Consider the following 144179-nt stretch of genomic DNA (forward strand, 5'->3'; position numbering starts at 1 on the left):
AATTGACTCACATTCTTTTGTGTTTTGTGTGAAAAAAAAATAATACATAGATTGACAGATTAGATTGACATCAAAATGAGTAAATGATGACGACATTTTTGTCTGAACTATTCCTTTAACCATCTCTCTCTCTCTTTCTCTCTCTGTTTCTCTATCTCTCTCTCTCTCTCTCTCTCTCATTATCTTCCATGAAATATATCGACAAAGTCTACAATTTGACAAGATCCAATGTCTGCAAAAGTTAACATTCTTTAATATGAATTCAAACAGTTCCCATCAAATTCTTCCACAATGAAATGATCAGAACCAAGCTTTTACATTAATTTATATTCTTACTGCATTTCGACAATTGATTCATTCTGAGTCTGCGCCCCCTCCCCCAAGATATTTTAAGAAAACCATCTCCAACAAACTTAATGCTTAAATGAACAGTGACTGAGAACTCCATTAAGTCCCTCGAGCTATGAATTCCCATCCTCAGAGCAATAAAAGTTTCCCCTGGGATCCCCACACTTTCACCGACACACTTCTAAAAAGCATCACGACTACAACCACACATTACGTTACTTTATTACATGCGATGAAAGAGGCAGAATATATAACACTGTCCTTCTGCGATCAGAAGCGAGGGCAGGTAAATGAATAATCCGGAAGTGATGATCACAAACGCCAGGCGGTTTATTACTTAACTGTGCGGCCTTTGTTTGCCATTCAGAGTTTGTCCCTGGGGCAGAACCAATTCCTTTTTCATCATGACTCTGTATGAACAAACTGGCTCATTTTAACAAAAAGTTTTATGAAAATGGGAGCGAGGGCAGGTTGTGGTATGTTTCAATCAGTCTTGCGCACTTGCTCACAATGACCTCTATTGATCACAACAGCCAGAGCAAGAGATGGGAAGGACATGCAGTTATCATAGAGGAATGGACAAGAAAAGAAAGCATAGGAAGTAGGAAGTAGGTAGTGACAGAGACATAGATGACAAAGGGGAAGAATGAGGTTCCGAAGGGAACAAAGACACTGTAATATAAGTGTCAGGGCCAATTATTGTTTCCTTTTCCTCAGCATTGATCAGTCAGTTTGTGCCCGCCCTACTCAGTGTTGCTTCCTGCTTTTACAGGAATATCAGGAACAAGAAACTCAGAATGGATTCAGGGACAATTGACAAGAAGATTATACAGAAGTCTTTGAAACTATTATTTCAGTCATGTCTTTAAAATGTGTTACCCAGACTTTTCCCCAGAAAAACCTTTTACAAGTTAAATGTTTCAAGAACCCGTTTTATAAATGAAAAAGGCACTTTTTTTATAACAATTGGAACAGCTGGGTGGCCAAGATCAGATTTGGGAGTCTTCTTTCTCACACCATGAGTGCTCGGACTGGGGTTTCTCTCACTAGTAAGCATGGAGCGAATCAGGTATGTGCAGAGAATTCCTCGGGGGTGTGTGTGTGTGTGTGTGTGTGTAATTATTATTATTATTATTTTTTTAATCTGCTATTAATCGGAATCAATTGCATTGTTATGCACAAAACTAATTTTGCATTCAAAAGTAGTGTATTGTACACATTTTTCATCTAAAAAAGTACTGCTAAATTAACAAAAGTGCAATAGCATTTGCTTTGCAAACACTTTAAACAAATAAATTGCTTTTTACAGCAATATTCCTTTTAGTAGCAGTAAAACTATTTCTTGTAACTCTTAACTTATAACATTAATGTAATTAAATTAAATAGGCTATAAAACAATCATCTACTCATACGAGTCAAAATAATAAACCACAAAGTTAACAAAACAATTAATGGACTTTGCTGAGCAACCGCTTCTCTGCTGTCTTCACGTGCTATCGGAAACTTCCTATTTCCCATTCATGAAGTCGTGATTATGAGCTTGTTGCATTCCTTTCTGTTTAAAATAACAGTAGACAGTGGTTTGTGAATGCATGATGCTTAGCCTAAATAATTTAATCGGGAGCATCCCCCCGTGTGACCCATGATTTGTCTGTATGTCTATTCAGAGCCAGTGGGCAACAGACTTTCATAGTAATAAAAAAACTGTTAACATGAGATAAAATAATTATCGTTACATATAATGACGTATTTAATAGTTTTTAATTTGTTCACATTTTCATTTTTAATAATGAACCCACAAAACGAGCATAGGCTTATGCATTTATTTATTTATGAAGAGAACAGATGAACAGGGACTGTGCGTCACTTTTCTTGTTTAACACCACACCCCGCAGTGACAGCAGAGGCAAAAAACAACAACAAAATATGCTAGGGCTGGGTAAAACAAATAAATAAAAAACAACAGAAAAAGATTTCTCTTTTTTAATAGATCCACATTTTTATGAACCAATATCGATTCTTAAATCCCAATCGATGCTGTTTTCACTTGATGTATGAACAGTATAGTGCACCTCCTATTCAGTCAATGGCAATGGACTTAGCTTTGTGCTTTGTTACTTTTGATACGAAACAAAGTCTCATGTCAATTTTATTAGCAAATTCAAGCAATAAATATTGTTTTAGCGCTCTTTAATGTGGAGTGATAGACTGCTGTAGACACCTCAGATCAAGTGAAGCAGCAACACACATAAACTGATCATCCCTTTCGCTCTACTAGTTTGCACTTGCCTGTGCGTAATCACAGGCATAGCAAAAGTGACAGTTTTATTTTTGTTCTGGAAGCTGATAATCCCACACTCTGCTGTCACACTTAAGTGCACTTGCCACCAACTGGACAGGGTGGGATTTACAGTTACAAATGAATATAGCTCACCCTCAGTGTAATCTGTCAAAGTGACAGACGGCCTTCAGATTTTTCTATCACTGCTAAAAAAAAAATAAAATAATTTGTCGATGATGGAAAATTTTAGGTTAACATTAAGGTTAGCGTGATTCATATCAATAGCCACTTTGCATAGCCACCTTGCATTTAAACACTACTTGTAATTAAAGTGACTTCTAATTCAAATTAATTTTGTTTTATTGGCCACAATATTTTTGTTGATAACTGTTGAGATAGAAGCACTTTTGGTTAATTTGAGAAAAGGGCAGGCGCTTGAGCCCCTAAAAGCCTATTCTTAAAAGCTAGCCAAATCTGTTTTCCTTTTTTAGCAAGATAAGAAAGAGCAGTAGCTGTATGAAGCACTTCCTAAATTTATTTAGTTTATTTTATTTTTTCTATGTGATGCATGATTCTTTCTCTATAATGCATCACATTTCAGCGATTTTGACATGCCTGGTATCTATCAAGTGTAATCTTCATTAGACACAACGTTATGTGTATGTGTTTGTGTTTAGCATACCAAGACAGTATGTGGGCACACTGATGAACCGTGCCAAGACAAACATCTCAAACACAACAACGGAGGGATGTTATCGCAAAGGCACAGAGGCTGGTGAAGCCTGACACACTGTTGTTTGTCTCTCAGGCTTTTCAGCAGTAAACATCACATCACCCTAAGAATATGGCAGTGTACACAAGATGTGCAATCATTTCTCTAATTCAAGGCTATGCATCTATAACACAGACAAATGAGCTTGTTTTATAGATAACAAATGATTTATGCAGCACTTTTATGTGAATGCAGCCCTGCAGGGAAACCCTGATCATAAGGTGGTTGAGCTTGTTTTTAGAACATGATACCCATTTGATGTAATCTAATGAGTCGAACCATTAAGATCTACCAAGTTAAAACCATATCTTTGGACTATCTGATCCAGCTAGGACCTGCTAAGGGCCATGAATTACCATCTTAGACCAGCAAGTACAGCTGACTTTGTTTTAAAGCATTTTAGAGACTGTATGTTTAATTGGAAATGTAGACAAAGCCTAAACCAAAAGCCAAAACCAGCAAACCATTTTAGGGTAAACATATTTTCTCCAAACCCCTCTAAACCCATCAAACTAGACCATCTTAAATCATTGTGTGGCAAGCCTTTAGGTAAATATATATATATATATATATATATATATATATATATATATATATATATATATATATATATATATATATATATATATATATATATACGTATATATATATATATTCTTTTTTTTTTTCTTTCCTATCATCAAACTATCATATCACACCAACTTAAACAGACCAGCACGCCAATTTAGGTTGGTTTAAGTTATTTGTATCTCCTAAAACCATCTAGCTAGACCAACTTGAACAGTTTGGTGGCCAGCCTGGAACAACAAAGCCATTTAGGATAGTATAAGACATTTTATTTTTCCCCAAAAGCCCATTAAAACAAATTAAAAACAGCTTGGTCGCAAGCCTAGACCAGCAAACTAGTTTAGACTGGTTTAAGACCATTTTTAAATCCTTAAACCAATATAAAAACTAGCTCAACACCTGCATGGCCAGTTTAGTGAGAAAAACTGTTAAGCAAAAAACCCATCTCTAAAAACATCAAGCCAGACAAGCTTAAACAGTTTTATTGCAAGCCTAAACTTTAAGTGAAGTTGAACAGTGTAGTGACAAACAGTCAAATTTTTCTGTCAGCTCTAAACATAATATATTGAAAATCACAGTGGTCATTTCGCTAATATCATATCATATCATATCATATTCGATAATACAAAGCAAGTTAAATAACTTGAGTAGAAAGTGCATCAGTCCCAGTCCCAGTCCCTCAAGGAGTTTCTGTCATAGACAGTCACAGTCATCATTCAGACCCCATACCCTCAACCAGCTGGCTCTTAATTACACACACCTCATAGCTTGCATACCCATTGACATGCATGTATGCTCACACACTGTTTTACTCCCATAGACCTGCTGTTTGATTCTGATCTGTCGATAAATATTCTATCCCATCATCATTATTTATGTCCTACACTATTGGTTTTACATCACAATATGTTCATTTGCATGCCTGTACGGGCCGTACGGTACGGGTAACCTGCTGCAATGTTGCCCACAACCTCCTGCCGTACCCTGTAATTTATAACACACATCCTCAATGAGCTTTCCCCAGGCTAGCGTCTCCAAAAAAGCTCAAGGTCACTCTTAAATAATACTCATTTTTCCCAGCTTGGCCCACCATAATAATTTACCCCCCAGGCACCTCCTCACCACAAAAAAGCCTTCCAAACACCTTTGTCTGCCAATCCTTATGGGCTTTATTGATGGCTGGAGCTCATCTCTGCTCTCAGGTGCCTGGGTTGTCAGTGTATCAGTGTGAATACATCATCAGGGAAAGGTGTGAACACCTAAACCCACTCCAAGGCAATAAATCTGGCAGCCGAAGGGTCCGGGTGAGATGAGAAGTCCCTCTTGTATGGAGACGATAGGTGACAGTGAAGGACACTCCATATCAAGATGCTGCACTGTCTATGCGACAGGCCTGAGCAATAGGGATTACAACATTGCAGGAATGGGCAGCAAAGATGGAGAAAGAGGGAAGTGGGTGGTAGAGATCGAGAAAAGTTTTGAGGGGGATTTATGAAGAGGGAAAGGACAACACATGCTTGGAATACTATATAAGCTTAGCCTCATAAACTAAAGTCAAGTTTGTTCTTTTCACTGTGACTTTTTTACAACTGTTCCATGTTCCCAGAGGAAGATTTTAGATGCTCTTTCAAAGCTGAGGAGGATTTGAGAAGAGTGGGTTATGATTCATTTAAAGGGATAGTTCACCCCCCACCAAAAAAATGAAAATGTCATTAATTACTCAACCTTATTGTTTCAAACACATAAGACCTTTGGTCATCTTCGAAACACAAATTAAGATTTTTTTTTTTTTTTTTTTTTTTTTCATGAAATACAGAAACTTTCTGACCCTGCATAGAAAGCAATGGAACTGAAGCATTCAAGGCCGAGAAAGTTAGAAAAGAACATCGTTAAAATAGTCCATGTGACATCACTGATTCAACCGTAATTTTAATAAACTACAAGAATCCTTTTTGTGCACAATGAAAACAAAAATTGCCACTTTATTCAACAATTTCTTCACCATGCAACATGGTTTGGAACGACATGAGAGTGAGTAATTAATGACAGAAAATTCATTTTTGGATGAACTGGAGATGTTGTATATGTTCAGAAATATATAATGTTCAGTGATACAATGTTCCAAGTAGTCTAATTCAATACTTCCAGGACCAGATTTTGTAATGTTTGAAACTGATATTGTCAGGCTATTTTTTTTAATAATTTTATAATGTTCTTATTGTTATAATGTTTTTTTTTTTTTTTTTTTTTGTATATAGAAAATAAGCTTTTTTCTAAAAAGTCAAAAAGTCCAGTTTGTTTTTATTGTTCATCAGAAGTTATATCAGCACACAAATAAATTTTTCACAACAGTTGAAACAAACTTTTTTTTAAAGTAGGCTCCTGTTATTGTATCATTTTTAAGTACCAGCCTAATTAATCAATTATTTTAAGTATTCAGATATTTTAACACTGACAATCAGATTATAGTCTTCCTCCAACCCAGAGATATTTTATTATTATTTATATATTTTAATACTTATTCATATTTTCAGTTAGCTTTAATATTTATATTTTCAGTTTTCCTTTTTATTTCACTTAAGTTTTAGTAGTTATATTATGTTTTTATTATTATTACCACAGCTGTCAAGCTCTAAAAAGCACAAACCTCTCTTCCACTGTTGCTTTCTAATAAAATGAGGCAGGCCCCTTTAGATGCGTTATGTCGGATTGGAAGTCCATGACATCCAATGTCACAAGTCTTGTCTCCTCTGCACGCTCCTTCTACAGGTGAACTCTATCAAGGCCCGGTGAAGGACAATAACTAATTCATATGCTGATGCTAATGGACTGATATGTGCCTTTCCAGATCCTCTTCATTAAGTAAATGCACTTAGTGACTTATAATCAAAAGCCTCATCTGGATTCGACTCATAGTGACCACAGATGTGAAATGATCAACACGTGAAAGCGAAAAACCACATTAGGATGTTCTCTCTCTTAGCATGCCTTTCTCACACACACGTACACCCTCTTTTTCCTATTAGTGAACAACAGTTTTGTGATTACACTGAATGATTTAATTGACCTGACTGGGTTACCATGTATTTAAGAGAATTAAATTAATCTGCGCGTAGACCGAGCTCCTGTCTGACAGATTACAGCTCTATTTCCTCAGAAGCAGGTCAGGGATCTAAAAACAGACACGGCAGTCTTTTGCCTGCATGCGTTCAGGGATTGCTTGGTGCCAAATGAACGTGTTTAATGAACGAACCATCGCTCTTGTTCACATCGCTCGGCTCTGATCGGTGGCCGTCGTATCTGGAGGGATGTCGGCTATTTGTTATGCTAATATAACATCTTCAGCTCGCTGGCACTTCTAGATACGTTAGGCAACACTCCACCTATCGCAAATGAGATTCGTTTGGTAAGCAAAGTGGAAACAGCTGCCTTAGGTGCTATTTGTGTGCTTTATAAAACCGGGAAAGAGAAAGAGAGAGCAGGAAAGAGCAGTGAGTGATACGGAAAAACCACCACATCTGTCAACAGGCATCAATAACCAAGACACAGCATCGCCCGTCTCTTTTAATTAGCTCCTGAGGCAATATGTTTCAATCGAGCCTCATTCGCTGCTTTTTCAAATGAGCTATGAAACAAAGCCATTTGTGTTTCCTCTAAAATGAAGCATGTGCTCCGGAGCCAGATTTGTCTCGTGTCTTAAATTATAGCAATCATGTTTAAATCGTTTTCTTCTAAAACCTGTCGTAAAGCACTATTTTTTATAGTTTTTTTTTTTTTTTTTTTTCATGCAGATGGCGGTTTAGAAGAGGACAGATGATTATCCGCTGACCCCTGTGGACAGTCATTTGACTCTTAATGGAGATCTCCCCGCTGAACGATCCAGCATTGCTAATCACAGCATTAGACTTGTTTTGCACACTAAGACTCGTATGGGATGCTGGAAGCTGGTTTGCTGGTCCCCAGTATGGGAAGTACCACCAAAACTCATGTGTTACATATACTGTCTTAGGGTGTTTATAGTTAAATAAAGACTAATTATCTAATTAATTAGAATTATTATAAGAAAAACACAAGATGCAGGTAACATGTTTAATTAACATGTTAAACACTGCTCAGTTTTCATATTGTCCCAGTCCATTGAGTAAAAGTAACCCACAAGTAGAAGTGCAGTTAGTTAGATAAATTAGACTGACTTTACGAGATTGACCATTAGTGATGACACTTGCAGTTAACAAGAACAGAAAAAAGAAGAGAGAGATGAAATCAGCTGCAAATGAAATCAATGATAGCTCAACCAGAACATGCTTGAAATAATCCAAAAACATCATCACAATGTTTAGTTATTATAAACCATTTTGGCTTTATTTATTTCATATAGTCACCATTATAATGATATGGGCATTTGGCCTTGACTTTAATTCTTGAATTAAATCTACGTCAGCAATAGTTGGAAGTTCATTCTATTAATATTGTCACAATATTCCGTACTCATGACTGCAATGGCATTCGTTTTACTATGTAGACCAGTGAATCAGTGGCCAAGAGTTGGATTTTGACAGTTCTCAAATTAGTCTTTAAAATCAGCAATTTTCAATTTTGAACTTGCATTATCTTTATTAGCAATATCATTGAATTAACTGTTTATTAGTATGCTGTTATTTGGGATTGTTGTTTTCATGTCTCTGTATGTTTTAGTTTTAGTTGTACACAAGAGTTGTTATACTCATTTTAACTGTTTTGTTAACACATCCTTTGAAACAGAACATAAATCTTTTGAAACATTTGAATGGCTTGTGTTTTTACTTTTTTTTCAAACTTAATAATAGATTAATAATATAATTATCATTCCTAAAACAACTAAAATTTTCAGTTCTACTGTCGACATAGGGAGCTCCATAAATTGCTATGTTATAATCATATATTACAATAAATCATGTTTTAATTTTATATGGTTTCTGCATCATTAATCTGTTAAATATAGAAATATGCTGGTAAAACAGTGCTTATTCCTAAACACAATGCTTGCATACAGACAAGTGGTCTACTCACATTTAACTCTTCAAGACCATGCTGATGAATCAGCTTCAACAGCATGACTATGCTGGTCCACCAACTAGACCAGCACTTTATCATCACTAACCAACATAAACACGCCTGGACCAGAATGGAATTCATGCTGGATTTTTCAGCAGGGCTGTACAAACGAATTCAGCAAATGAAGCTAAAAAACACAAAGGCTTCTTGTGTGCTTTTGGAAAATCAAATCGTTTGCTACTGTGGAAGATAAAGTTCAAGGCAGCTCTCAAGGGTCGAGTAACCTTTCAAAGCCTTTATTTCCTATATCCTGTAGGCCTTTTATAATAAAATCTAATAAAAGGCTTTTTGATTTCAAAAAAAGCATTTTCAAGAATTCTGTTTTGAGATTAAATAACCTAGAGAATAACCCTTTCGAAACACAGACACTTGTCTTCTTACGTTCTGTAGTGTATGTTTTGGTAATCGATAACTTAAAATGCATCAATAAATAAAATAAATGCTTAAAGTGCATCAAGAAATGAAATAATGCATTTAACTACACAATTTCATGCAGAGAAATATTTTTAATGTATTATTATTAATCTGTATCAGTCAATCAATCAATCTATTTATCGATCTATTGTGTTTGTGTGTGTGTGTGTGTGAGATGAGATTTGTATATATATATATATAGAGAGAGAGAGAGAGAGAGAGAGAGAGAGAGAGAGAGCGATAATAATAATTATTATTATTAATAATAATAATAATAATAAAACAATTATATAATTTGTAATTGTTTTTTATTATTATTATTCTCTCTCTCTGTCTCTCTCTAATCTGTATTTAATTATAGAAAAGTGCAAGCATTTTCACTAGTGGTCTCACACTTTTGGACCCCACTTTTTTTGCCATCTGGCAGCTTGTGCCCATGCAATTTTGGACAGGTGTACTCTGTTCCCTAATGAAATATATAACTGTTACAAACAACTGACCAGATTATCTTTGGAAAGAAAATCGGCTAAGGATTTAAATCATTTTAGGATTTAAATGCAGCTTTCTGATATTTTGGCACAGTCAGTAAGCAATAAGGAGGATCATTGCAGATTTGATCATGGGGGTCTAGTGATAGAAGAAGGTTCATCTTGAATTCGAAGACAATACAATTGTTAAAGAGACAAAAGAAGGTTTTGAGGGCAATCAATAAATAAAAACAATTTGTGGAGGCGAGTTTTGGGTCTAAATAGCATCTTATCTAGAGGAGTAATGACAAAAGCAACAGGGATGGGATTAGTCCAAGCTCAGGCTTAAAGCCAGCTGTGCACACTGTGTATGCTCAAAAACATGGCTGTACACCTGATCACACATTCAATTGCGTGTAAACCTTGATATTTATTATCGCTTTCATATTAAAAGTGACTCTGTGCTCCAAAAGTAGAGGAAAGTGGTGAGGAAGTCATAACCTGATTTGTGCATCTGGTCTTTGACAATGAAAACCTCACAAAAATAACTTCTCTCCCTCATTGCTTTGATTAAATCTTTTAGATGATCAAAGGATTGAAGATATTTGGTATTTGGTGTAATGCAATGTGTTTATCTGATTTAGTATTAAAAAAAAACACATTACTTTCCACATAAGGTACATTAGTGTTGCTCCTCTATACCCTGCCTTTCTGAAATGCGGTGATATTTAAAAAAGCTCATCGTTCTGAAAAGCAAGGTTCTGAAATCGGCCAGCTATCCAATGCTTTGTGATTGGCTCAATATCTCATGAGTGTAACATAAATGTTACGCCCCTCAACATACTACGATACCATCTCCCAGCAAGATGAGAAAAAAATATATAGAGCACAAATTCTGAGTATGGGTCACCATACTTGGCTGAATGTCACGTCACTTTCACTTTCATCTATCGAAATGTCCATCTATACCTCTCTCCATCAAACTGTTCGCATCCGAAGTGCATGCACTCCCCCCACCCACAATTCCTGCCGGCCCGAGGCTCGAGCTCACAACCTTTCGATTGGGAGTCCGACTCTCTAATCATTAGGCCACGACTCCCCCTCCTAGATGGATGGATGGATGGATGGATGGATGGATGGATGGATGGATGGATGGATGGATGGATGGATGGATGGATGGATGGATGGATGGATGGATGGATGGATGGATGGATGGATGGATGGATGGATGGATGGATGCACTGACTGACTTGGGTGAGCAAATCCCATCCCAGTCGTCCATTAAGCAGTTGAAGTTTGGAATATAAGTTAGTACAGGAATGAAATGTACTGAAAGTCCAAACTGTACATTGCCAAAATGCACAAGCATTTGTTGTCAAAAGATGTGCTTCGATAGAGCTTACATAAAGCCTAATGGTTTCAATTTAGGAAAGGGCATACAAAATCATCTCAAATTCATTATAATTATGGCACATCGAACAAACCAGCCATTGTGACCTTAAGTCTTGTTTGTCAAATTAATGATAGAGTGGAAAGAACCGGTAAAAGACTTGACATTACAACAGATGATGCAAAATGGACAAGAAAAATGTGAAAATGAAAAAAGGGTCCCTGAATAGGATTTAAGCTCTGTAAATGGACCATATAAAAGGTCACTCAATCACATGTGGTCATCTGGCAATACAAGGATAGAGAAAATTAAGATGTGAATGACTCACTGTCAAGCACATTAATTTTTATGAAATACCACACTGAGTAATATGTTAATGGTTAAATGTATTTGAATGCATAGATAGATAGAATTTTTTTCAATAAAGTTCTGACTCCAAGTGGCTTTACAAATATTAAACTATATCTAAACGGTAATATAAAATTTAATATAGGTCTGTATGAGGGTTAGATTTTGAAAAACCCATTAGCTCAGTATTAAAACAATAGAAGTCAATTGAACTACCATTGTAGTGTGTATGTGGGGGGGGGTGACATATCAGGACACAACTTTGTATAATGACATGGGTATTACACATGTATTACAAGGAGAGGGTGACTTATGAGGAAAGTAAAGTAAAAGAGTTTTTTTTTTTTTTTTTTGAAAGTAAAAATGCACAAAGTTTCCTGTGAGGGTTAAGGTTAGGGGTAGGGTTGGTTAAATGCGATATAATATACAGTCTGTACAGTATAAAAACAATTAAGCCTATGGGATGTCCCCACTTTTCACAAAAACAAATGCGTGTGTGTGTGTGTGTGTGTGTGTGTGTGTGTGTGTGTGAAATGTTCTCTCTAAGACTTGAAGCTACAATTTTATTATAATTTAAACCTGTACCACTGTCTTTCGTCACTCCCTTGACAATAGCACTGGACAACAAATTACTATACCCAGCACTATTCATACATAAATAACAATATGCACACACACACACACACACACACACACACACACACACATATATATATATATATATATATATATATATATATATATATATATATATATATATATATAGTAAAGTGTATGATATATGTGTACAACAGCTCTAGATGTTCCTAAGAGGCTTATTGTTCATATTTTATTGTGTTCCTGCAGTCTTGCTGGACTCTTAAAATGACTTCTCGATAATGTCACTGACATTACTGCCCAAGTGGGCCTCTGAATCTCTTTTAAAAGCTCCCATTGCTTTCCGGTTGAGGCTGGAGCCGTTTACGTCAGGTGGCGATTGAGCGCTGTGTGTGTTTGTGTGTCCATGTATGAATGCTTGCAATGCATCTCTGCAATATGTGTTTATGTGCTTGGCCATATTGGCCTGGGTTCATGAGTTTTTAATGTGTAATAATGCAGCAGCAAGTGTAAAGGCATAGCTCATTGCTCTTTTCACAGTGACGCCAGATGCTGGAGCCCTTTGCACTGAATGGCCATAATTATGATGAGCAAATATCAAAATGGTGTGAAAAAAAACATTTGGTTATCATCTCCGTTAATGTTGTCATCAAGTTAATACCCACCTAGCTCTACTGTTTATATAGTTTGTCTCTGGTAGACATATTAGACCAGAAATGTTAATGGTAAAATAGAAATAGCAGAATGTGTTAAATTTTGAGCCTGTCCTCCAACAAAAAACGACCATAAAGGTCGTTTGTGCAAGCATCTTATTACAACCTATATTTAAGTTTTAAAGTTAAGCGCCCTCTAGCGGGCGTAAAAATAATGACACTATCGCGTTGCGTCTGTCGTCATGAAATGACGTATAACGTCATTACCAATCAAGATGCTTGTTTATTTAAATGGAATGTGTGGGCTTTTTACACCGATCTCACAATATTTCCTACATATTTTACTAGGTGGCTTATTCATGCTAAATTATGATTTATCTCATATACATTTTCAGGCATATCCGTTCCCTGGGATCAAACCCATGACAGCATGATTACACATCAAGGTATGACGCACATATGACGAATGTAACAACTGAGCTACACGAACACAAATCAGAGAGCAAATAAAAGAGTACAAAACATTAATATGAAAACAACCTTTTGCCGATAGGGGCGCAATTGTAGTATACGCTCTGATGGGTCGTATTTCAGGGATTTGGACAAACGACCTATACGAGCGTATTGGTTGGAGGACAGGTTGTAAATTTCTATGTAAACATTCTAATGCATTTTAGAAATGTATTTCTTTGCATTCATGTTGGTTCAGACATTTTTCACAGCCACACATGTAGGTTTAAAGATCATATGAGTTTAGACCATGAAATATATCTTCAGGTATATGTGGAGACATGAGTGATTTGAAGCATGTACGGTCTGTGTAACAAGAAACTGTGACTATAACGAAACTCAAGGAGCAGACAGAGAAAAGTATTAAGAAGGCCTAAGGCCTATGTCGTCCTGGTTTAGTCTGTCCATCCGGTTAGAGTGGCGTCTGTTGGGAGGACAGTGTGACTGCAGTGTCCCTTTGCCTTTTCCTTTAATTCGCCACTGAACTACTGAACCACAGAAAGAGTCCAAACAGCTGCACAGAGAACTCAATGTATGGCGGAAGAGAACCTCGCAGCACTTCGACCTCGGCGCAGAAATATAATCACTCCTGGAACCCCACCCCACCCCCCTCCCTCCCTCTAACTTCCATCAATACAACCAACATGAGGAGTTTTCAGGAGTGATGATATTACTGTGCCGAGGTCGAAGTGCTGCGAAGTGCTACGCATCAACTAGTCATAGGTTGGTTAAATTGAAGGAAGAACATAGTGGAATATGGAAGAATGGTGGGGTTTTCCTTTAAGCAAAAAGCATTAAACCTACCCTGAACCATAGATTGATATGTGATCTCATATTTTACACCCATTTTCTCATATGTGAAGTGAAAATTGTAAAGCTTGTCACTTTGTAAAATAGCAGCACACCTTTCCTCAACTAGTCACACGATTTAAGGTGTTAATCAAGTCTGTAACACAAACAGTGTGGAGTGCAAGTTTAATACTCAGGGTAAGAGAATTTATTCAAATCACTAACCTTAAGCAGTAGTGTTTGCGATGCTCACCTTTGCCAGCACTGCTAATAATCTTCATCTTTCTCTCTCTTTTGTTCTCAGCACTGGTGGTTTTTCCTCTTGAAGTAACGGTTGCCAGGTTACAGCTTCTTGAAATGCACAGTCATAATTATTTTGAATAAATAACGAGAGGTCTATTCAAAATGGACTTGAAGGGAGATTGGGATTCAGCTCATGGAAGAATGCAGATTCAGCTCATGGAAGAATGCAGAGGTAGCCATGCTCCAATGCTCACAGTGTGTGTGTGTGTTACAAACACAGAGAGAGTCTATATCAGGATCCATTAATCATATCACCTCATTAAAACAAAAGCGCAGGAAGGTCGGCAAGGGTTTGAGTGTGTATTCTACATGTGACTGCATATTACTTTACATTTAAATATTAATTTGTTTAGTGCAACAGCTTAATGTGTGCGAAGGGCTGTAAATCTCACCAACCTCCATCGACTTAACAGTGCAAAAAAGGTCAGTGGGAGTGTACGAGTGTGTGCGTCCTTGATTCAGATGAGTGCTCGAAGCAAACGATGTTGGTAAACACAGTGTCTATTAGAAGTCCTCCTCTGGACGGGGACGTGCTCGCAGATAATGTTCATTTGCAGCCTGCCAGTCCATAAACTCCAGCCATATCGCCACTGAAAGAGCTTTTCTTTTTCCAGATGGTCAGCTCCACTATTGAGTCCCACAGGCGTGCATATACAAACACAATCTGAAAAGCACTGTGTAAGCTTGCCCAGGCGTGGCCATTTTCCTCTGAAACAGAACAATTCAATTAGAAACAGAGAGCTCCCCTCCAAATTACTGATGGAGGATAAACAGGGTATTTAAAGGTCTCTCTTTTTCTCTGTGTGTATGTGTGCATTTCAATAAAATCATCTGTAATCTTTCTCCAAGCCGCCCCCCAACCAGCTTTTTCTAATTATGTTTTAACTTATTTTTAAGAAGGAAAAGCTCTCATCTTCTGCAGTTTTGATTAATATTGTGTCATGGTGAGAGAGTAAAATGTCGGTGCCTGTGACAATTAAGGTCACTGCATAAATTAAAACATTCCCAAAGTCTCCCGTTGTTTGATTTTCAATCTGATATTGTTATTATCAATCCTAGTATTGCAACTATCAGTAGCATACTTTTTTATTACTTCTAAGGATAATGTGAGTAATTATAGTTCATATTTTATTTGAAATTTCATTTGACATCTTTTTTATAGTCCCCATGACTTATATGTTTGCTTATTGTTTAAGAATAATTACTTCAGTTTAAACATCTTTATCACTTTATTACTTTAGTCATCAAACAATCACCACTCAACCTTTTTATAATAAAAGTCAAAGAAAATTAGAGCTGTTCCGATTCCGATATCTACTAGTATAGCGAAGAAGAAATGAAAACGCGTTAGCAGTATGTCCGCTGTTTAGCAGTATTTCAGACTGCATCAACCAGACAGTAAAACGGCGACTAGTGATGCCACAAGTACTGGCTTTTCACTACCAGGTCGGTGCTGAAAATGTAAAAATATGATGATACCAGAGTCTCTGTAGTACCGGTAGTAAGTTACCGACTCCCGAGCATATTCGGTACCCGCAGCTGCGTTCAGTCGCTCCCGTGTTAGGGCTCCAGGGCTTTAGCGGAATATATACTAGTGTCTGTGAATATTAAACTGCAAAATAATATTTAAATATTACTCCTGCAATTCTAATTATTTGTGGGTGATGGGCGCAGATTTTTTTGTAGTCTCTGCCATGTTTCACTATATGAGGACACGAACACACCGTCACCTTATGATAATTTACCGTTTCATTTGAGAAAACTGTCCTATCATAAACACAGACACTTGAATATCGTCATGGCAACCCATCAAAGTAAATGTTCCATTTAACTTAGATTTAGCTATGTCTCTATGTAGTAATAATAATACGTCTCTATTAATAATCATAATTATGCCTAGACGGTTGCTTGTTTTTTACTTGTTTTGTTGTAAAGAGATTATCTGATTAATATATCATTTTTTATATTCCTAGACTTATTTGTTGCAGTTTTTTATACAGTTATATTGTAAAACTAATATACATTTTTTAGTTTGCGGTGTTAGATTTTTGGCTGCATTTGAAGTTCTTTTTCGCTTGAGAAAATAAATAATATTACTGTCAAATTTGTGTCAGATAATAAAAATACTGTAATAAACACAGTAATTAACTATGTATTTGTTCATGTTTTATTAAGGGATAAGTCTGAAGCACACCATAAAATAATTCTAGCAACTTACACAGGGCTAGAAGTATATACAGCTGTATATACAGATACACACCCAGGTATCGGATCAGTACTCGGTATCAGCCAATACCCTGAGCCCAGGTATCGGAATCGGTAACAGGAAGAGAAAAAAGGGTATCGGAACATCTGTAAAGAAAATTCACTGATGAGATGTTTTTTAAATTTTTGTTCTTTTTTAGACAACAGGATAAAATTTTGTCCAAAAAAGCTTTGAAAAAAAAAAAAAAAAAATAGCAATCTCACTTGTGTCTCACTAGAGTTTCTGAATAAATCTCAATAGTCACCCAAAAAAGCTCCTATTTGGCAAGATAGTAAATGTAATTGATTTACTAACCAGACTATAGCAAGAATTTTTTTTTTTTTTGTCTGTGAGTATTTACAAGTGTCTGCACACATAGAGCAGTTATGTACAAATGTGTTTTGTTCAACTCAAGGTCAAGCATTAAGGTCAAGAGTTACACTACTGTGTCGCTAATCTGCTCAAAATGGAAACATAGCAAGTGTACTTAGTTGCCATGAGGTCATAACCTTCCTATTGTGTAAAAAATGAGGTTACTGCTGGCAATAAGGCAGAGTCGGCATCATAATAAGTATTCAGGTGACACGGACTGCAAAAAAGCAAATGTTTTGCTCCCATTAAAGCACAAGAAGTACTCTATTCATCTCCGCAAAGGCTTCAAAATGAGAATAAAGGGCTTTAGTGGTCCAGTAGTTCCAGAAGTGTATTGACAATCATTTCTGTATTCATTTGAAGCCTAAAAAAGACTCATACAGTATGGTGATGTTTCTCTTTAATTTCACAAAGAGACATGATATAGGCAGATGGTGTCTGTTTTGTGATTATTAAAACATATTATGCTTTGTGTACATACACAAACATCCCATCATGTTCTCATCGATGTTTTTAACTAATTAAAAATCTCATTAAAAGAACTGCAATAATGATTTTATGATCCCTTCATTGGCATATACTGTAAATCCGGTCAGAAGGTGAATCAGATTTGCACTGATTATAACTCATATCAATGTGCAGCAGGTCATAAACAAACGATTGTTAGTTTTTAAACAATGAAAATGTATTTTTATTATTTATCTTTCTGAATGCCATCTCAGATCTCTGTTTGGCTTTTACAAGATGCTGTCGATCACGACTTTTCCCAGGAGAGAGAGAGAGAGAGAGAGAGAGATAGAATGTTATTAGAAAGACTGTAATCCTGGATAAAGTTTAAAAGTCACTTTTTCAATGTTCTGGCCAAGATTGTCTGCTAATCATAAATCCGAGATTCAATCTGGAATCTACGGCTTACTCCGGTGCGGTCTTGATGGATGGCATTGCTCTGGATTGTTCTAAATCTGCCGCAGCAACAGCCTCCATGCAACTTACATGCAACCGGCCTGAGCACAATTCCAAATTGACCTTGGAGCAATGAGATATCCAGAGACGTTTTTATTCTCCACCTGGCCGGAATTGGGCCTGTATCAGGGCAGTGAGAAAATGCTTTGCTTTTGATCCACCAACACTATCTGCCATGGCTTTCATCTCACTGTAATAATCTCATTGTTTATGGAGATGAAATTTTGTTTTCCAGAAATGTGGTTGCTGTGCTTTCGAATGAGCTGTGGAGAGAATGCGTGTCCTGGAGGTGCATGCACAATATGTTCTGAGAGCAAACGTCGGCTTGAATCTCATTACATTTGATTTTACATGAGTTGACAAGGGTAATGCAGAAGCGGCGGGAATTACAACAAATATAATTCTTGACAACAGAATCAATATAGTTCACAAATGAATTAGATTATTCCTCCTCCTCCATAGTTTTATTGTACTGTGTACAGTCAATATACCAGTCACTCCATCTGATTCTACATAAGTCCTGATTTACCCACAATTCCTTGCATGGATTCACTGCACAAAGTTTTTAAAAGGTTATTCTTAAAATCAGTTCCCTTTCAAGGGAACCTCAAACTGCATCCTCTAGGGGGCGCTATGGGGAACACCTCATCGTGACTCGTGTCTGAAGCATACACTGAAACAACACCAAGGAGTTGGCCAGCGACAGCCTCTCACGTCACTACCGGTGTGCCTAGAAACAGACACCGGGAGAACACATCATTCTCTTCTTCGTCTTCACTGACTGTTCTGTTTGAAGCGTGCATCTGAAAGAACTGGTAAGAGCTATCTTTCTCTGTCTATCATGGTGACTAATATCAAGCATTTAGACAATGTTTGCAACCGTGTCGTTATTTGACACCCAATGACACACACAATCTTTGCGTCATTTGTTTGGGTGCAAGCACGCATGCGATGTCTTTGAGGAGGCAATCTGCATGCATTGTTAGCATTCTCGTTCTCATTCTCGTTTGTCTCTTCGAGGAAAAAAAGAAAAAAAAGGCAGCCATCTGTTTCCCGCGGTTCAGAACCCACCGCTGCTGAGGCACGGAGGAGAATGAGATTATGAGAATTTCAGGTGGATCTGTCTGAATGGTTTAGAGAGGGAATTCCCCTTTCACGATCGTAATGGCGGCAAACGAGAGAGAGCCTCGGGAGGATGATGTTATATCATTAACACATTCTGAGGTTAGGGCTTTGCTGGGTTTTTACGCAGGAAAAGCAGGAGATATTTGAGGATGGAGAAGAAGCTGAGGCTGAGCCTTCTCAATTCACCTGCCCTGCGTATGTAGAGCTTTAAATGGTTATGGATCGCGCCATGGCAAATTGGACTTGCCATGAAAGTGCGCTAACAAGGTGACGCAGTGAGGCCGCCTCGATGAACGTTATCTTTCTGACCATAGCCCTCCAGCTCAGGTGAGCCTTCCATTTCTCCCTAATCTCCATACAGAGATGAAAAAAAAATGAAAGAGGCTATTTTCTTCTCGCATCCATCTGTTTCGGCATATGAGAGGATGCCACCTGTAGAAAGAGCTTTCTTTCAGTGGGGGAGACATCCTCTCTTAATCTCCCTCCTTGTTATCTAAACCCCTTCAAGAAATACATCTTGCTTAAATGGCAAGTCATATGCAGCAGCAGGTCAGGCTGTGGCTTTTTTACACACGATGGTGGTGCTTCAAGCATACCAGACTGATCTATTAAGAGACCTGGAAAGAGGCGAGGACCTTTTTTGCCTGATCAGGTAGCCGAGCTGCGCCACACCACAGATCTCTCTCCATGCTACCAAGCAGGACTATAGCGTCCATGGTGGTGGCGGAGAGACATCTGTGGATGAACCTGGCAAACATCGGGAAGAAAGAAAAGTCTTTCTTCTCGATGCTCAGGTTTTGCCCTCTGAACTTTACTCTATTTCCATAGAGATCGAGAAGTTCAGGTACACGAAGGCACGCTCCGCTGCTTTCAGATCCTTTGTTCCTCGAAGATCCGTGTCTGAGCCCAAACAACATATGGGTCCTGGCCTGTCTCGATCTGAGAATCAAAGCTGGGCACAGAAGGCTAGTGTCGCAACTTATGCTCCTCCCCCACCTGCGGGCAGGGGTAAGAGGAATCGTTGGTTACAAGGAGGTAGGCAGAACCTAAGGGATGTGATCCAGACAAGGCAGCGTTCTCGTCCGAATCAGAGTGATACAGAGGAATCTACTCAATCCCTTCAGGGATTTTTTTAATTCTGCTTTTATCCTCCCTTTCCTATTTCCCCTATAACCACCAGCTCTCCACCTGATCGAGGTTAGGTGGAAACCTTTCACATAACAGTCTCCTATGCTGGACCTATAATGTTTTTGGCTGGTTCTATGTTAATAGCAACCACCCTACTGATGGTCCGGACTAAAAGGAGGCGCCCCTTGAGTGGGGTTCCAGAGCAGAAGTGTGGGTGAGTATGTAACCCTTTCTGTATATACTTATGCGCATTACATTGCTGGTGGTTATGTGTCTACTAATAAACTCTGTGAGTTTCCTTTGCAGTACTCAGTTACAGTGTTTACTAAACACTCGTCAGCACCAGCCATCTGGCTTCATGTTCCGGTATTTGGCGGATGAGATCACAGGTTTCTAGGGGAGCCTCCTTGATCATCAGGCCTGGCACAGCACTGCAGGGAATTTCACAAATGTCCGGCCAGGTCACCCTGAGGGGTCTCCTTGCCGCTTAGCTGTGCTGTCGCATCCAGCGGGAAGTGAAGGTGGCAGTTACAGAAGTCTTCTTGTATATGCTGACTCAGATGATGCTCCCCTCGCCAGAGGTTTGTAAACTTTGAGCTTGCCACTCCCATTGCTTCAGCGCCTCTGCGATGCTTAGGAGCCTTTAGGCAGTGTTGTGTACTCGAGACTCGGACTCGGTCTTGGACTCGGTCTCGAGACCGTATTTTAATGGTCTCGGTCTTGTCATGGACTCGTGTGCATTTTGACTCGGTATTGACTCGGACTCGAACATATTAGGAATCGGACTTATGCCCGAGTCCACTCGAGTCCCAATCAAAATATTTCATGATTATTACTGTATGTTAATGTTTATTTGAATTGATGTTAAATTGAAATTGATTGACACATCCAATGACTGGTGATTTTCTTTTGACGTGAGACGTTAAGCCAGTGACACACCGGATGTGTGGCGCAAGCGTCTCAGCTGCGTGGCGTGTCTGTTTTTAATTCGGCTCCCATGTTAACAGGTTAGATCTTGCAGACTGCCTGCGTGAGACGCGCGGAAAACCTGTGCATGCTAGAAATAGAACCGACGCATATTTTTAACGTGACACGCGTGCATGTTGGAAGCGTTTCCAGGCAAAATATACTAGGAAGATATGTCATTTTGTACACAAATACATATTAATTCATGACATTTTGATATTTGAAAGTCTATAGGTTGGCATAAATTCAGATATAAATGTAATTTAGAAAATAAATTAATAATGATCGATTTTCAAATATTGCACCTGTCAAACATACTCTATTTTGTCCTATCAGTAGGTGTGTAAAAAAAAAAAAAAAAGTTGATATTGTTGTCATGAAGACAAGAGCCTGGTTTTTCGGATGCCTCCCTCTATGTCACCTACAGCAGCAGCAGCGCGCCAAGCGCCGCGTGCAGGCACGCTTCTGGTGTGTAAAGACACAGAAAACGCGAAGCAGCCACCACGTTTCTGGCACGCAGCAGAGATGCCACGCAGCCAGTGTGTCACCGGGCTTAAGTTACCCTCCTGCCATCCGCCTGTAGTGATCCCGCTTTCCAGAAAGCCACATTGCTACATTATTTCTCTCAACTGTGTTATTTTTTACAAAGTAGGACAAAATGGTCACAGAAAAAAAAAAAAATCGTTTAATTAAATTATATAATGAATACAGACACAGACTGACTGTCTCAACACTAAACATCTCCCCCCCCCAAAAAATGTCTGACAGAATGCATTGAACTTATATGGCATTTCATCCAGCTTTCTTCCCCTGGCACATACACACTTTTGCATGAAATTTTCCTGGACAGTCAGTCGGCTCTTGTGTGGATGCCTTCCGTAACTAAAAAAACTTAGACTAGTGTGTATTTTACCCTTAAAACGCACCATCCAGGGAAATTAGCATTAGATTATCCGATGCTGTTACAGAAACTGATAAAATGGTAACTGTTGTCAGTCCCCGCTTCCTCTGCACCAGTAGAGAGAGTTTTTAGTTGGGGTGGATTGATCATGAGACCACATCGTGCTTGGTTGGGTAGCAGGATGGTCTCCTCACTTATTTTTTTGAAAAGTAGTTGTAATACTACAGTTGCCCATCTGTAATCTTCACAACATCTAAAGTGCACATAATCCAAGCCATTGTAAGGATATTAGCAGTCATTAGTTAAGCTTCAAGGTTAAAAGTTATGTAAAAGCTGTTACAGTTGAACATTTACAGGTATAGTGGTACAGTTATGTTACTTGTACTAGAAGTGTTATGTAGAATTACAATATAGAGTCATACAGTAATGTTACTTGTACTAGAAAGGTTATATGGATGTGTATAGTGGTACAACGATGTTATGTGAAAATGAGCAGTTAATATTGACAAGTAACAATTCATAATATTAATAAAATTAACTTTACACCACATACTATGTGGCCCTTTTACCCTTTATTGTTTCCACCTAACATTTGACATACTCTTGAAGATTTCTATAGGTCTTGTCTGAGACCCAATCTCTCTGGTCTCGGTCTTGACTCGGACTCGACCCTTTCTGAACTCGGTCTTGACTCGGACTCGACCCTTTCTGAACTCGGTCTTGACTCGGACTCGACCCTCTCTGGACTCGATCTGGACTCGGACTCGAATGAGCTGGTCTCGACTACAACACTGCCTTTAGGTACACACGTTAAGCTCTGTTTACTTTACTTTCACGTAAGTGGTAAGTGTGCACGCAAGACTCTGCACACTTTCTGAAATCCTGTACGGTAAAGGTTACGTGCTTGGCCTCGTTCCCCTCTCTTAAGATGATTAGACCTTGGTTCCTTGGGCTCCATTCAGCCAATGTGTATTTGTTTATACACTTCAAGCATCGCTTCCCTCAACATGAGGGGCTATTTGGGCGATTCTCGTGGTAGTTTAGCAGCACTCCCCTTTTCCAAGAAGGATCTCCTATGAGTTCTCAGTTTTTTTTCCCCAGAGTGCTCCAGCATTTTTCCACAGATTGAGTTGATGACTCTCAAACATACAGTTTTGAGATGCATCATTCCATCTATGAGCTGCTCTATCAGAGTGCCACGAAAGCCCCTCCTCAGAACAGTATTTGAAAATCCATGCTATGGTAAGTGTGAATGTGAAGTCTTTGCACACTTACTGAAATCCTCACTGTGGTAAATTCGCATGCTAGTATCCTGCATTCTTTCTTAAATCCTTTATGGTGAGGGCTTCGCACAATTGCTTCATGCCCTTTCTTGAGTTGGTAAAAGTCCCATTCATCTGTGATGCCACTCCACGTATGTATCCTCGGATACCTGTCTAAACAGGGTTTTGCTACTAGGGATCTGTTGAGACAGCTCCTTCCGCAAGCTTATGCAAAAATAAGCAGTAGCCCCTGTGTGACAGGCAAGACTTAGACAAAATGCTAGGTTCTTAGCCATATCCCTTTAAAGGAATCTTTCCTGATTCCAAGCCTTCAGCTCTACCCCGGGCTGAGGCCCAAACAATTAAGTTGGTTATGTAGCTTAGGCCTTTGGCCGTAAGGAGTACTGTCACAGACAGCCATCTAAACGTCCCAGGGGCAACTCCCATGGAAATGGTAGAGTTGGTACTTAGTGTTCACCATGATTCTGGCCTGCACTCCCCTCAACTTGGCGGCATGGGAATACTGTTCCCCATATTGCCCCTTAGAGGACGCAGTTCAAAGTTCCCTTGAAAGGGAACGTCTCAGGTTACAAATGTATCCATGGTTCCCTGAGTAGGGAACAAGACACTGTGTCCTCTAGCTCCCTGCCATGCTTCGGACGCAAGCTTCAGACGAAGAAGTGAATGACATGTTGAAATTATTGAAATGCTAAAGAACCATGCTTTTATTAATGTATTTATTTAAGGTATAGTTCACCTAAAAAATGAAAATTCTTTCATCAATTACTCACTCTTGTGTTGTTCCAAATCCGTAAGACCTCCATTCATCTTAAGAACACAAATTAGATATTTTTGATGATATCTGAGAGCTCTCTGACCCTCCACGGTGAGACAGGAAAGGAACTACCATTGTCAAGGAACAGAAACGCAATAAGGGCATTGTAAATAAAAAAAAAAAAAAAAAAAAAAAAAAATCCTACATGGTTATTAAAGCTATCTTGGACATGGTACTGCCATAATTTTATTGTGTTAATATATATTTAAGACCATTTGAAATGCACAAATGATTCAGCCCATTACTTTAATTTGGCCTCTAAGGACAGGGTTGTAGTGCGGTATTGAATATATGTTTAGTAAACATGGACACATTTGAACAATATGATTCTTTATTTATAAATGAGCATTGTTAACAGACAGAAAGGAGAGAACACGCTGAAGTGGCTTTAACAAGCTTCAAGCTTTTTAACAGTCCAGCCTCTAAGGACAAGGCTGTTGTTTCTTAGAATGTACTTATGGAAATATGGTCAACAACAGGATTTATTTATTTTATTTCTAAATTAACACTGTCAACATGAAGAAAAAGTTAGAGAGATTGACTAAACAAATTGCCTGTGAAGGCTTTCAAACAACTAGGTCACTGCAGAATGTCAGAAAAACATTATTACAGCGTTTAATTTTCCACATGTTGACAATGTTTTGACACTCAAGACTTACTAACCTTTTTTTTTTTTTAAGGTATATTCTGTACATACAGAAACTGTTGCAAGAACACTTCATTATGTTGAGGGTAAAATGGAAAATAAACTTCTAATACGTTTTTAGTTTACTGTAGTGAATATGAGATCGAAAGGGTTTAAAGTTAGTGGCAAAGCGACAAATTTAGCTTCCGTCAGACAGAGAAAACACATGTGATAGAACACTTCCGTTACCATAGCAAACCAAAGCACGCAGGAAGTCCTGCGGTGAAGTCCGCTGAAACGGTAAGGAAACGAAGGAAGCGCGTCTCGCACTCCTAACCGAGTGACGGATCCCCTGGTGCGCGCAAAACCGGCCAGAGAGCGCGTATGGCGGCGCGCGGAAGCGCGGTGACAGTTCCCCTGCTGGGTTAAAAGATGACAAAATGAAAGGAACACACATGCTGGGACATCTTGTGTGAAATGCTTACCAAACTACCAAAAAGATAAAGTGAAAAGCGTTTTTCTTGAGCTTCCCGAGGATCTGGAAATGGCCCATGTGGCTCGTTGTTTTTTTTTTTTGGCTTTAATTGTAAATTGATCGTTTTGACATGTGGCTATTGCGTTTGCCAGTAAGCTTTTGACAAAAAAATAAATAAATAAAAAAAATAAAATATATATATATATATATATATATATATATATATATATATATATATATATATATATATATATATATATATATAATAAAAAAAATAAAAGAGGCCACAAACCTCAATACAAGACTAGCCTTTTTTTTCTTTTCTTTTCTTTTTTCTCTCTCCTTCACTACGTTTCTATTTATTCTGCGACTTACTGTTATGTTCCTGCTCATATAGCATTTTAAGTACTTTAATAGATCACGGTCCATTTAGCTACTGAGTTTAAAACTTTCTGTCTTGCTTATGCTGTTGACTGCATTTCCATGTTTCAATATGCAAATACAGCTGGCCTATTCGGATGGACATAATACTGCATAATGCATAGACACTGACACTGGCGCATTTTAACGCGATGGGATGTGCGCGATCCCGAGCCCGCTAGGGTGAGAGCTGTCAATCAAACACCACGCGAATCAGCTATCCTGTGTCCCCGCGACCTTGTCAAACGGCGCTTGATATCTCCCCGAGGAGTAGCGTTATTATCGTTACTCATTATCTCCCTGCTTTTGGAGTCGTCTGTTATGATGACTGATGGATCTTTTAATCAGAGGAACGATATGAAGTTGCTGGAAACAAACTGCAGGAGGTTTCTCTGAGGAAAAGTAAAAATAAAAAAAAATAAAAAATAAAAATTATGTTAGCAGTAATAGTAATGATTAATAAATAAATAACTCTAAAGGTCATGAAATTGGAATTGGTGCTCTGCATTTAACCCATCCAAGTGCACACACACAGCATTGAGAAGTGAACACACAACCGGAGCAGTGGGCAGGTATAGATCCAGCACCCAGGGAGTAACTGGGGGTTCAGTGCCTTGCTCAGGGGCACTTCAGACATGGGTATTGAAGGTGGAAGAGAGCGCTTTTCATTCAATCCCTCCACCTACAACTCCTGCCAGCACAGAGATTCAAACCGCCAACCTTGTGGTAACTAGTCCAAGTCTCTCACCATTCGGCCACAGCTGCCCCACAACTTCATAGAAGTTGTCTTAAATTAGGCTTCTCTCTAATTAAAAAAAAAAATAAATTATATATATATATATATATATATATATATATATATATATATATATATATATATATATATTTTTTTTTTTTTTTTTTTATATGACCTGGACCTGGTAAGATATCTGTTTGACATGACCTGGGGACAAAGTCCACATCAGTCCATCTGCCGAGTTAGGAGGAGGGATGAGACGAGAGAAAGAGTGGCTCATCTTAAAATGTTCCACAGAGCTGCCATGATCCAATTAGGAGATGATTGTGTCTAAGCTTCTAATCCTGATTTAAGTGTGCTGAGCATGAGGGTGCGCTTAAACCAGCGTGAAAAACAAACATTACCTCATCACCAAAATCAGGAGCTGGAAATTCCTTGTCTGTCACGCTGATGTCGCACATTGTTTAGAACAACCTAACCAATCAGATCCCGTTTTGTCAGAGTACAAAATAAAAGCAGCACAGCTTCAGACTTTGCTCAAAGCAGCACACTCCCATGCACGAATACATTGATGTTAGCAAATGCTCCAGTCGCTAGCATGGCTCTTTGAAATCCCTGAAACAGCAGAGATTAATGAAGTCTGAAGATAGAAAAACACTCTATAGGTAGCGATTATCAGACACACACACACACACACGTGTGTAGTCAATTTTGTGTGTGTGTATATATATATATATATATATATATATATATATATATATATATATATATATATACATTTTGTTATATTTGGACTGGAAGATCATTTTCTGGTGCAACATTCTCCAATGTTGTATATATATATATATATATATATATTAGGGGTGTAACGGTTCACAAAATTCACAGTTCGGTTCGATACGATACACAGATGTCACGGTTCGTTTCGGTACATTTTAGATACAGCAAAATGTAAAAACATCTCAACTTTTCAGAATGCCGCAAGCGCACCGCGGGTCATGTGACAAGAACTAACCAATCAGCTTCATCCTTTCCTGTAACAATGTTGAAAGCTCAGCCAAGATGAAGGAACAGCTGATCATATTTGTATATGGATTGCAATTTTGAAATAAATTTAGTAGCAGAGCTACTGCAAGCGATTTTTAGAGCTGCAAATCCATTTATCCTTTGCTGAAATTTCCGCGTCTCATGGAGAGAGCACGTCATTGTTGCTTAGCAAAGGCAGACGCCTCAGGGGCGCTTCTGCCCGAGCGCTTTGGAAAGGAGGAGAAAGACGCGCCTAGCGTTTTCCACGCGTTTTTAGGCACGATATGTGAACGGCCCCTAAGGCGCTCGCTCATTCAGCACGTGCTGAAGGCTCGTTGAAAAATGTCTAATGCATTTAACAGACCAGAAATAGAAGATCCTCCAATAACCAACAGGTCTGGTGTTTGGGTGCACTTTGGATTCCCTGTAAGCTATAATGGTGTACCGGTGTTTAAATGCTGCGGGGATAGTTTGTTGCGTGTATGTTTCTCCTTTTTTTCGTCTTTTCCCAGATACTGACACAATAAGGTGATGTCGGTGTAAATGAGTTGACATGTTTCAAGTATTCCTGCTGGTGTAACCTATTGTCATGTAGCAGATGCGACATACCATTGTTTTTTTATCCACCACTCTCTTGCCATCACCATCATAGCTTAAAGGGAATCCAAAGTGCACCCAAACACCAGACCTGTTGGTTATTGGAGGATCTTCTATTTCTGGTCTGTTAAACGCATTGGCCACCGCGTACCGTGCATGAGCTGCTCGCTCACTCAGCGCGTACTGAGTGAGCGAGCGCCTGACTGAGTAGCCTAACATAAACATATAACTATAAGTTGGTGTTTTTTTCTTCTTCGGGAGTGTCAGGGGCGTTGCCTGTTACGTCGTTTGGGTTATTGGGCTACCTTGTTGAACGCATATCATTATATTTCTCTTTTTTTTTCTTTTTTTTTTTCAAATATAATTAATTAGTCCAACGAACCATTCAGTGTACATAATGCGTACCGCGTACCGAACCGAAAGCCTCGTACCGAACTGTTCAATACGAATACGCGTATCGTTACACCCCTAATATATATATATATATATATATACATTTTAAGGTGTAATATTTTCTTTGTTTTATTTAGTCTCACTTAAAAAAAAAAAAATACAAAATAAAGTATATGACTGTTAATAGATGAATTAATTAATTGAATGTATGAAATTAATAAACATCATGTCCAGTTGCAAGTCAGAATTTTTATTTGTTGAAAAAAAAGTCTCCTAGTCCTGTTCTGCTCATCCTTTTTTCATTTATTTATTTATTCAATTTGTTCCAGGACACTTCATTTCCAAAGAAAATGTTTGGAGTGTCCAGATATTTCTAAACAGTATGGCTTTGGGAGAGTTCTGTTTACCGTTGGCTTGAATTAATTGTGTTTGCTCATTCACTCCACACACACATGCAGACACACAGAGCCTCCCCAGAGCCATGTACCCAAACACAAATGTATTTTGAACAAACCTACCTTGTGTGTCAGTCTGCATGGACATTGTCTGGAAAGAAAGTACTTCAGTTAAAGTGAATATGTGCTTTTACAAGAAGTACATGAGTGATTTATTTTAAGCTCTCCTACCAGCAATTTAGTTTCTGCAGTGAGGCAGCCACAAGCCAGGCTCTTTAACCTTCGGGGTCCATATAGAACAATGCATAATTAAGAAGGCCTTTTTCCAAAAAATAGTTCAAAGACCAGCGGCCAGTCTTAACCATCTTATGTGCATTCGAAATGCCCAAAATAAGCAAGTAAGAGGACCCTTGGCATGCTTCAGGCTTCAGGCAGGTATATCATGTGCTAGTGTTGCCAGACACCATGTAAGCTCCTAAGCGGCTCCTCTGAGTCCTAACAACCAGGATTGTGCACCATTCAGAATTGAATTAAGACTGCCTTTTAAATTCCAATTAAGTCCATAAAGAATTGCAAGTTATTTTTATATCGATATTACAAACAGAGTGGGTAGATAAGTGATTGGATGGATGGATGGATGGATAGATCTAGGGAGCCAGTTCTGAATTTGGCCTGGCCCTGTTAACCGCAGAGGAAGTTTCAACAAACTGCCATCCGATCCGGCTTCCCCCGAGTGACCACAGCGGAGCAGTACAGACACATCAGACTGGTCCATCTGAGAGATCTTTTCAGATCTGCCACCTGTACCTCTGCTGAAACTGCCAGCAGACTCAATGCCCGGTGAAGGACAAGCGACCTGTCAGCCTCTGCTTACACCTCCTAGTCGTCACACCTGGCTGGCTCGGGCCAGACGGATGCTACAATGGACTCGTCAGCAGTGGCACTGGGTCTCCCTAAATGAGTCACTCTTCAGCATACTCTGGAGAGATGGAAGACGCAGAGAGATGGAAGAGGAAATGAGTGGTATGTTAATGCCTGAAAACTAACCCCAGGGATGAAAACTGGGACATGGTGCGGGTTGGCATCTACCATACAAATAGAATGCAGCTCAGTTTTATTGAGAAAGACCATCCAGAAGCCAAAATGCCAGTCCCTTTGATAACAATATAGAGAAACGCATAGTTTGAGTAATTTAAAGGGATAGTACACACACAATTTTTTTTAAAATTGTTAGTCTACCCAAAAAAAGAAAAATGGTCATTAATTACCTTTCAACCATAATTGTATGAATCTTAAGAATACTGTTTTCTGCACAAAGCAAATGTAAAAGTAATTTAAAAAAATAAATAAATAAAAACTAAAAATATAATGACTTCTTCTCCCCCAGGGTAGTCCTCCACCATTATTGAGAGCATCACAACATGTTTGTGCATCCCTCTACTTGTAAACAAGGTGCAGTCCACATGTTCTATTAGCAGTACTCTCGATAATGGAGAAGGACTGTCCTGGGAGAGAAGAACATTCTTTCAACATTCTTTGACTAAATTGAAAAAGCATTTATTTGCAATCTTTTGTAATATTATAAATGTCTTCCATGTGAGTCATTGGTTGCTTTAAATGTCAGCCTCTTCCTGTTTAAGTTGACAGTTTTGCGGAGAATCAGCTGACCCTCAAACCTCTGGCTATATCATACTGTGTAGAAAGATATTACAAAAAATAGTCAACTGCTAATCTGCACTTTGTTGTTGTTTTTCAGAGAATTTTAGTTTTTTTGGTATTGTCAGCAATGAAGGTTGAAATTTCAGTCAAACATTAAGCATTGCATTTCCTTTTGCCATCAATATTTGTGAATATTGAGTGTGTACTGTATACTGTGTGTTTCTGTATATATGTGTGTGTGTGTGTGTGTGTGTCTGTGTCTGTGTCTGTGTGTCTTTGTTGAGTCTGAAATTCCTTTCAGGTCAAGGCCTCGGTCCATTGATCTGGATATTTAATTTCATCCAGGAAAGCCCATTTGCAGAGGGATTCCTACTCTCTCATCTCTCTCCCTCTCTTTCTTTTTTTCATTCAGCAGTGTTTAGCTCCTTAGTGTTGCTTTCAGAGGGGAGAATAGGCTGGTCTTCTCAATAACGATAGAGGGAAAATGAAAAAGAGAAGGAACGAGGGAGAAAATAAGAGCGTGTGAAATGGCTTGAGTCAGTCTCTGGCGGGTAGAGTGGCATCAGCAGGGTACCTGTCAATCAAAAGCTGTGAGAAAGACTAGCCCTTCTGAAAACTTCAGCTCTATTATAATGTAGGTGGCTTATTCTTGGTGCTTCCCCATTTGTGTGCACATTACTTATTGCTTAATTATCAGAGGGGAAAAAAGACAGAAAACTGTAACTGAACTTACTATAGTCACTTAACTGTTTAGCATGTAATGTAAAGGAAAAAAAAATGTTGTTTAAAAGTTTGTAATGTCCCTGTTAATCACAGTTTATAATTACTATTTAATTTGTTAAAATATAATCTACAAAAATGAGGTGTATTATTGTTTATGTAAATTAGACTTTGCAAACCTTTTCTATTTTGTGTAAAATTAATTAATGTTTTGTTTATGTAAAATGCTTCATGCATTCAGTGTTTTTTTTTTTCAGAATTATTTGTTTGCAGTTGTTTATGATTACAGTATATTACCATTTTGAATGAGCTTATGTGTGTGTGTACACAACAAAAATAAACAAATAAATAAATAGTTGAATATATATTTTTTCAGCTATTTATTTATTTATTTTTCAGATTTAGTTTTACTTCAGCTTCAAGTTCTTTTATTTCAGTAGCATTTCTAGTTTTCATTAAAGTTTTTCATCCAGTATTTATATTTTATGTCAAATGACAACATTTAATAGTTTTTAATAATTTTAGTTTGCAAACTAAGAATTCAGAATTTGTCTTTGTCCCTGCACTTTCTGTTATGTTTATACATATTGAACTTGTCAAGCTCAAAATATATGTTGAATATGGAATATATATTATATTAAATAATTAACTTCTTTAAAATTTCAGGAACCATTTTTGCACTACGTTTGCAGCAACTTCAGCCTGATGTGCGACAAATCAGTTTGTTTGTGCTTAAATTGAGAAATGTGCAATGACAAGACTTAATTTCTGTATTTTAACAATACTGTAAATTGGTGCCAGACATGAGTGAATGCCGAGTGTTTATGTTATCTAACATCAGCACAGCTCACAAAACAAGCACAAACTTTCCAAAAACACTTCTGATTGCCACAGCATTCTCTTCTCTTATTTGTCTCAACTAATGCTAATAAGCTTTGTTTCTCACCTCTGTTCTAAACAAGGAACTGCAGAAAATACTGCGCTTGGTTTGTTGTCCGCTTCACTGAAATCATGTGAAACCCACACATTGAATTTTGGCGGCTGTTTGCTGACCTGTTTGTGAGTTGTAGCCCCAGACAGAAGCCAGTGCTGAAAGCCATGCGGTGTGACGGGAGAGATTGTGAGGGAGTGTGTGTGAGATTGAGGTGTCTCGTCTCACTTTAATTATGGCCTGGGATGTAATCAAGTGCAGAGTGTCTCCACAAACTGCGCTGCCCTCTGCCACCTTGATTGACACAGGGGTTCAAATGAGTCTCATTCAGAGATAAAGACAGAAGGACTGAAACTGAGGAAAGGTTGGAGAGACGTAGATGTTTACTACAAATCAGTGCCATCTTTAGTGGTCACTCTGGGTGTTTTGTTTCTTGTTAATATCATGGCCACCCTTTTAAGGGGTGCAATACTGTACCTAACCACAGTTGTGTTTGTTTTGTGGAGTAGAAACCAGAAGTTGTAGATTTGCTGGTACCAAACAAACTCTCCTAACCGGTGAACTCTCAGGTGATACCAACCATATTTTATTTATTTATTTGTGAATAAATAAATAAATAATGCCTACTGCCTGTGTCATATGCTGTTGTATAAGAACAGAAGGCACTACACAGTGTATAGCTATAAAGTTTGTGCAGTTTTATTTCCAGTGGTGATGTTTTTCGTTACCAGGGACTGAACGAGAAAAAAAAAAAAAGACACACTTTAGTAACATTAACACTGTAGTATAGGGACCTATATCTATACTATTGTCACTATTAACTAGTTGTGTATTAGCATGCCTATTATTGAAATATTGGCTGTTTATTAGTACTTATAAAGCACATATTCTGCATGACCATATTCTACATCCCTAATCATAACCAATACCCAAATGTAACAACTACCTTACTAATTATTGATAAGCAGCAAATCAGGAGTTTATTGAGGCAAGAGTCATAGTTACTGTTTTTATTTATTTATTTATTTATTTATTTATTTATTTTTATATGGTGACAACTGGGCCTTAAAATAAATTGTGACAAAAAATAAATATAAAATAAATAAATGAAAACATTTTAGCTGTTTAAGTACAACTTTGGTTTAGGCTCAAAGGTAACAGACATCGACCAAAATCTATTTTAAATTGCATTTAAAGTGCAAAGAAAAATCTTGTTTGACTTGTGAATAATCTGGAATAAACTGGAGGTCTCTTGGATTATTTTTTTACAACCAATTTTACATTACAGCAGTTTACTAAAAAAATAATAAAAAAAAATAAAAAGTTTTCATATGCACTACAAAATTGTTTTTTGTTGCTTACATGGACACGGTAATGTCATTGTTTTCAAAAACGTGCACTTTGAACTTGTTTTCAAAAGTATGCTTTTAAGGACTTTTAAAACATGCTGTCATATAAATGAACAGCCAAAATGTCTAAAAGTTTTCCATGTCGTATAACAGGCCCCTTAGTAATTATTTTGTGAATTTGTTTGTTGCTGCAGAAATTCGAGTCTTCGTGTTTAGGAACTGTGGATCTGATTGTCTGAAGGTGTCAGACTGTCCTTTCAGCAGACGGATGATATCATTCAGCCACAAAACAGCAGTGTCATGATCACAGCATACTGCAGGTCCTCTAAAATGACCTTTAGCTGCAGAAAGAGAGGGAGCGACCGAGAGACACCTAAAGATGATGAAATGCTGCCACAGCCCCAGCTGATGGACTAGGGGTCAAAGGTTAGACTGTTATGTGCAGTTTTCCCTCCTATCTTCATCCTTGCCTCCGTCTTTCTTTCAAAGTAATATTCTCTGTACATCCCCACATTAAAGCGGACTAATAATTCTATCAGTTTCAACCTGGGGAAATACTAAGATACAACAGAGGGAGCAAAGGAGAAGAGCAAAACAGAAAGATGAGTGTGTTTGGTTGCTAAGGAACTGCTTGGTCGAACTCAGATTGTACTGTCTGGTGTGTGTCAAAGTGATGGCGTGGAAACAGGAGGAACATGAAACCACTTTCTTCCCTTATTTTCATCTCCTGAACAGAGAGATAACCTCCTATCAGTCCGCACGCATTGGGTCCGAGACCTCTCTTTAAAGGGTTAGATTGTAGCTGGGCCGCTTTAGCTCTCAGCTTTACCTCATCAAGCTTTATGGTTAACCTCTCATCTGTGCCTCAGCACACTACGGTTAACCTTGTGTCGAACTTTACTGTTAACCTCTCATCTCAACCTCGGCAAGCTTTATTCTTCATCTGTGTAGCACATGTTTCAAAGTGAATAAAAATCATAAACGGAGAACCCATGAGAAGCAGGAAATATAGAATATTGAAGGAAAACGAAAAGAAGGAAATAAAGTCTTGTCTTCAGGTAAAAAAAAAGTACCAATAAGTTTACTGGTAGAGTGTGTATATGCATTAGCCAAAGCAACTTGAAAAACATGTTTTTTCTTTTAGCCTAGACTGAAGAAGTAAAATATTATGATAACATGCAGCCCAGATTTAATTGTTGATTTGAAATATGTGATTGGAGCATAAGCTTAGCCAACAGTTGTGGAGATTTGAGTTTTATTCATGTAGATAGGAGCCTGCATGCTTTTTTGAAATAGCCATCCAGGGACATTGTCAAGATAGCCAACAAGTGAACTGACTTGCTTTAAATGGAACTAAATCAGTTTTATCTGTTAGAACAAGAAGCATTTAAAGCTATAACATACATGTAAATTGAAAATTGTGTACGAACCAGCTACAATAGGCCATTCTTGGTTTTTATAGAGTGCTGCAGGGTCAACCCAAAAATTGGCATCACTCCAATTTCCTTGACATAATTTCAACAGGATTTTTCCATTTGGCTTTGTAATTGTTGCAGAAAATAGGCCTTGTGTCCAACAAAAGTTTGTTTCGTACATGTTTTGTTCACAGATATACAAAACTTGTATGAATTTTGAAGGCTAAAACCAATTGCCAATTGTAAAAAGCTATTCTTTATCTGAAAATTAGAGACTGGGAAGTTACAATAGTTTGCAAGAGTGTGAGCATAAACACAACAAGGCTATTAAGGCTTTAACAAAATTTATATTTAATTTTTTTTTATATTTTGCATTATTACAAAACCTCTCTTCCCCAAATGACAAATGACTTTTGCTGGAAACCTGTAGAATCACAAGTTTGTGAGAGTGACAGAAATTCATGTAAATGGGCTTGGCTAACTATATGCAGTGTAGCCTTGAGGGCAGTGAGCTCTATAGATGTAATTATGGAGAAGGCGTGGTGGAGGGATGCCATAAGTATTTTCTCAGGAGTTAGATGAGCAGCCATGTATGCAGAAATATGATTGGCATGATTAGATGTACATGGTTCTACGAAACCTTTGTTTCCATTATTATTATTCTCAATTTTTCATGTCACCGATAAGAGTTAATAATTTCTTGGTACTGTTGTCCACATTCATTGTACAGAGTTCATTCACTTGTGCGCTACGTAATGTACATGAAAATGTAGAATACAAATCAGTTATTATGTATTTCCTGCCTCATTTTTTATCTACATGATTTCACACCTCGTTCCATGAGGGGCTGAAGCAAATAACAGCAATTACAATAACCACATTCACACAGAATAACTGTGTTTATACCTGCTCCCTCTGGGCCTCACATACACACACTCTGTTTGTGTGTGTGTGTGTGTGTGTGTATGTGTGTGTGTGTGTGTGTGTGTTTGAATAGACAGAAGGTTGGGGGGAAACTATATAGTTCATGGGTTAAAGCAATAAATAAAAAGAATATGAAAGCGCGGATATTCAAGGTCAAGGGCAAAAGAAATGACAAAAGGTTCTACATCATCATTCACTGAAGATGAATAAAATTAAGACCTTTTCATTTGGGGTCAACAAAATGGATAAAAACTTTTTACAGTTTCTACCAAATGCATTTGCCTTCATGTTTTGTTTGTGTTTTATACAGGCTTGTGGAAGAGAAAGTCAGTGCAATAGTACATAAACAACAATATTGTGTTACAGGCTTAATTTGCTTAATGATTACTAATGAAGGTATGCTTTCTTAATGGAGAGAGGTCTTTGTCCTCACTGCCTTCATTTTAATCTTGAAAAATCCTTAACATTATAGTTTAAGATTGATTATTTTTGTAAGTTGTGTGTGTCAGTTTCTCTAATCGTATTATAATCTAATCTAATCTTATTTGTTTTACAGAAGAAAGTCACAGGTTTGGAATGAACACTTGTAACATAAATGATTAAATATGTCCAAATGCACATGTTGATTGTACTGTAGCATTTCACAGATTCGTTATTTTCTATTTTTCTTCAGTGCTTTCTACAACACAACAAATGATCTCTCAGACTATTTAAAAAAGAGTGAGCAAACTTTGAATGTTTTGTTAGTTCACACATATGATACACTAAAATACAGAAATACTCTTTAAGTTAAGGTGCAATTAGTGTTTTAGGCACTTTTGGATGCACCACTAGATGGGGCAAAAGAGCACATTAGAAGTGTTGAACATAAATCATTACATGCACTGTCCCAGGACTATTAGCTTGAAATTGATTTTAAAAATGAGGTATAATAGAAACAGTTAAGCCTAAATGAGGATAGGATGTAGGGCAAAAGAATAGCTTGCTGAGACGTCTGTTCATTTGCATGCAGTGCAGCTACTAGGTCCAGTATGTAAAGTAGGCAAGATTTGCTCTCTTAAACAGGTTTTCCTAGTCCTATTGTGATTGGTCAGTGCATGATTCTCCAAAGACTCATTGGCCTTGCAATATTTAATCAAAATGTGTTGACATAGATGTTCCACTGTCATATATTTAAGATCAAGTCAGTACTAAACATGTAACTAATTGTCTCTGTATTAAATTCCCTTGCTTCCCAATGGATCCTCTGCAGTGAATGGGTGCCGCAAATGAGAGTCAAAGTATCTGATTAAAACATCACAATAATTCACAAGTAATCCACATCTCTCAAGAGTGTGAAAGAGAAAAATGCAGTTCTAAACAAATATGTTGGTGGACAAAAGGAAATGGACATTTTCATTAAATATTCTCATATTTTAGCCAGAAGCAACAATTTAAAATTTAAGTGACTTAATGGATTTGTTTCTTACTAACATGCAGCATTTTACTTCACAAATCATTAATTGATAGACATGATGGAAAGTCGTGTGGATTACTTGTTTTATGTAATTATCAGCTGCTTGGACTCATTAATTCTGACGGCACCCATTCACTGCAGAGGACCTATTGGTGAGCAAGTAGCTACATTTCTCCAGATCATTCTGATGAAGAAACAAACGTATCTTCACATCCGTGATGACCCAAGGTTGAGTAAAGTTTTTGAGTTAAGTTTTTTTTTTTTTTTTTTAAGGTGAACTATTCCTTTAAAATATCTCATAATTATGTATGTACTGTACTCAACGTAAGCAATCTGACATGTCGCTACAGTAGCCAGATACAACCCACTATCAGGTAATGGGTACATTTTAGTCATCTCTGTCTCTCCCATGGGAATTAAACGCAGCTAAACATCCTTAACCGCATACCACAGCTGGCACTCAGCAGTCATAAATAATAGAGACGGTGTTTTGCTCTTTATAGAAAGCACATTGGGTACAAGGATTGGTGCGTCACCTGGAAGTCAGTAAGGAATTCTATTATTTTACCCCACCTTGATTCCTCCTGGTATGAAAGTGCAGAGCGATAGGGAGAGAGAGACAGCACATGTGAGCAGACAGAAAGAGTGAACGCAGCTCATGCATGAGGGGACTCGACACTTGAAATGGGTTACATGCCTGACTTGGCTTTGTAGCTGAAGATAATAGCAGGAACCAGCTGTGAATTGCTGGTTCGATACCTGCACAAGCACGCTTCCATTTATACACCGCAGAAACACAAGCCGGTGCACAGAACGAAGGAGAGAGAGGCAGGAGGAGAGCGAGAAAGAACAAACACTTAACAGCTATTTAGGGAGAGGAAAGAGGAAGGAGAGGGCAGACAAAGTCAGAGCGAGAGAGAGTGATTTGTTTTATCTCGGTGGTGAGAAGCATCAATCTCTAATCATTGTCTCTTCGCAGGTGCATCAGTGGGACATAGATCCGTCTGACAGCTATTTAAATAGGTGCTATTTTAAGGGGTGGAAATACATCAAGAAAGATGGATCAATATGTTGCGTTGGTAAATCTACCTTTGAAATCCTCCATGCATCTGGATTCAGCTAAATGTTATCATCTATATAATGTGTGGTATATTATACTGACCAATCACCATCCAGAACTAGAAGTAGTTAGTGACTAATGTACAGTAATTCAGGCTGATTATTCAGCCAAACTTCAAGATTTCAAAAAAGAATTCAAAATCTTTCTTCTGTCGCTTTGATTTTTGCTGGTAGCATTGAAAAAGGATAATGAATATACTGTGTATTTTGAGTAAACATTGTGTTAAGGGTGTACCTTATAACAGACATAAAATAGGATTTTGTCCATACAGTTAAAGTGAATGAGTTCTAAAGCAACACTGGATCCTGTTAACTTTAAAAACACAATGAGACTGATACCTTTTGTTTTCCACAAGACCGAAAGAAAGAGGCTGGAACAACATCAGGGAAAGTAGATGATGTACATATCCCTTTACATGGAATAGTATGTTTTATTTATCAGACATGCACTTTAATGACCTCTGATGAGAAATTCCTGCAGAGAATCTTCCTAGCCATTGAGTATGCAGGACTGAGTTGTATGCAAAGCCCACCGCGTTAACTTACATCGTCACCCCTGATTTCCACATCAAAGTGTGCGAGAAGGCATTGTGAGATCATAAGAGGCTGCTCTTAACGGAAGCGCAGTGGCACAAATACGAGTCAAGACGAGTTAGATGTCGCTGTCGAGTGTCTCATTCTCAAAGCTCTCTTTCCTCAGAAGTATTTTGGACAGGTTTATAATGTGATCCAGCAGTGCCTCAACGGAATTACTGCCTGGTTTTCGTGGGTTTCCGCCACCTCAGTCAGAAAAGAAGGGTTCACTTGGCTGATACTCAATTTGTCACTTCATAGGAATCCAAGTTTTTTAGAGTAATTTTAAGACAAAAAGAAGGTTGTATTTCATCCCAAAAAAAACAAAGCAATAAATAATCAATTTTCTTTTAAATACTTAAAAGTATTTAAATACTGAGTAATATTTATTAACTACATGTACTTACTGTATGGTTAGGGTTAGCGTAATGCAAACAATTCAACTCAATTTGTATAATATCTATACATACAGTAAGTCTTATATTTAAATAAAAAAATAATTTGTACTGTAAAACAGCACGATTTTAATAGGAATTTCAATATATATATATATATATATATATATATATATATATATATATATATATATATGTATATATATATATATATATATATATATATATATATATATATATATATATATATATATATATATATAAATAACCATGCACATTATGGTAATGATACTTTTGGGGAAAGTAATGATACTCGTGAAAATAATAAAATATCATTTATTTTTCTAACTATTGTTGTTGGGGTAAAGTGTGACATTTTCATGAGATTCTCCCAAATACATCCTAAAAAAAATGCACACATTTATAAAGCATTCATATAAAAATATCTCTAATGGGCATTAAACAAAAAGCCAGCTGAACAGAGATGATTTGCCCTTATGTTATTTCCAATCTTCCAAATTTACCAAATATGAATAAGGGGAGAAGCTTCATGAATTGTTCGCCTCCTCACTTCCTGCTCGGTTTCTTTCCTCCAAAATGACCCCTTGTCCTCATCTCTTTCTTTGGGTGAATAATAACAATAATTGGGGGCTAAATTACAGCTTTTGAACAGAGTCGCCTGACAGTAGCTTCCTCAGGCACGATTTCAGCCTCATCCTGGCCCTGTGACACTCACCCATGGTCTCTGTCAGCTTCCAAATAGCCATCTAAAACATGTAAACTCTTATACCTTTCCTCGTTCCATTTTACTGACACTTCTTTGAAAATATGTGACTTTATTACCCTCAACTGGTTCTCTTATTTTATTGATGTACTGTAAGGACTCCAAGCAACAAATTCTATTAAAGAGTATGTGTGGGGACAAAAAAAAAAAAAACTGTGTGAATACGTCAAGGACAAACCAAATTAAGAGCTAAGAAAAGCATTTCATCCTTGATAGAGTCTTTGACCTTGTTATAATTACTTTGTTGGTCGGAATGAAGAAAGAAATGAATTTGAATGTTTGGTTCTGTGCAGCAACCTGCCAGAATATGGAACGAAATTATTTTACTCAGCCTCATTCAGTTCAGTTTTTGACACAGCTAATTGCAGTGTTACACTGAGAAAACATGGCATTCTCTGAAAGCGGAATAAATCAAGAATGAGAGATTTTGCCGATTAAAGTGACGATGGATTTATTATAGATTTCGTGTTAACTGTGATTCACATTATTAATTCATGAGCCAGGCTGTCACTCATGTGAATTCACTGCTGTGAGCTCTCAGCAGTCTCTGGCACAAACACACACACACACACACACACTTGTCATACAGTAGATGTGAGAGTAGAGGATTTATTTACTGTAGATAGGATGCTTCATCTACAAATATGTAACCTAGAGCATGAAAGGGAAGAAAAATCTGAATAGGAAAGAGATTTTCTTAAACTATCTCCCTTTTTTCTTTTGTAGCTCAACTGTTAGATATGCAACTAGCAACACCTAGGTTTGATTCCCTGCAGGGAAATAAAAAAGAAAAAAGAAGTATTGATCAGATCTATACATGCAGGTAAACTGTTTACTTCATGAGTCATGACTGCGAACATCACTTCATATATCATTATTCTGTTGTTAAAACATGCTGCACTGTTGCTTAATGTTTCCAGCTTCATGTCTAAAGTATTTCAGTCAAGTAATTTTCAATAATAATAATCAACATTAAGGATGCTATTTTAAATATCATAAACTCCATATTAAAACTGTGTTGCTTGTCGTCCTTGAGTGTTAGAATTGATGTAAAACAAAACAAACAATGTTCCCTTTCAGCAGACCTTCTCTGAAATAATATTGGGCAGGAAAATAAAATAGCAATCTTACATACACTAAACTGTGCTTGAGTCACTTGTAGCTCTTGTTTTATCACAGTGTTTAATTGACAGGATATTTGCTGTTGGCGAATACAAACTGTGGGGTTTTCACTACCTCTGAATGTGTTTTTAGTGAACAAATCACAAGAACTCCATCTGTGAAATAAATGTTAATTCCAGGTGAATGGGTCTGTCTTTCTTTTTCCGCCTGATCTTTCCTTGTGCTCTTCTGATGTGGAACCTCTCTTTTGTTCTCTCTCGGTATACAGATATATCGGACATTTAAATGTTGTAATATATTGAACAATTACAATGAATTGCATAGGCCCACTACATTTTACAGTATGCCAAACTTTATGACATTGGCTAAAAAAAGAAAACCAACTTGCTTTTAGTTTGAGTTTTTACATTTCAATAAATATTCTCAACACAGATGACGATTATCCTCCTGGCTAGTGAATATGTATTTACTACAGTGAGGAACGAACCAATCTTACTCTGCATAGATTCGTTCGTTGTTTTTGAGAATGGTGCCATTGTTGCGTTTTCTTACATACGACTGAATCTCAGACTTTTCCCGGTGAACTATTAGGGCGCCTTCATTACCAACTTGAAACAATTTAAAATAATTTCTTTACTTCTTTAGGGCTGATGTGCCTTGCCTGAAATCATGCGCTGACCCAACTCCCCAGAACAAAGAAAAAAATCCCTCTGACCCATTTTAGTGTGAAGTAGTGCAAGTTTCTATTCCGTCCTTACGGCTGAGATGAACAAATGAGAGCGCGGAGGCCGTCCCCGCTGTCTATAAAGAGCATTGTCTCACACAAACCAATTTATTGCTATTCCCACTAGGACAGAAATAGATTTGAGTATAGTGATTGTGCGCTGTTTTCATATAGACAATGATCATGCCCGTAGGGCTAGAAAACGAGAGAAACAGAGAGGGAGGAAGAGAAAAGGGGTGTAAAATTGCTGAGATGTTGGGCTGTGGAGGCTGGTTAACTATCCCACATCTACAATGAACGCACTCAATGGGTTTGCACCGCAACAGCCTGTCTACACCATGAACGCAAGACACAACAAAACCATTAAGCGTGTTTGGAGTGTTTGGAGTTTTGTCACGTGGCGTGGCTCGCTTGCAGTGTTGACACTTCAAAGTTGGCTGTGCTTCAGGGCTGATCAATAATCACATGTAGAGCATTAGTTTCTCCTGCCAAGTCTGTATCCTGTTTAGATATATATACCGACCCCGTAGAAGCCGAAAACCACGGGCAACTCAATTTGATGAATGCAGAGCAACAGCATTACACACCAATTAGAGCGAACTGAAAACGTGGGTGTTTGTGTTCAAGTAGTTGTGGGTTTGAAGGGAACAAAAACAATATTCTGATGGGCGGATGTACAATCTGACTGTGGGAAATGTTAGGCTGGAAAGAGCTTTTGAAAGAATATTCCGGGTTAAGTGCATCTAAGGCATACAACTTGTGTCTGCGTTCGTAGAAATAAGCACAAACTCATAAGGAAAGTCTATGGGTCAAGTCATTTCTGTATACACTTTTTTGAGCATGATTTAGGATGAACTAGATAACTTTAAAGCAGATATTTGGTATCAAATAATTAATAAGTACTTAAAAAAAATAGAAGCTTCTCTTTTGGCTTTTATAAACCTCTGAAATGTCCCACTGACTTAAATTTTAAGTGCATTACTGCAACAGATGCTGTCAATAGCTGATAACATTAATCAATATTTTATCTATGCCTGTTTATGGGCAGATCTTTGATGGATACTACCACACTGTAAACGCTTGATTTATGCAGATGTTTAGGGAAAATTAATTTCCTCCTACTGCACTTATTTATTTATTTCGGATGTTCTGATTTAGTCTTGATCATTTATAAATAATCATTAGAAACGGAATTTGCAGCACACAGTAAAAATAACTTATGCAGGTTGTATTAGGACCTAGCTGGGTTTAAGGTTAGCGGAATGATTTCGCTAAAGATTGATGTGATATGTAACTTCCTGTCATCTGCATTATGAGAGTTGTTACTCTCATAATACAGTGGCAATTACAGTTAAGTGGTTTGTCTGTGTGATGTTTATAAGGCTGAAGAAAAAAATGAGTCAATTATCAATGGTGGAAGAAAGCAAGGAATTGAATGTGTTCTTATGTGGCTACAATGGCTGCTTGTACCATTAGCTTGAGAAACTTTCATCTGTTTATTTCTTAATTTAATCTTCTAAACATTTATTAAAATGGTATATTTGTATGGGCGTGCAGTCCAAATTACTGTCGTCCACTGATATCATGGTGTTTTAGGCTGACAAAACATTAATTAGAAATTTTGCCTTTGTCAACTTATCTCACACCTGCAGGACAGAAGCAAAATAGAGAGAGAGAGAGACAGAGAGAGGGAGAGAGAGAGAGAGTTTAGCTCCACTGGGAGCAGGCGGGAGAAGCAGAGAGAGAGAGAGAAAACTCTAGATTTCATCAATGTGCTTCCAATCTCTACTGGCCAGGCAAGTTTAAGATTGAATCAATGAAAGGAAAAATAGAAATAGAGGAAGATGATTTTGACTTTTTCAAAGTAAGGTGCCATTTAAACAGAATACACTTTTGTGTTTTTAAAGCATGGGCAGTGGAATAAAACACAAGTTCTATAGAACTTATTTTAATCGTAGCGCTGCATTTTTTGATGCACATCATACATCCATTCTAGCCCATGATAAGATAAAAAAATTTAAAAAATAATGGAAAAACAGTGCAGTGAAATGCAAAAACTTTTACAAATCGGTTGAGTCAATGATTTAGTGACTTGCTCATGAAACACTCATAAAACACAGATGAGGTGTTTTGAAGGAATCAGTTGTTTGAACGACACTTGGACACAAGGAGACTTGTTTTATACCTGAATGAATCAGTGTATTGAACGAATCAGTTGATTGAATGATGCAGCATCTTACTCATAATGAGTCGTTTGTCACTACCTACTGGAATAACAATGTAACATACAGAAAAACGTTTCAGAAAAATCCCCACCATTAATGTTCAGACAGATAATGTGTCCTGGTATTACAGAATATGCTAAATTAATAAATAAGCTCAACCCTAAAATATAATTGGTGGCTAGAAATGCTGTTAAGCATGAAGATATAAGCATGTGCGAATATAAAGCATATTGACAGTATTTGATTCTGGGCTCTAAAATTTTGTCCTTGTCATCAAAGCAAGAGTGTAGACACACAGACCTATTTTGACACATTCAAAATATTATGCCTGGTTTGAAACAAAAAGTCAATTATAAAAAAAAAAAAATGTCTGTTGATTATTTTTTCCTCAGAGTAAATGAGTGAAGTCTCTACAGTATGTACATTCAGCACCTCAGAAACTGTACAAAAGGTACAAAACAACATACATCTTCTCAGACTCTTGCACTTTTACTTACAAACCAGAATGGCACACAAACACTTCAGCGTCATGTCTCTGAATCCAGTTGGCAAGGTCTCTCTCTTTCTTACACACAGACATCACCTCAGCACCATTACCAGTCCTCTGAATGCAGCATGGCAGAGCGAATGAAGCCAGCAGACCTGTCGTTCTCTCCTCCCCCGCTCAGCCAGGACCCCCAGCTGTCTAGCAGGGTAAAGTGGAAACCTTCTTCTCTCAAACTGCCCCAGGTCTGACCCACACATTCTTGCTTGACTCATGGTGAGATGGAGCCACACACTGGGCCTTTTTCTTGAGTTGTTGTGGTGTCTACTCTGAAAGCCTGCTTAACTGTTCTCAACACTGAATGCACAGCAGGGATGGGTGGGTGATACCTGCTGCTATGTACGTCTGAATTAACTTTAAAAAAAAATGACATAAAAATATTATGAACATTTCACAAGTTTATTGAATTTCAGTGTGTGGGTTGCCTGTGGAATGGATGGTTGGATTGCCTATGAGCTCTGCTAGAGGGCACTCCATCCTGTATTCTTTACCATTCACTCCAGACTCCACTACCCATAATCCTTTGCCTGAACATATCATCAATTGCAATCACCTGTCTCTCATCACCTCATCAGTCTCCCATACACACACACACACACACACAAACAGTCTCTCTCACTAACTCACACTCTATGACATCGCTGATGATTGAATTTTTCTTAGTTTCTGTGTTTTCCTAGATTTTGCATCTCTCATGTTTGGATCCTTGGGCTGTTTCAATGTTTTGATTGTTTGCTGCCTGCCCTGACCTTTCCCTGTTTGTGGATTACTCTTTTCCTCTGCCTTGGATATACCTGTTTGCCGTTACTGGAACCTGCCTGTTATGACCACACTCTTTGAATAAAGCCTGCAATTGGATCCCCACTCCATTGTCACACCACAGCAGGCAGGAATAAATAAAAAAGCAGATAGACAGATAGACAGATGTATAGAAAATAGGAAGATACATTTGAAGTTATGTCATTTTGTGAGTGCAGGGACAAAAAAGCTCTGATTCTAAAACACCCCTTCAATCCCTTACCACAGAAAAAGAGGAGAAGAGAGCAAACGCAGATGAATATGTTACTGGAAAGGGCAGCTACATTGAAAAACCATATCCTCTGAGAATTGTCCTTCACAGATGTTATATATATATATATATATATATATTGCATTTTGTACTACATAAAAGCCTCATCTCCATAGAAGGAAGGAAAGAGAGATGCTGCTTTTGAAGCAGCCCAGCCTGTACAAAAAGACCAGCCCCTCGCAAAGTCTCATTACCTGAAGAAAAACTGTGCCATTAAATTGAAATTTAATTTGCAAAATTGTGTTTTAATGTAGCTATTCGCCTCCATCCGTCCAAATGTGGCTTCTGTCGCCGGCATTTCTTAAGGAAATTTAATTGGACTAATAGAGACAGCTGTTAATAGCAGGGCTTCTCTTGTGTGGCTTTGCTGGTTTTTCATCAAGGCTGGACCCTCAGGACACACTGATAGAGTTTGAAGTAGATTCAGTTGGAACACAGAAGAGAGCTTTCAGCTTCTGCGAGCAACAAGGAGAGAGATTCGGCACAACACACGCAAGCACATGTGCCGTATGGCTTCTCCCAGAAAGTCCCTCAAAATCCGCTGAAGTAATTCACATGCCAGTTTTAGCTTGCCAGTGACACCATATGCATCTTTCATGTAGTCAAGAAGAGGAATGAGAGGAAAGATTCAAAAAGAAGGATATGCACTTTCTGTTATATCCCCATCCTATAACAGGTCATCATGACTAGGACATATTGTGCAGCACTTATCAGAGAATAGAAAAACATCACCATCAACGTCAGAAGGAAAGGTCATGTCCAAGGTCAAGGATACAGCAGCCCATATTGAGTCTGAACGGGAAGATTTACAACTATCTAACGCTCCTCTATCTGCGCATAATCAAAGGGCATTAGAGACAGAGAAGCTTCAAACGGCCTGCATTATAGAGGCAGCCCTGTAATGGTATGACAATGGAGAAGCATCTCTAGAATATTAAGGTGCCGTGTGCTGGAATTCACAATGAATTCAGACACCGGCTCCAATCCCCATGTTGGCCGATGATGAGTCAGGCCCATGTGAGCAGCCTCCAGTATGAGCCAGTGAAGACTTGCGTCAGACAAAGGCAGCAGATCTGGACTCAGATTTATTATTTGCCATCAAAAAGGATTACAGAGCGTGACTGACACCAGATCAGTGGATGGGGGTGAGTTCTACCTAAATATCTTTATAATTGTTTTTTTTAATCATTGCTCCACATGATATATTAATTAAATGTTATTAAATTTGTATAGTACCAATTTTAATTTTTTTTAATTAAATGTTTATTTTTATTTTTATAATTAAATAAAAATGTTTTAGTATTATTCATAGTTTATTATAGACATATAACAAATTTTAATCAAATATTATAAACTTGTATTTGTATAACATATTTTAAATAATTTATATATAATTTTTACAATTAAACAAACACAAGTAAAGTCATATCATGTTAATACATATACAGTATTACATTTGTATTACTCTTTGAAACAATATTTAATATTCAGTCAAATATAATAATAATAATAATAATAATAATAATAATAATAATAATAATAATAATAATAAATATGCTTTATACAATATATTATATATAATATATATATATATATATATATATATATATATATATATATATATATATATATATATATATATATATAAAAATTCTTAATGTGCAGTCATAAACGTCAGTGAGACTGGAAAACGAGGGAAACTCTAGTTGGAGGTTCAAAGGTGTCCACTAGAGGGCCTAATGAGCTGGTGGAAGCATCTTGTGTTTTCTGTTCCCTTTTCATCCTTCAACTGTTTGGCACATCTCATAAAGCATTTATATAGCACTTAAAAACTATTTTTTTTCCTTTATTATATTTTCTGTTTCTAAGCGCAGAACAGTCTGAAAACCTTGCACATTTTTCACTGTTTCGAAGTATGCAAACCTATGCAGAGTATTCTAAATATTTTAAAATGTGGCTGCCAGTCTTAAAAGATATTCTATAAATGGTTTTGTATTCTCTCTCTTTCTACCAGATAAAACTGACAAACATATTAAAACACATAGATGCTAGATGAGATGAAGTCAGGTTAAGAAAGCCATTGGTCTTGAATCTTACATTTTCCTTGACTAATCATTACAGCTCTATTTCTTGAGATTTAAACACAAACTTATAAATTAACAATTTATGAAATATTGACTCCTTGGAATCCATTAATTTAAAGCCAGCTCTAAAAATATACTTTACTGGTGTTTTATGTCTTTCTTTAGAGCTGAAGGCCAGACACAAGACCAAAATGTCGAAGAAAAAAAAAAAAGAGAGAGAGAGAGAGAGAGAGAGAGAGAGAGAGAGAGAGAGAGAGAGAGAGAGAAACAAAACAGAACTTCAGTCTGTGAAACTGGCAAGTAAGTGTTTTCTATAATTCTCATTGAATTTACTCAAACAATGAACTTGTATAGCCTAAGGTTTCTAATCGTTCAGTTATCTAGTATGGTGTTGGGTTTTGAACATTTTTAGACATATGCACGCCCCACAGCTTCATCAATGCGACTCAGATAGCTCTTTATCAATTCCAACACGGAAATGTGTTTCTTTTGAATTCATATCATTTCACATTATTATTAATAATGCAAGTCAGAAGGCTGATATTATTTTAATCTAACAAAACAGAACATTATTTGGGTGGGAAACACAAAGTTGCAAATATTTTGAGTGACAGCCACGCAAACATACACAAGCACCATTATTTACAGTATACATTACATTCAGTGTGCAATATTTACCATCAGGATCTTCTGTCTATGAGCGTATTGTGAAGGTCTTAGATGTTTATTTTTAAAAGTGTGTGTGGAAAATCTTTCAACTGAAACTAAATAAAGGCTGTTTCTTCAACGTAAAGATTTCCAACTCCGCTCGATCTCCTAAAGTACAAGAGCATTTTATAAACTCCCGTCTGCGCTTAAAAACGCGTCCACATCACTCACATAAAGGACCGCTTTGGAAGCCCCGCCTATAATTTGAATTCCGAGAACCCGATTGGCTGCGTTATCCTCCTCCTCCTTCATCCATTGGTTGGCGGCGGATCAGTAACAATGTTTAATGCACTATGAGACCGAGTCAGACAGTCAGAGAGAGAAACGCGCAGAGGAGGCAAAGGGGACACCGGCACACCACAGTGCATTTATTCCGTACCGTTATTGACAGCTGGTCTTAGTGACAGTACGAATGGATTGAACACTTTCGCTTGATATGCACATTTAAACTTTGGACACACTTGTTTTCCCCATTTCGGTTTTTGTATTAGGGACTGGACGCATTTATCACGGGGATGTCTCATCCCGCGTCAATGCAGTACAAGAAGCTGTTCGCGCTGGTGATATCAACGGTTTTGGATGTATATTTTACGCTTGGGTCAAGATATCTGTCCTGAAGCGTCGATGAGCGGAGGAGAGTCACTGCATCCTAATCAGTCTCATTGACATTACAAGCGCACTTTTAGGGAGCACTTTATTTTTCCATACAGTCTAGCTGGAGTTTTTCTTTTTTTTCCACTCATTGGGAAGGTGACTAAAGGATGTAAATCGTCTTTGGTGATGGTTGAGTTTAGACTGGGTACAAGGCTACAGGTAAGTCTGTGTGATGTTTCTTATCACCATCAATCTGTTTTAAAAAGATGAGATTACATGTCATATATGCTCCTGGAGATGCTGGATGCGCACAGTGCCAGAGAGGATGCAACAGCTTCTTCTCGTATTTATTCAAGAAGCGCAGTATAAATAACCACCCATGATTGTCTTTCATTTACTGTGCTTTATGCGACTATGTGGGAATTGTATTTAATAGCCGGATTATGCCATTTAAGAGGCTTATTTAAACGCATTTGCATTCAAGGTGGTTGCCTTTAGACAGCAAGGTATATATATGACATCAGTTAAAGCAGCTGTTTCAGGACCCAGGGACATAGAAAAAGATTTATCCGTTTTTATTTGCTCACCACCTTAATCCATAATTGCCATTTTGATGCGCGTAACGCTCTTCTTGCCACATGGCGCATCCTCGACGCATTGCTTAGCCTACATGTTGAAAGCAGAATAACACAAACATCCACCTGTGTTCAGCGCTAAAGCGCTCCGACGCATCCCAAGGTTGGATTGACATGCCATCCACGTCGTTAGCCAGGGAATGAGGAATTGCGCATTAGAATTACGCGGTCACACTAGAGAGAGAGAGAGAAAGAGAGAGAGAAAGCGCATATGTTGAGACACGAGGTGTTTGTTAAAATCTGTATGTCAGAATTAAAATCATCAAGTGTAATATTACATGCAATAATCTAAAAGAGATTTTTTATTTTCTCTTATTTTCTTTTATTACAGGAGAAGAGGCTGAGAAAGGCTATTTCATTGTGGAAACTGGATTGTGATTATACCTCCAATGCGCCTGGGCGTTCAGCAGAATATAAATTAGCAGTACAGCCCCACCGTTTGTTGTAAAAACTCAGGATAAAGAGAGACCTGCTACGGAGGAAAGAAAAGAGCATTCAAAGGAAAACCCCACATAATGACTTTATACATTTTATATCATGAATTGGCATGTGTGCTCAGTAATTGAAGGTAGAAACTGTGATATTGCCAGGAAGATCAACAGGTCGGAGGTGTAAAACGCATCAGAAACCTAAGACACTCTCACTGAAAGGGATGCATCTTTCTGTTTTCCTTTTCCTTCTTTTATGGGCACGGGCCCTGACATTGAAAAACTTAAACTACTCAATACCTGAGGAGAAAATTCAAGGCGTCATTGGAAACATTGCCAAGGATGCGGAGCTGGAACTGGGAGAGCAGGGGAAAAAATCCAACTTCAGGGTGTTGGAGAACTCTGCCCCACACCTTATCGATGTGGATCCCGAAAGCGGGCTATTATACACTAAACAGCGGATTGATAGGGAAACACTGTGCAGACAAAACCCCAAGTGCCAGCTCTCCATGGAAGTGTTTGCCAATGACAAGGAGATCTGCATGATTAAAGTTGAGATACAGGACATAAATGACAACGCACCAAGCTTTCCTTCTGAACAGATCGATATCGACATATCTGAGAACGCAGCCCCAGGTACACGTTTCCCCTTGGGTGCTGCCTATGACCCTGACACTAAGGAGAACGGCCTGAAAACATATCAGATCACACGGGATGATTATAGCATATTCTCTTTGGATGTTAAATCCAGAGGGGATGGAACAAAATTCCCTGAATTGGTCGTTCAGAGGTCCTTAGATCGAGAGGAACGTAGCCATCACACTTTAATTTTAACTGCCACAGATGGAGGGGAATATCCCAAATCTGGCACAATGCAAATTAATGTGAAAGTCACTGATTCCAATGACAATAGCCCTGTGTTTGAACAGCCTTCATATGTAGTGGAGATACCTGAAAATTCACCCCCAGGCATGGTACTGATAGATTTAAATGCTACCGATCCTGATGAAGGGATTAATGGACAGGTTACTTATTCCTTTAGCTGTTATGTTCCAGACAGGATCAAAGAGTTGTTCTCGATAGACCCCCGAACAGGTGTCATAAAGATTCAGGGTAAAATTGACTTTGAGGAGAACCCAATTATAGAAGTTGATGTCCAGGCAAAGGATCAAGGCCCCAACCCAATTCCTGGCCATTGTAAAATCACAGTTAAAGTTCTTGACAGGAATGACAACTGGCCATCGATAGGTTTTGTAGCTGTGCGTCAGGGGGCGGTTAGTGAAGCAGCAACCCCAGGGACAGTGATCGCACTCGTCAGAGTCACAGACAAAGACTCGGGCCGCAATGGGCAGCTCCAGTGTAGGATTTTGGGGAACGTTCCCTTCAAGCTGGAGGAGAACTATGATAACTTCTACACAGTAGTGACCGACAGACCCCTGGACAGGGAGGTAAAAGATGAGTACAACATCACTATTGTGGCCAAAGACAATGGCAACCCACCCCTGAACTCAACAAAGTCTTTCACTGTTAAGATCTTAGATGAAAACGACAATGCACCCCGCTTCACAAAAATGGTCTACCTTCTACAGGTCCCTGAAAACAACATCCCAGGGGAATACCTGGGTTCTGTTCTTGCTCATGACCCAGATTTGGGCCAAAATGGTACTGTGTCCTATTCCCTCCTTCCTTCGAATGTAAGCGAGGAGTCTATCACTACATACGTTAACATCAAACCCACCGATGGTGCAATTTATGCCCTGAGGAGTTTCAACTATGAACAAACCAAGTATTTTGACTTCAAGGTCCAGGCGAAGGATTCAGGTAACCCTCACCTGGAGAGCAACACCACTGTCCGTGTCAGTGTGCTGGATGTTAATGATAACATTCCTGTCATTGTCCTTCCGTTACTTCAGAATGACACTGCTGAGATCCATGTGCCTCGGAACGTGGGAGTTGGACACATTATTACCACTGTGAGAGCTGTGGACAATGATTTTGGTGAGAGTGGTCGCCTCACTTACGAGATCTCAGATGGCAATGAAGAACACTTGTTCGAGATTGATTCAGTGACGGGTGAAGTACGGACAGCCCAGCCACTGTGGGAGGAGGTTGCACCTGTTGTGGAACTCATCATCAAGGTGACTGACCATGGCAAGCCATCACTGTCCGCCATGGCAAAACTTATCGTCAAAGCCTACTCCGGGCCCTTGCCAGAAGGTGAACCGCGCATCAATGCAGAACACCATAACTGGGACATGTCGCTCCCGCTAATAGTAACCCTGAGTATCATCTCAATTATGCTCCTTGCTGCCATGATCACCATAGCAGTCAAGTGTAAACGGGAAAACAAGGAGATCCGCACATACAACTGTCGGATTGCAGAGTACACTCACCCACAACTTGGCAAGGGCAAAAAGAAGAAGATCAACAAGAATGACATCATGCTGGTGCAGAGCGAAGTGGAGGAGCGGGACACCATGAATGTGATGAACGTTGTCAGCAGTCCCTCCCTGGCCACATCCCCCATGTACTTTGACTACCAAACTCGTCTGCCCCTCAGCTCTCCTAGGTCAGAGGTCATGTACCTCAAACCCACCGCCAACAACCTCAGTGTTCCTCAAGGGCATGTTGGCTGTCACACCAGCTTCACGGGACCTGTTACGAACACCACAGAGACGCCAGTGAACAGGATGTCAATAATACAGGTAGCAACAACTTATATTCTCCTTCCTTATTACCCTCCATCCCCCTCTCGTCCTGCCCTGTCTCACTTGGTCAATACATGAATGGATGAGTAGATGTGTGTGCATACAAAGCAGCCAGTGAATCATAGTGTGGGGGGAAGAAGGGGATCACAACTGGTGATAATATGAAACACGAGTCATTCTCCACCCATCGCCAGATGCTAAAAAAAAAAAAAACATGCTATCTTTTATTTTTTTTTTAATCTAGCTTTGCTCATTTTGTTTCAAGTAATGCGTTAAGAGGAAATTGAGTATGGAACACAATTCTGTTCTGGAGATATTGTTTTGATGTTACCTCTGGTGTGGAGAGATTTGATGCTCTGACAGGTTCAACCCTAAAGGCTAGTTATTCCATAATGGCCATACCATGATGATTTGCTGCTCTTGACTAGAATATATTTCCAGCTACTATATTGCAAATGAATAGAGCTTCAATCAATATGTAGTTTCCTGTGGTGCTTTGAATGTAAGGTTCCTACGGTTTGCCCCTTACAGTGACAGAATGAATGTTCTTTTTTTTTTTTTGCTATTGATCACATGCTAGGTCAAATAAATACATGAAAATGTATTTTCATTCAACGTAATGCAATTTGTCTTGACCTCAAACATTTCAATTTTCAGTTTTGGCATTGTAACACCCTTAATGCATTACTTAGCAGGTTTGTCTCAGCTTCGTACTCAAGAACACTGTGACAATCCTCTATTAAAGACGCTTAAACTGCATTTTAACGAAAGAAAGAAAGAGCTTTCCCAGATTTCCTCGTTCTTTGCTAATACGTCTTTGTGTGGAGCGATTTGGTTAAGCCAGTGACAACTTATGTGTGTCTGTGCTGCTAAGCCAGTTTAAAGTCATTTGAAATCTGTCGTGTTAGATGAGGCTAAAGTCACCTCTTTAAACTCTGTACATCAGGTACGCATGTATGTGCAGTGACTGAGATTATAGCTGGAAAAAATTAATTTAGCTCTCTTTTGATTTATGCCTTTATATATCAATTGTATATACATGTTTCTTTGTAATATCTCTACTTAAGAGCATGTTTTAAATGTATAAATGTATGTATTTTCACATGCAAATTTTGCATCATCTTATATTTAGTGTTAACGATTTGAACAAATCTCTAACTTAAAGTATTAAACTCTTGACTAACTCGTCCCACAACCCTGTTAACCATCCAGAGCACATTAGCATTGGGGATAATTAAAAAAGTTATATGTGAATGATTTCAGAGGTGTGAAGCTGGAGTTTTTGTGGATAAGCTTAAATTTATATTTGCATATTTTCATGGTTGTATTTTGTCGTTAACATTCTCTAGATCTATGTGTTTGCTGCTGCATGTGTCTGCCCATGATTGTGTGAGTGTCTGCGTTGCTATTCATCGCTTCCCAGCTGCAGGTCATAGGTCAGAGTGAGGCCCATTATTCTGGGCCCTTTTATAATGAGCACAATAACTGCAGAGGTCTCATCAAACCGCAGACGCGGGCGCTACTGCATAGATACATGCCCTTTTCTCTCGCTATGATGGAGCTCCAAGACACATGCGTTCTGTGTTTACACAGATCCATACAATACAGGATATACTCTCCATTATTTACAGCAGAAGTGTGTCGAGAGGCAGATCTGCTATCCTGTTACTGAGCCTGTAAAACAATCTGGATCTCAGCCTGAAACAGAGAGTGAGTGAGATAAAAAAAAAAAGAGCCGTAGAAATGCAAATCCCAGTTGAGAGGTCATACATTTTTTTTTAGAAATACCTCCCTTTCCAGTCGCTGTGGATCAATGTTTTCGGGTTCTGTCATCTTTTCAAGGTAGCCTGAGAGCTGAAAATAAATGTATATGTGTATATATATAGTCCCCAGTGCTTGCTACACAGCTGCACAAGAGCCTTTCAAATGTTTCCCATCAGGCCCGGTGGCAACAGCAGCACTTTAATGCTGTTTTATAGTAGCCGATCCAGAGGTTACGAACATCTGGCCATTGAAGTAATAGCCTAAGTCTGAAATGAAAAGAGGTTGAGGGTCAATTACAGCACCAGAGCGTTCTGCTCTCGGAGAACACAACAGAATGAGGGGTGTAATTCGATTGGCTGAGAAAAGTTTCCTCGATAAAGGGATGTAATAATGCTTAATTGCACCACAGGCATCCGGATCTATTACTTAATGGCGAATTGAGGTTTAAGAAAATCTTCAGTGTTATCCTTCTAACCTAGTAGCAAGGGATTTTCTTAATTCTTTTGTCTAGAGAGCATTTAGTATCCACCCTCATGTCTGCAACATACAATACTTAAAAAAGCTAATATATAGTTGTGGATTTATTTGCAGGTGGAACAAATCATAGATTATTTTGCTGTTAAGGTGAATATAAAATTTTAACTGTTAGTCCCCTCAGTTTTAGAGAGAGGAAGTGTGTGAGAGGATGAGCCAGAGGCTGATATGGCTGCCATGAGCATCAGAGTTGGTGTATAAAACACTATAAAAGTGTCCCCTAGGTGGCGACAGTCTGCCTTCGGTGTCTTGCAAGCACATAGCAAAGTGAGTGAGGCTTGATTCGAATGCACATGCAGTGTTTGCTATCAATTTTATGTCTTCTGTAAGTGTGACTATAGAGTGATGTTAATGAAGTGACAGCTGCATGCAGTTTAACATCTTTTGATGCTTCCATCCCTATTTTTTTGTGTATTTATCTTAAATATAGAGATCAACTGATGTGATTAAGGTAACAAGTAAACAAGTATGGCCTGAGTAGCCATTGGGGGAGGGCAGCGGGGTTGCCAGTTATAAAGGTCAATGGTTGGAGGTAGTTTGCTGCTGGAAAATAGTAATGCCTCTCCAGGGATTGTCCATCTGAGCTATTTATTTCCATTAAATACACCTAAAAACAGAAAGAGAGGAATGGGAAGCAGATGACAACAGATCATGCTGTTGAGAGTAACTGCTTTGATATGAGGACCGTAGCTGTGCTTTTGGCATAATGCTGTTGTGTGGTGTGGTGAAGTCTCAGTGTTTCATAGAGATTGGGTTTCTGACTCCTTGTTTTTGCAAAATTGAGCGATAAAAGCGGCTGTCAGGTAATCAAATTGCTGCATGAGTTCTAGATGTATTGCTTTGGGAACTGAAGCGAAATGCTGTCAAATGGCAAGGCATGAGAGAGTCAATGTCTGACAATCTGTTTAGTGCCCTCTTTCTCCCTCGTGCACTGTGTGTGTGTGTTTTGCAGTGGGACAGCAAGAGTAAGAGCACAGTCATGCATGCTAATGGTTCTGTCCTTGCATGCTGCATTATACGGTACATTTGTGTGTGTGTGTGCAGTGTGGGAGGGAGTATTAGTGTGTGTGTGTGTGTGTGTGTGTTTGCAAATTGAGTCATAACATTTCCCCTTGATGGCTGTATTGTTTGTCCTCTTCTCTTCTCTTCTCTTCTCTTCTCTTCTCTTCTCTTCTCTTCTCTTCTCTTCTCTTCTCTTCTCTTCTCTCAGTGTAGTTTTGTGTACTAAGGCTTAGACATTTTGAAGTCCCCATACCACCTCTTTAAGCTCCCAGCCTGAGAAATAGAGCGTTTGTTTACGGCTTTGAGTTAAAGACAAAAGACCGAAAGAGAGAAATAGGGATCAAGGAGAGATAATCATAAAAGTTCGGAGAGGAGTTCTTCCTCCTCTTTCGGTCCCAGCTCGTCCTCCTTTAGCTTTTGCCTATCAAATTTGTTCTTTCTTCTGCCCTTGGTGTCTTGTTCATATTTTCAGATGGTGTGTTCGCACTGAATTATTGATAGGCGGTTTTGATATACACACGTGATTGATGTGTTCTGCAGTATACGAGGGAAATCTAAACAGCACTTGTCTGCCAGGCCTAAACGGTGCACATGAGACCCTTCAGTAAATCTTGCCTTTGTTTGTTTGATTTCTTCAAGCTTTAGGCCTTCTAGAGTTGCATGGGTTTTATTTTCTTTACCTCGTGATCACTGTTTGTGTGGCTGTTTATTATGTGTGTGTGTGTGCTCTGAGCTCATATGATCCTCTGCTATATTTACTCGCTCATTAATAAATCAAATTTAACAGAACAAGACAAGACCAGAATGTCGCGATAAACATCTTTAATTTCTCACACCACTTCATGTTAACAGCGGAAGAGTGTGACCACTAAACCCCACCTTTATTAAATGGTCTATCAGAGGATGTGGATATTTTCTTCATCCTTCATCTACGCATAATCATCTATGCTGCACAAACAGACACTTGTTTTTATTCATCCGCGAAGAAGCCTTGGGTTTCAAGTGCTTTGAATCCAGATTAGAAGAAGGATTGAGATTAGCCCAGTTCTTCAGGAGATGAAAATCAATCCCGCGAAGCCAGAAACAACAAAAAAAAAAATCCATCCGTCTGTCCTCCCCTCCCTTCCTCCTTCACGTGGTCACTGATTTTCTTTGGGTGCACTGGAGTGCGTCAAACCTTGGCATGAAAAATATAGAAGGGAGGGTGAAAAGATCTCTGTAGTTTTTTTTTGGCACACATTTAGGCGATTAATTACCACACAGCTGAAGTGTACAGATATGTGTATAATAGCAGAGACATTTGTTGAACTGCATGTATAATGTATGGCAATTCTGGAAATCCTAGTAATGCCATTGAATTATTTATTGAGTTGTATAGCTCTATAACCCAGCGTCGTCCGCCCTGCGTGGTTTGGAACCCCAGACCCGTTTGGGAACCAGCAGGCTGAGGCCATTAATAACTCATAAACGCATTCGTAATTTTACCCCGCCCTTGTACAGTTCCGCTTGAACGATGGAATTAATCTTGAGAAAGTCATTGTGCCGGAGTCGTTGGGCTAGATTGACGACATGCCTCTGAAAGCGCAGACGAATGAATGGATGGATGAGTGAATGATACATATGGTCTGGCAAAACGAACGGATATGAGAGGCTGTCGGGTTTCTTCCTATCCCTCTTTGTGACCAAATACATCTTATCTCAGTGAATTTGGAGCCAGAGAGACTTCTATAGTTTACAGTGCTTTTGTTCTATACTTTGTTTAACTATATGCCCTGGTCAACATTCAGAAAATAAACATAAATGTCTTAAGTATAAATATAGTTATTTAAAATTAATTTGTGTATATATATGTATAGAGAGAGAGAGAGAGAGAGAGAGAGAGAGAGAGAGAGAGAGCTCTTAACAACGTACTAACAATGTCCCATAGTCATTTATGTCACGTCTCGACTAACATTACCGCCTTTTGTGGTGAAAATGACATTTAAACTGTATTATCGATTTATTTTATTTTTTATTTTATTTATTTTTTGCATAATTTGACAACATTGCAGCTTGACTGGAAATGGCAATATATTCTCCTAAACAAGTACATCATCTCTGGAAAACTTTTATAGGATTTATTTGTTGTGGTGTAAATGATGCACAGCCATGGGATTTTTTTTGTTTGTTTGTTTGTTTTCTTGTCACATTTAGAAATGATCTTCTCATAAATATTGAAATGGTTTATGATTATTTCAGCCTTTGTTTAGATAATCATCATTTTAAACATTTAATAATTCATATTTGTAAGATAGATTTCCATATTTGAAAACTGAAAGTGTGTCGGGTGGAAGAGCAGTGCTGATGTAGGAGAGTATAGCACAGATAATTTTAGATGTTTATGTTAGTTAATGTGTCATTTTTGGCGAAGCGCAGCTGGCAAGTAATGCTCTTACAGAGCAGGGGTTATTTTAATTACTTAAGCAAACTCTAAAACCTATTCGTTCTGAATGTGAAAAGGAGAATATTTGACCCTCAAGGCAGAAAACATAGAGGCACTTAAACTAATTTGCTTGGTCAACTCAGAGAAGGACATAGTGGACTAAAATTGTTTGGAGGAATTGAGCATTAAAACGTTTGTTTGAATTATTTCTGCAACAAAATTTTCTCTTTTTTTCTATTGATTTCACAATAAACACAAATGTTCCTAGTTCCTTGTCCACAAGTACGTTGCATGGCGGGGTGTTTGGGAAACAAGTCCCATTTAGTCCCTGTCAATATTTGTTCTGGCTCCTTCATGCGAACAGTAGTGGCTAAAGCTAGCCTTGCTAATGCTTGAGGGCATTGGCGTTGGAGTTGCTGTCAAAGGTTTGGTTGCTTATGTGCTTGTTTGTTTTGGATAGTGGGATAAGCTAACCCTGATGAACATGGTTTAGACTGTGTCAGTGATGTCGGGCAGAGTGACGCCCACATTTCAGATGGCTTATGGTTGTGTTTACACTCCTCTCTCTTTTTCTCTGGCACCAATTGCCACCTAGCCTTTTTAGCCATGTGGCGCTTAGTTTTAGAGACGCGACACTCAATAAGACAACTGCTCTTTAATTAGAAACGATAACATCATCTGCATGCTTAAATGATGTATTCTGTTCTGTATACATCACACAGTAACAGAATAGGTTTGTTAGACCTGTTTAAGAGTGTTTTGCTTCATGCTGTGAAGTTTTTTTCTTCTTCTTTTGTATTACATAGCGACCCTGTTGCTCATGACATCATAAATATAGTCATATTAAAAGTCCCTTCGTACACACATTAATTTGTTCTTAAACTAGATCTAATGTTATTGAGGAAATAATATTCTAAATGAGTGACTGTGTGCACAAGTGTTATCAGTTTGCATAAAACACCAAATCCAGACCATCTCCATATAAGGTCTTTCCTTTAGTCTTTTCACCACTCTCAGCAAATATATGATGCCCTCTACAGATGCATGCTTTTGCATATGTATGGTTTCAGTTGTCCAACAATTTAAAATAAAATTGGTAAACTGTTTGTTCTTGAAAGCATTTGCATTCAGATTTCACCCACACATTTGTGCATGGTTAGTGATTAAGAGCCAATATTCCAACCACGACTACTGTAAGCTGTTGTACGAACAGGCAAACCACAAGTCGCACCTGTTCATAATTGCGCTTGTCGATTCCAAACTTTGTAGCCAAAGAAAACAGCAGCAACTTCTGCAAATTTTGCTCTTAATCAATGCGAACAGATCGTTTTCTTTGCGTCTTCACGGCAAAAACACACACAGCTGTCTGTTGCGGCATGTTTGGCCATAGGGAAGCCAGTCCTCACAGCTCTCTGCTGCATTCTTACTCTATGTGGCAGAAATTGCGGAGCATTGTTCAATCACAAGCTGTGCTTTCAAGCACCATCTCTCCTTTTATTATTTGCAGATTGCGTCAGTTCCCCTGCAGGGCCACTCTAGAGCCTGAAGGGTTCTTGGTATACCTCCCATGGGGCTGCTTCTGCTAAACTGTTTAAATGGCAGTATCCACTTAAGGCCGTGTTTGTTTGCTTACCTTCATTTTATTTTATTTTTTCGGCAAAAGACAAAGTTTGTACATTAGCATTACAATTCACAAAGCACACATCTGGGAATTGACATGTAGAAGGTAACGATAAAAACGGCATCTTGTTTCAGTGTCAAACGATGTGGAACATGTTTTATTAAGTGTTGGCAGTTGTCCAATCTACAGATTTTCTTTATTTATTTTTTTTCTTTTTTCTTTTTTGACAGATGTGTTCTTAGGTACTTTTTCAGACTGGGAGTTGTGGTCTTTTCTTTTATTTTCTCTCTATGGGAAGTAAAGAGAGATCTGCTTTCAACTTCTTAACGTTCTCCTTTTTCTCACATCATGTCATTTTATGATTTGCGGAACTCTTTGTAAATATCCAACAGACATGTTGCTGGTTGCAACGTTCTGATGCCATTAATGTTGTCAAAGAAAATAGTAATTAAAGAATTCCCGCTAGCATAAACAGTAAATTTGCACAGTTCTTGTCCGCCTTAGGGTGATGTTCGAACAAGTTCTTCATACTCCTCTCGTCTCTTATTCCTCACGCTTTAGTGAAATACCTAAAGATAGCTCCTGGCTCTAGGCCTGTCTTTCCAGTGAGGTGTTGTGCGGAGGAAGATGGCTCTCTTTCGAGATATCGGATTGCCATGTGACAGGGCCGGCTGGTAACATAAACCCTGCCTCTGTGGCCCGGTCAACTTTAATGAGTGAGCTTGTCAGCACTCATGTTTTGTACACAGTCTTATCTGTCTACAGTTACATCTTTTCACCTGCACTGATGGGCTGAGGGCTGTCGGCACCCAAAGAAAATGGCTGGCAGTTTTTATGGGGCTCTTATTTCTGTTTGTTTTTCTTAATCCTAGTAAATAGAGTGGGAAAAGGCTTGACTGGCAAAATCCTTCTATCTGTTTATGGTTCCTTTCTTCTGTCTATTTGTTTTGTTTTTCTCTCTGCCTGTGAGGGCGAAGTCCTTTTGTGTATGCTTGGGTTCAATAATGCCGCATTCATGCAGAGACATATGGTAAGACCTATGTATAAGGTGACAGGTGACACTACTCATAGGAAAATGAATGGGAGAAACTGCAATGCTCATTATCGTGACTGTAAATTCCTTTCCATAAAAATATGTCCAAGTGTGTGATTTATTATTATTATTATTATTATTTTTTATTCTAGGACACCAGTGCACTTTTATCAAGATCAGCAACACACACACACACACAGATGCACATGCACACACACACACACACACACACACACACACATATATATATATATATATATATATAATATTATTTATTTTTTCAACTGTAATTTGAAATGTTATTGAAAATGTAATCTTAAATTTACAGATTTTAGCATCTTTCCTCATTCCTCATTGCTCTTCATTTTATTCTTATTTTCTTACTTTGTCGAGAAAATATGAAGGTGCCCAACTTGAACCAAAACCTCTTGGATTGACTGTTGCATTGTTTTATTTAATCAGACAAGAAATAGTATTAAGATTCTGGCATATTGTAAAATCATGCAGGTAATGTTGATTGTTCATCACTTTAATACAGTAGACAAATGCAAAGTTTCTGAGAGTAGATTGTAAATCAATGCCTCACTCAAGTATCTGTATTGTATCACAGCACTTAAACACCGGACTGAAGATTACTGTATAGCTATCCACTTATATTTGCAAAAACAGTATATCAAAACATGGTCACGTTACAAGCAAATAACAAAATGAATGTGCCTTGAAGGATGCACCATCTCTCCATCATTCTTGGCGCCCTTTTAAAGTTAAATCAATCCACAGTCTCTGCACGATTGATTGATCCAAAGAATGAGAGGTTCATAACTGGCCGGGCCAGTCAGAGAGTTGTTTTCTAAAAGACCACTAACACACTCGGAGCTGATAATTGCAGCCTCGCTTTCTCGTACATGCTCTCTTTATGCTGTTGTCATTTCACATCAGAGGTGCAATGGCTCATGTCGCTGACGACCAAATCCAAATTTCTAATGATTAAATTATCTTGTCACCATAGCAATCTTCACACCTTTCCGTCAATTGATTTGTTAATAAATGAAGTGGTGCTCTCGAAATCTGTCGCCTCCATTCTGAGCCGGATCTAAGGTCAGTGAATATGCAGGGCTCAGTGATGTAAATGCCTTCCCAGCTGGGTGTTTTTAAAGGGATAGTTCACCCAAACAATTGAAAATCTCTCAGAATTTAGTCAAGCTTATGACAATGCTTCTTCTGTGAAACACAAAAGAGGATATTGTGAAAAACATAATTGACTTGAAATGGAAAAAGGCTAAACAATTCTAAAATATAAATTTATAGGTTAAAATAGAATTGCTCATATCTTAATAAAAAGTTTAGCAAGATCCATAAATATCCTGGCTTGTTCTAAAGTTTTCCATCTCGTTCCTAGAGCATACAGTATCTATATACAGTATATTTATATTTGGATGGATATAAAATTTTACCATAAAAAAAAGGTTTAATTCCATTGGTGTTGTCTGCAGGACGTAACACTGCATGATAATTTATACAAGATTCAATAATGATATTGTAATTTATGCCAATAGTCTGCCTTGTCTTAATTACAGAACATAATTGCAGCCCTAAATGGATTTAATAGCGACAAAAATGATCAGACATAATAACGACTAAAGACAACTTGTGGAAAAAAGATTAATTTGGGACAGAATCCAGTGCCACCATTCCTCGGAATCCAAAGCAGGAGTCGATATTTTCATAACAAACAAAAAGGTATAGCAAAGCCAAAGCAGAGGTCACTTTCAAAAAAAAAATAAATAAAAAGAACTCATATGGACTTTTATTCAGAACTGTAGGAAAGGCAGGAGTAGCAGTCAATCATTCCTCTTCATAGGAAGAAAAGATTGGAAGGCTGAAAGGAGAGAGAAATCTATTGACTCAGACCCTTTAGCTCCCTCAATCTCCCGTTTGAAGGTGGAAATTTAAGCGCGTTTGAAGGCAAGGTCGGCCGAGTTTATAGCTTTAGATTATGCAATTGTTTCTTCAGGGGTTTGCTGATTAATTCCATACTCTGGCTGACAGGATCTTAATGCACAGCGGACAGGGCTGCTGCGGGACGTTCTGACAGCATGGCATTAAGCAAACCTAGCTTTTCTCAATTTATATACGCACGCATAAAGAGAGATGCGCGTAGCTGACCCTGAGAGAAATGGAAATGGAGAGAGCACGAGTCACCTTGGAGTGAAAGACAATTGTTATGAGTGCTGCCACGACTGTAATGCGTGCAGGCTTTTATGTGCGAACGCATGTGTGTTTTTGTGTGTGTGGCATCTCTTTCTGGAGCTGTTTGGAGAGCCGTCTAACCGCTTAACAATGCATGCTTTCATTACTATATTGAATCATATTATATATTTAATTTTGGGCTTCGTTTATGAATTGTTTATCATCTCCCCGCGACCTAAATTCAAGGCTTTGTTTCTCTGTTGAGTCAGTTGGCAACATTTTAATCTTTATCAAAGCATTTCGGATTGCAGAGGAAGGCTGCTGTGCTAATGAACGGAGTCTAATGGAGTCTGGTCCCACGGTTTCTGGATTCTACGCCCGGCGCATGGGAACTACTTGACGTGATCTTTGGTCTGGTATAGATTATATCATGTGTTTGTAAGAAGAAGAGTTTGTTTTGAAGTGGTATGCTGTAAACTAATTATGGGTAGAGATCTGAAACTCATTTGCTTAACTTGTTTCCAAAATGCTCCAGGAGTGGATATGTTTAACCGCCCTCCTTTCATTATGGATCGCAAAAGGCTCTAGCTAGTTTGGTGTTTTGTAATTAGTGCTGCTTGCTCTAGAGCTCATGCTATCATTCATGCTTGGGGATTTGAACAGACACCTAACTGTGAGAACTGCATCTCGGCATGAATGTGACCACCTACAGTAAAATCCTAACCACCCAGACCACCCTAGCAACCATCTGAATATAAATGTACCAAAAAACACTAGCAACCAGTTTGAAATGTGTCAGCAACTTTTACAAGCATAAGTGGCGCTCACATTGAAATATTTTGGTTCTGTAGATAGTCTTAGTGGCAGAATGTAATTTGCAATTGAAAAAAAAAAAAAAAATCCTGAATGTGTTTGAGGTCAACAGCAACACACAGTCTCTCGTTTCTCATTTCCATCTAAACTTCCACTAATGAATCTTTTGCTGTTCACTGGGAGCCTTCAGGAGATGATCAGAGATGAAAATGCTTCTGCTGCACTGCTTTAAGCACTGTATTGGACATAACATCCTTTCAATTGAGTGTACTTTGTTTTCAAACCACCTTGTTATTTAATACATTTAAAAAATCGTTTTCACACGCCGGCCTGACGGTCTGTGGAGATTGTTCCTGCGTGATGGCGGGAAACGGTTTGGCATGAAACAGCCTCTATTTTGAGAAAGCGTGTGAACTGCTGTGTTAGGAATTTCAGGGAGAAGGGGAGGAGAAAAGCGATATTTCATTCCCCGAGGCTGTACATGTCACAGATGCGGTTCGGTGATACCAACACAAACAGTCCATGGACATCCCGTTTTAAATTTCTCATCTTCTTTGAAGAAAAAATAAAGCTTCCATTAACAATATCTGTGCTCATCATAAAAGCATGCTCATATGAGAGATGAGAGGCAGCTCATATACTCATCACTGCTCCTTGATGCATTAGTATTTTTCAGCATTCAGACCCCTGAGAGGGTTGCACATAAATAATCCATCATTTGTTCTGCAGAGATCAGGTTCATTCATTCATCCACATCAGACTTCCCGATAAGTGCATAAGGTTTCTTAATACACACACACACGCTTAAGATCACTGATTCTAAACGGATCTGATATATTTTTGATAATCGTGCAATTTTAGGAGAGCAGAATAAATATGTTTAGTGACCTTTGTTGACAGAAGTCTAGTACAAATCACATCTTTTGCTATAATAAAATAGTGTATATTATAATGTTTTAATATAAGCGAAGATATTATGTTGCAACTTGCAACTTCAGTGTAAAATCTGGATTCTGAAGCAAAACTATTTGAGAACTGCTAATTTTGACGGTTTCTCACACACCCCATTGCGCAGAGGCCAAACGCAGCATGACTCGCACGACACCCGGGGGCGGCTTAGGCAAAGCTGATGATAGCCTCAGCTCCCAAATCACTAACAGGTGGTCCAAGACTGGGCTGGACTCACCGTCTGCAAACTGCATGGGGTGTTTTCTAAGGAAAGATTAAGAGGTCTTTGACCTGCTGCACACAGGTTTTAACACCTTCTTTAGCAGAGTTAACCCTATTGGTGAAAGCTGTAAGGCTATTGGCCGAGGGGTTATCATGCTTAAATGGGTTTTGCTTGGCATGCCAGTTATCTGTTTTGCGTTTGAAAGACGACCAAGTGTCGTTACCTCAGCTCAACTCCGGATCCAACTTCCAGCGCGCTCCCACACGCAACCTCTCAGATACTTATCCAGCGATAATTAAATTTCCTGCATCGAGGCCGGAGAATCCCGACCACAGCTCCATTTAAGTTCCCAGCTTTAGCCTCTTAACAGCGAGCAGATAGGACCGATATCGAGGGCCGATGTCTAGTTGGATGTGTTTTGTGGTTTGGCTTGAAATTTTCAAAAGGCCTCTGTTACCTAAAGTGGAAAAACGAATAATGGAGGCTCCAGCAACGTGGAGAATTGCTTTGTGCACTTCTCACCAACATGGGCTGTAAAAGTTTGATGTACAAGTTGAGCGCTTGTAGGGCTTAGGTTACAGTTTGTCTCTCAATCTTGTTTTCTTGTCATGCCTCATTGTCTTAAATGAGGAGATACGTTGGGATGAAGCAGGTTGATATAGCTAGCTGCTAAGAAGCTTGGGAAGATTTGAGTGTATTGATTTTCCTGTTGTCTCCACCTAGTGCTTCTTAATGTTCAAATTCTTCTATGCTATATTTATCGTTATTGCCTTCTTGATATAAGTTTCATTTCTTTGCAATTTCTGTACTAGGGTTGTCATTTTCGTTGTTGTCTTTCTTTTAAATGTCACATTTAGTCCATCTCTTTCCTGAAGCGTTTACCTCAAACAATTAAGAGTTCGATTTCCTGATAATATATTTGTCATACTTTCAAGGAATTTATTTTAAGATTATTTGGATTATTAAAAACATAAATATTAATGAATATTATGGAAATGTTTTATGTGGAAATATTAAGAGCAGCTATTTTAATTCATTATTTGATGCATACTTCAAAATGTCTTCCTCATTTTAAAATAGTGTTAGCAGTAACATCCTCATTTATACAAAATGTTATTCTGAGTAAAAAAAAGCCTTTATTGCATGATTCCCTATAAATAAATAAAAATAAATCAACAGGCTGTGTGTGATGATAATTAACCATTACAAAGAATGTCTTAAATAAATCTGATATATTAACATTTATATAATCTTTAAAACAAGTAAAAAGAATTGATCATTTGAATAGTCATGGAAAGTCTGCTAAGCACAGCGTTTTGTTGGTTTTAAAAGTGTGTCGATGTTTATGAATGTAAGAGGCCGCAGTGGACCAGATCTTTGGCGTTTGTTTGTTTTTAAAGTGCTTTAAAAGCTTTGCGCTCTTCTGCGAGGAGTCCTCGGGGAGGTCCGGACCACCAGTGGTGGAGAATCAGGAGGAATGCAGGAGTCTTTTGTGCGAGGCTCTGGGCTTTCAGGAGCGACCTCGGATGATTAACAAATCAATTACACGCCGCTGCATTTGGAAACAGAGAAACATGTGCCGTAGCTCTGTATCCTCAGCATGGAGCCGTGACGATTTGAAACACCCCACACTCTGACCGACCCCTGACAGCACTGCTCCAGCCGTGAACCCGACGGGTGACCTCATCCAATAAGAGTGAGCAGATTGCACGTGTTTGTTTGTCTGCACTTTCACTAAAGCAGAAGTGTGCTTGACATTTCCAAAGCAGTACCTCAAAGCCGCCAGCGGAAACTTTTAACAGCCTTCCACTCAAGAAACACATTCAAGAGTTGGCATCATACACCCAGAGCCGCTCTTAATTAGTGTGCAGTCCATTTGCGGATGGTTCTATTTCGAATATACTTACATTATCTCTTTCAGTATCATGTTTGCTTTTTTAGAAACCACTTAGCCTCTTTCCAAACTACAGGGTTCAGATAAGGAGTAACTGTCACGCTGTTTGATGCTAACCATCTCATATGGGGTTCTCTTCCATGTAACACCTTTTTGAGATTCTAATTAGTCCCACACACTTCATGCGAACAAAATCAAATTATGTTGGAGATTTCTGCACAAGTAAAACATGCAGTGCAACGTGGGAAGTGAGGTTGTTAAGCTGCCGGTGAAATCGCAGGGCACATTTTGGCCGAACCGCAGGGCTCACTACTTGAAAGGGAATAATACAGGAATAAGCGGTGCACATCTTCGAACAAATTCGGTTTGAACAAGAATATTTGTTAATTTTTTTTTCACACATTTTCCCAGCTTTTTCAGCTATTTTCTACTCCACTTGTTTTAAGAACTACGACCAGAGTTGTAAGGATGGGTTGCATGTCAGAAAACCTTTTGCTTTTTGCATTCAACACACCTGAGAGACTTTTTTTCATTTCTTTTTTTTCTCTCACTGTAGTTAAACCAGAAAAGGACAGCCACCATCTTTCTGTCTTTTCTGTTAACATACTTAGTTATGGGATTATGTTCTGCTATTTCCAAAGAGAAAATTGGGTCTTATCTGGTCTGTATGACATTTGCCACAGACTGCATCCGTGCCGGCCGGACACAGAGAGTAGGGAGATAGAAGCAGGACTGCCCTGAAGCGCTTATAATCCCACCCGGTATTACTGTAATCTCCCTCTCTTCATTTTTAAAATCGGGATTTGTGAAAAGAAATAGTGACTAGATGTGGTTATTGCCACTGAGATACACTAAGGCTTAAATATGCATAAGGGCTTCTTTTGTGGCTCAGATCGCTTGATCTGTAGTTGCAGAGAGCACTGGAATTGGAAATCACAGTAATTTCTTTAAGAAAGGATTTCATGTATTCAAGACACAAAAGAAAAGACATGTAAAAAATGTAATGCAGATCTGTGTTTAGATATTAGCACTTATTATTTTGATTCAGGCATTAAAATAGCATTTAACATAAAATAAAATACTAAATAAAATTGGAGAGCCTTTAATCACAAACGTGTCTAAGGGGAGACACAATATAAATTTTATTGGCTTTGCTTATTAATATGAATTCAGAGATATAACATTCATACAATAGGTCTGACTGAAATGCAGGTAGCCATTAAAACGATTTTAAAAGCTACAGGAATGACAAATATATATATATATATATATATATATATATATATATATATATATATATATATATATATATATATATATATATATATATATATATATATATATATTGGCTCTTGTGTTCCTGTCTGGGATCACTTTAGGACAATGATGTCACTCAGAAGGAGCATCTTGCATGGACATTTGGGACATACACAGATTAGACTTCGGCATTAATGGCGATTTATCTAGTGTGTCCATGCAACATGAGCGCTGCTTAAAACCTTAAACAACAGAAAGCAGTGTGTTGTGGCTATTATATTTAAAAGGTTCCTGTCAAATCCAGGCTTAGATAAAAACGGATGACCTGTGGTGTCTGTTGGGCTCCCTGTAATTAATCTCGATGAATATATCTCTGACCACAAATATCTAGAGTCATGTGGCATTAATTTCAAAGGAAGCAATTAATTTTTCAAAACTTTTAACTGGGGGTCTGGGGCTGGGAGCAGGAAATGAGCGGCGATGGCATTTGGTTCGTTAGGGCTAGACGATTGATAGACTCAGTAACCACAGGAAAACACGTGACCGGCTAATTGAATTTGATCACTTGCTAATGCACTAGAGAAATGACCTAATCAATGCTCGTGCCATCGAGTAGGCCATTCTTTGTCTCTCCCCATATAGTGAATGCATCGCTTGAGAGTCCGATTATTCTGTTATTCATTTGATTCGGCTCGGCACGCACAGGGGTAACTTGTCCTGGTCTTGTTTGTTATGTAGTTGTAAACATTGATCGCTCTTTGTTTATGAAGCTTTATTGTGTACATTTCACAAATGCTATTCGACCCAGGGGCCTGGTGTTCAAACAGCCAAACAAACAGAGGCAAAAAAAGCCCTGTTTGCCCTTGAAACCTTTGGTTCTCAATAGCCCGTCATGTCAGATGGCTGTTTTACACTCAATTAGGGAGCTGTTGGACCCGAGTCTGTTTGCAGTCAGAGTTAAGTTTGGTTAGTTGCTGAGAAAGTTTTCTTCTGAGGTACAGTTAATGTGGACTCGGTTTGTATGAATAAATCTAAATTATGGAAGTGAGCCATATTTGAGGTTCATTTGCATCTTTGCATGCTTTTAGTCACATTTACCAAAGTTTAATGCGTTTCTCATAGCCGTTTTTCCCAGAATCAAAGTTTTGCTGGTAAATACAACACAACGAAATATGAATAAAAAAAAAATAATATTTTGCAAGTAAAGTCATTATATATAAATATACTTAATAAATAAATATATATATATATATATATATATATATATATATATATATATATATATATATATATATATATATATATATATATATATATATATATATGGATGTATATATGTTGCACAAAAACAATACCTCTATAAAAAAAAAAGTTTCAAAGTGCAAACAGCCTTTGTTTTACATTGCATTGGTTTAATGTAACCTTTTAACTTGTACATCAAATAGTAATTGCACACTACTGAGTGTTTGTGTGAATGATATATACTATATAGCTACCATCCCAAAGAGTAAACAGTTTGTCAAAAAAAAACCTGTATATTTGTACACTTGGCAGACTTGCAAGGTGAAACTGGACAAGTTTTCTCCATAATACACACTCTTTCCTGAGTCGTGTTTGTGTTGTCAGACAGCAGAGGGCACATATCTGGCACGCCCGAATACCCAGATGCATTTCACAAGCCGGAGAGCTCCAATGACGTTAGAAAGGCAAATCTATGCTGCATAAGCATCCCTTCCTTTCCCTCATGGCATCTTCCCTCCACCTATGCACCTTTCACTGAATGTGCCTCTGTTTTTCTCTCTGTGTTTGCCCAGTAAACACGCTAATGCACACACACAGGTTCTCCTGTCTTTTGTTCATTTGTCTCTATTGAAAGGAAGCATCTGGCTGGTCACCGTGAAAACACTCCAGAGAGGGTACTGAGGATTCACTGAAATAGATGAGCCATTTTCTGCCTATCTCTTGAGAGAGTCTGTTTTTCACCCACACGCTCCCTTACACATACAGATTCCCTCTCGTTTTGTTGCTTCTCTTTGGACTGGGAGCTTAAGGATACTTTTTAATGAAGTGGCTTGTGATGTTTGCTTAGCTGTTGTTAGGGGAATTTAATGTTTATGTTCAGAAGTTAGCTACATCTTATAAAACTTTTTGGTATTAGTATTTATAATTTAAGTTAATTTATTATTATTATTATTATTATTATTATTATTATTATTTAATATAATGATGCAATGCACGACAGAATACATTATATTTAATTATGTATTCATATTTGTTTATATTTGTATTATAATTATATACATTTTCTGTGTGTGTGTGTGTGTGTTTAAAGACTGTTATTTTAAGAATGATTTTACATTTTAATATTATGTTTATTACTATTTAATTTTAGGGAGTTATGTCAGGGGTGTTAATCTTTCTTTATTATTTCTAATCACATATTTTGTGGTGACGGCATGAAAACTGGAAGGAAATTAAAAGAAAAATGCAATTAAAGAAGGGAATGAAAACTTGAGCAGTATTATTCTTTGTTTTACCTGCACAAAAGTGCCACTGTGACACTTTTTAAACGTTTTTTTTTTTTTTTTTTTTTTTTCAGAATTAATGCACAAGCTGTGATGTTTTCTTTGAAAGGTATAAATGTAGAAATAAGAGTTAGCAGTTAGCCTTTGTCTCTGTCAATAAAGAAGCCACTGGCATTTTTGAAAAGTCTATGTTGAAGTTTAGAGATTAAAAACTTAGAAATCAGCCAAATCACTAAATCTAGAAATCAGTCATGGAAAGTCTGAAGTACTAAGCGTTTTTGCTAATGGCACCAGATGAAAACATGCAGATGGATGCTAAGCATGTTGTTAATACTCGATTGATGCAGTAGCACAAATGATGGTCCAGTGCCCTCAATTAGGATTTAAACACTCAATTAAAACAAGCACAAGTTTAGTAACAGCGATAAGTAGTGTAGGTCATTAGCTGTCTGCTAGCCTGTAGCATGTAACAGCTGGACTGGATATGAAAACAGCAAAAACACAGTGCGGCATTATTTATTAAAGTCAGCTGATGGCTACCTGATGCCATCCACATCTCATTAAAACAAGGACCCAGACTTGTAAAAAATGACTGTGTGCTAATTTGCAAGAGAATATGTGCTCCATACTGCTGTAATGTACTTTTTATTAGCTTTTAGTTGTTGATACAAAGCCTTTATTTATAGCGTCTCACAGCAACACCATTGGAACGAGAAGTCAGCTTTGGATGCCAGCCTGCGAGACTGTGTTGTGTTTTTCCTGATTGTGGATATCTGCAGGTTGGATGCTACTGATGTAGTTTTCGCTAAAGACACATGGTAGAAGAAGAAAAGATAAATAAGCAGGCCGCATGGACTCGTGCATGACCCAACGTTACAGCGGACACAGCTTGCGTAGTCTCAGAAAAGCCTCATAAATCTCGATTTAGACCGGCACTATCCTTCTCACTCTCTCGATCAGATGTTTTCTCCAGGGGCAGTTTGCATACAGGCAGGATGTTGTAAAACACTTCCCCGGAAAGTGCTCTTATCAACCTTTTAAAATGTCGACGCGTAGAGGTCGTATTCCTGTGATTCCTGTCGCTGCCAAGGGCACACAGACGCTACTATTAAAACGAACCATCTTCTTCAATTCTGGCACCCCTCTGATTATGTTATTAATAAACGGTGCCTTTTTTAACTCATTTTTTTTTATGTCTGATTTTCGCATTCTGGGAAATTGGATGTAGAGCTAGTTGAATGTACCGTTTAATACTACATTTGCTCTTTTTACCTTGAAATGCTGCAGCTACATGCATCAACACTGCGAAAAAGGTTGATTTGTCCCCTGACCCTTGTGTTAAATAAACCGTTCTACACTTTTTTTCCTCAGAAACTAAAGTAACAGAACCAGAGTTCGCCTTGGTTTTTCAAAAGAGTCATTGCAATTACAACTTTAGCTATGAAGCGTTCCAATCGCTGATTTAGCCTTTGATTCGGCTTCTGCATCTGTGCTTTTTATCTGCTGCTGGGGTTGAAAGACGTGCTCCGTACCATGCTACAGAATCTCAACAAAGCTTTGTAAAGGTCACGAGGGTAAGGGGAGGCCTACGTGACCTTTCACACAATCCCACAATCCCCTCCTGCTGTGGCTTTACCGTCTCGTTTCATCATTTCATCCGTCACGTACCATTCAAATATCTCCTTTTGAAGTCCAACGGTGCGTTGCAGAAAAATATGATATCTCTTTCTAGCAAATCTCCATATATTGTTTTATGGTGCAAGGTTTCAGAAGCAAAAAAGAAAATTGAAAAGATAAACACTGCTCTTGTACTTTGATTATATAGCAGTTCTCTTTTCATCTAAAAGACCCCGATTTTCCTGGTTGCATCTTTCAGATGTCTTTGAAACAACAGGTGCGATAACACTTTGATACGCCGAGTACATGTGGTAATGTCAGGCATAAAAGCGTATGTTAGTAATAAAGAACATTTCTGCACTGCATTACTGTACCATCAAGATGTCTGAGAGGTTTTATGGTGGTGTAGAGTGAGAAAGCGAGAGAGTGGATGTGGACGGGAGAGAGAAGAGAAATGAGCCAATGCATTAGTCTCCCTCAGTCTCGCATTTAGCCGTGTCAATATTGTCTGGACCACAGCTGAGTCCAGATTCTCTTCTGTTCCACTCCGTATTGACTCTGAGATGGTGCGCAAACACATGGTGGCAACATTGATGTAACATCGAGTTGAGTAATTGAAACCCATAGGAGTGAGATCGGAGAGGGTTTATCAGTTTTTCGGTCATCATCAGCCATTTAAGAGAGAGAAACACTGAGCAAAATCAATCTGCAAAGAATGACAAACCGGGGAAGTTCAGGCTGCTCAATAAAGCGTTTCTTACTACTCAGCTCTGTTTTTATTTTTTATTTTATTTATTTTATTTTTTTGCAGAACTGATTAGTAGATGTTATTTAGTAGACATGATTAGTAGACTTATTCTTTTTTTCATATAATGATTAGATATGCATAAGTCTTCCGAGCTGAAGTAAATAAGCTTCCCGAGTAAGAGTAGGCAAAAATTTCAACATAAGTATATGTGAATATTTAAAAACAAATTCTGATTTAATATGATTTAAAAATAAAAATAATTAATACTTAAATCCTTTTTTTTTCTCTCTCCATACTAGGCAAAGTGTTCATACACACACCGAATCAAAGCAGACATATAAACAGAGAGGATATATAATACATTTATTAATTTCTATCTTTTATGTAAGCAATATAAATAATATAAATCTGAAAGAACAACAACAAATAATATATACTGCTATAAAATAAGCTCTATGTGAGACATTAATGAGCATTAAGACTATACTGTGGTGCAGGCAGTGAATAGTGAATGTAAAGTTCAGATTTCATTGCTGTAATGGTGTGTATTTATTTTAGAGTCAGTGTCAGTCTAAAGTAAATACAATTAGCTTCTATTACGAACAAGAGTTGTGAATGGGAAGTTCCCTGATGGATAAAGAAGGTTGTGCATGTGTGGGTGAGTGTGCAAAGCTTTTAACAACTCATCCTCTCATTTTCTTACACCAACACACTCCCTTATTTCCATTCCATTTTCTGCCGTGCTTCTCCACTCTTATTTGTATCTAACAGGTCATTAAGTTCACAAATGTGCAATTGAGTGTTTAGGATGTTTAATTAGCATGTTTCCCTGACTAATTAAAATGCACAAATCTAAGGATTAAAGCACCCCCCACCCCCCATTTCTCCCACCCCATTTTTTATGAATAATTAATCAGTCCCTTTCACCAGGAGATTCTGTTGCACACCAGGACACATTTCAGTGTCATGCAAGATGTAAACTCTTTTCCTTTTTCCTTCACAGACAGACAATTTTCCTGCTGAGCCCAATTACATGGGTAACAGGCAGCAGTTTGTTCAAAGGTAAGGCCTATTTAACAGTTTTCTCAGCTTTTTTTTTTTTTTTTTTTTTTGTCTCAAACTCCCCATGCACACAAATGTTCTTCAGATAAGAACTAAAAACCTAAGCATCCTTGCCTGGGTTAATCCGTTTGATTGTTTTCATCTTGTTTTTTTGTCCTGTAGCAGCTCCACATTTAAAGATCCCGAGCGAGCCAGTCTAAGAGACAGTGGCCACGGGGACAGCGACCAAGCGGATAGTGATCAGGACACTAATAAAGGCTCCTGCTGTGACATGTCTGCTAAGGAAGCACTCAAGATGAAGGCCACTGGCCTGAAGCCTCAGCCACTTGAGCAGGGTGAGTCCTTCAACATCAGCAACTTCATTATAAACCAAAGACGGAGTTGCTCTCTCTTTTTCTGTGCTTTTCTCGCAGGCTTTCTTTTTGTTATTCACTCATTGTTGTTGGACATTCCTTTTGTTCTTTGCGTGTTTGTTTGTTTTACTCTGGTTTTCAGCCATCTCCTTGTAACACATTCCACAATGCAGTACATCTTGGTGTCCCATGGTTTTATACTAGTTGGAGGCCTCCCTGACATATCATACAGAACATAGTACATACTTTTAACAAACTGTGTTTTATTATATATATATGTATATATGTATGTATGTATATATATATATATTTATATTCACACACACATATAAATATGTATATATTTATATTAATAGAATTTATATCATATAGAAATAGATTTAATATATAAACATACAATTTATCATAAATATTTAAATGAATCTGAGTGTAATTACATATGCATAAAAATCTACACAGTGCACACACAAACATATATTATGTAAACAAAAACTTTTATTTTGGATGTGATTTATAGTGATTAATCTTTTGACAGTACTAATTATAATATTTTAGATATAATGTCTTATAAATATTATAATGCATATGTGTGTACATTATAATATTATAAAACATTATATTTACAAAACTAATAATACAATTAAATTATTATTATCCAATATTAGATTAAAAAAAAAAAAATCAAAATATTTTTAACATACAGTATAACATTCCTTACAAATGTGCCAAATATTGTATATATTGTTTTGACCTTTTGAACCCTACACCTTCTCTCTCTTTGCAGTTTTTTAATATATTTCTTTTTTTTCTTCAAATGAAGATTTCAGTGCTTTCACTGAGTCTTCAATCAGTTATTTATGTGCTGATCTCACCACAGTTGAATTTTCTTGCTGTCTTACTCTCATTTTCGAAACAGCTCATCTCTTTCTCCCGCTCTTTTGCTTTTCAAACTATCTTTCATCATTTAGACTTCTTATTGTACTTGTCCTCTTTCCTCCATCTTTCATTTCCTCCCTCTCCCTCTTGCTCACTCTCTCTCTCTCTTGTATTCTAGCCACGTTCTCAGTTTATTAAAGCAGGCAGGCCCATTATGATTTTATAAGCCAAACCACTCTAGCCGTTCCATTTAGTGAGTGCTGGCTAGGCGCTGGGAGGCGCTTCCTTAAAATTTTGATAATGGAACATGGAAAATGACTTATCCAGCAGGCCATGTCACATTCTCCACCTGATTAAATATGAATAATTATTCTAGGTCTCTCTTGGTAGGACAAATTAGTCGTGACATGGGTAGAACAATAACTTCTGATAAGCAAGCAGTCCCTTGCTCCCTTTCCACTGAACTCGTTCAGGAAGGAAGCATATAAAGATGGTTTAATTCAACTAAACCCAGGTCTGTTGGGTCATCTTGAAGACTATTACACTGGTTGCCGTATCCCTCAAATGGCAATCCAAGTAAAAAAAAAAAAAAAAAAAAAGAAAACATGAAAGAAAGAGAATAAATGGGCCACAGAAAGCAATACATCAAATATAATGGCACAATTAATCAATAGAACAGAGGGGAATCTACCACTATCTGAGCCGAGGCAGCGGTCGAGTACACCAAGCCTGTCTGCCTTGATTTGGCTTGTGTGTGTATGTGTGAGTGCTTTCATTTGGATTCACGAATAGTCTGAATGCACTTGCAAGAGAAATTGGCCAATTAAAGAGGCCCATATGTTTCATATTTTGAGAATGTAGTCATTTAATGGTGCATGGGAATGGTTGGAGAATGGCTGAAATTAGCTAGTTTTACGGTGACTCACTTACACTCACAAAGACAAGAGCTACAGTTGCAATAGTTGCATGTCCAACAAGCTTTATAATAACCTTAGCCATGAACAATGAAAACCTGACTGCGATTTGCAACTGCGTTATCCTTTTTTGTAATTGTTAAAGTTTTTTTTTTTTTTTTTTCTGCATGTTATGCCAGTAGGTGCCAATAGGTGGCGACGAGCAACTGTCTGAGTGAGTTAAACTGTTTTATTTAAAAACACTGATTCATTCATACACTAAACAGCTGTTTTAATTGTTAAATAATTGAATCATTTACTCAACCAAATAGATTTACTCAAAAACTGTAATTCATTCAGGAACAAAATGGCTGAATATCCAGTGAATCATTTACCCAAACTTAATCGATTCATTCCTGCACATTGATTCATTTAGGTTTGGAATGGCTGACTGTATAGTAAATCCATTACTCATATTGAATAGTTTCGCTCAAAGCACTGATTAATACAGGAACTAAACCTGCTGACTGTCTTTATAAGTGAATAACTGAATCATTTACTCAACCAAACTGTTTCATTAAAAATGTTGATTCATTCATTCAGGAACAAAACTGTTTTTTTTTTTTTTTTGTTTTTTTTTCGGAGAGAAGAAAATTCAAATTTACTAGAAAGTCACTCAATATTTTTGTTTATTGAACCATTTTATGATAGCAAAGTCATAGTTTTTCTGCATGGAAAGACAAAAGCTATTCTCAATAAAACATGGACACTGAGCAGAGAGTACTGCGTAGTAAACAAACTGTAACTTGTCAAATCTTTTATTCTTTGCATTAAATAAAATATGCTGCCTTCTGGATAGATCTATAGTATGTAAATTTATTATCTCAAACTATTCACTTTTGGTTGGCAAGCTCACTTTACTTGCTTTCCTCACTATGTTTTCTTCTATTGAGTATAGAAATCAATATTAATTCTGCAAGACAAGTAAACTGGGAACGGCGGTCTGTTTTGCCAATATCACTCCAGAGGGCTGGGCGTATCTTTTCTCAGACAGGGATGCTTGAAGCTCTCTCTCACACAGAGATGACACATGACAGTCTAGAGAAAGCCCAGGCTAGCCTAAAGATCCCCTGTGTCCTCTTGTAAGCATTATCACCTCCAACATTAGACCATCTCAACTACAGCCAGCTTCTAAATCTGCGTTAAAAGCCTTTGAAATGGATATTTTACTGTTGCTGGATGGCTATAACAACATTGCAGTGGAGTCAACGTTGTGTTTCACAGCATATGCTGCTTGATATAGCGATGTCTTTAACAGTGGAGTGTTATAGCTGTTTATGGCAGCAAGTTATGGTCAGTGTGTGTGTGTGTGTGTGTGAGGAGCCGCTTGGGTTTGATGCATTATTTAAGGAATAGGAACTTATCTTTTTTCTGCCTGCTTTTCCCTTCTGTATCATTCTCCCTAATCTTTAATTCCTTAACATTGACTTCTATAACACTAGACATCGTTTAGTGTAAATAACTCTAAATCTATTAAAGTATGCATTATTAAAATCATTCGTTTGAAAACTTCGATACTATGGGTGAAAAAATAATAATAATAAAGTGACCAGGTAGCTTCCTCTCCATTTAATGAGACACCTGAGCTTGTTTGTCTTTCACAAGATTTGGCAGTTTTTGTGGATTGTAATTGCATCTGACATTGTGAGGAATAGACAAGTAACAAACAATCTGGCTCACAAATCTTCTTCTGCCCACTGTCTATATATGTGTGTGTGTGTGTGCTCTTGTTTTTGTGACATATCAGGACACAACTTTGTATAATGACATGGGTATGACACAGGTATTACCAGGAGAGGGTGACTTATGAGGACATAACCCATGTCCCCATTTTTCAAAACGCTAATAAATCATACAGAATGAGTTTTTTTGAGAAAGTAAAAATGCACAAAGTTTCCTTTAAGGGTTAGGGTTAGGTGTAGGGTTGGTGTAGGGCCATAGAATATACAGTTTGTACAGTATAAAAACCATTACGCCTATTGGATGTCCCCACTTTTCACAAAAACAAAGATGCGTGTGTGTGTGTGTTTGTGTGTGTGTTTCCTTGGACTGTTTATTAAGTCATAGTTTAGTTGGTTAGAGAGAGACCAGACCCTATTCACACAGACATAAACAACAGAGGGTAGTAGAAGACAATACTCATCTTCCTCTCTTTCTCTCTCACTATCTACTTTAATTATGCTCACCCTCTGGCGCAAACACATTTATAGCAATCATAACTGAAAAGACATACGCATTGTGAATAGAACCGCAGTCTCTCATGGATCTAGTGTCATGTTTTTATCCCTGTGGAGAGTTAGTTTTATCTGCCATGTTCCTCTCACTCTTTTGTTCTCTCTGCTCTTAATTGGATCAGAACCAAGTTGTTCTTAGAACAAACAAGAGCTCTGTTCCAAAACCTTGCAAGCTGTCTACCTAGACATTGTTTTAAGGCATCATGGGCACTTTCCCAGTGGGAATGTTGTTCTGAAATGAGGGCAGCAATTTAAAATGTTGTTATGGCCAAAATGTAAAAAACCTTTACAGACACCGAAATCACCCTCTCCCTCCATTCTTTTTGACGCCAATGCTTGTGCTAGTGTGAAACTGATTAATTAGGCTCTCTAAATTGGGAGCTGTGTATTAATTACGCATAAAAGTATTTTATTATTATTATTATTAATTATTGATTAATTGATGTAATGTTTTGCCTGCAGCAAGGGCTAAACCTGAAATGTGTTCATCAGCGGCCATCACACGGTCCGATACGCACGTATGCAAGTTACAAACACCGGCCAATTATACGCAAGTGCCGAGATGCGTACCTGCGATAATGTGTGCATGTGCGTGCGTGAAAAGGTCCCATTAGATTGCTGTGTAAGTGTTCTAGATGACCTCCCTTAATTGTATTTGATTGGAGCGCGATAATCAAATTGTCTCACCTCTTTTCCACTGTAACGCTTCAGATTATTCATGTGAGGGAGCAAAATGGAAGAAATTTAAATAGAAAAAGGAATTATTATAATAACTGAACCATTGTCATCCCAGGTTTATCCAGTTTGCTTGGTCCAGTTCAGTGCTACTTTAGTATCACTGATATGCTATTTAATATTATTTTTAATAATTGTTACTTTTAAATTCAGTTTTAGTTCTTAATCATCGTCCAATAAACTGTAACTACACCATTTAGGAAAATAGAGCAATATTTCTCTATATTTCAAAATTCACTTATTTTAAAAGGACTCTACACACTGAATCTTAATTGTCACACAATTTCTGAAACCTGACACTCAAACACCAGAACCAAACATCAAATATGCAAAACCATACACTAATTCTCAACCTTTGGCTCAAAACACAATACACAATTCTCTATGTTACACAGATAAATTTAACAGGAATTAATATTATGGCAAAGGTGTTTGCAAATGTTTGCTTCTGAGATGTGTTTGTGATATTTTGAATGCAGTTTCGAAAAAAAAAAAATTATTAAAAAGAGTATGCATGTAAGCAGTTGCAAAAAATCTGTAAAAGTGTGATATGGGTTTATGTTCTTTATTCACTTTTCAATCACTAATGAAGTATTTGAAGCAGTGCCATCAGCCAATCAGCATCATCATGATGTCATTTTCGTGCAGCTCCAGAGTGATTAGATATATGACATTTACTCAAATAAAGACGTTAGCCAGCCAACCAACTGCCATGGAGATGAGTGAGAAAGCTAACGGATATCTTTCTCCAGGCATGAACCCAGTCACCCATTTCCCGCAACTTTTTTTTTTTTTTTTGGCAGCGTAATCAAGATCTCTATTACCCACTTTATCTATTGGAACAAAGCACTGTGATGCTTGGTCACACACGCGTTCTAGTTTTAGGACTACCTGAGAGCGACGGCTGATTGATTCTCTGTGGCCGCTGCAATGCTGTGAATTGAATAGTCAGGTGGAGGCAAAGCTCTGGGAAACAACAGACGCTATAGCAAGACTCCAAAATGCGTCAGAACACCACACTAAGACGAAAGGTCTGATCAGACATATCGATTATGATCCTGATTCTACAAGCCTTGTTAAACTTCTCCTCTAGCAACATGATTCCTTCATCAATAAATGATTCATTCAGTAGGACCTTCGTAAACTAAACAGGTGCTGGAACACTCAAAAGTGTTTAAAGACAACATGAGAAACAACATTCATTATGCGTGCAACTTGGAATAGTTTAATTCATATATATATATATATATATATATATATATACACACACATTTTACCAGGGGTGTGAAAGAGTTCATTTCAGATATTCAAAATATCCAGTGGGCATATTGGGATTTGGTTCAGACTTGTAAAGCTATGATATTATTAATTTACATTAATTTCCCCCACCTACGCAGGTTGTGGTTGCATTAGCAGAAATTGTGTTTTTGAAAGCGAAGAAAGTTATTACATTTTCCTTCAGAATAGCATGCTCTGAAGAAGCATGCACATTAAGATCAAGGACGTTTGCTTTGTTGTCTCTAAGAACTGTGCATTACTTTTCTCACACCTGTTTTGTACATGGCATCAAACGGAAAGCACTAAAAGATACGCATACACGCACCGCTTTTAATAACTGGCAAGATTGTCTGGTGTTGAGATGATTTTTTTTATTTTTTTATTTTTTATTTTTTTCAGGTAGGAAATAAATCATGAAATGTAAAGCACTCTGAAAATATACCTAAAAGGGCTGATGTATTTTTGTGTGCATATCCCACTTTGTGTTCCTTGAACACATCCACTTCAAAGGAGCCAAATCTGTTAATTAATGGCATTCTAACTGATGCCCTTTTCCCACTTGTTGCCTTGGTAACCTTCTCTTCTTGGCGCTCAAGCATTAGTGGAATCCATATTGACAGATCTGAATGTCTTTTCTAGTTTTTTTTTTTTTTTTTGCTTATTTTTCCCCTTCAAAAAAGGTAATTTCCTATCATTTGTAGTTTATGCTCAAATAATGCAGCCGTGTTTAGATGACGGTCTACAAGGCCATTCATACACACTCTCAATAAAATATATAAGCATTCCTGGCTTTCTTGTCAATGTTTTCCACAATGCTTCATTCATCTCTTTTCCTTAAGTTTCTCATCTGTTTTCTTCTCTCTTTTCTACATAGAAAAGCGGCTCTGTGTAATACAGATAAAGAAAGATGTGTGTAAATGACTTCCATGTAAGACACCAGCCTGTTTTCTAAGATGGTAGAGCCGCAGTATACACACACACACTCAGAGAGACACACACACATTTTGGGTGACTCAAATATCTGCTTAGATAAAACATAGGCTTGTAAGGTGCAGGGTTTTTTTATTTTTATTTTTTTATAAATGCTATTAATATAACACTTGCTAACCTTGACTTATTAGTTTTAATTAACAAAATTAACAAAACATATATTTTTATAGTTATAATTATGAAACGTTTAAACAATTATCAGGTTTTTAAGACCAATTATATAGGTTTTTATTTTTATTTTTATTATTTTTTTGTTTTGTTTTGTTTTTCTTTTTTATATTATTTATTTATTTATTTATTTATTTATTTATTTTGACATTTCTAATTAAGGTTTTCTTGTGATATTTATCACCAGCTTCAGCTTTATTTAAATTAACCGAAACAAATGTAAACATTTTAGTTAATAATAACAACACTGACCATAAATGCCCTTACAAAAAGAGGGAACTAATATATTGATTTCAGATAATAAACCATAAAACTTACAATTTGATCTGTATTTCAGTTGGTTAAATCAAAGTAAACTTGCATTGATCCTTTCATTTCTGTAAAGCAGTTGTGTATGGATTTCACTCTCGCGTAACTCTTAATTTCCAAAAATTTATCTTACTGAAGTTTATATTGCAGAAACTCTGGAAGCGGGGCTTTTTTGAGGTTCATAGGAGTAGACTCGGCTCTGTCATCAATGCTTTCGTAAGCTGACTGTCAGCAAGAGTAATCACTGTCATTGTCTGCCTTTAAAGTGACTCAAATATGCATTAATATCACATAAATCTTTCAGTTTTGGACGGCAGTGTATTTTTCATGTCTGACAAGTTTCGTATCTCTTTTTTTAATTCGAGGTAGAGCTGTCACCGCGCATCAGATTTAGCCACATAAGCTCTTGAATTTGTTCTCTATCAATTCCGACAATAACAGACATGTCGCAATAATGCAATTGATTCGCAGTCAGGAGAAAAATGCAACTAAAAATGTAGACAAATTGAAGGGTCAGCTAATCTCTTCAGATTTATTTTGTTCATTGTTTTTTATAACTCTCGGCAGTGGTGCGGTGATTCATCAGTCAAAACCCCAGAATAGTTTATCACATTCTTTTCTGTATTTTTTTTTTTTCACTTGTAAATGAACATTGTGCAAATGAGATTTTGATCAGAACATATATCAAAACTGATCGTCTATTTTCCTGAGTCATGTTCCTAGAAACATGAGGGTGAGAGAGATGGCAGAGTTGTGCGAGCACAGGTTTGGCCGTAGCAGATATATAACCTGAGACTTCGTGAGCATGACCTGCCGAGTCCCATGAGGAAGAGCGGCTTTTCCCTCATAATGATTACAAATCACCAGCAATGCAATTACCAGGGGCTAAGCAATGGCTCTCGCAACTTAAGCAATGGTAGACGGTCTCGGACAGCATTGTTCAATAGCAGAATAAAGCTGGAGATTTGTTGCTCTCTCAAACGCAATAAGACACCACGTCCATTCACTTCACAGAGCTTCTGGGAGCACTGAAGGCTGTTTTCAGGGACCATTGAAGTAATATTCATGCTATTAAGATATCTATCTAAGCATTTAGCCTACCGAATACTACCTCCCAGGCTTCCAGTTTCTAATGGAGATGCATGTCTGCCTGGATTTTTAGATATGGGGATATTAGGGATAATTCTCACTATTAACTAGTTTCTCATTAGCATGCCTGTTATTAACATATTGACTGTTTATTGGAAACAGAATTGAACACTTTCCGAGTTGGTTTTTTATTCTTATATTTTATGTTATGAATTGCACTTTATGTTTTAGAGATTAAGGACATTTCCATAAACTCAACAGATAATGTAGTGTCAGTGTCAAATTAACAGTAAGTTTGCCATGGGAGGGTTTTGTTTTGTTTTGTTTCCTTACACTATTCACTGAAAGGCTTTTTGGGGAACCAAAAATAGTTCTTCTGTGGCATCGCTGCGAAAACCCCTGTTTAGGAAGCTTTATTTTTTAAGAGCATTCAGTACTAAAGTGTTACTAATTATTATTATTTTTTTTTAATCATTGCATTTATAGTTTTATTCATATTTTGAATTATTTTTTATTTTTATATTATATTTTCATTTTAGTTGAAGTTTAAAATACAAGTTATTTGTTTGTTTGTTTGTTTTGTTTTGTTTAGTTTTTAAGGTTTTGTGAGGTTTGAAAGATGATTTAGTACTTCAGCAAATGAAAAAATGCAAAATATATTTGATGTTATAATTTGATGTTGTTTTAATTTTTTTTCATGCAATGAAAACATTTTTTTATGATTTTTGTTTTGTTTTGTTGTTTTAGTTGTTTAGCAGTTCCCCGGGCTACAAAATATACAGGCGACATCCCTGTATGTTTGTAAAAATCACATTAATGTTGTATTTCTGTTAAGGACAACAGCTGCTGTTGCTAGCCTCGGCCGAGAACTCTTATTACCGTGTTTGTACACACAGGACCTAAACACTTACCATATGGGAGATTGCTGGTTCATATTTCAGACATCTGTCTGGTAAATGTGATTAATTGACGTTTAATGGTTTGCATCTCAATTCTACCGATCAAAAAATATGTCTCAAATTTTTGGCCTCAGTCGAATCAAGTAAGGAGGTGAACTGCTCTTATAGGGATTTCATGGAAAATGCTTTATTTCTGTGAAACTTGCCCTTTTGCATGGGAAGTGTGCAACTTTGCCTGTCAGATGGCAGGCTTTTGTTGATGTTTCAGATAATTATTTCATCACACCGAAATCGCTGTTTTTCGCCCTCATTAATAGTGCCTCTCCTGCAACAGCCTTTGTTCTCTAACTGAATAAGCACGACCCAATTGATGCATGCGAATGTCAGAAGAAACATTTGGAGAGGGAAATTAGAAGCCTGAACAATCTGGAGTAGTGTGAGTCTTATCATTCATGTATCGCTGTTGTTTGTTGTTTTGTGTCCTCACCTCACTCGTTCACACTCTCGGGCTCAGACACGCACACTTAAAGCAATTTAGTCCACTAAGCAAGTGCAATCCCACGGAAAGGCTGCAAATCGTTTTAAAGGCAATATCAGGAGCTTAGGATTTTGTTTCCTTTATTATGGAAGATTTAAGGGATTAGCTTTCATTCTAAGTACACAAAGTTTCATTTTGTTCCATTGTATGAGTGTATTTGTGTGATACCAGACCTTAAGTCATCCCTGAGGTTAAGAAAAAAATGTCCTCTGTCTGCTTGTCCTGTAATGATTGATGACTGTGAGAGCTGCAATATTTTCTAACCATATATAGCCCAATATAGCATAGTTCATATGCAAATGTATTAAGCCTAAATTGTCAGTGTATCAACTTTTTTGCGATTAAACTCTTTACATATTAAAAAAAATAAATAAATAAACTCACTGTTAGTCTTTTTATTTTATTTTATTTTATTTTGAAAAATCATGTTAAAATTTATGAACTATGATACATCAGGGCATTTGAGGATTGTTTATTTGTACCATATTTTGTATTTCTCTTAATTTCCATTTTATGTAAGTAGTCAGCTATATTGTTATAAGATCTCATTAATGTAATGTATATTACAAGCTAATAGAAATTCATCTTATCAAATATAAGCAACAGCCAAGGACTGCATATCTTGGCTCAGTTTGTGCCTCTGAATAAAAACGAGGTGCTATATGACCTGTAAAAGCCTATGAAATATGATACTAAACAAACAAAAAAAAAAAAACATGTTAATTATTATTATTATTATTTATAACTCTCTAAACTCTCCATTCAAAGTTTCATTTGTGTCAGCATAGAAATGTTCCAGGAAATATTTTCTCTCTCTCTCTCTCTCTCTCTCTCTCTCTCTCTCTCTCTCTCTCTCTCAATATTCAAATATTTTAGTATAAATATATATGTAAATGCTTGTTACATGCTTTCAACAAAAATATTGAATATTGTAAAACAAATCTTGTGATTTTTCTATTTTTGCTCTACTTCTCAGTCCTTCTGCCGGTGTGTGCGCATATACCCACATACCTCTTTTTCATGTAATTAAGCAGGAACCTCGTTAGCCCCGAGTATCGTGGTTATGATATTTGAGAATCATAACGACACTGAGTCCTCTGCCTTCTGAGGGAGCAAACCATAAATCTGTGACATTAGCCCGCCGCCCCTGTCGCTGTAGTGACTAATTATGCTCTGTTTGTATAAGTAATGGCTTATTCTTCACACAGTACAGTGTGAACATGATTAAGAAGGGACCCGCCAGAGCCGTAGACTCATTTTCCTTTGCTCTCATTGGCGGCTCGCTCATCATCTCCCTCTCCTCTTAAATGAAAACTCATTATTTGACGTGTGCTAAATGCTATTCGGGGTGTTTCTCCCACTAGCCCATGCTGGAAAGAAGAAATTAGGAGGTATTAATCCATAAAGAGCTAATTTATACCTCACAAGCGAAGTGGACAAGGACTTGTTTCAGAGAAAAACTTTGGCGGTGGTAATTGGAGGCCAGGCACAGCGCAGAGCAGCTCAAGTGCGACTCACACGCTTGTTCTTTATGATCTTTTGCATCTGACCTTATCATTTGTTCAAACGCTTTGACATAAAGGTTGGAAAAAATGTATTTTGGCAAAAAAAAAATGTAGCTTTTAAAAAAAGTGTTTGGTTTTATTTTTCAGGGTTCAGCCTGGAAAACAATGCAGTTTATTTTATTTTATTTTCTTAGTTGAGAACCTCTTTTTACTGTCTAAGAATAGAAAAATGCTTTATGAAAGCAATCAGATAGAGACAGCATTTAAAACTGGGCACAGTGGCTGTAAACCATTACATCCAATATCCCAAGAACATCAGCAGTAGATTAATATACTTTAACAGTGCTTGAGAGATTTTCACATATGAGTTCATAAAACAAACCTGACAGCTCCAGATGCAGGCTGCAGTATTAATGCAAAAACCTCTCGCCTCTTTGTTTCCTGCCATACATGACCTGTGGTACTTTTTGGCAGTCTACACAGTTACAGACAAATGGAAATGCCCAAACCGTGTCAGATGATGTATGTCACAGCCATTTTTGTGGACTTTTTTTTTTTTTTTTTACCAAACAGTCAAGTAGAGTATAGTTTTCTGTTTATATCACTGCAAATGCAAATATGTGTTCTGGGACACTGACTGGTTTATCTTCATTGTGTTTCATGCTGCCTCTTTATGTGTAGGTTAAAGCAAATGTAGTTTCCTGCTGAAAAGAAAATTACAAGGAAGATTAGACATATAGGTTGGATTTATAATGGTGTCTCCAACCACAACAAGTGGCAAGAACAGCACTTTCAAATTTAGATGGTTCACTCACTCTCATATGGTTCCAAGCATGATTTTTTTTCTTCTGTGGAACACACAATAAGGTGTTTTGAAAAGGTGTTTTTAAGAAGAAAGAAGAAGAAAGTCATACAGGTTTGGAACAATTTGTGGTTGAGTGCCTGACAAAAGTTTAATTTTCAGGGGAGTGATCCCGTCAATACACATTTTATTGTGTTTTATTGTGCACATATTTTCAATACATGTTATTCCTGGTCACAATCCAGTCGATTCTTAACAGATAAAATCAAGTCTCAATGTGCAGTATCCATTTCTGTCTGTCACTTGAAAAAAAAAAAAGGTAAAATGGGTTGTGAATGTTATATCAAAGCAGTTTTGCCTAATAGCCTGATCTATTTTTGACATTTAGAATAGCTGTAGATCGTTTTCTTCACTTTTTTCCCTTTCCCTCCCCTCCCTTCTTTCTTTCCTTCTCATGGTTGATGTCACTTAAACTGATTAATAACTTTGATAAGCACACATATGTTGGATTAATTAATGCGCTGAGTTTAGTCCCCAGGCAATCCGGCTCACATTTTAGTTCTAACCTTTTACTTTAAGGCATTGTTGGGTGTATAATTACGCTTGGCTTAATTAGTGAATTATTAAGACCTGTGATGAGATATGACAGGATCTAATGGACTTCAAAAAAAATTGACTGTAGGATTATAAAGGTTGTTGAAAAGGTTGTTGAACTGCCATGCATTTCATACAAACAACTTGATTAAATTGAAATTGCTTTCTGAATGGTACTAAATAGCAACACAACTAGCTGTTGCTTGCACAGCGCAGTCTATTTTCACAGGCAGAGCTTAAAGCATACTTTCAACGCTTGTGCAAACTCCATTTCTGATGGAGGGAAATTGATTGGATCTATCAAATAATAATCAACCCTTATTGTTTGTTTCCTGGGGTTTTATTCTTAAGCAGGGCTTTTGCGAGAGCACAAATTGGTGACCTTGGTTCAAGTGCCCAATCATCTACACAGCCACCCTTCCTTGTCAAGTCTATCAAAATCAAAATCTCGATTTTTCTGTCCCCTCTCTCTCTCTCTCTCTCTCTCTCTCTCTCTCTCTTTCTCCTTTCTATCAGTCTCTCTGTGATAATGAATTATCAATTATTTCCCTTTTATCCACACTGGCCTCTTCTGAGATAAACAGCTTGCATGCTCAAAATAATTCGCAAGGACCTTGTTCTCTGTGACGTCTGCAAGCATTATTTCGAAATGTTTCCAATGCAAGTGATCGCACTGGCGCCTCCATGTCCTTTAAAGCACGCTTCAGCTTCCACTCTCTGCACAAACAATGTGATATGCGTCAGCACACATTTATAAAGGTTAAGTGTTTAAACTAACATTGTGGAGCTGTTTTATAACTATAGATTCAATTTGTTTCTTGTGATTTCTTGTGTGACTAGTTTAGACTAGTCGTGATGATTTGAGAAGGCTACATTGAAACTCACTGTCTGCCACTGGCCTCTTAGTCATTACTCAAAAAATAAAACAAATAAAAAATATCTAAATTAACTTATTAAAATAATGAAACAAAATGCAATAATTTTGCCATTTCATAAAGAACTGAACTATTTTAATAGCTAAAACAATAAGCTGTTTTGAGAGAAGGGGAAAAAGCGAGCTTGGGCTGAAACTCAGGCTTAAGATTCTCATAAGCTTTTGGACAAGGGCCAGGCTAGAGCCTAGGTTCTGGGCCCATTTGGGCTCTAATATACATCCCATGTCTGTGTCAGATTGGAAGCAGGTTAGAAATAATTCATGGTCATGTCCACTTTCCTCAGGGATGGCTCCATTTCAGATTGCGATGTCTTACTGGCGACCCAGGGAATGTTTTATGAATCATTAACAACTGAAAAATGTTTATGCTAATGACTTTGAACTAATTTTAACTCTTTCCTCAAGGCAACCACTTTAAGGTCTGTTAGGAGTAAAGCCGAGCACCAGATATTAAGTAGCTGGAGACATAACTCAACTGTACGTAAAAATTACATCATTTACTCAATCTCATATCTTTCAAAACCTGCATGGTTTACTTTCTTCTTGGGAACAACTTGGCCACTTTTTGCAGTTACAGTGAGTGGGAATTGAGCCTTTCAGTACAAAAGCACTATTAAAGCATTATTAAAGTATGTTGTGAAGCCATTCGATAGCTTTGTGTGAGAAAAGATTTACTGAGTCAATGAGTTGAACTCGAGAACTGGTTCATTAATAAATCATTCAGATCATCATTTTGTGAATCAGATCAACTCATTAATTCACTGTAAACTCTTAGTAAATAATTGATGTTAGTAGGGCAAACTTAAACTAATTAGTTCAAACAAATGGACTTTTGAGTGTTTAGAACTTTTCTTTTGAGTTCACAGAACGGACACATTTTAAGTAATCTCAATCGTGAGAAGTAATTAACATGGATGAGTATAACATTTTAATCTATCAGTTCTTCCAACTGAAAATGTGACTGTGAATTTCTGAACTGACTACCTCAAATTTTGAGTTTTGCCAAATTATTTGGATTTATAGTGTTAAAAGATCCAACTCAAAATAATAATTTGTTCATGAAGCAGGCAACATGAACATGCCACGAGAGATTGGTCTGATGTCAAGATTTATTTATTTAATAACATCTTATATTTCCATCTGTTCTTCATACAGGGCTATAAACTTGGAAAATTTACTTATAATTGGTTATATTGAGGCGAGTGTGATTTCACCATATTCTGTTTTAGGCTTGCAACCAGAGTAAGGTTCTTCTACATTCTTGTTAATCAGATATAATTTCCCACTGATTTTGGGAATACATTATGGGCAGGGTTAGGTTTAGGGGTAGGGATTGGGATTAGGTTAAATCTATATTTCTGGACAATAATGTTGATTCAGGATCATCAGAAGATGTTGATCCAGGAACATATCTTACTTGGCAAAATCACAGTGACCGTCATATTAATTATGGTACTTTGTATCTTTTAAGTTTGTATTTATTTATTTTGTTAAATTTAAATTTTATTGTGTCTTATGGAAGAATGAAAGTCATGTTTGAAACAACATAAGGGTGAGTAAATTATAACAGAAATTTCCATTTCGGCTCAGCTATGAGGCTAATAGGATTTTACACCATTCCCAATGTATATTCCCAAAACAGCTTAGTTACACATAGTGCCAATGCATCAAAATGAAGTCTGATTAAAGATTGCCTGGTCTTTGCCAACTTTAAGGGGAACTTGTTGGCATTAAACCATTTGTTGGCCATTGTTTCGCCATTAGTGGAGGTTTAACGTGACCCTGGTCTCATATAGGAGTGTTTAGTTTAATGAGGCGTGCTGCGGTGTAATGTGTTGAGTGGGTACAGCCGGGCAGAAGAGCTATGCAGCCTTCAGGCCTAAAGAAGGCCTCCTGACCCATCTTTGGCACACTTCTCTACTTTAGCTTGTACGCTATGTGTACGTGCTTGAATAAATCTGTACCTCTGTGTAAATTTAAACTTGCGTGTGTCTGTCTCCGCCTCTCAAACTCTGTGGGGAAAACATGTTGTCCAGCATCGCCATACCGATGGTGCCCCAGGAGGAGATTATGATGATGCGTCCAAACTTCCTGGCTGTCTGCCACTTCTTCCCATCTGTGCTCTGTCTTGAGCAAACGTTTCGAGTGTGCTCGTGTAGTAATGCCATTTTTAAAAGGATATGCAAAAGAAAACACAATGTGGTGTGTTCCAAACTCCTTTTCTTAGTCAACATATTAGCAATATTATTATAATTATTAAATAGTTCAAAAACAGGTTTGGAACGACATGAGGATGAGTCAATTATTTTTATTTTTGGGCAATGAACAAGACACAGGAGACTTGCATAATTCAACATTGTTCCATGCTCTTACTCTTGCTTTTGTCTGCCTAGCCTGTTCTATAAATGATGACTTCCCGTTCTGACAGCTATGGAAGATTCTCAAGGTTCTGCTCTCTAAGCGACATCTTCTCCCCTTAATCTTCAAGCTGTGTTTAAGCGACTCAAGTGCGACCTCTCTGTGGGAGGCCTCCTTACATTCACACTTGTGAAGGGATTTGAGAGAGATGCACATGAAAGCTGTCTGCACCCGTCGGGCTTATCGCGGTGTTCTTGTATGTATAGGTTTTTCTCCCTGATGGGAAATATTTTGTCTAAGTTTGGTGGGTTTGAAATGCTCAAAACCAGTGTTTTCTGCCTTTTTCTGCTCTAGTTATATTTATGGTGGCTTTCTGACTACTTTCTGGGGGTCTGTTGTGATAAGAAGAGGGGGAAAGGAATAAAATAAACAATAAATCAGATTGGAGCTATGGAATACCAGTTGGAATTTAGTTACAATGTGCCATGGTGCTCTAACCAGCGACTTTATTGTTAAATAAAACTAAAACTATGATTGTTTTTATTTTTATTTGTATTTATTTTATTTTTTGTGAATTGAAATGAAGTAAAATATAATTATTCATAATCATATCATAAGACTATGATAATTTTCATACTCAAACGAAGACACATTTATTTACTGAACTGGCTAAAAAAAAAAATAGAAAATAAAAAAAGACTAAAACTAAAATTCTAGAAATTCTAAAAGCACATGACAAAATGTACAAAACTAACATTAAAATTAAGTTAATTCAAAATATTAATAAATATTATAACACTAAATAAATAATCCTAATATTAAAATAACACTGACATTATCTGAAACCGACTAGGGAGTTTTCTGATCCAGTTCCCCAACTTTTCACTATCATTACCTGTATAAATAAAAAAAAGTAAAACCAGATTATACTAATATTTGCATATTTTGTATATTTGATGCACTTTTATGTGTGGGAGTCTAACTCGGGTCATGTCCCCAGCCCACTTCATCCTTCTGTCTCTTTTATTTCCTGTCTACTCTCATACTATTTTGAGATGGAGGATAGACAGAGATAAAGGGACTGAAAGAGGATGGAGAGGCCAGCTTAAGTACAGATCTGTTGTTTCCCGGGGGCTATAAGCCACCTACAGTTCAAATAATAATCAAAAGACAAGCTGCTGAGTAAATGAGTCTGTGTGCTTTATGGTAATTCGACGGATCACTTCTGTATCTTCTACCACGGTACTTACTGTGATGTTAATCATTCTGCTTTATGGTACCTATACAGTGATGTTAAAGTCTATATGAAATCAGAAATATAATCAGACTTTCTGAATACCTTGTATTTTATTATAAATTTTATATTATTATAATGCCTTTTAAATAAGTGTACACTTAAAAGTAATAAAATCAATAACATTTTTATTTTATTTTAAATGTAATTATTTAACATAAAACCATACACCATACACAAAATGTGTCGCATTACTGATAAAAAATGGTTGTGCGTTTTGATTCATTTGACTTTAAAGAAACATTATTGTCTTCTTGTTTCACCCTGTTGCTCATAATTACTACATTATTTAATATATCTCCACTGTTCTTGTAATTCTTTAACAAGCTTTTTTTTTTTTTTTTTTTCATTAGCAGAGAGTGACAGTTACTCAAATGTGCAAACACCAACGCAGGCCTTTCTGATACTACATGATATATAGAGTATATAGTGTGTCAATGTGTCTGTGATCATTTTTGTAAATGTTGAGTGTTTTTCCTTGATAAACTGCATTTTTCGGACTTTTTGTTGAACCTGCTGAATTAAGATAAGAGGGTTTGTTAATTAAACTGTCACATGGCAGCACCTTGAGGAATCGCAGTTGAAGAGCTTTTTTAATTGGGAAGCTATTGTCTCACTACACACACTCATCTTTATCCAGTGACTATCATAACACAGAGCAAGGAGGAAGTATCACCCAAGACAACAGGATGTCAGGGAGTGAAGGGATGTTGTTCTTGGTGTGCAGTATGATGTTCAAATGTGTTACCTTGTCAACATTTGGTTCTATCTATCTATCTATCTATCTATCTATCTATCTATCTATCTATCTATCTATCTATCTATCTATCTATCTATCTATCTATCTATCTATCTATCTATCTATCTATCTATCTGTCTATCTATCTATCTATCTATCTATGTGTGTATATCTTATCAACAGAATATAACCTACACTGAGAAATTGGTAGTACAATTGCTAGTAAATTGAATTAAACATGAATAAAACTTTAAACTAAACAAGTAGAAAACATTATTGTAAAATGTAATCCAATTATCTTTTTGTTCACATCTTGGGGGAAAAAAAAAATCATTAATGTTTATTTATTTTTTATTATTATTATTTTTATTGAAAAAAAATTGGTGTTGAAGAGGCACAGTCTTTTTTATTTATTTATTTTTTCCCCAAGAAAATGTGCCTCTAGATTCCCTTTTATCTTATTATCTAGGGTGTGGTTCTAGAGGATCAGTGCTTTTAAGTGATGAACCGCTTTGGTCATGGCATCAACTGTAAATACCATTAGCAATTAACAGCGATCAGAGAGAGAGAGAGAGAGAGAGTCGTGCATGGAGGATCAATTATTGAAATTTTCTATCTCTTTACATCCCATGGTTCTCATTATGTCCGTGGCTATATCGGGTGGTGTGTGTGAATGTGTTTCGTAAGGCGGTTATTTTGGCGTTATAGATTCACAGTCACATGCAGGCTTGTGCCTGTAGTCTGTAAAAATCTGTCCTGCCATCTGGGCTGAAGGTGTTCAAAATCTGCCTTGATTAAAAAGTGCAAATCTGGAGATCACAGGCCCACTGATCTTCTCCTTTACCCTTACATGCTTAGCCCAGGCTGGATACAGGAGTGACCCATTCAGTAATCTCGTCTGGAGATTATGATGATGCTTCTTTAGATGAGGATGTTGTTAAAGAGGAAGGGAGGGCACGAGACACACAGAAAACACTGTTTTTGTAGCTAAGCAACTGCTAATGGCATTTGAATAAGAACTCAAAAGGTAAAACCAAAATTCCATGTTATATTTGGACAGATACAGTGTTAACAATTATTATGTCCTGGCTAGAATGCAGTGCAAAAAAAAATAAAGTAAAAATAATAATAATAATTTCTTGCTCAATGTTTTTTTTTTTTTTTTTTTTGTCTTCTTTGTCTTCTTTACCAGTAAAAATATCTAAACATGCTTTGAGAAGCATTTTATATACTTGTAATAAAAAGTGCAGATTTGTACTTTTCAAATCTGATGGAAAAGTCATTATAGATAATATTAATTGTGTAAAATGAGATTTGTTTAACTTTCATTGTGGTTCATTGTGCCAAATTTTGCCCTCTCGTGGTGTATTGCTTTATTGACCAAATGAGTTTGTGAAATTGCATGTTCTGTAAACCGGTTTCAACCAGTTAAAGCAGAATGAAACAAGCGTTCAGTTCATGCTTCGTTATCGCTTCTGCCAATTACAGTCCTGCCTCCAAAAATCGGTTTTGCACAGATCGTGAGCTGCCTGTCTGAGTATTTGCCTCCGAGCTTCGGTTTCCCACCAGCCGCTCGCAATCGCCTCACCCCATCGCCTCTCGAAAGCACGTTGGGCGTGCAGCTGCTACATCAACATGACAAGTGTTTCTAGAACATTCTTCATTGTTCACTGACCAGTAATCGAAGTGCAATGGTCGCCGTCGGGGGATATTTTCGGCTGTTGGGCTCTGAAAAGTGAGCACCTGGGCCTACACTGAGGAAAGAGAGATAGTCATGCTCAAACAGACCACCTCATTGTGATTTCACCTCAGGCTTTGTTGCTTTGAAAGAACTTAAATCCTGCTCCAAATCAGTGATGTTTTTTTGTTCATTTGAATTCACTGTAAACCTCACACTCCAGTGGTGGAGAGGGACACATTCGTTTAAATTAGCTTCGGCTCAGCAAGCGCAAATACGTTTATGACCTCTCTCAGACTGTGACCAAAATTTTTTTGCTTAAGCAGAAAGTGTATTCCACAGAGGAAACTTTTAAAATTACATGAATTAGGGTTGGGCGATGTCTTCAAATTTGGCATCAGATGACGTCTACAGTAAAACATTGTGATGGACGACGACATCGGCGTGCGTGAGGTGTGCCCAAAGCGTGAATTCTTATAGGGGAAAACAACTAACGATTCCTAAAACTGTCTACACCAGCAACACGGCGCAATAAAATACTATAAAGCCACTGATGTATAATAGAGAATCATTATATATGTATATATATATATAATGAACAGTCTGACACAGTCTGACACAAATTTCAAATGATGTTCAACGGTCCCTTTGTCGCATCTAGTGTAGACAGTCTTTAGCTGATGCTGTGCTGCGCCACACGGCAACTTTTGTGTCCGGTGTACACATGGTGTAAGGAGAGATGACTGGGGACAATTATGAATGATTTGCAGATCCTCAGTACCACTGACGAACATATAATCATATAAAATGTGTGGTAAGTACTGCCGCTCCATTGTATAAACAAAGTATGCGAATCTCGAAAGTGAGAGTGGAACTAAAAAGCGATTGTGCATTCGAAAGGGGGTGTATCACCATGGCGGCGCAACATTGTGATGTCTATTAGCCATTGGCAATGGACAGTGGTATCGAATATTGGACCAACTCTAACATGAATGTCAGTAAATGATGACAGAATTTTAATATAACAACCACCCACATGTGACTTTTTCATTGATATACAGATCAAAAGCTGTTCTGATTTAAATCCAACTTTTTTTGTAGTTTCAGATGAGAATACATGATTTTTCCAAGGAAACTCCGCTCCACTTTTCTCCAATTCCATAGAAAACATATGGAATCTCATAAATCTAATCTGTAATTCAGAACAGAGAAGCCCGTGGAGCATATCTAATCCCAGTGAACCGCTTTTACAATGACCACAGTCTGTCATCAGCTGTGGATTTCAGGAACGTGTCACTTCCTCTTCTGTTACTACAGTGATTGTGCTTTTAAATACTAATAGTTGCTTAGTGGCTTCAGCAATGCGTTGTTTGGTTGTCGGTGTGGCATGTACATGTATTATGAGGTTGTTTACAAGCCAGGTGTTTTGGTGAAATCTCAGATTTGTGTTTTAACATTGTTGAGCATATATAATCCTTTTCTTAGCTTGTTTAAACCCACTAATCTTTGACCTTAATCTTAAAGCGCCACACTGAATCAGAGATGGGATTTTTTTTTTTTTTTTTTTCTGTCTCTTCCACCCATTTAAACGCTGAAAAAAAGAAAAATAATATGTTGATATCATTTTACTCTCATTGAGGGAGTCAATAAAGTCCATAGTTCATAATGCTTAAAATTGTATTCTTCATAAACGGCATTATAAATTACCAACCTGCAAATGTGGAAAAATAAATAAATTAGCAGCTAAAAACAGCTGAAATCTGATATTAAAGTGAGATCTCCAAATGGGTGTCCCTCAACAACACGAAGGCTAAGCGTCTCTTATTGGATTTCAGTCAAACATCTCTTTGTAATTTGATAAAATTTATGAAGCAGCGAGTAAATATGTATTTTTATGAAGGCTACAGAAGCGGTAAGGCTCTAGACGGCACAATGCTGTGCCTGCCGGAGAAGGCAAGGTCAATGCTAATTTAATAACATGAAATGGAAATCTGCTAGCATGCTAAGCTAAGTAGCGTGGCAGGATATGGAAGCAGAAGATACAGGATAAGAGCTGGACAGAAATGCGGTCAAAGTATGTTCGTTAGCTCTGTAACCAGGTTAGCACCAGGATTCATACGTTTAATACTTTAAACAGAGAGACCATCCTCTTATCTTTATTTATTACTTTAGTCACGCTTTTCTTGTTTTTTTTTTCCGTTTTAAGGTTGTTGCCATTGAAAACTGAAACTACACTATATACATATACACTACACAATATATATATATATATATATATATATATATATATATATATATATATATATATATATATATATATATATATATATATATATAATATATACTTTTCTTTCTTTTATAAGCACAAAATAACGTTAAACATTCTCACTGACACCAGACTTTTCAACAGTATTACAATAACTACGGTATTTTTGCAAAACCTATTGGTTACCATGGTAATTCTTTTAAAGTACATTCTTGGAAAGCATTTCAAGTGGTCAGGTCCTCTATTGAACCTGAACTGTTGTGCATTCTGTAGGATTCCTAGACGCTCAGTCTCTGGAAATGTGCTGTCTTCATATGTCACATATTGTAGCTCTTCTTTGAGCTGCATGGCTTTGCACAGTGTGTGTGTGTGTGTGTGTGTGTGTGTGTGTGTGTGTGTGTGTGTGTGTGTTTGTGTGTGTGTGTGTGTGTGTGTGTGTGCGCACCCCTGGTGTCAGCTGCAGAGATTGGCCCTTCCGTCAGTGGCAGGCTTGCTTACGGTGGGGGCCCTGCAGCTGTTGCACAGCCATTGCAACACTGGCCACAGTTGCTTTGATCACAGAAATACCAAGAATAACAAAATATGCCCTTTAAGTGTATTTATTTATTCTTTTTAGAAATGTTTAAATTAGGACTGTCAATCGATTAGCAAAATTTTACCAAATTAATTACATCCCATGCCAGTTAATTCGTCAAATTAATAGCAATTTGTTTCACATACATCAGTATTTTCCACCTTCCGAAAGCATTCATTTGAAATCAAAATTTGTGGCTTTAGCAGTTATGTTTATTTCTGTACTCTCACATTTTAAGACACCATGTTTAGTATCAACTCTTCAACTAAGCACTGACTGCGGATTCGCAAAACATGAAGTGTCACTTCAAGCATGAGTTGCTTTGATGGTAGGAAATCCCTTATTACAGCATTTGCAGGGTCAGGAGGCATAATTAATAGCATTAAATTTTATTGCAGATTTAATCTTTTTTTTTCTTTTTTTTTTTCTTTTTTTTTTTTTTTTTTACTAATCACACGAAATTAAATTGACAGCCCCAGTTTAAATTCATCATCTCAGCTGCTCTCTCAACTGCAATGTCTCAATTTGTGAATTAGAATGAGGACGAAACGAGTGGACGGCGCAATAGAGAGCCAGATTATAAGGGGGGCAAGGAAGCCAACGCAAAATTAAAGGACTGGAACAGCTGTGTGTCAAGCTGTGTGAATAGAGAAGGATCTGGCTGTGCTCTCTTCCTGTCCCACTGAAAGCCACTCATGAGATTCAATAGCTTTCTCCGCATGACCCTCAATGTTCACACTGAGAGGGCCGGCTTCAATGGATCAATTACCGCAATGATTACGTTCATCAAATACTTGATTGAAACTCTAATCCTGCTATAGAGTGAAATGTTTTTCTCACGCGCACACTCATCCAGATAAGAGAGATGGATTAAAGACACTTTCGGTCTGTTGTTGACCCTTTGTCTGTGTTTCTTCTTTTCATTTATTCCCTTTCTTTATCTTCCTCCTCCATCTTTCTGTCTATTGTCCGCTTGTCTTCATTAAAAGGTCACACTTTATCTCTCTGAGTTTATTTTTGCTGTTTCTCCTCTCTCTTTTTCGTCTTGCCTGCATCCTTTCCTCCCATTCCGACACTTAATAGGGTGAAAGCCATCTCCATTACTGTGAAGTTGTACACACGAGTACAGATAACGCCTGCTGTGTCTAGTAATGAGTGATTGGACATCATTGAGCGTGTGTGTTTAGTTAGCTTACCGTGCCACCGCAATCCTCCTGCATCTTGGAGAAAAGGAGATAATTGACAGACGTATAATCCTCTTCCTCCGCATGGGACTCCGGGGAACCATCACGGTGACAAAGTGATGACACGTGGAAAAGTATTAAATCCAATTGTGGGAAAACAGCAGAGAAAGGAAGGATCATAGACCGAGAGTGACATTTACATTACAGGAAGTGATTTAGAAAGAGAGTTGCTTACTGCAAGTCACTATTCCGGTCAGATCAGATTGATTTAGACCCAAGCAAGGCAGCTGTTTGGTTTTGTTGGCTTTTGAATGATGGAAATACTTGTTTATATGCTGTTTGTCAGGTTTGGTTGATATATGTAATTATGTGAGATAATAAGGAAATGTTAACAGCTAGATTTATATTTAGACTTTCCTTAGTCAATACTAATAAGAATGTTCCGAAAATGTATTAACTGTCGAGTGAGGAGCAGTCCCCTTTTTTCACACGTTATATTTTTCATCACTGAAAAACTGGTGGGTTGCTTTATTAATTAGATACAGTAAGTCAATGCTTTCCAGGCTCCACATTTGTTTAGAATTGTAAAAAAACTTAAATACAAATGTACACAGAGATGGAAAAAAATAGAGAAAAGAGGGAAAACAATACTGTATAAATTACATTTGGGTGAAATTAAAACAAATTAATACGATTAACGAAAAAGGTGTTTTGTGTGTTTGTTAGCGTAATTATCCAGTTATTATAGAAGCAAGTGGGACTTGATTCACAGTAGGTGTGTGTGTGTGTGTGTGTGTGTGCACCTGTTATCCAGTTCTTTCCCACCTGTGGAATCCCGCAGCGGATTCATTTCAAGCTTTTCCAAGAATGAACTTTGGCTGCCGCTGTGGGCGATCATGGCACAAAGACCACAGGAGAACTTGAATGTCAACTGGCGTGTTCACTAGAAAGATATTACAAAAACGTCACCCTGCATGAGCGCGACTTCCTCCGTTCCTAATTACAAAAGCATAAACGGCACAGCGAACTTCATTTTGCCTTTTCCATCATTTTCTCTTCTTTCACGCAGCCCTGTAATGGGCTGAATTTTTTCTGAATGCACAAACAGGTGAGGAGCTGCACCTGTGTCTCGCCCCAGTCATGGCAGCTCTTGAATATTTACAGCGCACTTGAAAGACATACCACAGTGTGTGTATGTCAATGGGTAGAAATCTTTTCCTGTTTTATCCTCTTTCATTTTTTATTCCTAAAGTCTTTTTCAGGTAAACTTCATCAGAAATAATTTTCTGCCCTTGTGTCGCCTGTGTGGTGCAACTGGAGCTTTGTGTGAACCTTCCCTCCTCTCTAGTTTCCATTCAGCTGCCTATACACAAATATTGAGAGTACCATTAAGACTTCCATTAAGACTTTTCTACAGTTTATTTTACAAGCAGGCTGTATATTTATTTGGATGAATTCACCATATTACTATTTAACTGTTAATATTAACTTATTATAAAAATAATATATATTTATATATATATATATATATATATATATATATATATATATATATATATATATATATATATATATATATATATATAGAATGCAAAAAAATACGTTATTTGCATATACAGTATTGTTCAAAATAATAGCAGTACAATGTGACTAACCAGAATAATCAAGGTTTTTCGTATATTTTTTTATTGCTACGTGGCAAACAAGTTACCAGTAGGTTCAGTAGATTCTCAGAAAACAAATGAGACCCAGCATTCATGATATGCACGCTCTTAAGGCTGTGCAATTGGGCAATTAGTTGAATTAGTTGAAAGGGGTGTGTTCAAAAAAATAGCAGTGTGGCATTCAATCACTGAGGTCATCAATTTTGTGAAGAAACAGGTGTGAATCAGGTGGCCCCTATTTAAGGATGAAGCCAACACTTGTTGAACAAGCATTTGAAAGCTGAGGAAAATGGGTCGTTCAAGACATTGTTCAGAAGAACAGCGTACTTTGATTAAAAAGTTGATTAGAGAGGGGAAAACCTATAAAGAGGTGCAAAAAATGATAGGCTGTTCAGCTAAAATGATCTCCAATGCCTTAAAATGGAGAGCAAAACCAGAGAGACGTGGAAGAAAACGGAAGACAACCATCAAAATGGATAGAAGAATAACCAGAATGGCAAAGGCTCAGCCAATGATCACCTCCAGGATGATCAAAGACAGTCTGGAGTTACCTGTAAGTACCGTGACAGTTAGAAGACGTCTGTGTGAAGCTAATCTATTTTCAAGAATCCCCCGCAAAGTCCCTCTGTTAAAAAAAAGGCATGTGCAGAAGAGGTTACAATTTGCCAAAGAACACATCAACTGGCCTAAAGAGAAATGGAGTAACATTTTGTGGACTGATGAGAGTAAAATTGTTCTTTTTGGGTCCAAGGGCCACAGGCAGTTTGTGAGACGACCCCCAAACTCTGAATTCAAGCCACAGTACACAGTGAAGACAGTGAAGCATGGAGGTGCAAGCATCATGATATGGGCATGTTTCTCCTACTATGGTGTTGGGCCTATTTATCGCATACCAGGGATCATGGATCAGTTTGCATATGTTAAAATACTTGAAGAGGTCATGTTGCCCTATGCTGAAGAGGACATGCCCTTGAAATGGTTGTTTCAACAAGACAATGACCCAAAACACACTAGTAAACGGGCAAAGTCTTGGTTCCAAACCAACAAAATTAATGTTATGGAGTGGCCAGCCCAATCTCCAGACCTTAATCCAATTGAGAACTTGTGGGGTAATATCAAAAATGCTGTTTCTGAAGCAAAACCAAGAAATGTGAATGAATTGTGGAATGTTGTTAAAGAATCATGGAGTGGAATAACAGCTGAGAGGTGCCACAAGTTGGTTGACTCCATGCCACACAGATGTCAAGCAGTTTTAAAAAACTGTGGTCATACAACTAAATATTAGTTTAGTGATTCACAGGATTGCTAAATCCCAGAAAAAAAAAATGTTTGTACAAAATAGTTTTGAGTTTGTACAGTCAAAGGTAGACACTGCTATTTTTTTGAACACACCCCTTTCAACTAATTGCCCAATTGCACAGCCTTAAGAGCGTGCATATCATGAATGCTGGGTCTTGTTTGTTTTCTGACAATCTACTGAACCTACTGGTAACTTGTTTGCCACGTAGCAATAAAAAATATACTAAAAACCTTGATTATTCTGGTTAGTCACATTGTACTGCTATTATTTTGAACAATACTGTATATTATTTAATTTAGTTTTCATTTTTTTTATTTATATACATATTAAAAAATCTATAAAGAATTGAATGTAAATCTTGAAACAATAAATTAATAAAATAAGCAATACCAATAATATTTTACATTTTAAATATTTAAATTGTTATGTGTGTTTATTATTATTATTATGAATAGTATAATATATATATATATATATATATATATATATATATATATATATATATATATATATATATATATATATATATATGAAACATTATGAAACACATTTTATGAATTGTATTAAGTTATTTCTGTATTTTATAGATGCATAATGGTGCATTAATGCAAACATTGCCAGGAGAATATGCTTGAGCAGATTTTGTAATGTGAGTTCAATCTTTTGAAGTATGTGTAAACTAGTAAGTCTAGAGTGAAGAGGACAGATCTGAGCGTGAGTATGATCACTGAGATCAAAGATGCTGAGATGCTGAGATGCTGAAGTCCTCTTTTGCTGTTGAAGATCCTGATGATGCAGATAATTTTAATTATCTGGGATGCTTTTTTTCTAGAAACTATTCGCCAGCCAGACAAACATATAAACACACTCGGGACGGCACAAAGGCACACCGAACTACACAGCACATAATGGAGCTAATTTCAGCACATTCGTACCCACACAGAAGAGTATGTACTCACCCAAGAGAGCATGCTTTGTTGAAACGCGACATCCAGCGATCCATAAAAGTAACCATAGCCCTCCACCCCCAAAGTCCCTTTCATGTGTGTGTTGTGAAGGTTAGCGCATTCTCTTTGAAAGGCCAACAGATCTTTCCCCTGCAGGTGAGCGCTAAAACCCGTAAACCCTGCACTGAGCCCCTGCTGCGCAAGGAGAAAAACATCTCTCGCTAACCTCTCTCCTCCCCTCAGCAACCATTCTATGTCTTGCACTTTTGTCTTGTTCTGCCAACTTCCGTCTTCAAGGAGGTCCTGCGTGTGAATGGCCATTGATTCAGCTTTGTGTGTTTGTTTGGAGTCATCTCCTTCGCCGTCTACTCCGGAGGTGACCTATCCTGAGGCCTCAGCTTAGAGCAATTTAACCAGGAATTAGCTGCCTGCTGCTCAGCTGAGAATACATAATGAAAAAGGAGCGTTTGATCAAAAGACTTTGTCCTTGGCTTAGTTAAAGCATCTTCGTGTTCCCTAGTCATTTTCGGGAGGCTTGTCGATGAGCCTCCCCAGAGTCCATCGGTATTTGCCACTGTAACCCCTCACTTTATGTGTAAGAGTTTACATACAGTAGATGCTGTTTCACCACAGTTCTTTATAACGAATGCTTTGATCCCGGGATAATTTGGGAGGGGATAATTTGCCAAACCTTGTTCTTGCTCCGAGTGGGTCTCGAACCTGGGTCTCCACCGCTGGCCTCAGTTACGCTCACCCCCCTAAACCTCAAGAGATGGTAGTGACCGTAGTGGCTTCAGTCATTTAGCATCTTTGTAAGTGCGTCCACCTCCCACGCCAGAGACCCGGGTTCGAGATCAACTCGGAACTAAAATGAGGTGTGGCAGTGAGGACCTAATGTTAGTCAAGTGACTTTTGCTGATTTGACCAGCAGAAAGATTTTTGCTGACTTTCCCAGATTTTATCCCAATTAACAGTCTGTACAAGTTGACACAAATTACTGAAAGTCAGAGCCAGTCTGCAGATTTGAATTGACAGATTTAATTCAAAACCCATAGTGTATGATGGTCACAAACCCCAGTTGTTTAGCTGCAGACTGTGATCTCATCCAGTCTGAGGATATTAGACATTTCGAAACAATTTTGGAACACAAATTGTTTTCATTTGTCATGTGTATCCTAGCTCTGAGGAGCATGTTTGTGTCTGTTAGTGTGTGATCCTCAGTCATTTAGTGTATGATTCCCAGTTTTTCCTCTGTATCTATTTATGAAGTCAGAAAGTTTATGATGCCTAGTGTTTGATCTGTTCAGATTTTAAAAGTCGTGCAGTGTAATCCAGCCTTTAGTGTGAAAAATGTCTTACGAATCAGGAACAAAAGAGAACCCTTTTTACTATAAAGAATCTTTTGTGCAGTGAAAAGATTTCATGGATGCTAAAGATTCTCCATGGTACCAAAGATGCCAATAGACCAATTCGGTGTTTGCAAACAGTCATGACGCTTTTCCACCAGAGCAGCTCACATCAGTTTTGTGTTTTGCACGCGATTTCAAATGCTCTGCTCACCACCCAAATTTAAAAGCTGCTGTTGGTTAATGAAATGTTGGTAAACGTCTCCGTTTAGCTTCAGATGGTGTCGTTGGTGACAGTATTCTATAAAAATTATTTTCATTCTGATTCTAACATCAAAGAGCCAAAACAATATATGTTTTCTCTTATTGCATGGATTGTACCCATATGCCTCCAGTTGTTACCAGTGTTTTTCTGCCACCACAATGTGCCCGCAGCTGCAAGTGACATAACTGTGTCGTCTATTCCAAATTGCTCTATAAAGAACCCTAATTTTTAACAGTACTTAGCTGTGGTTTAAACCTGAGAGATCTTCACTGATATATTCCAACCGCTCAAACATGCAGACAGGTGCGGCAGCAGCCTGTCACAAACGCCTTGAGGCCTGTTCCAGCTGCCCTGTGAGCCTTCAAGGTACGAGGCCGACTACACACACTCACACATGCGTTCATCCCCTACCAACTGCGCCCCAGTCTGCCAGGGCACAAGTGCGAGCGCTCTGATGCTCTTCTGCTCACGCTGCGCAGCAGTATTACACTTTCTACACAAAGCCTGTGTTCACAATCCCCACCCCACTGCGATTGTGCCCTCTCATGTACCCTCACTCCACATCACCCCCAGTGTCACACCTTTTCAGATGTAAGGCCAGTGCACACAGTCCACATGAATGCGAACATGCAGTACTAGCTGCTAACATCAGGTTTGATATTTAATGTAACATTCATTTCATATTCATACAATCAAACCAAAAATTATACACACACACACACGCACACACACACACACACACACACACACACATATATATATACATATAATTGGAAATGTTATTTTTTTTTTTTTTACTTTCTTTTTTTTACTAGTGGGTACAGGACACTATAGTTAATTTATGTAAGTTATATATATATATATATATTTTTTTTTTTTTTTTTTTCATAATCGAATCAGAAATTTTGAACCTTGCTGATATTCAACTAAAAGTCGAATCATGTTTTGGGGGCGGGGCAAAATACATTGAGTCAATTCAGTAGAGTGAGGATTTGATAGCAAGTTTTTAATCAGTGGGATTGAACTCATAATTTCATGTAGAATATGCTTTCTTATTTATACAACCTAACATCAACATAACATCATTCAATGAAGAATTTTTTATTTATTTATTGATTGATTTATTTTATTTTTTACTCCTTTATGGCCTCATGATGTTTTGTTTCTTGATCATGACATAAGGGCAGATTTATGATTGATGTTTTGGATAGTCATCTCCTATTTGCGCCCGCTGGTGGTGTACAGCAGATTGAGAGAGGGAGAGAAGTAGGGAGGTGAGGAAACTGATGTGGGCTGAAATACTCAGCGTGGACCAACGAAAGGAAGCTGGTAGTGCAGGCCTTAGATCGGGAGGGGTCACTGGCGAATGAGCACAGATAAACGTAATGACGGGACTGAAAAACGAGATGCTAATAAAAGATTTGGCAGGAGGCCTTTATGCACTGAGTCAGAATATACTATCTGTCTCTCTTTCTGTCTACCTCATTCTGCTTCCCAGCTGGAGAATCAAATAAAGCACCCAGACACCCGAATTCTTTGGAGAGATGGAGTAAAGAAAGAAAGAGACCCTGGCATTTGAAAGCTTCCTTCTTAATTGAGAGTGTGAGGTGTTTGTTAAACGGCTTCAAACTCTTTAAGTTGTCTGGATTCTCCTGTATTTTCACTCTTTCTCTCACCTACCAGGCTCAGAGGGAAGTTTCTCTGGGCAAAAATCAAATGAGGGTGAAGATGAGGACTATGTTAATTATGTCGGCTCTCGCAGTTGGCTTATTAGACTGCTGAGACCGTGCTCAGTGTTAGATTGTGGGATTCCAGTTCCAGTTTATATAGTCCATCACAAAGTTTTGATGGCAAGATTTTGTGCATTTAATCGACTGTAAATGATTGACTTGATCCAAATAAGACGGCAGTCAGCAATTATGCACACACATGCATGGCATCATTCTAAAAAATCTGTTTGTAATAAATACAATGTATAAAAAATAATTATAATTGAAAAAAGAATTTATTCCATATAAAAAATAACAACCTGGTCATAAGACTTTTTTTTAAATATATATAATTTATTCTATATTTTTAAATGTATCGCAAAATTTTGTTTGTAATATATTTCTTAAAATCCAGTATATTTCAAACTGAATTATAGTGATGTCTATTTGTATATTTGTTGATTGCAGATTGTAACATATATTTTATTTTATTATTTTATTCCATTAAAATAAAATATATTTTTACAGTAATTGTATGACAATTCAGTTTGTAATGTGTTCTGAATTATGATGTCATACATATGTGATAATTTGTTGATTGTAAACTGTAAAATATAATATAATTTTATATTTTAACATAAATCATAAGAATTTTTAACATACCGTCTATTATAAAAATAAAATATATAGTTTATGCCATTTATTAAAAATGTATAATTGTATGACACAATTCAGTTGTATTTTTAAATGAAATACATGAAAAATTAATCATGATGATGAATATGTGTATACTGTTGATTGCAGTTTGTATGTTATTTTTGCAATATTTTGCCTGACCTCATTATAAGATATATTTTTTTATACAAATTAACCTCTACAAGCACTGTTGCTAAAAGTATGAATTTCATTGTAAGATTATAATTGAAACATAATTAGGATATCAGAGGTTGTGCTAATATAGTTATAATATAAAGCCATTGTTAAGCAAGCCATGCAATACCTACCCGTACAACCCTTTCAGGTGTGACAATATTCACAATATAAGACATCTCAACTGTCATTTTTCCAGAATCAGCATAGAACAAATCATGAAGTAGTGAATATATTATGAAGTGACCTTCTGTTAGGACTGTCATATAAATATGGCGTCATCTCAAGTTGATGCTATGCCTTTGGGACTTTGTGTGCAAAGTAAAATGAGATTTGTCATACACACATCATTAGCTTGATGAGTGGGACAAGCGCTGTGCTTGCAGAAGCCTCACACTCAGAAACTGAAGTCTGCGAATTCCAGTAAATGGTGCACAGAGCCGAGCGAGTGCTTCTTGTGATAATAATTGGGCAGTTGATTTGACATTCCTGCAGAGGGGCCAATGAGCAGCCCACAGCTCACAATGATCCATTCGATATATAGATCTGTGTTTGGACCATCAAGAAAACACAGGGATGTCACACAATGCAATTATAATGAAGTGTCCCCAAAACAGCTTGTAATCTTGTGTACTGACTGTACATGAGGAGGGTTGGGGGTGGCAATAATTCATACCGTGCCTCCTGCTTTGGATCTGGCGACGAATTAGTGGCCTCAGCCAGTGTCACATGTCTTATTGTTAGTCATGGCGACCCTGCCAAGTCTCAAGGTCACCTGTTCCGCCCAGGCATGAATAATCTATTGAAGGATTGGTTCCTCCTCACTGCCTGCATGGAGATGTGTCAGTGTGGATTATTTATGCTTTATTGTGCCTCCATTGAACAAGCAGTCAGTTCTGAACATACTGGAGAAAGCAAGACTGATTTGTTTTATAAGCTTAGCAATGCATTTCTGTTTTTTTCTTTTTTCACCTGGAAGGTTTTTGGGTCGGTAATTTTTCTTTTTATATATCTCTTATGCTCTCCAAGGCTTCATTTATTCATCAAAATTGTGATAGTAAAGCTTAATTTTCAGCAGCCATTACTTCGGTCTTCAGTGTCACATGACACTGTCAAAAATAATTTAATACGATTTAAAAAAACAAAACAAATTTCTTATTGTAAAATAATTAATTAAAAAAATATGATATGATATTTGAAATACTATATGAAAGTGTGAAACAAATATATTCCCACTCACACAGAGAAACTGTTTAGCATTCATACCCACGCTTATTTATGTTTAGGGAAGATAAACATCTGCAAAATCTAGCAAAGCAGCTCAGATTCAAAGCCCATGCAGATCTGAAGAGGACACTGTTTGTGTGTGTGTGTGCATGGGAGATCTCATTATTTAAAGTGGACGGCATGTTCTTCCTCACCTTGTCACACATTCTAGTTTGTGCCACTCAGGACTAGCCCTTGTCTTTCTCTCGCACAACACATGCTAAATGTCAAGCTCTCTATCTCCCCTCTTATATGGTACTTACTCCTGTCCTCTCACACGCTTGTATGAAGTGTCCCTGAGGACGTACCAGCCTGCTGACCCTCTAAATACGCAAACAGTCTTCATACATGGCACAAAACCCTAGGAGTCCCCCTAGGTTCAGCCTTAGGTCCGATACAGAACTGGCTTTCCCTCTGCTCGGTCCACAGATGCACCACAGATGTCCGTATGTATGTATGTGTGTTGAAAAGACATATTTTGACCTCAGGAGACGCAGGTGCAGTGTACCGTTACCATTGAGAATGGGTAGGGAGTTTGAAAACTTTTTCAAGGTTAGCAGAAACCCCACAGACCAGAAACAAACTTGTAGGGAACCCCAGGGATAGGCTTTTGTTGGCCAGACACACACAGTGAAATCTGGAACAATAGGGATTCGGGAGCCGAGTTCCAGAGGATCATTTTTCATGACATGGCTTGGCCTTTAGCAGAGAAAAATCTGAAAGAGCAATTTAAAATATGATTAATGATGAAAATAAGGTCAAGTGGTCATCATTTATACACGCTGAGTCTTGCACATTGCATGAAGAAAGAAAACCAATTGGCTATACTTCTGCGAAAGTAAACACAGATATCAATTTAGCTATGAACACTTTACCACAGAGAATTGATTCACTTTCACTGAATGAGAAAAAAAGAATAGTCGTTACTTCAAGTTGAATATCCTGATTGTATTTCGATATGCATTGTTAATGGCATGGAGGGAAAATTAGTACATCTGTCTGGTTCAGTTTCTAAATCAAACTGTTCTGAAACTTTAACAGGCTTTTTGAATTACTGTGTACCATTGTTCATTTCAAGAAAAATGAAAACAGAAGTGACATGAGATAGAACAAGTAACGATCAAGGAAAATAAGATACAAAACGACATTTTCATGAGAAAAAAAAAAAGTTTCTAATCTGATCATGCACTGTTTGAGGTGAAAGATAGATTAATATTGTTGGGAATTATAGTTCAGAACATCAGTAACACAACTGAAGATTCTTCCAGCATATGCGCTAAAGTCATTTTCTGCTATCATCTGTTATTCCCAGACACTTTTTGGGGTCTTAAATGGGTGAGTGATGACTGCTAGATTATTGAAAACGTTTCTTCTCATAAATTCATGAGGTTGTTTGTGTTTCCATGCTTTTGTCTCCCAAAAGACAGACATCATCAAACTATTAAGTATGGATGGAAGACTTTTGTTTATTCTGCTCAAATCGCTGCACTTCTCTTGTCAAACGCACATTGAACCGATGGCACAGGTCCCGGCATGTGAGGTTTTCGTGTGTTCATGACCTGGGTCTCAGCTTTACCTGAGCTATTTGAGCATTTATATTCACAGGGCAGCAGCTGCACTTTCCTTTTCACTTTTTAACTTTCATTTTTTATGTTTTTTTTTTTGTTCCCTTATTTTCCCCCTTTTCTTTCATTTCCCATTATAAAATACATTATTTTTTTATCCTCTTCACAATCCTGGACCCATTTGACACACCATCAGAACACCCCACAATAATCCAAAATGTGGTCTCATCTGAGCTGAGATGAAAGGAGGGAAGATGCGCACACACACACACACACACACACACACACACACACACACACATACACATGCAGTGCCACACTAGACACTTGGCTCTGTGATATGGCAGAGCTGCCTTGGGATAGCTTCAAAGCCCAGTGACATAAATTTATGATAGCAGCGCCACACTTTTTGCCAAAACTGAGCTGTTGTTGTCTTACTGAGAGGCGGGACGAGTAGAGAAGGAGGCCGTACTATAGAATGCGTGAGCATGATAGCCGGAGAATGGTGTAATTCTTTGCCATCTTTTTGATGATCATGTTCATGGAATAATTTAGACTGATAATTCTCATTTTCCTCAATGGCCTGATTGTGGTGTGTGTATATATTTAGAAGTTTTGGGTTTATAAGGTATCTTAATGTTTTTAAAAGAGGTCTCTTACGTTTGCAAAGGATGCATTTATTTGATTTACAGTATTTAGGAGGAAAAAAAAGTATTTAATTATATTATATTCTATATTTATTTAGCAATTTAAGCTATATTTATGTTTTTTTTTTTATGCCTTTATTGGGATAAGACAGTAGAGAGCTGACAGGAAAGCATTGGGTGGGGAGGGGAGTGGGATCAGCAAAGGACCTTGAGACTTGAATCAAACTCTGGTCATTGCACTTTATGTCTGCACACTATCCACGAGGCTATCAGAGTCAATTTTGTTGCAATGTCAAATAAATTTTGTCTTTTTTAACATATTTATTTATTTATTTATTTATTTATTATTTATTTATTATTATTATTATTTTTTTTAAACTGGATTTTCAGCAGTCATTTCTCTAGTCTTCAGTGTCACATGATCTCTCAGAAAGCAATATAATATGCAGATTTGCTGTTCTAGAAACATTTTTTTTATTGTCAGCACGGTTGTAAACTGTTGAGCTGCTTAATATTTTGTGGTAACCATGATAACTTTTCTGAAGAGTCTTTTTGAATGATTCATTAAAAGCACCAGCAGATATGAGTCATTTGTTCATGAATCATATTACACCAGTTGTTCTGTATGATTGTTCATTTTGCTGGAACACAGTTTATTTTATTTTTTTATTTTTTTCACCAAATTAAATATAGACTCCAAACTCACATTCATAACTGCAGTAAAATAACTCAGAATTTGTGATGTGGTGCAGGAAACTCAATAGTTACGTTAAGACGATCTGTTTTTGCACTGATGACAGCTTTGTACATTTGTGATGAATAATCTTTGGGTTCGTTGGAGATGACTTTTTAATTCACTTGATTATTTAAAATTGGCCAGAATTTCACAGTGTTATTTCTTAATTGAATTTCCATCAAAATTCATATTTTTCTCTCTTTCTCACTCTTTTCAGAGGAGGATTGTTTGAACTGCACGGAGGAGTGTCTAGTGCTGGGGCACTCTGACCGTTGTTGGATGCCCCAGTTTCCCGCAGGGGCTGGAGGAGCAGGAACTCCCCAAGCCGAGGGCTCGGACTACCGCACCAACCTCTTCGTACCGGCTGGCATGGAGGCAGTTGCAGTGGAAACCGAAACTTATGAGACGGTGTGCAACCCCAACGGCAAAAAAACTTTCTGCACATTTGGGAAGGAGCGTCGAGACCACACCATCCTCGTGGCGAATGTTAAACCTTACCTAAAGACCAAACGTGCCCTCAGCCCTCTCTTGCAGGAGGTTCCGTCTGCTTCATGTAGCCCTACCAAAGGCTGCAGTAAAGGTTCCCCGTGCTCTTCGGCCAAAGGGATGGGCGACGGAGCAGAGGGCAAGCCCAGCACCAGCCACTACGGACCCCCAGATGGACAGTACATCTCCCCAAGCAAACAGAACAAAGAGCAGGGATATTCCACGCTGCCTCCCTCTGACCCCGTAGCCAAAGTCCTAGCTGAAGCACGTTCGCGGATCAGCCAGGAGACAGCGGTGGAAATGGACAGTGTTTTGGAGCAGGGCGGAGGAGAGATGGGCCGCGGCACCATGGACGCAGACCAGGTGGTCAGAGACATCGACAAACTGCTGCAGGATTGTCGGGGAAATGAAAACACCCCCATCAGAAAGTAAAACAGACTTTGCGAGCATAAGAATCTACAGCGGATGACACATGGACCAAGTCGAAACACTTTCAGAGAGAGTGTGATGCAGATGGGGACAAAAACATATGTACTTGAAGATCTTGACAAATAAACATAGGGAGCAAAAGAACAGTTTGCTTACGTCCGCTTGGATGCCGTGTTGTGTTTTTGGGGGCAAGTGAATTTCTTTAGAGTTGCAGAAGTTGCTGCTTCTGGCTTCTTGTGAGCTTTTTCTTCTTCTTCAAGTGCCCACCAGCTTCAAACTATTTCTTATGACGTCTTTCTGTCACTGAACTGCAGACGGAGCGTCCCACCCTTCTACAGGGACTTTTGGAGGAGAAAGGGTGGCCAAAAATGGTTTGTTCTGACAATCGCAAGTCTAAATGGTTCGGGGTGCATCAGCCACCCCTGGAACGGTTGGACCACACCAAGACAGAGACTCTCTCTTTAACTTTTATTGGCTTTGTAATATCAGCGTAAGAAGTGCAAATGATATAAACAAACTCGGAGGGGGTGTGTGGGGCCATGAATCTTTAGGGCGGGTGGGGAGGGTTGATTATGAAATGTAACCATTCTTCACCTGTCATTTCTAGTCACGTGTAAACTGTGTCCTCCTCCCCCTATGTATACGTACACATGGAACATTCCAGAACGGTGAACCTGTTACTCTCACTTATTGGTCCTCTGTGATCATCTGTCTTCAGCTTTTCACTACTTTTAAGGTGACTTTCCACGTGTCTGACGTTAAGTTATAACAATCACTCTCTTGTATATAAGGGACATTTTTCCTCAACTGTGAAAAGATATATCTATATATACATATAGATAAATATATATAAATATATGAACTTATGTATAGTGTCCAGATAACAATGAAAATATTTATACATTTTGTAAAAAAAAAAAAAAAAAAAATACATTAATCTCAGAAAAAAGAGGGTGCGCACAGAATGAAAATGCAGTTAAAAATATTTATTGAACTGCAAAGGACACTGTTTCAATTTCAGAAAAACACACATTAACAACAACAACAAAAAAGGATTTTAAAAAAGGAAATGTCCCTTCACATTGTCACTTATACACATCATTTTAATGTGCAAAATGTATCCGATTTAATGTGTTTACATCAAAACAACATATTTTTATTGATTTTTTCTGCAGTTTCTGTGCATTTGAGCCAAATTGTTACGTGTACAAGAGCTATATTGTGTATTTTATTAAATTAATATATGGTTGTGTTGTAATATACATGGGCTTATATTGTACTTGGCAACTGATGCCTTAGTAGTCGTCAAACTCTATGAGTTTAATTTCCATTCGGTTTCATTCTTGGTTCACTTTCTCGCTTTCGCTTTCTGCTTCGCCTCGCTGCTGTGCGTTTCGTCAGGTTATGTTGTTTAAAACACGTGTTGGAAAAGACTTCTTACATGACATGTTCACTACTTGCTAAGCAACTTGTTTTTGTCTACAAGAAACAAAACTAAAAAAAGCCACACATGACTACACTTTGCGTAGTTTTTTACAGTACAAAAACTGTTTTATGGGCAGCTAATTACAAAAATGCTAATTGTTTGGGTGCATTGAAGTGGTTTTTTTTTTTCTTCTTCTTCTTCTTCTCAGCCTTATTGCTTTATTTTGATTTGATGAGAGCGGCAGAAAATCCTTTGTGAACTTTTAGTGATGCTGTCTACTTTGTCATTTGTACTGCAGAGGATTGGAAGAATTCAGAAAAAGAACATACTGTTCATTGCATAAAAAGGACCAAAAAGAGGTTCCCTCTGAGGAATTTGTAAAGTCATGGATATATTTTGTCATATTCTCTATTCTTTCCCTGAATGCATAAAGCCTGCCACATTTAACAAACTTTCGCTCTGACTTTTTGCGCTGTTCCAAAAAGTCTTGAGTTTAAAGCTCAAAGTTTGACGCAAGAGGAACAAACCAATATTTTACATGCATATCAATATGCGATATTTTTGAATATTGAAAGTTAAATAATTATAGAATCAATTTTTTATTTATTTTTTTGGTCACTAAGCTTGTTTTAATGCATTCTTCGGTGTTTTATATCTGGTGAAAGTCAGCGTAATTAAACCTAGATTTTGAAACAACCTTTGCGTCAGCAGCACAAAGGTTCCCACTGAGGGAGCTCGTCAGTTTTTTTTGGAATGTTTTTGAATTTTCTATGTCAAATGGAGCTCAGTTTTAGCAGCATTGGTATCACAATCTATCCATCCAGTTCAGCTTATAATACTCATAATGACCTTGTGCACTCTGTTCATATCATGGAATATGAGAATATAAACAATGAATATATGAATATATATGTCTATATATTTATGTTATTAGAACGGTATCCTGCCCACACAGTGCACTTTGGGATTTGAACTATTCCCAGGCACAGCAATATAATGAAAAAGCACTCCTCGTAAACGAACTCCAGTTATGCTATGTTGCCAAAGTTTTGCTGCATTGTGACTAAAATGAGCTGCCACAATCACAAAAGAAACCGAAACAAACCCAAGGGGAAGAAAAGCATTTTCATGATCGGCTATTTATGTCATCAGAAAGCGTTGCCCGCGGTGTGCGTTAAACACAGGTCGACCTGCACAGCTACCACAGGGAGTGGGGAAAAAAAACTTCTCTCATCTTCCGTAAAGACACAGTCGCGTCTGTTCCATCATTTATTTATAATTTCTTGGTTTATTTATTTATTTATTTATTGTTCTACTCGTGCATCTGTTTTCCTGCTTCAAAGGATGCACTCCTAGACTTGGTCCTTTGTTTATGTTTTGTTTTGGTTTTGTTTTTTTCTCTCATCGTTTCATTCTTTATTTTCCGCACAGTGGGTTTATCAGTACCCGGGAAAAAGAGACAAAGTGGAAAAAAAAGAAAAAGTGACAAAGTGAAAAAGAAGCACTGTGTTCATATCTAAATGAGTTTTTTTTTGTTTTTTTTTCAAACATAGTGATGAGTTTGGCATGCCGACACACTTGACACAGTCGCAACAAATAACAATACACAGCGCGGCAGTTGCATCTCAGATCTCGCTGTGGTGTGTGACACAAGCACTTTTTATTTTCTACTACTGAGCTGATTCTCCGTGATCAGTGCACTGCCACGGTTCAGTCTATGTCATTTACACGAACAATGCCTTCAAGAGACATCAAGGTTCTTAAGAACGCTTTAACCCGAAGCCACACAGATAGAAATAACTTCCCTGCCTGTCACTCGTCTCAGTTTGTTTCTATTTTTTATTCCTTTATACCTTTAGTTATTTTTTTATTGCTTCTGAATGTGAGAGCCAAGCACCGGTGGATGCTTTCTCATTGATGTGTGTGCATAAGAGAGCTATAGTGTGTTGCATTAAACCTTATATATCTTATACTAGCATAAAATACAGTCTCTGCCTGTCAGTGGTTGGTGGTAGGAATAGCATACTCACATATGTATACAGTATATAGTATGTATGCCAATTTTAATTATGCCAGGTTGTTGTGAGCCAATCACTTGAGCTGCAAATGCTATGTGACTAATCACAGGAAAACGAGACCATGGAAAAACTTTTATTTTTTATTTTTTTTATTTTTTTAAGTAATTAGCTACTCTCCCGAGCTGATAGGCACTAGTGAAATATTAACTAGAATTAAATAAAATGTATTACTTGTTATATAATTCCTATATAATTTGTTATATAATAAATTATTTGTTATAATATATATATATATATATATATATATATATATATATATATATATATATATATATATATATATATATATATATATATATATATATATATACGTGTGTGTGTGTAAAAACTGAAGGCAACAGAGCATAATAAATACTATATTGTATCCCACAATGCTTTTTCCCCAAAATATGCTTTTCCATAGGATGGAAAAAATACCCTTCAAGCAACTGACATTAATATTATAAAGACCATCTATGTGAAATAATGCAATTCTATGAAAAATATGCAATTTTGAACTACAAGCAACTCACATAATGCTTAACATTGTCACAGAATTTGTATTAAAATGCACACAAATGTAAAATACATTATATTTCCAAGATAATTTTAACTGTCACCCACTGCATTAAACTTGCAATATGAGTCATGTAGCATATTTTTTGATCACGCTTTATGTAATATTTCATAAAATTTATATTTAAATCAAAATTATATGTATTCTAAATATATATACAAATAATAAAAATAAAAAAACAGGAACTAGTAAAATATCTTCCATAATTAAAAAAGCTGAATAATAAAATAAGCTGATTTATTTTCAGCTGCTATAAATAAACAAATGAAATGCATATATACATACATAAATAAAAGGCCATTTATGTGAAATGGAAAATTTTCATACATTCTACATACTGCCTGTATAAACTATATACAGTGCAGAATTTGGTAATTAGTAAGCTAGTATTCTTTTCTTAACTTATTGACGGTTATTTGCCGGGTTCACATGAGGTTCCCAATTCAGGACGTTCTCTAGCAATGCCTGGGCGTGGAATGCTTCAGTCCTCAGTCGAAGTGGAAGGCATGGTTTATTATGTTAGCCTTGTGAGCTATTTGCTGTCTAATGGACTATAAGTTGCTGAGGTCAACACATAGTTTGAGAACTAGCACAAAGCAGTTGCCTCATTATTGTCTAATTACACTCAGTAGGCATGAAGAGAGACTGATTGCAGTATTAGTAAACATGGATATTTTTGGCCATCAACGTCTAATGTATAAATTCATAATTGACTGAGACTTTCCACATGCGTTCACAACACATGCACACACTCAAGAAACAAAGCATACACTGTATAGATGAGCTGCTATTGCCTAAAGCTATATTCCATGTGATCTATGGCATCAAAAACTAAATTATCTTATTAATAGCTATGTTTCCATGTTTTGTCATCGTTATGCCATGGGAGTAAATATGCATGGTACATGTTCAAACAGCTGCTCTGTTGAGGTTTTGCATTGACAAAGATGGTGTTTTTATTACAATCATCAAACACTGAGGCGAGGAAATATCCTGGTGAGAAAAATCTGCAGCATGCTTCCATGCTTCTATTGGTTATCGCCTGTCATTCCCACCCGCCTCTTGTACACCGCTGCTTTGGGTTGAGGGATCAGCAAGTGTTTTTTCTGCTGAACATGGAGGATATCTTTAAAGTTTAGCTCCGGGCTAATGATTCTTAATTTATCTCATTAGTTCACATTCCCACCACTCAGAGAGATTAAAGCGCAGAGGTAGCCGTCAGGCACGAGGCAGGCAGCGAGCGTGCGGATGCTCTGAATCACAGCGATGGCACTTCTGCACAGTTCAGCTGCTCCAGGCACAAGACCAGAGGAACTTACAGGCAGGTTTATACACGAGAGCAGCTTTACTAAAATTACAGACACGACTTATAACGTAAACATCATCTCTTTTTGCATAATGCAAGTTTTTTTTTTTTTTTTTGGCCCATTAACGATAGTAGTTTTTGCTTGTGTGAACAAAGAGTTCTGATTCCAGATGGCGGCCTGGAACATAAAGACCAGCAAGAAGAGGTAGATTTTGTTGAAAAGAACAAACCCAAGCCAATCCCTGTAACTTTTATTCACTATTTTATGCTTTAGAAAATCCACAATGATTTTCACTTTTTAAAACAAATAATAATAAATAATAAAAATATAAGTAAATATAGACATATAATTTAAATAATGAAATCACTGTAACAAACACTAATGATAGCCTATACTGCTTTTATCTATGCTTCAATGGAGAACCTTTAACATCAGCAAAACATTTCCCCTGCACTAAAGTTTCTTCATCTTTTTTCTTTATATAAACAAATTATATATTTTATACATACTATATTAAGATAGCAATATTTAACACATTATTATTATGGTTGACGTTGTTATATACTAATAGAATGCCTAAATCTGCTTCTTAAAGATGCCTTTGTGGATCATTCAGTCATATTTCAGAATTTTAAAAACTGTTTATTTTGGATCCAGCAAACAACTTTAGTTTGGGAATATTTGCCTGGGGTACAAATATTTGCAACTGAATAAATTCAATTGGACACTGATATCAGTAGCCCCTTGAAATTAAACACAAAAGTAACTCAGTTTCCCGCTTCTAAGCCAATTAAGAATTTCATGAAAATGCATAATGCGTGGTACAATATTTATTTTTCAAAATAATGTTGGATGGAAATTCATTTCCATCTCTTATCTTGTATTTGCTTCAATTTGCAGCTGCATTTCATGTGTGTTCCTTCTCGTTTGTATATATCAGTAGCTTGGGGGCAGGTATTAATTAATGAGAAGGAGGATTCTGGGAGAAATAAAGTCTGGTCTTTTGCACAGTGCTTTCCCGTGCCAAGCTCATTTAGCTCTGAGCTTTTTCTCGGGGTGCCTGTCCTCCGTAAGATCTGTAGACAGACCTCTAGCTAAGGCTTAAACACTGGGGCAACTAACAAGCATCGCTATCTGAAGTGTGCAAGAACTGCTTAACTTTACAAGTCATTAACAACCTAGCAGATTTCCCAAATTTATTTAAATAAGATAAAGTCTTATTAGTAATCCACTGTGAAGTTCATAACAGCGCAGGTTTGGCAATACAGTTTCAAATGTGTAGTATATTAAATTATTTACCTTAAAAAATGCTATCATGAAAAAAAAAACACTACACTGACTAATGGGAAATGATGTCGTCAGCTTCATAAATGGCAAACAGAATGACCTTGTTCTGAGCACCAAGGTGACACATCACACCACGAAGATGCTAACACAGGAAGTAATTGTAGCCTTGCACTGAGTCGAGTGCTAAAAAACCAATGTCTTCAAACAGCCGTAACAGAAGCAATTGTAAGCCAATACGCCTGAGTGTGAAGGGATGAGAATCTGCATTCATGGCCTTTTGGTGCATGCTTGGGTGAGACCTTGATTAAACCAGACAAGGAAAATTCCCTTTGTGTGTCCTTTGAGAAGCACTGTGCCTTGTTTTGCAGTAGAATGTTTTAATGATATCTCTATGGACATCAAAATGAACCAACAGCAGAACAGAGATGGACAACAGCAGCAAAAAAAAGTTCCAATTACCAATATCAGATCATCTCACAGCGGCCATGTTGTTTTTTTATTGGATTAAGTGAAATGTCAGGCAGCTAATTAGAGAAGTCGAACTTGCTCTGCCCGGGTAGAGGGAGTGTCATATTCCCAACATTACATTCAAAAGGTTAATCTCTAAACCCTTCGAAAATATTGTAGCCAGAGTGTGAAGTGCATTATCAGTCTGTCTGCCTGTCTCGCTTGTCTTTATTTAGAAAACCACTTCCATAAAAAAACATACCTGATGTCTTTGAGCTCAGTCTGCTGTGCAAGAACAGCATGTGCTTCAATGCTAATTGGAAATTGCATGCATTTAGCAAGAGAGTACATGCAATGTTGTTTTGATTGATTTTACTTTTTTTTACCATGCACTCTTTTCACATTAGAATTAGCAACTAGCTAAATTAATAACATTAAAGTCAGCTTGAAATGAAACATTAACGCTGTCTATTTGCTAAATGCAGGTTATAGATCTTATTGTGAACAATATGTTTCACTACAAAAAAAAAAAAAAACAGTTTAGAACTCTTAGGGCCAGATTTACTATCAGTTTGCACCAACGCAATCCATCTTTTGGCATTAAAATTCATGGGAGTATTAAAAAGATTCACGCAATATGATTTACTACTGTTTGTGCTTGTCAAATTAGTGTTTTTGCCATTATTTGACACCCCAAAAAAGCAAGTCTTAAAGCAGGCGGTAATTTGTGCTGCTCTTCGTTGATTGTGCTGGTCATTATGGAAATGATCTGCCTGCATTTGTGTTCTATAATGTGCACATTTTTAGTAAAACATATGGAGCCCCGCACATGACACAAAATTGTAAGGCTAAATCGTGTGCACGATTTACTAATTAGTTCCCACAATGTACTAAAACGTGTACATGATTACTATAGCGTTCCCTCGATTTACTATTGCATTCACCCGATTTATAAATTGTGCACACAATTTACTTATCTGTTCCCACGATTTGCTAAATCGTGAGCACGATTTAGCAAATCGAGTGAACGCAGTAGTAAATAGAGGAAACGCAATAGTAATCGTGTGCACATTTTAGTAAATTGAGGGAACGAATTAGTAAATCGTGTGCACAATTTATTTATTTTTTTCTTGCATTTCATGTGCCGGGCTCTGTAAAAACATCTGCAGAATTTTCCGCTCCCATTGGCACTTTTATGGAATTGCACTCTAATATTCCCTGTTTAGTAAATCTGGCCATAATGGTTAATCAGAATTACTGGATCTTCCAAATCACAAAATCCAATAAATAATCATTCATAGAATCAAACATTTTCTCTTTCTCTTTTTTTTTTTTTTTTTTACTTTTCTTTTTTGATAATCCATATATATATCATATTTTTATAAGTGCATTCTAAAAAATGTATGACAATGTTTTCAAAGAGGTTTCCTCTTATTCATTCCATTGGTTGGACAAATGGATAATCCCAACTCAAACTCGTGCCATTGGTTGTTGCTGTGTCAAGATCCTCAAACAACTAAACCAATGTTTCAACAGCACCAAAAATGTTTTGTATTAAAATTTTAAAAAGGCTGAGCAATTTTAGGTAGTCAGATTCTGTCTTCAAAAATCAATGCATTACGATTCTACTTGGGACAGTTTTGCAAGCTTATTCTGTCTGGGCAAACAGATGCCTTTCCAACCATCTATGAATCCATTTATCAGCTAAATGCTTTGCGCTTGCTCTGATGGGGAGGCAAAATCGCTGAACCTGAGGGCTATTATGACAGCGTCTCCACCCAGTCACTCAACACACATAGCAGTGATCCGTGACAAACAGGGTGTGCTCCCGTGCCACCCCAGGCTTCTATTTTTTATGTCTTTGTTTTACAGACTATAAACGACAGCCATTACACACACATCTGCTCAGTAAAAGATGCTCTCTCTCCTAACAAAGCAGCAGTCAGAAGATAATGAGTCCTGACAAGTCCATAGATGTGAAGAATCGCATATGCCAGAGAAAATGAAAAGGTCAGTAAGCAGTGAGGAAACTTAATATGAAGTAGACATATAAATCCTATCCAAAGAATTATTGCCATTAGCAAAGACCAGCAATGCCCGGCACTGCCAAATCAATTCGTAAATATATGCCGAAATGACGCTCTCTCTAATGCTGCTCGACCTGTAGCTTTAAGTGTAGCTCTTTTAGGACACAGTTTATGCATTAGCCAAAGCAAAGCAAATTAGAGCCTGTGAGATTCTAGGAATGATTCTAAATAGAAGAACAGTTTGTAACGCACTTGAGTGCAGCATTCAGATCTATATTCAGACATTTCAAAATCAACCACAGAATGTTGCTTAAAGTTAAAAACCTCCACCTTACCCTAAATTCGTACATTGTTCACAACTATAAAATGCAATGAGTCACAAGGCAAGATAATGAACAGCTGCAAACGTATGCTAATCAAATAGTTCCTCACCAGATCAGCTGAAGATGGATTATTTAAAAAGGCAGAGGATCTGTGCAAATGGAAGGAACACCGGTATCTTTTAAAACTACATCTGGTACATGTTGTTCTTGGTGGTTACTCATATGCATTGGCACAGAAACATACCCATAACTCACAGTTGTGGAAGTGGAGGTAAAACAGGTGGAGGTGTCATTTTTCATGCTGTGTTGAAGCTCTTTGTTCTGAGCACCAGCCAATATGAGGCCATTGCTCACTGGAATTAATAGTCTGAGATCCTGAAGACTGAACAAAAACAAAAAGGAAGAAAAAAGTGGCGAGATAAAGGATGAGATAACTTTAAAGTAAGAGACATGAAAAAAAAAACATGCACTTCTGAAGCAAAACAATAACTTTGTGTGAGGAACAATCCTAAATTTAAGTTATTTACTTTTATATAGCATGTCCATGTACATATTTGACACCAGCTTTTACATCATTGATGCTACTGTAAACTAATTGTTTGAAAATATAGACTTGATGATGAAATTTGAATGGTGAGGTGACTGGAATTGTTGAATATTTCAGCCTCTAGCTATCATGGTAAAACATGAACCAATAACATGGTTGTTTCTCCATCAATGATAAGAGTAAGGTAACCTGCCGGTAATTCACACAACCTGCACACATACACACCCTTTGTAATTTCCCTTCAGGCACCAATATCTGGAATGCAAATTGAAGACACATAATCACATTTAAATTAATACTTACTGCATTCTGCCCCCCTTTTTCCCCCCGATTTAAACTTTGTGTTGACACTTGTGCTGCTCTCCATGAGACCATATCCTGAGACAACTAATTAAGTTTGCTTTGTTATGGAACACTAAGGCAAACAACAACACAATGTAATTAAAGCCCCCCATCACCACTCTTTTGTTTTGGCCCAAGTGACCCGCCATAAGACCTTGACGGGCTTTTAATTCTCTTTATCTGGGATGCCGACGTTCCTGTCTCTGCAAACGGGCTGACATAGTAGCTGTCACCCCTCGGAGGAGGTTCTAGCCTGGCACGACACTGCTGACAGCACGATGTCCCTGGTAATTAGGAAGATAGGGCCACCATTGCACGCATCAGCATGCAGCATGCAGTATGTGTCAGATGTATGGGACACGCTATGCCCGAAATGATCCACTCAAGGTATAGTACTTGACATAGACAGCTTTCGATGTGTCAGGACCTTCTTTCACCCTTTTAACTTAAAGTGAGTTTTATGTTCTTGTGGCCTGATATATAGGGATGGGTGAGGTTGATTAATTTATGTAGATTTATTATATCAAATGTCATATATATATATATATATATATATATATATATATATATATATATATATATATATATATATATATATATATATATATCATGTTATAAAGAATATATTGTTTTTATTATGTAAGATGTATATAGCATATAAAACTATATATTATATACTGTATCTTATAACTATATCTTAAAACTACATCTTAGACTAGTCATACTGTAACGATGAGTCAGAGACGTTCAGATCCATGTGCAGTACTTGATTAACAGAATGGTCAAAGATGCAATGATCAGAGAACAGCGTCAGGTATGCAGGGGATATCCATAATCAGAAACAGTACAAGGCAAAGGTCGAGGCAGGTGGCAGAGAATCACAGTCAGTAAAAACATTCCAAAGTCAATGTATATCTTATTGCGTCTGGTAAGTATGAAACGCAGGTAGAATGAAAATTATAAAGTTTGCCTTATAAGACTAATGCATTGCCTAAAGTGCAAATTGTTAGTTTGACATAGTTCTTTAGAGCTACTTTTCAATGGAAGGTTAATCAACATTCATAGTGGCATTAAAGTGTCTGAGTATGGTACTCAGACACTTTAATCTGTATCTGTGATTTTTCCTCTCCTGATAACATAATACTAATAACGTGTGTATCCGAGGCCTGTGACCAAAGCACAGAAATGCTAACAAAGCTGATTAAGCTCGGCACAATGTCTGTGGTCTGATTGGTGGGCCGGCGCTTTTTTAAAGCTCCCGTGATGACAATGAAAGGCAAAACGAATTGATGAGACAGGCCAGCCTGAGCCCCGGTAGACTCACTATCAAAGCAAATCAGCAGGAGACAAACACAGAGACAAAGTGATGCTAAGCTAACAGTCCAGAAACACAGATAGAACTGCCACCGAAAACAGCAGTTTGAAGCAGATGTTTTTAGTGTAAATGAATGCACGGTAACCGTGTAACCATTAGCTCCTAAAAAACCCTCCACAATTGACATTCCCTCGCCAGTTACAATATGTGAGTAAAAATAGGATGCCCATTGGCTCTGCAAATGCTACATGCATTCCTACATCAAAAAATTTAAAGGAGAGTTGACCAAAAATTATATTCTGTCATTATTTACTTAACCATATCATTCCAAAGCCACATTTTCAAAATGTAATTCATTATGCACTCATAATCCATTTTGTCAGTTTCAACAGTTACTTTTTGCATGTTTCACAACACTTTCAATGTGAAATGTCAAGTGAGTGGCACCGAAGGTTTTTTTTTTTTTTTTCATAGACAGATGAAAGTGAATCTAGCAACATTTTATTAGGTTAGTTGTTGAGCCCTCTGTATTTCAAGAGCAGTTCTATGTAAGGTGAGTTACTGAGCAAGTGTACTACATCAGAAAAGTAATACTCATGGAGTTATGTGATGTGAAATATGTGTTGAATTATCATGTGTTTTTAAGGTTTTTAACACTTTATGTTAAGGTGTCCCTAGACATGCTTTTTTTCTTCTTCTTCTTTTTTTTTTTGTTTGCCGTTTTTCAAGAAATTAGGTAGAGGCACATTTTTCAAGCGAGCCTGGGCTAGTGCTAACAGACAAGTTCCAGAAGTTTATAGGAAGATGAAAAGGGCTTTGAAGGTTGAGATCCTGGATCCTGTTCCTGTTGGTGTTAAGCTATGTTTGTGGCCAACACTGATCAAGTTTTGACTGACAGCTGAACAGTGAAACCTCTGTGATCGCCCGCAAAACACTGTGTGTCTCAGCAGTTGCACTGATCGGGTTACACGTGGAACATCTTTCTCTCCTCCTCCTCCTTCTCATGTTGATGCTTCATGTCAACAGAAAACTCGGGCCATTTAATCCACAAGCTCTATTGCCTCAGACAGGCAGCATTGTTGTTTCGCGAATAAATCTGATATGAAACTCAATCATCTGGCATCTGATAACTCGGAGCGGCAGTCATGCGATCGCCTCCATGCTGCTGGAACTATTTTAGTGCTCTTTCATTCATTACAGAGAAATGCATAATGCATCTCGCCAAAAGAATGACATTCTGGAGAGCAAATTAACTTGAGTGATCTTCGAGGAGGTGGATGTGGCAATTGTATGATCAGGAACCCCCTCATTAGTTCCAGAACTTCAACCCTCCAAGCATAAAAGAGCTCTCTTCTTTATAACCATCCATGTGGTTATCAAACGCCCTCCCATGGAGCGCAGGAGATGGGCCTATGTCTGATCATAAAGATCAGATTTTTGATAATGATTTCATCCATTTTGGAGTCCTGGGGTCTCGTTAATTCAGTCTCAAAATACATAAATACCTCCAAACCCAGATGGTAGACCATGCTGCCTTTGAACCGTTCAATTTGCAGGGTTTTTGCCCATGCCATGGGTAAGTGGGCTGCAGCTGGTGTGGGGTGAGGAAGAGAGGAAGTCCGTATGTGTGTGTAACAGACAGAGAGTGTCAAAAGGAAGTGGAGGAATGTCGATGTGTGTGTGTGTGTTGGGGGGGGTTCTAGACCACATCAGAGCCTGATGGCCCTACGCAGAGATACTGGAGCAGAAAATTATCTCATGTGTTAGGCAACATTGCTACCATGGAGGTATGTTCTGTTCTGAAAAACAAAAAACAATGCCAAAGACAGTCCTAATTAAAGATTTAACATTTGATGATAAAAGACTCCATCTGTCTATCTTGTTTTTATTATTTAAAACATATTCACAAAGAATTTACCATGAAAAAAGAAAAAGAAAAAGAAACACACACACACACACACACACACACACACACACACACACACACACACACACACATATATATATATATATATATATATATATATATATATATATATATTTTGTTATTACATTTGGTTGTTTGGTTAATTATATATATATATATATATATATATATATATATATATATATATATATATATATATATATATATATATATATAAATATATATATAATAAGATAGATATGATAGATGCATAAGAAGACAAATTCATATCGTGATATGAAGTTGCAATTTAATAAAGTCATTTACAACTAATAATGTTACATTAAATGAAATTAACTTTTTATTCATTTATTCATTCAGCTGAAGACTTTTTTTGCCTCAGAAAAAAATAATAATAATAATAATAATGATGATGAATAACTGTGAGTTTTAGTTATATAAAGATAAAGTCATATTGTGAGATATGAAGTTACATTTTTGATAGTCGAAATTATAAGCAATATTGTCAAATGACCCTTATATTTATCTATTTATGTAAATTATTGTTTTTCATTTCAGAGTAAATAATAAAACATAACTGTGAGATAAAGTCCAGAATAAGAAGTTGCAACTGTGAGTAAAAACATTCACCTTTATATATATATATATATATATATATATATATATATATATATATATATATATATATATATATATAAAGGGATCATATGATGTTGATCAATAATCTGCGATAATGATGATACATTATCGTTTCTCCTTTATGCCCCACCTTTCTGAAACACATTGGTTTTTTTTTGCAAAGCTCATCGGTCTGAAAATCGAGCTGTGCTCTAATTGGCCAACTGTCCAGTGCGTTGTGATTGGCCGAATGCTTCAAGCATGTGACGGAAATGTTACGTCCCTTGCCATACTTTGATGGCTTGTCCTGATCAGAACACTGGCATGACAGGACAAAAACAATAAAACTACAGTGGCCGAGAGAGTTCAACGCACTACAACTTAGAAAACACATGCAAATTGCAAAAAACACAGGCAAATAAAGAAAACATTCAAAGCACATTCAAATTAACATATATTACAAATCCTCACAACACATGCAAATTAGGAAATGCTGCAAATCCTCACAACACATGCAAATTAAGAAACGCACTGCAAATCCTCACAACACATGCAAATTAAGAAACACGCTGCAAATCCTCACAACACATGCAAATTAAGAAACGCACTGCAAATCCTCACAACACATGCAAATTAAGAAACACACTGCAAATCCTCACAACACATGCAAAGAAACGTGCTGCAAATACTCACAACAAATGCAAATTAAGAAACAGAAAAAAACTGAACAGAGAAAACCATGTCTGCATTTGTGATTTTTAAAAAATGACAAACAACAAGCCTCCTCTAAACTGCTCAAATTCATGTTTGAATCATCAGTGGCAAATTCTTTGAATATGTAAGCATACTTACAGACTGTGAGTAAGAACAGCCAACAGATCAGGAAACAGTCCTGCATAAAATGTGTTGCACAAATGTGTTGAATACTTGGGTTGAACTGTTCTGGAACAGTGATGTAAATACAACTTAACCACTGATTTCTAGTTGTGTCCTCTTTAGAAAGGCCAATGTTTGCACACAACGAAATCACACAAAATCACAACGAAACACATAGGGTATGACTCCACAACATCACGGCAGCATTAATACTACAGCGAGAATCAAAGTCATGCCTTTTTGCTTTGCGTGATTTGGGCAGTGTTATGCAAATCTTCCCACATCGTGACATAGACATGTGGGGTGGCATGTTTAATTAAACAAGGCATTTTAGTAGGGCATGGACGAGTCTTAACTTTTATAAAGAATATATCTTTGGGTTTGAGACTTTATTCTTTGCAACTTTAGACATCTTATCTATTACCGAACAGCTTGTAACACCCAAAAGAGAAAGGAAAACTTGAAATCGCAAAATATGACTACTTTAAAAAAAAATAACTTTTTTTTTTGTTTTTTTAAGTAAATATGAACTTACTTGCAAAGAAATTCACCAGTCCCTTTCTGCATCCTGGGTTTGATATCGAATTCAGAAGCTGGTCAGAACTCTGCGTGCTGGTGGCAGAAGGGCTTGTGTTGGAATTTGTGATGAAGAGGGGAAAGCTGGGATGTGCTTGGCCCACTGAGCTCCACATTATGGATGTGTCCACGGCTGTGAGGCTGCATGTCTCTGTGACAGCTCTCTCTCTCTTTCTCTCTCCGCAGGTCTGCAGCACGCCGTGTTAGATTAGAAAGCCTGTCTGCTTTCTGCGCTAGGACAGCCAATGCATTATGAACACCACATATCTAACAGAAGAGGAGAGAAGGAAGTTTGTCATATGTTGGGCTGGTTATTCCTCGCAAGTATAAAGAAGAGCACTCTGCTGTGAGCTCCGAAACATGGTGCCGTCGTAAATACTGCAGACGGAGGGTTTGTCATTCCGGAGTGCTGGAGTCACATTGCCTGAGACTTGGCAATATGCCTCTTGGCTCCACGGTGACAGCACCATATATTGTGATGTATTGTTGTAAATGTTTAAACGCATTCGCGTCTAAGCTAGCAGAATTGCGCTGTAATGTAATTCCTTACAAGCTATAGTGAGGAAATAGTTCTGGTGTGAGCTTGCAGTGACGTTTTCGCAAATGTGATCGATTGTATTCTGCTTACAGGTGATTGATGCACGTGCGCAGGGCCTTGTGTATTACCGTGCATAATTTAGCCTGTTTGCTCTGTTGATAGAGTAAGCTTTCAACTGAGAGAGTCTAACAGGAGATGGACGTTATCTGGGCGTCTAGTTTCCGCGGCCGTTTGAAGTCCCCTGTTTACCGTACAAACAGGTGAGTCACCGTTAAAGTACCTGGGCTAAAACTAACAAGCTTTACCGCGACATGTCACAAAGTGGGAATCTAAATGTAGACTTTCGAAGAGATGATATGGGTGCCAAGACTCAGCGTTCAGTGACACTTGTTTACGTGACAAGTTCAAATCCGCTTTACGAGGAGGTAGCGTGCTTATTTGAATAAAAAAATAACTTGTGCCCCCCTTAAATATTTCATTTGCATAAAAGCTTTCATTTAGCACAGCTGAACGCGGGAGGCGAGCGAAGAGCTTGTTGGAGATTAGAGCAGTTCGTTTGTCACATTAAGAAGAATTACGTGTGTTTGTGTCACTGAACAGAAGGAAGGAGAGAGTATAGGGTGAAATAAAGAAATGACAGTGAACGAATTCTGTTTGAATGCAATACAGTAGCAGCATGAGCAAACAAATAAATAATAATTGAGTAAACTGAAAACAAACAAATGAATACAATTGAGCCTTGAACAACTAAATGACAACAGTAACAGTATTAGGTGGGATTTCAGGAACTAATAAATGAGGGTGCTTTATAGTGGCTAAAGAGAAAAACAAATCTAAATGGAGCCTGACATAGGCCTATGTTGAGGAAAAATTGAATTAACTTAGTAAAATAATTGAATAAATAAATAAAACACTGACCGTGTTCCTTGTTTTGTGGTCTGAAAGGATTGGATAAAAGATAGCAAATATCACATTTGAAAACATGTTTTTCTATAATGGTATAAGGGATAGTTCACCCAAAAATGAAGATTCTGTCATTAGTTATTCACTGTCATGTCGATTCAAACCCTTAAGACCAGGCATGGCTCCAGAATCAAATCACTCAGGGTGCTTCTTAAATTAATGAGGGTGCTATAACTATATATATATATATATATATATATATATAACTTATACAGTCCTGTCAAAAGATGACTCGCATTTAATGCTTCCAAAATGAAAGTTTTGTTTACATAATATATGTGTGTGTACTGTGTAGATTTATTATGTACATATAAATACACACAAATGCATGTATATATTTAAGGAAAATATCTTTATACATTAAATATATTTTTTTATAATATAAATGAAATAAATATACTGTATACGTTAATACATATAAATATTTTCAAAATGTATACTGTATGACTGTACAGACAGAGAGAGGCATACATTATGTGATGCAAAGAGCACTCAAAATCACTAAAAAGGTGACACTCATCTTAGTTCATTGCGATCTCACAAATATAACTTATTATTAATATCAAGTTCTCTTTGCTGCTCCATGCATCAAGACTTTTGTTATAACAAGATGATTTGTGTGTATAAAAAGTGAATATAAAAAGAAGGTGCATTATACAGTGAGGTACATAAATAGCTTAAGTGTATCTATGACCAATGATCATACAGTGCAAACCACATCCGGAGGTAGAAATGTGCAAGGGAATTTACAAAAAATCAGAAATGTGCAAAATAACAGTGGGAATAATAAGAACATTGTGAGTGAGGAATGCAGACAGGTTATTGATCAGTTCACTTTTCTTCTTCTTTTTTTTTTTCTTTTTTTAAGCATTAGGTGGTCTGTCCAGGATTTTGGTGTTCAGCGCCTGAGATTGGAGTTCAGTAGATTAACTGCTGAGGGGAAAAAAACTGTTCCTGAGTCTGCTGGTGTGACAGGGAAGACTCCTATATAATGTATCCCAAATGGGAGAGCAGTGAATAGTCTGTGACTAGAGTGAGAGGAGTCTTCGATGATACTTCTCACTCTCTCACAAATGCTGCGTTTTTGGTGAACTTCTTTGATGGGGGTAGCCCAACACCAGTTTTTTATTGGCCAGTTTTCACCACCCACTGGAGGCTTTCTGGCTTTCTGGTCAGTTGCCATACAACACTGTGATGCAGTTTGTGAGAATGCTTTCAATAGTGCAGCGGTAAAAGTTCAGCAGGATGTTGGGGGACAGGTGAGCTTCCCTTATTTTCCTAAGGAAGTAGAGGCACTGTTGTGCCTTTTTGATCAGTATGGGGGTATTGAGGGTCCAGGAAAGATCCTCAGAAAGATGGGCACCAAGGAAGTTGAAGCTCACGACCACTCTACTTCAGCCCCATCGATGTAGATGGGAGTATGGTCCTTCTTAGTTCGCCGGTGGTCTACAATCAGCTCTTTGGTCTTTTGGGTGTTGGGTGCACACCACATTGAGGCTCTCTCATCATTGCCGCTATTTAACTATTTAACATTGTTAAAATAGTCCATGTGACATCAGTGGTTGAACCATCATTTTATGAAGCTACATATAAGCAGGTGAGTCCATTGAAAAACCTGGGCTTTATCGCAACGTGTCACAAAGTGGGAATCTGAATGTAAAGTTTTGAAGCAATGATATTGGTCCATTAGCAATGGATACTTTTGTGTGAAAAGAAAACTAAAATAATAATAATTATTTTAATTTAACGATTCTTCTCTTCCGTATCAATCTTCGACGCACATTCACGAGAGTACTGATTTTACATGTACTATTTTAACAATGTCTTTGCTACCTTTCTGGGCCTTGAACATGGTAGTTGCAATGCTGTCTATGCAGGGTACGAAAGCTCTTGTATTTAAAAAAAAAAAAAAAAAAAAAATATATATATATATATATATATATATATATATATATATATATATATATATATATATAATCTTAATTTGAATATAAACAAATGTTGTGGTGAGTAATTAAAGGCAGAATTTTGATTTTTGTGTAAACAATCTATTTAAAAGAATAATATTAACATTGAAATGTATTAAAATCAAAGGTCATTCAGAGAACCATATTTACCTTACCCTATTTCTTATTAGCATTAATTGCATTATGTGCAAATTATTTGAGCAATTTTGTCCCCTAAATATATGATCAATCCTGCAAATGCACCAAATTCAGATTTGTAAATCCTCCTTATATATTGCTATACAACTTTAACCAAAAACTGCTAAATAATTTTTCCGTCTGCTGAGTGGTCAGTGTGTGCGTGTTTGTGTGTGTGTTCTGATTAAAATGATTAATGAACAAACACACAATACTGGCATCCTGCAGAACGGCAGACGTTTGAACAGATGATTGCTCTGACATTGACGGATGGAAGACAAACGTGTTTAATGTTCCAGGTTCAGACAAATCTAGAATGCCCTTATTACAGACTCCAAAGACTGCGCTCATCATTTGCAGCGGGATTTTTATTGAATAGAGAGCAGAAATGCAGAGAGATCCCCTCATTTTTTTTCCTTTGTGTTGTAAAAAAAGCTTTGCACCAGATAGTTCGCTTAGCTCCCCCTTCGGCTCTTCGCTCTCTGCCCCATAGTGGGTGGAAAAAAGAAACTTTTTGAACACCTGGTTGGCATTGTCCCTCTTTTCTCCACTGACGATGAAGGTCAAATAAATAAGACTGCTGTGCTGAAGTTACGGGACATGGCTTTGTGGAATGTACGTATTTTCAGCTGGACTTGTTGGATAAGGCTTTTGTAACGTTATGTCTGATACTCTCACTGCTAAAAACAGGGGAGGGACAGGGCATGACAGGAGCAGGGCCTTTGTGATTCTTTGAACAGAATGACCCACAATTTAACAAGCAATGTCTTTTTTAGGGCTGAAATCCACAGCACTGTATCAAATGGTCACTCAAGCAAGCTCTGGCCTCGTGCTAAGAAAAGGCTTTCACAGCTAAATGTATCTCTCATCACTCACATTTTGATGATTCTGGGACATCTTGGTTATCTTTGGATGTCTGCCGCAGGGTTGCCAGGTTTTCACAAGAATACCCACCCAATTGTTACTTAAAACTAGCCCAAAAGTAGCCCAATCACGTTTCAAGGGTGGCCCCAGTTAAAAATTTCATTAAAATACTAGTTTTTTGGAGAGGTTCCTCTGCCAAAAATTGCATTCCAGTGGATAAATATCATGTTATCTGAGTCGCTTCAACCCACAGACATGAAAAACAACCTGCGGCAACAGTGTTAAAGTAGACCAATTCCATAGGAAAATCGCGGACTTTGAAACACTGGTCTGCAGGAGTTTAAATGATACTTAAAATGTCCACATGTTTCCATAATGTTTCCTAAACAAAGAATAAAAAAAGAAACCTGGGATATGTTGTATAGGTGGGGAACTAAATTTACACAAGCTTAATGCTAGAGTTTTACATTATAATACAACAAATACAATAATAAGAACAGCAACACATTGAAAAACATTTGATGTAGGATTCACTTTAAAACAATCACTCAAACATTGCTAACTTCAAATAATTACAAAGAAACAACTAGAAATACATCGAACTGAACTTTTCAAAACTTTGAAGTAGAAGGACTAAAACAGTATATTCTTGTAAAACATAAGTAAACTTGTAAAACATAAGTTCTATGTACTATAACTTTGTCCAGTTTCACTTTATGAGAAGTGCAAATACAATTGACAAGCACCTATGGGAAATGCATGAAAAAAAAGTAAGTCAGACTTGCAAAAAAAAAAAAAAAAAAAAAACTAAAAGCACCCTGAAACAAAGATAGTGGTGTCACTCCATGGAACTTGAGAAATATACCCACACTAAATACTCTCCACAAACCACATTCACAAAAGCCTGAAGCAAGAGAAACACTCAGTCTCTCCAAAATTTTACTCTCCAAATTAGCTGTGAAGGCAAATGTATGTACGAAGGTGGTGAGCCACCTTTAGACTACAAATTTCTTAACCGATGTGCATTTATTAGTGTGTGAATTGCTGTGGTTTCCGCATTCTGATTTGTGACAGTAAAATAATGGGATTGTTTCATCTGTTGTAATGCCCAGTATGCTGAAAACACCTTCAGGGCAAGTACGTGCCAAGATTGTACTATCCCTAAAAAAAAAAAATTCCTATTTCACAACACTGTCTTACACTACATTGAATTTATTACCTTCCTGATTGGCTGTGGTTAATGAAAGACCAATTTCTTGACCCCTTCTTAACCCTGCATCATCTTCCTGCATGCGGCGGAACAGTACGAGAGTGAAAGGCTTTTGTGTGAGTGCCAGCGTTGTTAGGTGGAACAGCTGGAGGTGTTTGAGTGAGAGAAATGTTTTGGCTCGTCCTTGGTTGAGCAGCATATGGCAGCTGGCCCACACCTGTGAGCCTTGACCTCTGCATTCAGACCCTGTGAACAATCACTTACCACAATATATAGCACATTCCAGCACTGTGCATCCCAGGCTGGAAACCAAGAGGCTTTAGAGTTCAAACCACAGAAGGAGTGATCCAAGAACTGGACAAATGATCTTTTCCCTTCTGACCATTGTGACTTTGAACAAAAGGAGACTGGCTATGTAATGTAGGATGCTAATATGGTTGCAGTGTTAATTTTATTGCTTGATTGGTTGTTTTGTACATTGTAAGGGGCCATTCACACAGAATGAGGTTAAAGGATGGGCTGTGGACACTGCAAAAGATGAAAGCACAATGGAATAAATGGAAAAGCAGTACATTAGAATGCAAGCATGCATTCTGTGCAAACAGGCCCTAAGATATTATTTTTATCTCTTAGAAGCTATATGATAATACAATTAAATTAAAAACAAATTAAACTAAAATCACTCTATCAAAATGCATTTATTTTATTGAGTATTCATGCATACATTTTGTATACAAAATAATCAGTTGCAAATATATTTCTAGAGGGAAATCAGATGCACCAAGATTAATTTGAGTCTTAATACTACCAAAAAGTAATATTTTGGGATGTTCCAGGGTTATTCTTCTACATTTTCTGTTCAGGAACTGCATTTAACTGATTTAGTGTATAAAATGTAATAGATTTGGTGCTAATAAATGCAAACAAATACAAATAAAAATGAATAAATAAATAATTAAGACTGAAAGATTAATTTGAAAAAAGTACATTGAAAAGTCCAGTAGTGTTCAAGGTTGTGCTCAGGTCACCAACAAAAACACTAAGAGAAGAGAAAAAGGGCAAGCGTAGGTTTGATGTGATGTATGAAGATGCGTGGTTTGTGTTTTGGCAAGCATTCCTTCATCAGATTTGTATACATTTTATTCTTGTGGTGTTTTGCCAGCATGACCCTAGTGCTATGACGTTATGGCCACATTAGCGGAATTCACAAAAGCAAAGCTGTGCTGTGAAGTTCGCAAGCGTCTCTGACCCATGTCAAAGCTAGTTTGTGTTCTTGTAGACTCTTGTAATGGCACAACAATGATGAAACACTTATTCAGTTTTTTTTTTTTTTCGCTAAAATCTTAAACAATACAGACTTGGGTCTCATTGCTCGCTGGAATGATTTATAAGTTCTGCGTCTCTAATGATCTTGGCGTCTGTGCTATCTCGCCTACTTCAGCAGGCATCTGCCACCAGTCCTCGACACGCTGAACACAAAGTCAACAGAGGCCGCTTCTGAATATCAATTAATTAAAATATACTCTGTAAAGCATCACACTATAGGAGAAGACAGCTGTGCAAGATCTATTTCTGGTGAATTAAACTGCTCAACTCAAAAGTTGTTTGTTCTAATATCATCCTCATGACTCAACGTGCAATTAATGTAAGAGTTTTTCATGGAAAGTGCTGCCAGGCTAATCTGAATATGTATGATGAAACTGTCTTCTTGTCAATAATGGTAATTACAGTATAGGGTTGCACACTATAATTACCCTTTACTCTTTTGGGGTTAATTCCTGTGTACACCCTTGATAAGACCTGATGCAGATGAAATATATTGATCCTGTGAGTGCCCTCTAGCCTGGTCAAAGTGATTACCCACAATGCACCTGCTAGCGCAATCTGTGTTTGGCTAGGAAGTGGCAGTAGCTCCTGTCCAGATGTGAGACTATGCAGCGATTGGGGGAGAGAATGAAGGGGCTGAGGGGAGGTCGGGTAAGGGGTTGATGGTGCAGGGTAACAGGACAAACAGGCTGTGGGGATCCGAAAGAGCGGGTCGACTGGAGCAGCTGGTCCTTATGTGTGTATGAGTTCAGCTGTAGAGCATTAACCCAAGCAGCCACCCGTCCCTGATACAGGCACACACAGCCAGAGACACCTCAGTGTAAATGGGACAGGGCTATACAAAAAAACAAAAAATTACAAAAAAAGTACAAATATAGAAAACAACTTCTATAAAAAACAACTAAGGTAACTTCAAGTTTTAAAAAATTGTATCCACTCATAAAGGAGGGGTCCTTTATTATCCAGTATCTTCTCTGGAGTGTCAGCTATTCCACTGTATGCTGCAGCTGACAGACAAAACCTTTCCGTGTACTCACTTACAGTTTAATCTTTCTTCTGCATAAGGCTAGTGACTTTTTAACAGTCTTCGACCAACACTCCCAAGACTCCTTCTCTCAAATCATCGTTGCTAGCTTGTTGAAAATCTGAATTATTTACAACATTTTCAAAATTATTGAATTCTGATTCTGTCAAAATCTGTGGACATATAATAGAGCCGCATCTCTCCGGACAACTCTCTCCTAAACTCCATAAAAAAAATATATTAGGCAATGGCAAACTCTCAGCAAGTCTTTCTATGGCCTCAGGACCTAGAGCTGTATGGGCTGCTTGTGATTGAAGTATGGGGGTTGCAGATGGAACTATTTCAACCATTTCAACCCTACAATGAACCCTTTGTCTCGCTCCACATACTTAAACAGAATTTACATCTTTTTCCATCCTTCCAAAATTGCAATTGTCCCCTTGTCTACATGAAGATTGTGAATTGGGATAGCCTTAATCTGACTTTTGGTCGTTTTAATCACTTTTTGTTACTTAGGCACTGGCAGACAGTCGAGTGTGCAGCTGTTTGTCCTGTTTTATTAAACAAAGCAAGCAAATGAAGCATTCAGGTATAGCAACCTGCCCCATTTAACCAGTCCAAATCCAATCAGCATAACTACTCTAAGACTGGGGCAGGGGCACCAAGAGCCATTACAAACAAAAGGTGAGATTCTCAGTGATCTGGCTCATTGGACTTACAATAGGAGAACAGGAGAATCATTTGTCTGATGTCAACATATTCACCTTAAATGCTAAATACAATGTACCTCACCTTCGTTTTTATTGTGATGCCATGTCAGAACATAGGTTTAGCATATCTTAAAGATGTCATTATGCTTTTTCACTTTTCCAACGTTAGTTAGTCTGTAAACGCATATTTTCTGGGATTTGTGATATCACAAAAACCGACAAATGGGATGAGACCTGGTTGAGCTGCACTAGAGAAAACAGCGAGTGTTATCACCATGTCAAAGACATGCTAGCTTTCCCAAGGCAGACAAACTTAGAATCATCCAGGTTTAAATCACAATCAAAATGTATTTGATTTTGATACAAAATTTACATTGAAGCTCACTGGCAGCTATGATAAGGGGCATGACATTTCCAGACCAGGCACTGAGTGGTGGCAATCACAACACACACTGGCCCAGCTAACCAATCACAGCACATTTTGCATTTGATACAGGAACTATTCCAGAGAGGTGTTGTAATAATGTAAAATATGTGGAAAATAAAGTGTTATAATAAATATAATATAATAAAATAAAGGAGCATAACAGGACCCCTTTAAACAGATTCTTAAATTTGCAATCCCACGTAAGCAAACATCAGAACGTCATGATGGTTCTAGGTGTTTCAGTGATGATGGATCAAAGAGAGACTGGCTTGTATTTGATACTGTGACTAACACGATGGCCTGCTCCGTTTGCTGAAAACATGCAAAGGACAAGAATCTCAACAATTCCTTTTTTAGGGACAAAATAAAATAATAATAAAAAAATAAAATAATAAAATAATAATAATAAAACTCGAAAACGTTAATGAACATTGATTAATAAATCAATAAATATGTTTGTTGTTGTTTTTTCTACTTGAAAGTAAATTACAGGACAAACTAAAAACATTGTCTAGTAGTAATAAATGTCTGTTTTGGCAAAAAAAAAAAAAAAAAAAAAAAAATATATATATATATATATATATATATATATATATATATATATATATATATATATATATATATATATATTGGCATTTTTACGAATATATAAAAGGTGCATATATATATATATACATAAATACATACATACATACAGGGCCTAAACCTAACTTTTTTGCCACACCTGCCAATGGCAATGATGTGAGAATATATATATATATATATATATATATATATATATATATATATATATATATATATATATATATATATATATATACACACCTTTTATATATTCATAAAAATGCCAATGAGGACTAGAATTAGATTATAATAACACCATCCCAACCACATGCACCTCACACCTCATGCCAAATAAACAATTTTGAATTCATTATTACTTTTCATTTGTGCTGTCTTTTTTCACACATAGTACTGAGTCATAACACTAGGTTTGGAGGTCACCTGGTTCTAGAGTTTTCTTCTTTCATCTTGGCCAGTTCCCGAGGACCAAGAGCCTCTCGGCTGTGTGACACGCCTGGCTAGACTTATAGAATAGGCATCTGTGTCATTGTGTTAGAGTCTGACAGTGAGACTTCTCAGGTGCATTTAATGGCCGTATCTAATAGCCAAGTGAACAAAGAGATGAACAGTTTATTACGCTAACAGCATTATCTGTATATCTGGGCAAAGTACAGCTGTAAATCAGCTCCAGCGCTTTTACTCTCTCGCAGTGACACTTTAAATTCACTATGACAAACACCTCAGATATGTGCCTTAATATTCTACGCCTCCCACTGAAAGACTTCATGTCTCCATGTCATCTCTTTGCAGTCTAAACACACTTAAGACAAATGCCTCTAATAAAAGCAAGTTTTACAACAGCTAGCATAGCTACTCTTAAAGTTAGGATGTTCTTAAAAAATGATCAGCTAAACTTTAATATATGTCAAGTTTTCGAAGACAAGAAGCAGCGAAACATGGCTCTCAGCGACATCGCTTGCATATAAAGCCAAGAGACAGAGGGGAGCAGAGCAGGCGGTGTATAAGTGATGCTATTTGAGCCCATTTTTATGATTCTGCACTTTGTGATTTATAGCAGAGCTCTTCCTCATAAGTGTTGAGTGTGTAATGTCAGTGAGATATATTGTTGGCGGAGTGAGAAAGTTTTTCTCAGGTTGTTGGGATTTTATATCTTTCCCGTTTTGATGGACGATTATAGAAAAAGGCGGCAGGTTGCGCCATAAATCAGGCCTCAGTCAATGAGCGAAGCAGGTCCACCGTTTATGTTTACTAATTCTCCAGGTGATGTCATAAAGAAGGAACGTTCAATGTCATCAGAGACCATAAAATGGCAATAGAGGACGCCACTGTATGTCTTTCTCTCTCTCTATATATCTCTCTCATCCACCCGCTCTTCCTCATGGTGAGATTGCTGCTGCATATCTAATAGTGGCCATGAGCAGAAACTTCTCAAAGCGCGCTTTTTATTAACCTGTAACTCCCAGCCTAGCTTATTCATAATGATGAATACACAAGTTTTATATGCTTTCTGATTCTCTTTCGGTTTCATATTCTACTATGAAATCGTTTAAGGAGGTTGCTGGATGTTTTACAAATATTGTTGTGCTGCGCTACATCAATACTATATAAACAGATTTTATATCAGTAGTAAGCACAGGATGTTGTTGTTGTGGCAATAGTGTTTTTTGTTTGTTTGTTTGTTTAAATATGTAGCATACTATTGCATTATTTTTTACATGTATTATATTTTATATTTGGCATATATTTTAAATATGTTAGAAGTAACATTATTACTCATAATATGATTGTATAAAACTGAACAAACAGGTACAAAATTACAATATACTCTGATTTCTATAACTAAAATATAAGCAATACAATAAGATTTGTACTAAATATTTAGCCTTAAAAAAAACATAAATGCACAGATTTCCTCTTAGCGTGGGTGTGTGCATGCACTAAAATCATTTTTTTGTGCATACAGTCATTACTCTGGATCACACGTACACACGTTTGATAAATATCGTAGATCAAATGTGTAATGGTTTCTACTCAACATTTTATAAATGAGGCCTATGATCTCTGCCTTAGGTTACTTAATCATGTGATATAAAAGCAGCATTTTGTTGCTTTACAACATGATAGAACAATTATCAAGAATATAGTTGAAATACTGCAAAATTTGATATGAACATTTATATAAACCCTAGTCCTATACCTGCTGTTCTTCTATATTGATTGTATAATGTTGAACACTGCATGAATGAGGATTAATTGTCTGTGTTTTACAGATTGCCCTCGTAGATCAGTATTTGATTAGTGCTTCAGTGATCCTGTACAATAAGGTTGCATACATTTAGCATCAATTAGCATCTTTGCATGGGCCCCCGCAGCATGGGTTAACCGCTCATCTTCTCATAATTAGCTCACTTGTTATGAGGAGTCTCCTTAGAGCCAATCATAAGCACTCGGCTCATACTAAACTCTCCATGGAAATTATTCCTATGATTATATACATACATACATAAGATTAAATGACATACAGTTTTCTCAGTTCTAAATCGATGGTGAAAAAATCACACACACACACACACACACACACGTGTGTAAAATGGTTACTACAGTTAAACCATGGTAGCCACAAAGTAACCATGGTATTTGTACAACTGAGGTTATACAAATGGTAATCAATACTCCCCCCCAAAAAATAGATAAATAAATAAATAAATAAATGCAAAAAGATGTATACACTTTTAGTATAGTAAAATCACGGTTTATATTTTGTAAGCATTGCTGGGGTCTGCCATTGTGATCTATGCTTCTTGCAGCTTGATTCTGTATTTTGGTTGTGTTGTGAGTATTTGGCATATATTTCTGTTTTAGTAGCACGTATTTGTACTTAGTTGTGTTGTGCATATTTGCAGCATGTTTCTGTTTTTACAGTGCCTTTCTATATTTGGTTGTTTTGTGAATATTTGCAGCATGTTTCTGTTTTTACAGTGCCTTTCTATATTTGGTTGTTTTGTGAATATTTGCAGCATGTTTCTGTTTTTACAGCACCTTTCTGAGTATTTTTGGCTGTGGTTATAGAATAGGTTGTGAGTATATTTGCAGCACATGTGCTGTCAAACTGATGATGATGTTTTCTTAATTTGCTTGTGCAGCTCATTGAGCTTTCTTAGCCACTAAGTATTAGTATTATTACAGTATTATTACAGTATAGTAATAATAATAATAATAATAATAATAATAATTATTATTATTATTATTATTATGCAATGTACTGAATTCTACACAGCATACACTAAGTACTGTCTATTTAAACAAAATAAAATATATAATAAAAATGTTAATAAGAATATGGTACACTACTTTAATTTGGTGTCCATTTATCATCTTGGGAACAAAATATTATTGTTTGTTTGTTTATTTGTTTTGCAAACAATTAAACTAATGAGAAAAACGTGATCTGTAGATCGTGGCTGATTTTACTTCAGATATTACTCTGGAAATGAAAAGTAAAGTCAAGTGAATTGCATTATTATTGTGATGTTGCCAGCGCATTTTGTGCAGTACTGTATTTCAACTGAAAATAAGAACTTGATCTTAATTAATTTGCCTGGTTAAATAAATAAATATCATCCAGACACTCCATGCATACAGAAAATTCCACTTAAAGTAATATACATACAGTACATTTATAGATAAATTAAGATTACCATGGTAGTATGTTGAGTTTTAACAGATGGAAATGTAATTCTGTTTCAACTGTGATTCAGGTGCCAAGTCAGCCAACTATCTACACCTGAGGCTTTTGTAGTTATCTTAAATTATATTGTCCTATTTGAACATGTTCAAGCATGTACGTACAGTATATGGTGGTGTATTGTCATATCTAAGAGCCAGCTTTACAGATTACACCACAAGGACTACTGACAATTGCTGGAAAAATGTGTGGAATCACATTTTAAACAATCCCACATTTTCTATTCTTTTATCTCTACCCAGCATGGAGTGTGTGTGTGTGTGTGTTCTTAAAAATAATCGGCCTTAGCAAGCCTAAACTCGCTCTGTACTTCCTTTTTTCTCTCTGTGAACAAAGAGCTGTTAAAGAGTCAATGCATTTAATTGCGCGTCTTGTTGAAACAGAGACAGTGTTAAGAAATGTTTGTGTGTGTGTGTAGGAGTTTGTGTGAGTGTGTTTGTTTTCAGTCACTTTGAATTATAATGTTATCAAGGGAGAACACTTGAAAACAAGGCCATCAGCTCAGATTTCTAAACAAAAAGAGAATCATTTATCATGCCGCCATGTGATCGACATCCAGTGTGTTTTTACGCTGTCAATTTGCTTATTAGCTTAAGGAAAAGGTGTCATTTGTTTTATGGTTGTCTTCATGCTTTAATTAGAAGGGTGTTTGCATGACGGTTCATTCAGAGGAGGACTTGCGTTTCTATAGTGGACATTCATCATGGCCGAGCTACAGCTGACGGATTCGCTTTAAAAGGCTTCTTGTGTCTTAAGTCTCTACCAATTAGTCACTGTTCACTTTCATGAGGCCTAACTGGACTCTCTTTCATTTTTAAAGTGCGTTTTAGGATATTATCTATAATGCTCAGAGAAATTAAATCTTTAAACCACAATAATATATTATTACATGACAAAAATATATCTTTATACACTGATGTAATTGCATTCTCATATGAAAAAAAATACATAAAAGTTGTATGTGTTTATGATCTGTGTAACACCGTTTGTAGTCACAGGAAGAAGGAGGTGGGAACCGGCAAACATTCAAATAAAACTTGAATAATAAAATAAACACAAAATAGTGTGACAGCACATCACGGAAGACGGTCGTGCACAAACAGAACCAAAACACAAACCAGGCCCCTTGCAGGTCAGGGGGTACTCCAGAGACTGCACTCTACTCGCCCCCTCCCACCTCCGGGGGAGCCGATCACGGTGGCCATGGTGTACCTGGGGGTAAGGATAGACGAGGCAAGAGAAAAAGGAAATGAAAGGATAAGGAGAGACAGATACAAGAGAGGGGATATGGGAAAAAAAGAAAGAAAAAATTCTCAGCCTTGTTCCCTGACACACTGCCGCTTGGTCCTCAACCAATTGAGAGGCTCTCACTCGTGGTGCCATGGATGGTACTGGACATCTTTGGTGGACGGCCTGATGCTGGCTGCTAGTCCCCCGTTCCCTGCTCCTCCCCAATCATGGCAGAGCGCAGCAGGCTCCAGCCTCCTGGCGAATGGGGCCGATTCCTCCGCTTCCTCTTGGATGGCAGCCTATGGACAAAATGAAAACAGTTTTGGAAAGGACTTGAACACCACTTTCATATGGTATCAAAACCCCAAAAAAGTAAAAGTTCACCATGTGCTGGGTTGGCCTAGATCCCATCACATATATATTGTTTTAGCATCATAGTGAAAAGGGGAGACTAGAGAGTACTATAGCACCATTTGAAAGAGGAGACAATGGATTAAAAAAATATTAAATATAAAATATTCACAGGATAAAAACTATTTATGATGATTAAAAGTAAACTTTCATAGAAATATATTAAAATATAGCATTATACACTGATAGAATTGCATTGACATAGAAAACTATACAAGAGATGCTTTTACACTCTCCAATTAAAACTATATCAGTATCTCAATCAGGAGTCACCAAACTTGACCATGGAGGGCCAGTGTCCTACAGAGTTTAGCTCAAAACCTAATTAAACCATCCTGAACTAGTTAATCGTGGTCTTGCTAGGTATAACGGGTATGATTTGACATCACTTTCCTGCCAGAACATGCCCCCTCAGCTGGACTGAGTGTCAAAAAAGCCTGCTGCATGACTGGATTTAATAAGGAAGCAAGTAAAAGAAACAATTATCAGTTTAAACTAAAGGTTGCTGGACTTGATATAATGTTCCTTACAACTTACCAAATATCCAGTGGTCCATGGATATTCACATGCAGCCAGGAATAGTGTTTGCTGACATTTATATGTTTCTCAGTTCAATACTGGGGAAAAACAAAAAAGCACATTTTCCTGTGAATGATTTTTGGAAATACAAAATAGGTCTAAATCCGGGTGATCACTTATATCAGTAGGTGCGTTTACATGGACACGTTTTGCTTCCATTGGAATGAATTCATTCTGATTGACAAATCCAAATGTAGTGTTTACGCTAAGTAAAGTGATCAGTTCATATGCACATTTATGTGTCACAAGCTTCTGATCTTATTTACTCTTTTGACATGTGCACACTACATGAATATACAGAGTTTCCCACTGCTGTCGCATACTGTTTTATTATATACAGGAATATCATCAAAAAGTTGATTTATTTCACTAATT

At 37.4% G+C, this 144179-nt stretch overlaps 1 protein-coding gene across 1 annotated transcript; it reads left to right on the forward strand.

The window, feature by feature from the left end:
* The first annotated feature begins 49091 nt into the window (after positions 1–49091).
* pcdh17 (protocadherin 17) lies at positions 49092–114518 on the forward strand. The gene is made up of 5 exons (XM_052569948.1): positions 49092–49611; positions 50359–53160; positions 74758–74816; positions 74979–75151; positions 111699–114518. Exons 2-5 carry the CDS (start codon positions 50680–50682, stop codon positions 112397–112399), a joined length of 3414 nt encoding a protein of 1137 aa, XP_052425908.1. The 5' UTR covers positions 49092–49611; positions 50359–50679; the 3' UTR covers positions 112400–114518.
* The last annotated feature ends 29661 nt before the right edge of the window (positions 114519–144179 follow it).

Source organism: Carassius gibelio, chromosome B11, assembly GCF_023724105.1.
Source record: "Carassius gibelio isolate Cgi1373 ecotype wild population from Czech Republic chromosome B11, carGib1.2-hapl.c, whole genome shotgun sequence".
In the NCBI taxonomy this organism is placed as follows: Eukaryota; Metazoa; Chordata; class Actinopteri; order Cypriniformes; family Cyprinidae; genus Carassius; species Carassius gibelio.

Bases quoted from the DNA above. Each gene is read 5' to 3' on its own strand.
- pcdh17 (XM_052569948.1), top strand. From the start codon at position 50,680: ATGCATCTTTCTGTTTTCCTTTTCCTTCTTTTATGGGCACGGGCCCTG. The intron at 74,817-74,978 runs GTAAGGCCTATT...TTTGTCCTGTAG, and splicing joins AGGCAGCAGTTTGTTCAAAG to CAGCTCCACATTTAAAGATC. The intron at 75,152-111,698 runs GTGAGTCCTTCA...CACTCTTTTCAG, and splicing joins GCCTCAGCCACTTGAGCAGG to AGGAGGATTGTTTGAACTGC.